This window comes from Chiloscyllium punctatum, chromosome 36, assembly GCF_047496795.1.
Source record: "Chiloscyllium punctatum isolate Juve2018m chromosome 36, sChiPun1.3, whole genome shotgun sequence".
In the NCBI taxonomy this organism is placed as follows: Eukaryota; Metazoa; Chordata; class Chondrichthyes; order Orectolobiformes; family Hemiscylliidae; genus Chiloscyllium; species Chiloscyllium punctatum.
In genome coordinates this window covers 40,696,834-40,815,002 of record NC_092774.1, presented here as the reverse complement: position 1 = coordinate 40,815,002, position 118,169 = coordinate 40,696,834, and the positions used below count along the sequence as shown (strand labels likewise).

General features: G+C 45.6%; 2 protein-coding genes, 1 long non-coding RNA gene and 3 other non-coding genes across 9 annotated transcripts; 3 read left to right on the top strand and 3 right to left on the bottom strand.

The window, feature by feature from the left end:
- The first annotated feature begins 22,476 nt into the window (after positions 1-22,476).
- LOC140460450 (uncharacterized) lies at positions 22,477-56,574 on the top strand. 3 transcript variants are annotated; one of them, XM_072554993.1, is made up of 4 exons: positions 22,477-22,705; positions 25,442-25,636; positions 30,420-30,478; positions 51,387-53,284. In XM_072554993.1, the coding sequence occupies exons 1-4, from the start codon at positions 22,507-22,509 to the stop codon at positions 51,699-51,701; spliced, it is 768 nt and encodes a 255-aa protein (XP_072411094.1). In that variant the 5' UTR covers positions 22,477-22,506; the 3' UTR covers positions 51,702-53,284. The 3 variants fall into 3 exon arrangements, 2 of the variants coding, with proteins under 2 accessions (XP_072411094.1, XP_072411095.1); XR_011954103.1 differs by lacking the exons at positions 30,420-30,478; positions 51,387-53,284 and adding an exon at positions 56,053-56,574; XM_072554994.1 differs by lacking the exons at positions 30,420-30,478; positions 51,387-53,284 and adding an exon at positions 45,252-45,488.
- LOC140460449 (uncharacterized) lies at positions 37,388-54,115 on the bottom strand. Its single transcript, XM_072554992.1, has 3 exons — positions 53,921-54,115; positions 49,129-49,310; positions 37,388-41,633 (listed from the first exon to the last, which is right to left on the bottom strand). The coding sequence occupies exon 3, from the start codon at positions 41,232-41,234 to the stop codon at positions 40,311-40,313; it is 924 nt and encodes a 307-aa protein (XP_072411093.1). The 5' UTR covers positions 41,235-41,633; positions 49,129-49,310; positions 53,921-54,115; the 3' UTR covers positions 37,388-40,310.
- A 2,236-nt stretch (positions 56,575-58,810) lies between the features above and the next one.
- Positions 58,811-61,128, bottom strand: LOC140460448 (uncharacterized). Of its 2 annotated transcripts, none has more exons than XR_011954101.1 (2): positions 61,000-61,128; positions 58,811-60,328 (listed from the first exon to the last, which is right to left on the bottom strand). It is a non-coding gene; the product is annotated as an uncharacterized lncRNA (long non-coding RNA). The 2 variants fall into 2 exon arrangements; XR_011954102.1 differs by having other exon boundaries at positions 60,898-61,110.
- A 15,614-nt stretch (positions 61,129-76,742) lies between these two features.
- Positions 76,743-76,816, bottom strand: trnan-guu (transfer RNA asparagine (anticodon GUU)). Its single transcript has one exon. It is a non-coding gene; the product is annotated as a tRNA-Asn (tRNA).
- Positions 76,817-96,831: 20,015 nt separating this feature from the next.
- On the top strand, positions 96,832-96,903 carry trnae-uuc (transfer RNA glutamic acid (anticodon UUC)). The gene has a single exon. It is a non-coding gene; the product is annotated as a tRNA-Glu (tRNA).
- A 19,411-nt stretch (positions 96,904-116,314) lies between these two features.
- Positions 116,315-116,386, top strand: trnae-cuc (transfer RNA glutamic acid (anticodon CUC)). The gene has a single exon. It is a non-coding gene; the product is annotated as a tRNA-Glu (tRNA).
- The last annotated feature ends 1,783 nt before the right edge of the window (positions 116,387-118,169 follow it).

Genomic DNA, 118,169 nt, shown 5'->3' with positions numbered 1-118,169 from the left:
AACCGTCTCTTCTGCAAATTTAGCAATAGTACATTCACTTTACTTATCCAAGTAATTCATATATATATTGTAAATAACGTTGGCCCCAGCGCTGATCCCTGTGGTACACCACCAGTTACAAGCTGCCATCTTGAATATGCCCCTTATCACAACTGTGTCATTAGTTAGCCAATCCTCGATCCATGCTAACAGCCTCCAACAGCCTGGGCTCTTTGCTTATTATTTCATGAGATGTGAATATCATTGGCTGTGCCAACAACTCTTCCCAAACTGACCTTGAAAAAGTGGTGCTGAGCTGCCTCTAAAAATGCTTCACAAATATGATGTGGTCTGCAACAATGTTCAGAAGTGAGTTCCAGCATTTTGGTCAATAACAAAGAAACAATGCGATATATTTTGCAGTCGGAATGCTGTGCTCACATGTGTCTGTTCTTGGTGGTTGAGGTCAGGGCTTGGAAGGTGCTTTTGAAGAACCACCACTCATGCAATCAAGCCAGACTGATAGATTGTGGATTAGTTGAAATGTTGGGCCACGGGGCGGTTTGGTTGATTGGTGCGGGTGTCTCGGAGATGTTCCCTAAAGCGCTCTGCTAGGAGGCGCCCAGTCTCCCCAATGTAGAGGAGACCACATCGGGAGCAACGGATACAATAAATGAACCGCACCAATCAACCAAACCGCCCCGTGGCCCAACATTTCAACTCCCCCTCCCACTCTGCCGAGGACATGGAGGTCCTGGGCCTCCTTCACCGCCGCTCCCTCACCACCAGACGCCTGGAGGAAGAACGCCTCATCTTCCGCCTCGGAACACTTCAACCCCAGGGCATCAATGTGGACTTCAACAGCTTCCTCATTTCCCCTTCCCCCATCTCATCCTAGTTTCAAACTTCCAGCTCAGTTACTGTCTCCTTGACTTGTCCGACCTGCCTATCTTCTTTTCCACCTATCCACTCCACCCTCTCCTCCTTGACCTATCACCTTCATCTCCTCCCCCACTCACCCATTGTACTCTATGCTACTCTCTCCCCACCCCCACCCTCCTCTAGCTGATCTCTCCATGCTTCAGGCTCATTGCCTTTATTCCTGATGAAGGGCTTTTGCCCGAAACGTTGGTTTCGCTGCTCGTTGGATGCTGCCTGAACTGCTGTGCTCTTCCAGCACCACTAATCCAGTATTTGATTTTCAGCATCTGCAGTCATTGTTTTTACCTTGATAGATTGTGGCCCCAGACTCTGCCATTTTGACTTTCCTCATCAATCTACATTCTTTCCAAAGTTTCAGTCTCAAACTGCCACGCAATGCCTTCTGTTACGGTAAGAATACACATGATTACCAACCAGATTTTGGGTTGTATAAATCTTAGCCTGCCAGAATTAATTTCTTAAAAACTTTAATTAAACTGGATGACTGCATGAAATGGCTTGTTGGTCAGACTGGAATCATCCTCCTCAAAAGGAGGCAATGCCATCAATATCATTGAACTCTTTTTGTTAAAAAGCACAAGTTCTTGATTTATTTTTACAACTTACTGGTAATCACACCTGCACATTCAAGGTCAAACTCAGACATCATAAATGAAATTACACCATTAATTTTGTTTTACAACAATCCAACAGATTAATTAATAATACACAGTGAATACCAAGGCTGATTAATGTGAAATTAAATTTGACCGAAAATGTAAAATCGAGATGTGAGATAACAAATGGGGGAAGGGCAGAAGGCAAGAAATGCAGCATCACAGAAGGTGCTCCTCCAGGGAGTGTATTTTACCAACTACAACTGCTCAATATAAACAAACACTCTGACATGATCCTCCGGTTTTAATGTAAACCATAGCCCCATACAGTAGGTACCATTTAAATAAGTTAATAGATACAAGCCTTGAGCAAATCCAGCCTCCAGCCGGACCCCCCGCTTCTTGGAGCTCGGACCTTCCTCCAGCTCCGGGGGGTTGTTGAGCTCCTGGGCTCCGGCCGCCGCCGAAGAAGCCGCGGGCGCCGGCTCTCTCTCCTCCACCGCCGACATTTTTAATTTGTTTTCTCGTTCACCCGGTAACCGTCACCTCCCCCTTCCCGGGCCCCGGAAATTATACAAAAATAAACAATAAACCCCACTGGGGACTGTCTCCTTTTCTTCACAACTTTTGTTTGAAAAGTTCCGGCTTTAATTTGAAATGTATTTTAAAGGTATTTTCTGAGGTAAACGATGCCTGTCTGCCCCCCTCCCTCCGTCAGAAACCGCCCGCTGAGTCGATGAGAAAACCGCAGCCTCGCGCCGCCATCTTTGTTTTTCTTCTTCTTTCCGTCTCCTCCTTCAGTGACGCGCGTCATCCACGCCCCGCCCAATCAGAGCGCACCTTACTTCACCTGACCAATGGCGGCCGGCTTTGCAGTTAAAAATGAAGCCACAACCCGGAATGTCACTCTCCGATTCGTCCGCACTGACCGCAGCCTTTGGGATTGGTGGAGAGGTTCGCAGGCCCTTCACTGTCCCCGCCCCTTTACTACAATGGGCTCGAGGGGTTCAGGAGGAAGGTGTTCTCACTCATTCATTCAACAGGAGATGGGCTCAATTTACTGTAATGGGCTGTGGGGGTACAGTGGTCATGTCTCATGTTGAGGAGGAAGGTGTTTCCTCTCATTCAACAGAAGAGGACCTATTTACTACAGAGGTTTGTTTTGTGATGCAGCTGTAGTCTCCCATAGAGCCCTGAGGCTCAGGTTTAAATCCCACTGCTCCAGTCTGTGTAATAACATACTCAATTTTTTTCAGTCATAAGTTACACAACTATAGTCCAACACGTCTATTTGAAATCGCACGGGCTTGGAGCGTAGCCTCTTCATCAGGTGAAGTCATTGGAAAGAAATGTGCAGGAAAGAGAATTCAGATAAATGATCAGCCATGGATGGTGATGAAAGACAGAGCATCTCAACAGTCAATTACCTATTCCCATTCCTATTTCTGATCTTCTTCATACATGACAAGTTGTATATTTTCCAAACATAAATTTTATTTCCATGGTTTAAAAATGAATATTTAAGAATGGTCAGTTTATTCTTTCTCACTTGAGCACATTGTGACCCACAACGATTTAGATCCCACTGTTAATATCATAGCCCCTCTAATGAGATATCAGAGGAATAGTTCATAAACAAAATTTGACACTGTGTCACTCGAGTCGACGCTTGAACAGAGAAAGCGCCCGACAGATATTGGGAAGCTAAAGGTTATTGAAGTGAAATGTTAAGAAGAGCAGGTGAACACCCCCAATAAGGGAACTCACCTGACTGACCTAATTATAATCACCACAGTATCCAGTGCTACTCTTCACCGAACACGGATTACTTTCCTTTTCAGTTTAATGATCCAACTATCTTTTGAATGCCATAATTGAATCTGACTCCAACACACTCTCTCACAAACCATTCCAAAGATCGAAGATTTTCAATCATTAATGAAATATGTTCTGGATCTCTCCCAAAACACAATTCATATGGATCTTGCTTCAAATCATTTGCAGTAAGTTCTTCACATGGACAAATTTGCAGCTTAGAGCATTTGTTTAAATTTTATATCATATTGAGGTGGCAGAGTGCTTGGCATTGCGACCTCACAGCACTAGGGACCCAGGTTCAATTCCAGCCTCAGGTGAGTGTCTGTGTGGGGTTTGCATGTTCTCTCTGTCTGCATGGGTTTCCTTCCACAGTCCAAAGATGTGCAGGTTAGGTAGATTGACCATGCGAAATTGCTCTGTGATGTGTAGGTTATGTGGATTAGTCATACTAAATGCAGGAGAACAGGATGATCCTGGGTGGGATGGTCTTTGGTGTGTCAGTGCAGGCTCAATGGGACAAATGGCCTCTTTCTGCACTGTCGGGATTTTATGTATCTCTGTCTGATTTCTTGCACATGCTACTTTCGGAAAGGGACATTTTACTGTCATGTTCAGTACTGCAGTCTCTATATTTTCATACATACCTCTAAATTAGGTTGGAATGAAATCCCCCCATTTCACTGTATTTTCGCTACCATTCCCCCCCACGCCTTCCATTCCTTATTCATTTTCCCATTACCTGTCTTATGATCCGCCCCCCCCCCCTCTTTATATATATTATTGTAGACAGGCTAAATCTAGTTACCATGTCTCTAAAAGATGAGATGAAATATGATTGCATACTTTGAGTCCATTATTACAGCTTGTTAAGGTCTCTTGCCAAAGAGTACTCTCAATCCTGCATCCTTTGGTAGGATTATATTAGGATATCTGGTCAGCATGGATGAGTTGGATTAAATGGTTTGTTTCCGTCCTGTGCATCTCTTTCACTATGACTATCAAATAAGGGCCAGGAGCAGGCAGGTGGGACTAGTTTAGTTGGGGATCACGTACTGAACAGTCTGTTTCCAGGCTGTATGACGACACAGCCTCAAATGAATGGGGACCAATCCCAAAGGGATATTAAAGGTCTCAAGCACCACCTTAGGCACATGTGTGGACCCCTTCCAGATAACTGAGAGCAGTGGGGCACTGTGAAGTTCAGTACATCAGTTAGCCAGCAAGTTCTCTTCGGGAGACTTGTCTCGAGAAAGGAAGCGGTTTCCTGTGCCATCAACTGGACTGTGGATCAGTTTGGAGCAGGTCCTATATCTCTGACAACATCAGTGGACAGAGTCGAGAGTGTGGTGCTGGAAAAGCACAGCAGGTCAGGTAGCATCCAAGGAGCAGGATAATTGACGTTTAGGGCATAAACCCTTCATCAGCAATGAGGCTTGTGGGCCGGGAGCGCTGAGAGATAAATGGAAGGGGGGTGGTGTTGGGGAGAAGGGAGCTGAGAATGCGATAAGCAGATGAAGATGATTGGTTGGAAAGGAGAGTGGGGCGGATAGATGGGAAAGGTGATGGACAGGTCAGGAGGGCGAGTGGAGGCTTGGGGCTGTGATAAGGTTGGGGGGGGGGGAAGAGGAGGAGGAGGAGGATACATGAGGAAACTTTTGAATTCCACATTGATCCCATGTGGTTACAGGGTCCCAAGGTGGAATAAGAGGTGTTCTTCCTCCAGGCGTCAGGTGGTCAGGGTTTGGCGATGGAGACAGCCCAGGACCTCAATGATCTTGATGGAATGGGAGGGGGAGTTGAAGTGTTCAGCCACAGGGCGGTGGGGTTTGTGGGTGTCCCAGAGTGGTTCTCTGAAACAATCCACAAGTTGGCGTCCTGTCTCTCCGACGTAGAGAAGACCACATTGGATGCAATGGATACAGTGGATGACACTGGTGGAGGTAGAGGTAAATTTCTGTCAGATGTGGAAGGATCCTTTGGGGCCTTGGATGGAGGTGAGAGGAGTGGTATGGACACATGTTTTACACTTCCTGTGGTGGCGGGGAAGGGGCCGGGAGTGGGGTGTGGGCTGGTTGTGGGCGCATGGACCTGACGAGGGAGTCGCAGAGGAAATGGCCTCTCTGGAATGCTGGTAGGGGTGGGGAGAGGAAAATATACCTGGTGGTGGGGTCCGTTTGTAGGGAGCAGAGGCTGATGTGATGTATCCGGAGGTTGGTGGGGTGGAAGGTGAGGACGGTTAGGGGTGGGTTCTGTCCTTGTTCCATTGGGAGGTATGGGGATCAAGGGCAGTGTTGCAGGATGTGGAGGAGATGTGCTGGAGGGCATTGTCAACCACGTGGGAAGGGAAATTGCGAACTTGGAAGGAGGAGGAGGCCCTCTGGGATTTTCTACGATGGGATTGGTCATCCTGGGAACAGATGCGGCAGAGGAATTGGGAATAAGGGATTGAGTTTTTACAGGAGGTGGGGTGGGAGGAGGCGTAATCTAGCTAGCTGTGGGAGTCAGTGGGCTTGTAGTAGATGTCCACGGTTAGTCGGTTGCCAGAGATGGAGAGGTCCTGGAAAGGGAGATGGTCCAGGTCAATTTGAGGTCGGAGTGAAAGGTGTTGATAAAGATAACGAACTGTTCAAACTCCTGGGAGAGCATGAAGTGGTACTAATATGGTCATCGATGTACTGGAGGAACAGGTGTAGCTAAGGAAAATGGACTGTTCCACGTACCCGACAAAGAGGCAGGCATAGCTGGGTCCCATGTGGGTGCCCATGGCTACCCCTTTAGTTTGGTACATTGGTTTGGATGCCATCTGAGGTTTGTGCGAATCACTTCAGTGGGAACGTGCAGTCCCGGGCTCAGTGAGCAGCACTGCAAGCAAAGCTCACAGAATCCTACAGGGAAACAGGCCCTTTAACCCAACAAGTCCACACCGACCCTCTGAAGAGTAACCCACCCAGACCCATTCCCCTACCCTATTAGTCTACATTACCCCCTAAACAATACACTGCACCTACACATCCCTGAACACACTGGGACAATTCAGCTTGGCTAATTCACTTGCTCATGTTTGGATTGTGGGAGCACCCAGAGGAAACCCTTGCAGACATGGGGGGAGAATGCGCAAACTTCACAAAGACAGTCACCTGAGGGTGGAATCGAACCCTGGTCCCTGGCGATGTGACACAGTGGCACTAATTACTGAGCTACTGTGCTGCCCGTGAGCCAACCTGGGGTTGGGGGAAGATGGGAGGGATGTGGGGGTGCTGTCTCGCAGAAAACAAAGAGAGCTCGCTGATGGTCCCACTGCACCCACTGTCAGAACAGGCAGGAGGTTCAGTCCTGGGGGTGACCCACATCAGCGTCACCAGCGGAATCTGCTGGTGCCCCCCCGGTGTCTCTGCAAGTTACTGGACGACGTGAACCGCCGCCTGCACTTGGGGCAGGCAAACGGCCTCTCCCCGGTGTGGACCCACTGGTGCCTCAGCAGGTTGGAGGCCTGGGTAAAGCCCTTCCTGCACTCAGGACAGCTGAACGGTCTCTCCCCCGTGTGGACCCGCTGGTGGTCCAGCAAGTGAGAGGAGCGTTTAAAGCTCTTCCCACATTCAGGGCAGATGAAGGGCCTCTCCCCGGTGTAGCCCCGCCGGTGGGTCAGCAGGTGGGAGGATTTGCTGAAGGTCTTCCCGCATTCAGGGCAGGGGAATGATCTCACCCCAGTGTGGACCTGCTGGTGGGCCACGAGGGTAGAGGAATGGGCAAAGCTCTTCTCACACGCGGGGCAAGAGAATGGACTCTCCGCAGTATGGATCCACTGGTGGGCCAGCAGGTTGGAGGAGCTGGTAAAGCCCTTCCTGCACTCTGGGCAGGGGAATGGTTTCGGAATGGCAGCCGGTGACGAGCAGTGTCCCGCAGGGTTCAGTGTTGGGGTCACAGCTGTTTGCATTATATCTTAATGATCTGGATGAAGGGACTGGGGGAACTCTAGCGAAGTTTGCAGATGATACGAAGTTAGGTGGACAGGCAGGTAGTACTGAGGAAGTGGGGAGGCAACAGAAGGATCCAGACAGTTTGGGAGAGTGGTCCAGGAAATGGCTGATGGAATTCAACGTGAACAAATGCGAGGTCTTGCATTTTAGCAAAAAGAATAAAAGTATAGACTACTTTCTGAACGGTGAGAAAATCCGTAAAGCCAAAGTACAAAAGGATCTGGGAATGCTAGTCGAGGATTCTCTAAAGGTCAACATGCAGGTTGAGTCCGTGATTAAGAAAGTGAATGCAATGTGGTCACTTATCTCAAGAGGGTTGGAATATAAAACCACCGTTGTGCTACTGAGACTTTATAAAGGCCCTATTTGGAGTACTGTGTCCAGTACTTCTGGTCCCCACACCTCAGGAAGGACATACTGGCACTGGAACGTGTCCAGCGGAGATTTACACGGATGATCCCTGGAATGGTTGGTCTAACATATGAGGAATGGCTGAGGATCCTGGGATTGTATTCATTGGAGTTTAGAAGATTAAGGGGAGACTTAATAGAGACGTACAAAATAATACATGGCTTGGAAAGGGTGGACACTAGGAAATTGTTTCCGTTAGGTGAGGAGACTAGGACCCGTGGACACAGCCTTAAAATTAGAGGGTGTCAATTCAGAACAGAAATGCGGAGACATTTCTTCAGCCAGAGAGTGGTGGGCCTGTGGAATTCATTGCCGCAGAGTGCAGTGGAGGCCGGGACGCTAAATGTCTTCAAGGCCGAGATTGATAGATTCTTGTTGTGTTGAGGAATTAAGGGCTACGGGGAGAATGTGGGTAAGTGGAGTTGAAATGCCCAGCCATGATTGAATGGCGGAGTGGACTCGATGGGCCGAATGGCCTTACTTCCACTCCTATGTCTTATGGTCTTATGGTCTCTCCCCGGTGTGACTGCGCCGATGAGTCTCCAGGGCAGACGGGAAACTGAAGCATTTCCCACAGTCGCCACACTTCCACGGTTTCTCCATGAGGCAGGATTCCTCGGGTTTCTCCATGGCTGAAGCTTAAGCCGCACACAAATGTGTGTACAGCCCCTCCCCGGTGTGAATTCCTCTTTCCAGGCCGTATAACTGTTTCTGGCTCCACACTCAGTGCACTGCAACAGTAGGGTCTCTCATCCAGTCCCACTGATGCTGAAAACGTTATGAAACAGGAACCAAAAAGCATTGCTCCATCTCACAGAATCATAGTTGAAAGTCTTTGCTGTCCCGATGGATTGAGTGACTGTCAGACATTGATGTGAAAATGATGACTGCAGACGCTGGAGTTCAGAGTCGAAAAGTGTAGTGCTGGAAAAACACAGCAGGTCAGGCAGCATCCGAGGAACAGGAAAGTCAAGCATCAGCTGTTAATTTTGAAACTTCCGTCTTCAGATAGTCTGTAAAAAGAGATTACAAAAGTCAGCATTGTCAATCCGGGGGGAGGTGGGGTCGGAATGAGACAACAAGGTATTGACACCGACACCAGAAAGAAATTGAACATAGAGACGTGGCAAACGTTAGTGGCAAGCCAGAGTCAGAGAGAGACACAGCACAGAAACATACCCTTTGGTCCAACTCATCCACTTCGACCAGAAATGGGGACAGCCACAGAAGACTCCTGCACTACCTGCCTACCCCTCCTACCTTTCCTGGGGTTAACCCATCTCCCTGACTGTAGCTGCGGCTTTTTTCCCTTCCTATCATTGCCAAACCATCATACCCCCAGGTCTTGTAAATTCCGCATTACCTCGAACTGTCGCTGCAATTTATCCACGAGATCCAATAGGATTTGCAAGCAAACACACTAACTGCAGACATAATCATCAGTAACATGGATACTCTTCCCTAATCTCCCACGTCTGACAGGAAGAACATATCACTCTCATAAAGGCCTTCACAATCTACAGACCCAGAAAATTTTGAGTGCGAGCAGCAGCTAAGGTAAGACTGTTTGTTTTAAAAGTACTTACCGGTAGCGGGCAGCGGTGGTTTTTTTCACTCTCTCTTCACAGAAAGAGCGGGAGCAGTAGGGGGAAGTGACGACGACCAGAGAGGCAGCCGAGACCCGGAAGCAGGTAGAGCGTAAGCTTACCTGGGTAGGTTTGTTTCCCCTTTAAAAGCGTGCATGTATGAGGTGAGGGATGCCATGGACATCCCTGCTGATTACACTTGCAGGAAGTGCACCCATCTCCAGCTCCTCCAAGACCGTGTTAGGGAACTGGAGCTGGAGTTGGATGAACTTCGGATCATTCGGGAGGCAGAGGGGGTCATAGATCGGAGCTATAGGGAAGTAGTAACTCCAAAGATGGCAGATAGATGGGTGACAGTGAGGGGGACTGGGAGGAAGCAGCCAGTGCAGGGACCCCCTGTGGTCGTTCCCCTCAAGAACAAGTATACCGTTTTGGATACTTGTGGGGGGGACGACTTACCAGGGGTAAGTAACGGGGCTCAGGCCTCTGGCACGGAGCCTGTCCCCGCTACTCAGAAGGGAAGGGTGGAGAAGAGCAGAGCAATAATAATTGGGGACTCGATAGTTCGGGGCACAGATAGGCGGTTTTGTGGGAACGAGAGAGACTCACGTTTGGTATGTTGCCTCCCAGGTGCAAGGGTACGTGATGTCTCTGATCGTGTTTTCCGGGTCCTTAAGGGGGAGGGGGAGCAGCCTGAAGTCGTGGTCCATATTGGCACCAATGACATAGGTAGGAGTGCTGAGGATGTTAGACAGGCTTTTAGGGAGCTAGGTTGGAAGCTCAGAGTTAGAACGAACAGAGTTGTTGTCTCTGGTTTGTTACCCGTGCCACGTGATAGAGAGTCGAGGAATAGGGAGAGAGAAGAGTTAAATGCGTGGCTACAGGGATGGTGCAGGAGGGAGGGATTTCGGTATTTGGATAACTGGGGTTCTTTCTGGGGAAGGTGGGACCTCTATAGACAGGATGGTCTGCACCTGAACCTGAGGGGCACCAGTATCCTTGGGGGGAGGTTTGCTAGTGCTCTTGGGGGGGGTTTAAACTAACTCTGCAGGGGCATGGGAACCCAGACTGTAACTTTAGGGTGCAGGACCTGGAGTGTAGGGAGGGTAGGAATATGGTATCAATCTTAAAGGATCGTGCCTGTAAACAGAAGAGTGGCTTGAAGTGTGTATACTTTAATGCCAGAAGTATACGAAATAAGGTAGGTGAACTCGCAGCGTGGGTTGGTACCTGGGACTTCGATGTTGTGGCTATTACGGAGACATGGCTAGATCAGGGACAGGATTGGCTGTTGCAGGTTCCAGGGTTTAAATGTTTTAGTAGGGTCAGAGGTGGGGGTAAAAGAGGGGGGGGTGTGGCTTTGCTTGTCAAAGATAGTATTACAGCGGTGGAAAGGAAGATGGATGAAGATTTGCCATCTGAGGTAGTTTGGGTTGAGGTTAGGAATAGGAGAGGTGAGGTCACCCTGTTAGGAGTCTTTTACAGGCCTCCTAATAGTCCTAGAATCGTTGAAGAAAGGATTGCGAAGATGATTCAGGAGAAGAGTGACAGTAATAGGGTGATTGTTATGGGAGACTTTAACTTTCCTGATATTGATTGGGAAAGCTATAGCTCAAGTTCGTTAGATGGGTCAGTGTTTGTGCAATGTGTGCAGGAGAGTTTCCTGACACAATATGTAGATAAGCCAACAAGAGGTGAGGCCATACTGGATTTGGTTCTGGGTAACGAACCAGGCCAGGTATTAGAACTAGAGGTAGGTGAGCACTTTGGGGACAGTGACCACAATTCGGTGATTTTTAGTCTCGTGATGGGGAGGGATAAGTGTGTACTACAGGGCAAGAGTTATAGCTGGGGGCAGGGAAATTATGATGCGTTGAGGCATGACTTAGGATGTGTGGATTGGAAAAGTAGATTCCAAGGCAAGAGCGTAATTGATATGTGGAACTTGTTCAAGGAGCAACTATTGAGTGTCCTTGATAAGTACGTACCTATCAGGCAGGGAGGAAAGGGTCGTGTGAAGGAGCCGTGGTTTAATAAGGAGTTGGAATCCCTTGTTAAATGGAAGAGGGCGGCCTTTGTAAAGATGAGGCGTGAAGGTTCAATAGGGGCGATTGAGAGTTATAAGGTAGCCCGGAAGGACCTGAAGAGAGAGCTAAGAGCAGCAAGGAGGGGACATGAAAGGTCCTTAGTTGGTAGGATTAGGGAAAACCCTAAGGCTTTCTATAGGTATGTTAGGAATAAAAGAATGACTAGGGAAGGAATAGGTCCAATCAAGGATAGTAATGGGAAGTTGCGTGTGGAGGCTGAAGAGATTGGGGAGGCGCTGAATGAATACTTTTCGTCAGTATTCACTCAGGAACAGGACATTGTTGTCGATATGAATACTGAGGCACGAATAAGTAGAATGGATGGCTTTGAGATATGTAGAGAAGAGGTGTTGGAAATTCTGGCAAGGGTGAAAATAGATAAGTCCCCTGGGCCTGATTGCAGTTATCCTAGGATTCTCTGGGAAGCAAGGGAGGAGATTGCAGAGCCATTGGCCTTGATTTTTGTGTCCTCTTTGTCTACAGGAGTAGTGCCAGAGGACTGGAGGCTAGCAAACGTGGTTCCCTTGTTCAAGAAGGGGAGTAGGGATAATCCTAGTAACTATAGGCCAGTGAGTCTCACTTCTGTTGTGGGCAAAGTCTTAGAGAGAATTATAAGGGATAGGATTTATGCACATCTGGATAAGAATGATGTGATCAAGGATAGTCAGCATGGTTTTGTGAAGGGCAGGTCGTGCCTCACAAACCTTATTGAATTCTTTGAGAAGGTGACGAAGGAGGTAGATGAGGGGAAAGCGGTAGATGTAGTATATATGGATTTTAGTAAGGCGTTTGATAAGGTCCCCCATGGTAGGCTACTGCAGAAAATACAGAGATATGGCATTGAGGGTGAGTTGGAGGTTTGGATTAGGAATTGGCTCTCTGGAAGAAGACAGAGGGTAGTAGTTGATGGCAAAGATTCATCTTGGAGTGCCGTCACTAGTGGTGTTCCGCAAGGATCTGTTTTGGGACCATTGCTGTTTGTCATTTTTATAAATGACCTGGAGGAAGGGTTAGAAGGTTGGGTGAGCAAGTTTGCGGATGATACGAAAGTCGGAGGAGTTGTAGACAGTGAGGAAGGATATGGCAGGTTACAGCGGGATATAGAGAAGCTGCAGAGCTGGGCAGAAAGGTGGCAAATGGAGTTCAATGTAGCTAAGTGTGAAGTGATTCACTTTGGTAAGAGTAATAAAAAGATGGATTACTGGGCTAATGGTAGACTACTTGGTAGTGTGGAAGAGCAGAGGGATCTTGGTGTCCATGTACACAGATCTCTGAAAGTTGCCACCCAGGTAAATAGTGCAGTGAAGAAGGCATATGGCGTACTGGCTTTTATTGGTAGAGGAATTGAGTTCCGGAGTCCTGAGGTCATGCTGCAGTTGTATAAGACTCTGGTGCGGCCGCTTCTGGAATATTGTGTGCAGTTTTGGTCGCCATACTATAGGAAGGATGTGGAGGCACTGGAACGGGTGCAGAGGAAGTTTACCAGGATGTTGCCTGGTATGGTAGGAAGATCCTATGAGGAAAGGCTGAGGCACTTGGGGTTGTTTTCTTTGGAGAAAAGAAGGTTTAGGGGTGATTTGATAGAGGTGTACAAGATGATTAGGGGGTTAGATAGGGTTGACAGTGAGAACCTTTTTCCGCGTATGGAGTCAGCTATTACAAGGGGGCATAGCTTTAAATTAAGGGGGGGTAGATATAGGACTGATGTTAGGGGTAGGTTCTTCACTCAGCGAGTCGTAAGATCATGGAATGCCCTGCCAGTAGCAGTAGTGGACTCTCCCTCTTTATGGGTATTTAAGCGGGCATTGGATAGGTATATGGAGGATAGTGGGTTAGTGTAGGTTAGGTGGGCTTTGATCGGCGCAACATCGAGGGCCGAAGGGCCTGTACTGCGCTGTATTGTTCTATGTTCTATGTTCTATAAAATAGCACCGTCTTTTTGCTCTAAAAAAGTGCTCTGGGCTAACACAGTACTTGTGGTTTATATTTTTAAAATTTAATCAAGAGACAGATGTCAGTAAAACATATAATCATGAAAGAATCCACTCCATTCACGACTGCAGACTTACAGCTGGGTTACACGTTAAAGACTATACACTTCTCTGTTCCTGTTCTGTGAGCTCCCCCACACAGGTTCCTCCATGGTCAGCTGTGAATTTTGCTGTTCATTAACCTTTCCCAGATGCACTGCAATGTCCAGTAACTGTGCAGATTCACTGCAATGTAAATTTCTTTTTCTCTCTCCTTCATTTTGGCCTCCTATCCATGCCCCTAGAAACCTGTAAAAGGTAATCTCTCAGCCTCCTACGCTCCAGGGAAAACAGCCGCAGTCTTTTCAGCCTCTCCCTATAACTCAAACCCTCCAACTCTGGCAACAGCCTTGTAAATAATTTCCAAACTCTTTTAAAGTTTCACAACATCTTTCTAACATAAGAGACCAGAACTGAATGCAGTATTCCAAAAGTGGCCTAACTAATGTGATGTACAGCCATAACATGACTCCCAACTCCTGTACTCAATGCTCTGCTCAATAAACACAAGCGCCACCAAACGCTTTCTTCACTACCATGTCTACCTGTGACTCCACTTTCACAGAACTACAAATCTGCACGCCATGGTCTCTTGATGCAGGAACACTCTCTACGGCCTTACCATTAAGTGTGTAAATCCTGCCCTGATGTGCCTTTCCAAAATGCAACACCTCACATTTATCTAAATGAAACTTTATCTGTCACTCCTCGGCCCATCAGCCCATCTGTTCAATTCTAATTTAGATTGAACTTTCTTTCCTCTCTTATTTCCTAAACGCTGAAAATCTCCATCCCACACATTCTCCCTCCATTCTCACTTTGCTGAATCTAATCCATGCTGTACCTCATCCTGAAGGGTCCAGTTTACGCTGATTTACAGCCCACGCTGGGGGGATCTAATTGAAACATACAGAATACTGATTGGCCTGGACAGGGTGGATGTTGGGGAGATGTCTCCATTGGTAGGAGAGACTAGGTCCCAAGGGCACAGCCTTAGAGTAAAGGGAAGACCTTTTAGAACGCAGATAAATGGGAAACCTTTGTAGCCAGAGATTGTGAAACCTATGGAATTCATTGCCACAGAGACTGTGTTGGGCAAGTATGAATATATTCAAGACAGAGATAAATAGGTTCTTGTGTATCAAGGATATTGAGTGTTGCGGGGAGAAAGCAAGAGAATGGGGTTGAGAAACTTGTCAGCCATGATTGAATGGTGGAGCAGACCTGATTGACTGAATGGCCTAATTTCTGCTCCTAGGTCTTATGGTCTCTTGCTGTCCTGGACATAGTTAGAGAGAACTGGGAGCAGGAGTAGGCCATTTGGTCTTTCAAGCCTGCACCAACATTGAACTGGATATGAATATACCTACATCTTGGTGGATAGGCTGGAACCTTTTTCACTGGAGCATAGGAGGTTGAGAGGTGATCTTATCAAGCTTTATAAAGTCATGAGGGGTATAGATGAGGTGAATGATGGGTTCCCTTTCCTTAGAGTGGGGGTTTCAAGGTTAGGGAGCAAATTTTGAAGGTGAGTGGAGAAAGATTTTAAAAAGACAGGAGGGACACCTTAGTTTTCCCATAGAGAATGGTTCGTATGTGGAATGAATGTCCAGAGGAAGCGGGGATGCAGGTACAGTTACAACGTTTAAAAGACATTTGGATAAGGACATGAATGGGAAAGGTTTGGACGTGTTATGGACTAGGCCAGACCACTCAAAACATTCTGAAGCAGGCAGCACAGACCGTAACTTTGCTGTTTATTTCAGTAAGTGCACAGTGAAAATTACCCAAGGTTAGCTAGGTTGACTACCAGGATTTAAAACAGATAAATGTATTCACAAGAATACAGAATGAAACACAAAGAACAGAATATAGAATACTCACAGAACTCAGTCTGTCTAAACTAGACTTAATTATGCTGTTCCAAATGTACACAACTGTCCCAATAAACAAACCCCTTAAACATACAGTAAAACTGAAACAGAGGCTGACAGGTCAAAGTTAGTAGGGCAGAAGGAGAGAGAGTTTAACAACCTTTCTCCACACAGTCCACTGCTGAACTCACTGAAACAAGGCCTCAGCTTTCACAACAGATCACTTGTCTTTCATTATGCAGGTCACTTCGAAAACATAAAAGCTTGGGCCTAAAGTCTCAACTGTTGACGTGTAAACAAAAAAGCCGACCAATACCCTTTTCATTTCTGTACTAAACCATCCATTTTGGAGCCCAGGGCCATTTTACCACCACTCTGAAAAAAACCAAGGACACAGTATCCTTGAGAAGAAGGACCAGCTTTGTGACAGGGGGATATGGGCCAAACACTGCCAGATGGGATTAGTTTAGCATGCGAACATAGCATGGACTAGTTGAACTGAAGTGTCTATTTCTGTGCTGTATGATTCTGTAATGGTCTCAAAACCATTTTCTTGCCTTCCCCTATAACCATCCACTTCTTTGTTGTTCAAAAGTCAGATGACCTCAGCCTTGAATATATTCAATGACCACCCTAATTACAGGAAGTCATCCCCATTTTCAACTCAATTCCTATTGCCTTGCTGACTGCTTGCTGCACCTGACAACTGGTGTAGAAGGACGGTGAGGTCCCTTTGTTCATCCACACATCATTCCTGATGAAGGGCTCGTGCCCAAAACATCGACTCTCCTGCTCCTCGGATGCTGCCTGATCTGCTGTGTTTTTCAAGCACCACACTTGACTCTGATCTCCAGCATCTGCAGTCCTCACTTTCTCCACATACCAATATATTATTCATTTAAACCATGCACCTACTTTCTGCCTTTTTTAAAATAGGCTTTAACTTTACATTGTGGTACTGCATTTGCTGTGCGTTTGCCAATTGAGACACAGACGTGGACCAACTTTTCCAAGGTCTGTCCCCTCCCTGGATTCACTCCCTTTCCCTTCAGTTCGTGCAAGTCAGCTACTGAATCCCAGAACGAAAAAGAAATGAAAAAGTGGGTGAGAAAAGAGAGTGCCGTACCCACAGATGTTGGACAGAGTTGCAGTCTGGGGTGAAGCTCAACCTTCATTCAAAGAGAGAGAGAAACAACCGCATCTTGAGAAACTCTGAACAACTTCCGCGTTCAGACAAAAATGCTGTTCTGAATGGCCGGAGGACCAGGCTCCTTCCGGTCCTCCGGGTCTCACCATTGGTCCTTCAGGAGGAAGTCAAGCACCGTTTCCGCGGACAGCAAAGAGCATGCTCAGTATTTTTGCTGACACCGCAGTACATGCGCAGTTGTTGCTGACACCGCAGTACATGCGCAGTTGTCGCTGACACCGAGAAGCATGCGCAGTATGCTCTGTGGTGGTGCTGGCTTTACTGACAGATTTTAAGCGTCCAAATGTCAATAGCAGAAAAAAAGCTGCAGCCACAATTTTATTTTTCCCTGTGGCTCGACATTTTATTCCTTTTGAATTTCGTCCGGCTTTGTATGTCTTTTCCCCATGTTAGAGGAAGTCCAAAACTAGACGGCATAAGTTAAGGGTGAGAGGGGAAAGATTTAAAACGGTCCTAAGGGGTAACTTTCATGTAGAGTGTGGTGTGTGTATGGAATGAGCTGCCCAGAGGAAGTGGTGGAGGCTGGTACAATTACAACATTTGAAAGGCATCGGGGTCAGGATGGGTATCTGAATAGGAAGGTGTGAGAGAGATATGGGCGAAATGCTGTCAAATGGGTCACTAGATCAATTTAGGAGATCTGGAGGGGATGGGCGAGTTGGACTGAAGGATCTGTTTCTGTGCTGTATGACTGTATGCGTCTATTTTAATGCAAGTTTCAGAAACATGACTGCAGCTTTTTTAAAAAAATAAATTAATATGCTTTTAGATGTTAACAATGTTTCTGATTATATCATTTTAGCTGTTCTTAATTTTAAAGATCAGCCATTTCTTGCGCACCCCTGTCTTCCAGGTAGAGTCATCGCTATTGTTAGCACAGCCGATCTACCCTGACCTGCACCCAGAGTTATCTCATGCAGGCAGAAGGGTGAGAACGTGTTAAAGTCCACACAGACAGCTGCTCAAGAGTGGGGCCGAACCCAGGTCCCTGGCATTGTGAGTCAGTGGTATGAACCACTGAGCCACTGTGCTGCTCAGAGCTTTGATGTTCTGCTTTGTCCTAGTAGTTTCTAACTTTTCATGTGCCCTTAGCAGAGGCTCTCTCCTCCTGACATTGTTGGACCACACCCACTGCAACCTTCTCCAGCCCTGAGCACATCGGTTCCTAAATCCTGGCATCAAACAGACACCAATGCCATCTGTGCTCCTGCTGACAACTGCAGAGAATGGAGACCATCCCTGTCACTGTTCTGTCCCTTACCACCACCTCCCCCTCCCCAATGTTGTTTTTACTCCCACTGCCCAACCAGTCAGCTCCTACCACCAGCAGCCCTCTATCAGATCCCCTTTACCTGCCAGACCTGCACTTACATCCTCCTGATCCTGTCCACTGATGCAAACAAAAGGGTCTCTCCAGAAGGGAATGACCATCTCCCAGAATAAAGTGCCTGGTTAACTTTCCCACTTTACCCTCAACATGTCTGCAGCCTGGCTTCCCGCTCAATCCCTCTGAACGAATGTCCTCCAGGATGTGTTTGCCCTGGATCACAGCATCCAGAGCTTCCCACCTTCTGCAAATTGAAAGACAAGCCCCACCCTGCCCTCTCCAATGTGTGTTGTATAACTGATAGCCACGTACAGAACCCATGAGGATGGCCTCAACACGGACCTTGGTTTCATGTCACACTACAAGTGACCGCACTCACACAGACTTGTACCCCATTATTCACACACGTTACCAAGCATGGTCGAATGCAAACACATGCTCTTATGCACAAACACACACGCTCGCATGCATGCACACACATGAGTTTATGGGCTGAAATTGCAATTGCAGAATTTTATTTGCAGATATATTATATTTTGCTCAAAAAGCACACAATCGTCAGGTAGTCAATCCATGTGTCATGTGATAAATCCCTACTTTGGAAACAGAACCAATCTGACTCAAGATTGGGTTGCAGACAGACTCTAACATGAGTGAATCAGAGGGTTTTCTTTCCCCAGAAATGATTTCATCATTAGATTCTGAACTCCAGATTTCTGACTGAATTCCAATTCCGCCATCTGCTGTGGTCGGATTCAAACCCAGGAGTTCCGAGGACTCCCCAGAACTGGGTTGATAGTCCAGTCGATAATGGCACTCGGCCCTTGTTCCTTCAATCACCCTGTGATGGCACATGAACTCACTGGTGCCTCCGCAGGTGGGAGGAGGGAGTGATGCCCTTCCCGCACTGAGAGCAGGTGAGCATGCTGTGCCTGGTGTGGACCCCCTAGTGTGTCTGCAGGCTGGAAGCATTGATGAATCCCTTCCTGTGCCTGGAGCAGGTGATCAGCCATTCCCTGTTGTGGACTCGCTGGTGAACGTCTAAAATCTCAAAACATATCATCAAGAAAGAACCCACTCTATTCACTACTGCAGACTTACGGCAAGGTTACATGTTAAAAACTCTGCACTAATCTGTTCCTGTGCTGTGAGCTCTCCTACACATGTTCCTCCACGATCAGCTGTGAATTTTGCTGTTTGTTAATTTTTCCAAGATGTTCAGAGATATATGATTTCAAACAGCAAAGGCAGTAACTATGCAGATTCACTGCTGTATCCGTTAGTAGTATAAGTTTCTCTCTCTCTCTCTCTCTCTCCCTTACAGACCATGTGCTTGCAGCCTTTGGCTGTCTTTCTCCATTTTGAAATTGCTGTTGTCTTGATTTTTTTACTCTAAAGTTCCAAAACAATGCATCAGCATATAAAACATTAATTGCTGCTCCTGGAATTCAAGGAAATTGCCTCCAACACTGAAAATACCTCAAAAAAGGAGCAGCTCTTACAGCCACAAATTTTCCAGTCCTCCATCTTGGATTAGTTCTTGGTGAACCTTCCCATATCCTCGGTTACAGTTATTCAAATAATTTGCTTTTCTATTTTTGCTAGAAAAGTGGATAACCTCACGTTTATCCACGCTAACTACATCTGACATACATTTGCCCACTCACTCAGACTGTCAAATAACATTGTATCCTCCTCACAGCTCACCCTTCCACCCAGCTTCGTGTCATCTGCAATTTGTGATATATTCCATTTAGTTTCCTCATCTAAATCATTGAGACATACTGTGAATGCCTGGGGTCCTAGTCCCAATCCCTGCAGTTATAAAACATCGATCTGACTGACCATACAAAATAGCAGATGCCAGCTTGACGTTCACAACTGACGAAGACCTGATAAGCAATTATGAACCACTGAATTACTAAATCACAGAAGCAGGCCATTCAGCCCATCGTGTCCATGCAGCTCTCTAAATGAGCTTTCTGATGTTGTGCCATTTTCCTGACGCTTCCTTGGAAACTGGTACATTGCTTGTCATCAAATAATTTTCCAATGCTCTTAACTGAATCTGCTTCAACCACTGTTCCATGCAATGTCTTCCAGATCTATTTACTCACTGTGTGAAATTTCTTTCTCACATCACATTTTCTTCCTTGTAATGGATTTGAAATCTGCATTCTTATTCTCAATGCTTTTACCATGGTGAACAGTTTTTCAATGTCTTTTCTGGGTATGATTTATATCATAATTTTCAAACCTTCTTTTGAATCTGACTTCAGAGATCAGTCCATGAGGCCAAGCCTCATCAACAACACAGAAACAACTGAGCATCTAAAGGGACGGCCCCTCAGTCATCACTGTGAGCCCCATAGCAACCATTGTTACCTGGGCGGCCATGCATTCCAAACCTGGTCTCTCAACATCACTAGTATTGCCCCACAGTTTGGAAAACTGTGATTCTCACTACGACTATAAAAATGGATTTTTTAAAAAACGGTTGTTGCTGAGAAGTTTAATCCTTTCTGTCCAGTAGGAAGTCAATGATGTGTTTGAGTTTTAATGACTCAGTGAATCCCTTCCCACATGTGGAGCAAGTGGATCACCAGTCCCTCTGTGCCTGTGGGGAATACATTCCAGGTCAAACTGGGAATTGGATCTCTTCCTACAGCCTGAACATACCTCTGGTAACACTCCAGGGGGACTGTGATTGTGTGGCAGAGGTCAGGCCAGTGGCTGGCTTAGTCGTGCTCCTCGGATGCTGCTGGCCTGCTGTGCCTTTCCAACACCACTCTAATCTAGATTCTGGTTTCCAGCATCTGCAGTCCTTGTTTTTACACAGTACATAAGGATGCCATTCACACTTTAATGTGTATAATAGTTCCTGAAACACCCACCTATTCTCCAACCCTATCCCCATCATCTTGCTACTGTCCAGCATCCTCGGTAGTGTAGTGGTTAGTATCCCCATCTGTGACTCAGGAGACTGGGGGTGCAATTCCCCGATGGGGAGGATTTGATATTTTTCTGGATGTCTTGTTACACAGAGGTAGTGACCCTAACCCTGGATCGGGTTCAAGTCCTGCCTGCTCCAGAGTTCAAAAATTCACAAATATAGGAGCGGAATTAGGCCATTCAGCCCATCAAGTCTGCTGCTTCATTCGATCAAGACTGCTCATCACCCCCATTTTCCTACCTGATCCCTTGAAAGGGTTCAGAAAAGACTTACACTGATGTTTCCAGAGTTGGAGCATTTGGGAGAGGCTTAATAGGCAGGAGCTGTTTTCCCTGGAGGTTCAGAGGGTGAGGGGTGACCTTATGGAGGTGAAGAAAAACAATGACGGGCATGGATAGGATAAACAGACAAGGTCTTTTCGATGGGGTGGGGGAGTCCAGAACTAGTCGGCATAGATTTAGGGTGAGAGGGGAAAGACGTAAAAGGGACCTAAGGGCCAACTTTTTCATGTAGAGGGTGTGCTTGTATGAAATGAGCTGCCAGAGGAATTGGTGGAGGCTGGTACAATTACAGCATTTAACGGGCATCTGGATGGGTAGATGAATAGGAAGGGTTTAGAGGGATATGAGTCAAGTGCTGGCAAATGGGACTAGATTAGGTTAGGATATCTTTTGACTTGGTCAAGTTGGACTGAAGATCTGTTTCCATGCTGCACATCTCTATGACTCTATAACAAACGTTCAACGAACTGGTCTGCAATTTACCACATATGGCCTCCCTCCCATTCTGAATACAGGTGTTACATTAGCATTTTTCCAATCCCATGGAACCGTAAGGTCATACGACACAGGAGCAGAAATTAGGCCATTCAGTCCATCGAGTCTGCTCCACCATTCAATCATGGCTGAGATGTTTTTCAACTCCATTCTCCAGCTTTCTTCCCATAACCTTTGATCCCCTTGACAATCAGGAACATATATATATATATCAGTCTTAAATAAACGCACTGAATCTTTCCCATGTTAAGAGATTTTTGGAATATTGTAATTCATGAGTTCACTATCTCCGCTGCCACTTCCTTCAGGACCCAGGGTGTAGGCCATCAGCATCAGTGGACTTGTCTGTCCTCAATCCAAATAGTTTCCTGTGTACCTTTACCCTCACAATGTTGATTGTTTAAGTTCTACCCTTTCTCTAGCCCCTGACTTGCCAATTCTAATAGGAATAGTTCTGTTGTCTGCCAACATAAAAACTGAGATCATCTCTGCCACTTCAATGTTCCCCCATGAACTCACAGTTTTCATCTTCCAAGGTACCACACTTAGCTCAGCGACTCTGTTCCCCTTAGCATACCAACAGGTCTCTTTTGTAAGTTAACTTACCTATATTTATTTATATTTTTAAATATCCCTTTGTTTATGTTTAAACCTTTCCTAATGTTTGACCCTTCCAGAGGTCCAGAGTAACATTTCACAACAGGCTGAAAAGTTAAAAAAAGACTAAGTTTAAACTTTATGAAATCGCCCCTTTCTGGAGGCTGGGGGCCGGCAAAACGATCGCCCCGCCCCCATTGTCACCGATTGTTTGGTGGCCTCCCCAACCACGCCCCCTCAACCCAGGAGACGTCACAATCCTGGGCCCCACCCCTTGTGAGCTGGCGCATGTGCAGTGCAGGTCCTGCAGCAGGACTGAGGCGGTGTTACTGAGTGTGGGAGCAGAATGGTGCCGGTGGCTGAAGTAATAAGAACCGCTGGAAAAGCTGAGCAGGTCCGGCAGCTCGTGCCGAGAGAAATCATTTGGGGTCCCGGTGATCCTCCTTCAGAACAGGACCAGGTTTCAGAAACATCCCGGGGAGGTCGCCAGGCCCGAGCGCCAAGACCTGGCTCCTGCCCCCGGGGAGAGGAGACAGTGAGACAGGGTAGGATTGGAAACCGCGGGAGGAGGGAGATTGGGGAGTTTATAAACTCCTAGGGGGAGGACTGAGGCCTCCAATAGAAGCCCCACAGGCCCAGTGTTTACTTCACCGGCGAAGGCGCTCTCGGGTTGCCCGGGCAACCGGCCGCCATCTTTGTGAGGGTCAGGCGCATGTTGTCTTGGGACGGGGAGCGCGGGCGGCCATCTTGGTGAGGGCACCATCAACTGTCATTTCTGGGAGAGAATTCCAACCTCGTGGTAACCTCGGCCTTGGCCGAGCTTAATTCCCCAGACTGTCCAGCGATGTGCAGGTTAGGGGGGGTTCAGCCATGCTAAATTACTGATAATGCCCGAGGATGTTCTTGTTAGTGTATGTTGACCATGCTAATTTACCCCCAGTGTCCAGAGATGTTCAGGTTAGAGTGGATTGGCCGAGGTAAGTGTATCCATAGTGTTCGGGGTTCTGCAGGTTAGGGTGAAGGTCTGGACCCCCTCAATCGGCTCTCTCGATCCGAGATCGGTCAAAAGAATCACCAGGAGTACGGTCTATTTAAAGCAAGGTTATCAGCTTAATGACATAAGGCAGCCTGCACAGATTTGTCCAGCAACACAGGTTAAAAGCTTCTGTGTTCCGTGGCAAAATTACACAATTACATTTGAAAATTACGCATTATTTATTTTTGCGACAGCGCAGCCTGAATTACAATAAAAGACCCATAAAATGTAACAAGGTGACATGATTGACAGCAGGTTAGTCCAATGATATTTCCTGGGAAACAGATTGTTTTACGCGCAAAATCATCCCATGCTTGTTAGTTCAAGATTAGTTCGAATACCAAATTACTTATGATTCATATTATGCAAACTCCATTGTTCTCTTTTATTTCTAAATCCAACCAACTCAGCAAAGCAGCAATTCAAGTTCAATGTCAAATCATAACCTGAAGCCATTTTGTTATATTTATTTAAAAATATTATTTAAAATTGAATTTTGTGGTTAATGAAAACCTCCATACACCTGTTGCTCCTAACAGCCTAAATTCAAATTTTAAATCCTCATCTCAATAAAGCAGCAGTTGTCTCATTATCCAAAAGGTGGAGACCACAAACGATATAAGTACGGTTTTGATGACTAATAACTCCTGAAAATGCTCCTACAGAAAAAAGTCACTGAGAGCTGCATATCCCAAAGTGATATTACTGTTTTGTATTTGGATTCTTCCATTCTATGCAAAACTCAGGGGAGACTATATTCGTACAGTTACAGCACGAGGAGTACTTACCTTATTCAAAATAATAACCAGGTTTAGTGTAGGTAAGGGAGGGACCTTGCCAATAAGAGGCATGCCTGTCTTTGTGACTTCCTTGAGGCTGTTCAATAGATAGGTCTTTCGGTAAGAGATGCGGTTATTGTCCCAGAACAGTTCCACCCATCCCATAACTGGGAAGACATTGGTGTCAGTCGGGTTCAGAGTCTTTTGCTGAAGTCAGCACATAACAGACCACTTCATCCCTGCCAAATATTCTATTGTGACTTTGAAGAAACAAATTGTAATCGAAAGATAACATTTCCCTATCTTCTCTTTTGCGGTGTGACCTATTTGGATGGGGCAAGGCTTACCAGGGTAGCTCATAGCACAACTGGTATAAAACTGGCACACAACACCTTGACAGGGTAAAGACCATTTAGACTTGTTCTGTAAATGAACTGTTCAATCTCTGACCACTGCAGTAGTCATTCTTGGTAATGCTCAGTCCCTCAGCAGACGAGGACATCTTCCTGGCATAGTTGGCACACAGTCTCTGGTTGCTCAGGATCGCACAGGTAAACTGTCCCTTGTGCACCAATGCTGGCAATGGCAAGTCCACACAGCAGGGCAAGTTCGATCTTTATCATCTTCCCCCTTGCAAGGGGCTTGTCTGATGAGCTTGCAATGATGGAGATGAACACAGGGGAAGATGAGAATTTAAAATTTGAATTTAGGCAGTTGTTAGGAGCAACAGGTGTATGTAGATTTTTATTAACCACAAAATGGTTTTTCAATTTAAAATGGCTTCAGGTTATGATTTGATCCTGTGAACTTGAATTGCTGCTTTGCTGAGTTGGTTAGCTTTGGGGAAAAGAAAACAATGGAGTTTAATAATATGAATCATATGAATTTGGTATTCAAACTAACCTTGAACTCGCAAGCACGGGATGATTTTGAGAGTAAAACAATCTGTTTCCTAGAAAATATTGGACTACCCTGCTGTCAATCATGTCACCTTATTACATTTGATTGGTCTTTTAAGGCTGTGCTTTCTCTTAAATTACACATCATTTACATGTTTTTTTCGAAAGTAATTCTGCAATTTCGCCACGGAGCTCAGAAGCTTTAACTTCTGTGTTGCTGTACAGAATTGCGTCAGACTGCCTTGCTTTATTAAACTAATAACTTTGCTTTTTACAGTCCGCACCCCGTTTGTTCTTTGACCGATCTCGAGACGGAGGGGTCCTGCCTGGGATCCAGATCTTCAAGGGTGGATTGGCCATGCTAAATTCCGTCCATAGTGTCCAGGGATGTGTAAGTTCGGTGTATGACTCTGGGATAAATGTCGGGCAATAAGGGGAGGGATATGGGTGAATTACCATTCAGAACGTTGGTTTGGACTTGTTGGGCCGAGTGGCCTGCTTCCACACTGTGAGGATTCTTTGAAGGGAAGGGATTTTTGCAAACTGCTCTCCTTCCATCTGCTGCAGAGTTCTCCTGTCGGCCTGTCCCCGCTCCCTGCCACATTTTTGACATCACAACGCAGAAGTGGCCGTATCAGTTTCAATGTGAAACACCCTCCTCTGGGCAACTCCTCATCCTGGGACGGAGAGAGGGAGGTGGTAATCTGTTCACTTGTAGCAACTGGAGTGAATCCAAGGAGGGAATCTACTCTGCCAATTCAGGTATGTGTCTTAATTACCCGGGTGAGGAGGGACGGATGATAGCAATTGGGGAGGGGGAGATACTTTATTTTTATTTTTAAAATGCATCTGATTCCCCCAAATAAATGCATCAGGTTCAAGTACAGCACGTGCAATGATCCACATTGCAGCTTCAAGCTGGCTGCAACAGTTTTACATCCTCTGTTCTTGCTCCGTGTTGGCTGCGGCACATTTGGTTTCGTTCCCTCATCTTTCTGCACCCCCCCCCCCCCCCCCCCCCCCCCCGAAGTGTTGATGCTTCCAAACTGACCCTCAAAAGTTCAGGTTATACTTCCATTCTTTCCCAGTTTTCAAAACCCACAAAATACAACTTTCCCAATCCTCTGAGTATCGGAGTTGGGAGGTTATGTTGTGGCTGTACAGGACATTGGTTAGGCCACTTTTGCTCTCGCTCCTATCAAAAGGACATTGTGAAACTTGAAAGGGTTCAGAAAAGATTTACAAGGATGCTGCCAGTGTTGGAGGGTTTGAGCTGAATTGTTTTGGGTTGTTTTCCCGAGTGTGGCAAAGGCCTTTGTATACATTTATAAAATCATGAAAGGCATGGATTGGGTAAATAGACAAGATATTGTCCCCTGGGTTTGGGGGTGTCCAGAACTAAAGTGTAATAGCTTTAGGGTGAGGTGGATGAGCAAAGATTTAAAAGAAACCTAAGGGCAACTTTTTAACTCAGAGGGTAGTGAGCGTAAAGAATGAGCTGCCAGAGGAAATGGTGGAGGCTGGTACAATTACAGTATGTGAATGGCATCTGGATGGTTTCTGAATAGGAAGGGTTTAGAGGGGTATGGGCCATGTGCTGGCATATGGGACTAGATTAATTTAGAATATCTAGTCAACATCAATGAATTAAGACCATAAGACACAGAAGTGGAAGTAAGGCCATTCAGCCCATTGGGTCCATTCTGTCATTTAATCATGGCTGATGGACATTTCAGCTCCATTTACCCACACTCTCCCCGTAGCCCTTAATTCCTTAATCAAGAATTTATCAATCTCTGCCTTGAAGACATTTAACGTCCTGGCTCCACTGCGCTCCCTGACAATGAATTCCACAGGCCCACATTCTGTGGCTGAAGAAATATCTCCTCATTTCTGTTTTAAATTGACCCCCTCTAATTATCAGGCTGTGCCCCTGGATCCTAGTCTCCTCCGCCTAATGGAAACAACTTCCCAGTATCCACCCTTTCTAAGCCAAGCATAATCTTGTAAGTTTCTATTAGATCTCTCCTCAACCTTCCGAACGCTAATGAATACAATCCCAGGATCATCAGCCATTCATCGTGTGTTAGGCGTACCATTCCAGGGATCAATCGTGTGAATCTCTGCTGGACATACTTTAGTGCCAGTATATTCTGCTGTTACTGCCGCTGAGTCGCACCTTGAACCCTGTTTATTGGGTGAAGTGGGAGGGGCAAGAGGATCCTTTCTGTCGGATTTGCTGCTCTCGCACCCACTTTAGAAGCTCAGAGTTAGAACGAACAGAGTTGTTGTCTCTGGTTTGTTACCCGTGCCACGTGATAGAGAGTCGAGGAATAGGGAGAGAGAAGAGTTAAATGCGTGGCTACAGGGATGGTGCAGGAGGGAGGGATTTCGGTATTTGGATAACTGGGGTTCTTTCTGGGGAAGGTGGGACCTCTATAGACAGGATGGTCTGCACCTGAACCTGAGGGGCACCAGTATCCTTGGGGGGAGGTTTGCTAGTGCTCTTGGGGGGGGTTTAAACTAACTCGGCAGGGGCATGGGAACCCAGACTGTAACTTTAGGGTGCAGGACCTGGAGTGTAGGGAGGGTAGGAATATGGTATCAATCTTAAAGGATCGTGCCTGTAAACAGAAGAGTGGCTTGAAGTGTGTATACTTTAATGCCAGAAGTATACGAAATAAGGTAGGTGAACTCGCAGCGTGGGTTGGTACCTGGGACTTCGATGTTGTGGCTATTACGGAGACATGGCTAGATCAGGGACAGGATTGGCTGTTGCAGGTTCCAGGGTTTAAATGTTTTAGTAGGGTCAGAGGTGGGGGTAAAAGAGGGGGGGGTGTGGCTTTGCTTGTCAAAGATAGTATTACAGCGGTGGAAAGGAAGATGGATGAAGATTTGCCATCTGAGGTAGTTTGGGTTGAGGTTAGGAATAGGAGAGGTGAGGTCACCCTGTTAGGAGTCTTTTACAGGCCTCCTAATAGTCCTAGAATCGTTGAAGAAAGGATTGCGAAGATGATTCAGGAGAAGAGTGACAGTAATAGGGTGATTGTTATGGGAGACTTTAACTTTCCTGATATTGATTGGGAAAGCTATAGCTCAAGTTCGTTAGATGGGTCAGTGTTTGTGCAATGTGTGCAGGAGAGTTTCCTGACACAATATGTAGATAAGCCAACAAGAGGTGAGGCCATACTGGATTTTGTTCTGGGTAACGAACCAGGCCAGGTATTAGAACTAGAGGTAGGTGAGCACTTTGGGGACAGTGACCACAATTCGGTGATTTTTAGTCTCGTGATGGGGAGGGATAAGTGTGTACTACAGGGCAAGAGTTATAGCTGGGGGCAGGGAAATTATGATGCGTTGAGGCATGACTTAGGATGTGTGGATTGGAAAAGTAGATTCCAAGGCAAGAGCGTAATTGATATGTGGAACTTGTTCAAGGAGCAACTATTGAGTGTCCTTGATAAGTACGTACCTATCAGGCAGGGAGGAAAGGGTCGTGTGAAGGAGCCGTGGTTTAATAAGGAGTTGGAATCCCTTGTTAAATGGAAGAGGGCGGCCTTTGTAAAGATGAGGCGTGAAGGTTCAATAGGGGCGATTGAGAGTTATAAGGTAGCCCGGAAGGACCTGAAGAGAGAGCTAAGAGCAGCAAGGAGGGGACATGAAAGGTCCTTAGTTGGTAGGATTAGGGAAAACCCTAAGGCTTTCTATAGGTATGTTAGGAATAAAAGAATGACTAGGGAAGGAATAGGTCCAATCAAGGATAGTAATGGGAAGTTGCGTGTGGAGGCTGAAGAGATTGGGGAGGCGCTGAATGAATACTTTTCGTCAGTATTCACTCAGGAACAGGACATTGTTGTCGATATGAATACTGAGGCACGAATAAGTAGAATGGATGGCTTTGAGATATGTAGAGAAGAGGTGTTGGAAATTCTGGCAAGGGTGAAAATAGATAAGTCCCCTGGGCCTGATTGCATTTATCCTAGGATTCTCTGGGAAGCAAGGGAGGAGATTGCAGAGCCATTGGCCTTGATTTTTGTGTCCTCTTTGTCTACAGGAGTAGTGCCAGAGGACTGGAGGCTAGCAAACGTGGTTCCCTTGTTCAAGAAGGGGAGTAGGGATAATCCTAGTAACTATAGGCCAGTGAGTCTCACTTCTGTTGTGGGCAAAGTCTTAGAGAGAATTATAAGGGATAGGATTTATGCACATCTGGATAAGAATGATGTGATCAAGGATAGTCAGCATGGTTTTGTGAAGGGCAGGTCGTGCCTCACAAACCTTATTGAATTCTTTGAGAAGGTGACGAAGGAGGTAGATGAGGGGAAAGCGGTAGATGTAGTATATATGGATTTTAGTAAGGCGTTTGATAAGGTCCCCCATGGTAGGCTACTGCAGAAAATACAGAGATATGGCATTGAGGGTGAGTTGGAGGTTTGGATTAGGAATTGGCTCTCTGGAAGAAGACAGAGGGTAGTAGTTGATGGCAAAGATTCATCTTGGAGTGCCGTCACTAGTGGTGTTCCGCAAGGATCTGTTTTGGGACCATTGCTGTTTGTCATTTTTATAAATGACCTGGAGGAAGGGTTAGAAGGTTGGGTGAGCAAGTTTGCGGATGATACGAAAGTCGGAGGAGTTGTAGACAGTGAGGAAGGATATGGCAGGTTACAGCGGGATATAGAGAAGCTGCAGAGCTGGGCAGAAAGGTGGCAAATGGAGTTCAATGTAGCTAAGTGTGAAGTGATTCACTTTGGTAAGAGTAATAAAAAGATGGATTACTGGGCTAATGGTAGACTACTTGGTAGTGTGGAAGAGCAGAGGGATCTTGGTGTCCATGTACACAGATCTCTGAAAGTTGCCACCCAGGTAAATAGTGCAGTGAAGAAGGCATATGGCGTACTGGCTTTTATTGGTAGAGGAATTGAGTTCCGGAGTCCTGAGGTCATGCTGCAGTTGTATAAGACTCTGGTGCGGCCGCTTCTGGAATATTGTGTGCAGTTTTGGTCGCCATACTATAGGAAGGATGTGGAGGCACTGGAACGGGTGCAGAGGAAGTTTACCAGGATGTTGCCTGGTATGGTAGGAAGATCCTATGAGGAAAGGCTGAGGCACTTGGGGTTGTTTTCTTTGGAGAAAAGAAGGTTTAGGGGTGATTTGATAGAGGTGTACAAGATGATTAGGGGGTTAGATAGGGTTGACAGTGAGAACCTTTTTCCGCGTATGGAGTCAGCTATTACAAGGGGGCATAGCTTTAAATTAAGGGGGGGTAGATATAGGACTGATGTTAGGGGTAGGTTCTTCACTCAGCGAGTCGTAAGATCATGGAATGCCCTGCCAGTAGCAGTAGTGGACTCTCCCTCTTTATGGGTATTTAAGCGGGCATTGGATAGGTATATGGAGGATAGTGGGTTAGTGTAGGTTAGGTGGGCTTTGATCGGCGCAACATCGAGGGCCGAAGGGCCTGTACTGCGCTGTATTGTTCTATGTTCTATGTTCTATGTTTACTTCCAGTGCTGTCTGACAGCACCTTCCCTATGGAATTGATCTGCAGGAGCAGATGGAGGACATTTTATCCCTGGATGGAGCGTAATGTTTGTCCTACCCCTGCAGGTAGGTCTGAAATAGATACATTTGTCTCTGTCCCATTGAGTCTCCAGCACAGGGCTAGGCTGGTCGGCTTAATTGGCCTCTGTCAGTGTTTTCGCTCTGCCTGAGCCTCCACCCACCCCTCTTCTTTGCCCCTTCCCATCCCTCATCAGCAAACTGGTATCTCCCACTTATCGCACGTTTGCTTTATGCCACTTTGCTTTTACAAAAGACCCACATTAGTACCTGTTTTCGCTAATCAAAAGAAATCCAAAGAGGATTTTTGCTTTCATGAGAGGCAACGTCCCAGTGAACCTTCCCTGCACCCCCTCCCAGAGCATCCACGTCCTTCCGGTAGCATGCTGGCCAGAACTGCACGCAATGTTATAAATGTGGCCGGAATAAATAGCTGTAACATAACTCGCTAACTCTTACACTCTAGGCAAGCGTGCTGTATGCCTTCTTGACCATGTGCCTGCCTGCTTTGCCACTTTCAGGGATCTATATGCCCAGATCCCTCTGTATGCCAGATCTCCTATGCTTTGTAATTTAATGTACACTACTTGTATTTCCTTCTCTTCCTTTCTCCCTCATCTGTATCCAGCTTCCCCTTAATTGTATTCCTCTCTTCATCTCTTTCCCCCCGTTCCTCACCCCTCCACACATCAGTGTATCATAAGACCATAGGAGCTGAAATTAGGCCATTCAGCCCATTGTGACTGCTCTGCGATTCAGTTGTGGCTGATAAGTTTCTTAACCCCATTCTCCCAGTAACCCTTGATCCCTTTCATACTCAAGAAACTATCTTTCACAGCTTAAATGTACTCAATGACCTGGCCTCCACAGTCTTCGGTGGCAGTGAATTCCATATATTCACCACTCTGTTGAAGAAGTTTCTCTTTACCTCCATTCTAAAGGGTCTTCCCTTTGGTCTAAGGCTGTGCCCTTGGCTCCTAGCCTTTCCTACCAAAGGAAACATCTTCCCAACATCCAGTCTGTTCAGAATTCTGTCGGTTTCAATTAGATCCCCCGTCATCGTTCTCAATTCCATTAAATATAGACCCAGAGTCCTCAAACATTCCTTATTTGTTCTGATGTTCATTCCTGGGACCATTCTTGTGAACCTCCTCTGAACACACGCCTAGGCCAGTACATCCTTCCTGAAATTTGGGCCCAAAACTGCGCACAATAATCCAAATATGGCCTGACCAGAGTGTTACAAAGCCTCAACTACATCCCTACTTTTACATTCAAGTCCTGTCAAATTAAATGTCATAATTGCATTTGCCTTCCGAACTACTGTCTCAACCTGTAAGTTTACCTTGAGAGAATCCTGGACTAGAACACCCAAGTCTCTTTGCACCTTAGATTTCTGTATTTTCTTTAGTTCCAAGGGTGACTGTTGGTGTCGGGGCAGCACCAGAGATTTCCTGACATGCAGATTGTATTCGGGGGTACCAAGTAATCTGAGGAACTGGCAGTATCTCAGGAGAAATAGTTATTCCTGGAGGAGGTAGAGAAGAATGTGATTCTGTAAACTCGAGGTCTCCAGAAGTGTGCAGAGGTGGTGTTAGAATTTAACACCATAAATTTGAAAGCGAGGAAACTCCACCAGAATTCAATTATCAGACATGACAGGCCAATGGTGTCTGTCTGTGATGTTAGAATTCTATGATGCTTGGAACTGAAACATAACTTTCAACCCCATGTATTTCATCTCCTTTGTAATAGAGGCCTCTATTTGTCTTTTTCAATTGGTTTTTGTACCTGTCTGCTACTTTTGATGATTTGTGTACTTGGTCTCCAAAGTCTTTTTTCCCCTTTTATAGTGCTTAGTTTCTAATAATTTAGCAGTTCTCCAATCAGTCTTTCTTGGGTGAAAAGGAAATGGTTCTGATGTTGTCGTATTGGGTGACATTAAACATTTTTTCCACTCATTCGTTTAACCCATGAATGCTGTTTTGCTTCTTCCTGCTCCTTTCTGCACAAGTTGATGCCCCTCTGCCCCTTGATAGTTGACCAAGAACTGGATAGGTGTCCCCTTGATCCAACCTCTCGAGCAATAAGCTATCAGTAACCAAGGACAAAGGTCTTGGACTCCAATTGTTAGGAGTAAACCTCCACTAGGGACAGATTCTTTGGACATGATCTTTGCTTTTGGCACAGAGGCAGGAAACATCTCACCTGTTTCAGATAAATCAAATTACTGACTGTCAACTCCTTTGATACTGACACTGTCATGACACTGTCAACTCCTTTGATGCTGAGCAGCGTGAATTGAGTATTTACTGGCCCAACAAGAATGGATTTCCCAAACTGCCACAGTGTTGGTGACAGTCATACACCCAAACCAGCTGCTAGTAGGGATCAGCCTTCTCTCTGAATCAGGAGGTCACAGGTTTAAATCACAGGATGTTGCTGGTAAGAGGTTCAGTGATGGAAATGTCATTCAGTGGAAAATACTAATAGCTCCCAGAAATTATGGAGAATGTTGGGGCTAGTATAAATGAAGAACTGACGGATATTAATATGTATGAAACAAAAATGCATCAGAGAATTGAATAGGATTTAAAGTAGCTAAATTCCCTGGGCTTGGTGGTTAACGCTAGTTCACTGGAAAGTGGTAATTGGAAAGTGGCACATGTCATCCCACTGTTTTAGAAAGCAGGGAGAGCACAGGGAATCTATAATGAAAGGTACAACAACAGGACAGTTAAAAATTAATGATAGGACTGAGCAGAATCAGCATGGGCTTATTGGAAATATATGCTGGTCAAACTCAGGTCATTATAGCTAGCAGAATATATGAATGTCCAAATTAGGAGCTGAAGTAAGCCATTCGGCTTATGATGGCTGATTACTTTGTGTTATACATTGCACATTTGCATCCGTACCCATAACATTAGACTCTTCTTAGGCAAAGGAATTAATCGACTTCTGCCTTAGAAATATTCAATGGTCCTGGCTTCACTATCTTCTGTTACAAAGTATTCCAAAGCTGCACAACCTTCCAAAAAATTTCCCTCCTTCTTTGTCACAAATGATTGCATTTTTTGAAGAAGTAACAAAGAGGATTGATGAGGGCAGAGCAGTAGATGTGATCTATATGAACTTCAGTAAGGTGTTCGACAAGGTTCCCCATGGGAGATTGATTAGCAAGGTTCGATCTCGCGGAATTCAGGGAGAATTAGCCACTTGGATACAGAACTGGCTCAAAGGTAGAAGACAGAGGGTGGTGGTGGAGGATTGTGTTTCAGACTGGAGCCTGGGACCAGTGGAGTGCCACAAGGATCGGTGCTGGGCCCTCTACTTTTTGTCATCTACCAAAATGATTTTGATGCGAACATAAGAGGTGCAGTTAGTACATTTGCAGATGACACCAAAATTGGAGGTGTAGTGGACAGCGAAGAGAGTTCCCTCAGATTACAACAGGATCTTGACCAGATGGGCCAATGGGCTGAGAAGTGGCAGATGGAGTTTAATTCCGATAAATGCGAGGTGCTGCATCTTGGGAAAGCCAATCTTAGCAGGACTTATGCACTTATTGGTAAGGTCCTCGGGAGTGTTGCTGAACAAAGAGACCTTGGAGTGCAGGTTCATAGCTCCTTGAAAGTGGAGTTGCAGGTAGATGGGATAGTGAAGAAGGCATTTGGTATGCTTTCCTTTATTGGTCAGAGTATTGAGTACATGAGTTGAGAGGACATGTTGCGGCTGTATTGGACATTAGTTAGCCCACTGTTGGAATATTGCGTGCAATTCTGGTCTCCTTCCTGTTGGAAAGATGTTGTGAAACTTGAAAGGGTTCAGAAACTATTTACAAGAATGTTGCCAGGGTTGGAGGATTTGAGCTGCTGGAGCATCGGAGGCTGAGGGGTGACCTTATAGAGGTTTACAAAATTATGAGGGCACGGATCGGATAAATAGGCAAAGTCTTTTCCCTGGGGTCGGAGAGTCCAGAACTAGAGGGCATAGGTTTAGGGTGAGAGGGGAAAGATACAAAAGAGACCTAAAGGGCAACTTTTTCACGCAGAGGTTGGTATGTGTATGGAATGAGCTGCCAGAGGAAGTGGTGGAGGCTGGTACAATTGCAACATTGAAGAGGCATTTGGATGGGTAGATGAATAGGAAGGTACTGGCAGGTGGGAATAGATTGCGTTGGCATATCTGGTCAGCATGGACAGGTTGGACCGAAGGGTCTGTTTCTATGTTGTACATCTCTATGACTCTATAAATGGGTGATCTAATTGTTCGTTCACAACAATAAGTAAACATCCTTCAACATCCATCTTTTGAAGACCATTCAGGCTCATAGAAACTTCAATCAAATCACCCCTTGCTATTCCAAACTCTGGTTGAAAGTCAGACCTGCCTGTCTAATGATTTTCCATGAGACAGTCTGTTCATTGTGGGTGTCAATCCAATTTACCTTCTGTGAATTGGCTTTAATGCATTTTCATTCTTCCTTGGATAAGGATATAAAAGTTGAGCACGGTGTTCAAGATGTAGTCCCACCATTGCTCTGTAACTGAGGCATAATCGCCTTACATTTATGTGATTGGCCTTTCTAATCACTTGCTGTGCTTGCATTCTAACTTGTGACTTATTTGCAAGGCCCCCGGATCCCTCTGCATCTCAGAATCATGCAGTTGTTCTCCAAATAGGTAACAAATTGCATTTTACCATATTGTACACCACTTGCAAGAGTTTTGCTTATTTATTTAACCAATCTATCAATCTGCATAATTGATATGTCATCCCCACAATGTACATCTCCATCTATCTTTGTGTTGCCTGCAAATGTAACCACATACCTTTGATCCCCTCCTGTAAGTCATCTATATAATTGTAGAAAGTTGAGGAGCCAGCAGAGATGCCTGTTGGAACCCCACCATACATTGTCATATACAACCAATTTGACAAAAGAACTATTTTTGCATATTCTGTTTTCTGCCAGTCAGTTGATGTTCTATAACTATACTTTACACCATGAGCTCCTCTGTGCAATATGCTTTTTGTGAAAACATGTCAAACACCTTTAGAATATTCAAGTTCAGTATATCCACAGGCTTCAATTTACATACTCTTTTAAATAATTCCTTTAGGACAGCATGGTGGCACGGTGGCTCCCTCTCACGGCCAGAGACACCTACTTGATTTCAGCCTTGAGTCGATTATCTGGAGTTTGCATGTTCTGTCTATGTCTTTGTGAATTTCCACTAGGGGCCCCACAGTCCAAAGATGTGTAGGTTGGGTGGATTAGCCATGCTGGATTGCGTAATGTCCTTGGATGTACAAGCTAGGTGAGTTAGCCATGCTAAATGCAGGGTTACGGGAGTAGAGTGGCGGTCTGGATCTGGGTGGGATGCACTTGAGGGTTGGTGCAGGACTTGATCGGCCAAATAGTCTCTTTCCACACTCTTGGAATTCTATGAATAAATTGGTGAAACAACATTTCGTTTTCATATTAGCATGCTGATTCTTTTCAATTACCGTGAGCTTTTTGACATGGTGGTTATAATCTCCTTAATTGGTTCAAAAACAAATGTTTAATTGCCATAGACTCAAGGGACCACATCTTTCCCTTTGAGAACAGAAATATTAAATATGTTACTCTCCAGTCTGAGGAAAACTTGCCTGAATCTAATAAATCTTGGAAAATTAACATTAATGCAAATATGAACTCATTAGCCACCTTTTAAAATTCTATGATGAAATCCACCTGTACCCAGAGATTTGCCAGCCCATAGCACCATCAGTTCGCTCAATAGCATTTATCTAATGATTCTCATTTCACCAAACTCCTCTGTTTGTTCAACCTATGGGGTTAAAGGCAGGATTCTTGACCCTGTGGTGGAACAGAGGGATCTTGGAGTCCAAGTCCATAGATCGCTCAAAGTTGCCACCCAGGTTGATAAGGTTGTTACAAAGGTGTACGGTGTGTTGGCTTTCATTAGCAGGGAGTTTGAGCTAAAGAGCTGCAAGGTTATGCTGCAGCTGTATGGAGTACTGGTTAGATCACACTTGGAATATTGTGTTCACTTTTAGTCACCTAATCTTAGGGAAAATGTGGGAAAGTGCCAGAGGAAACATCACAGAAGCGCTTCACAGGAGGCTGCCAATCACTGAGGATGTCACCGAGACAGGGGACGAAATGTCTGCAACACAAATTCCCAGCTCGGCGAACAGACCCACAACAGGAAGCTGTGTAAGCTGAGAGAGGGCACAGAGGAGATTTACCTCGATGCTGCCTGGAATGGAGGGGATGGCTTAGGTTGGGGGAGCTAGGGCCTTTCTCATTGGAGCGAAGAAGGATGAGAGGTGACTTTATAGAGGTGTACTATATGTTGAGAGGCATAGATAGAACAAATAGCGAGAGACTTTTTCCCCAGGTCAGAAATGACAGGGCATAATTTTAAGGTAATTGGAAGAAGGTTAAGGGGAGATGTCAGAGGTAGGTTTTTTACTCCGATGGTGAGTGCATGGAATGCACTTCCAGGGTTGGAATGAGGGTCAGATACATTTAAGCGACTGCTGAACAAGCACATGGACGGCAGTAAATTGAGGGGTGTGCAGGCTAGTCTCATCTTCAAGTTGGATAAAAGGCTGGTACAATATCGAGGGCTGAAGGGTCTGAACTGTGCTCTATTGTTCTACGTTCTCGCTCCAGAACGATGCAGCAGCAGTATTGGAAGAACAATATTGCGTCAAACCCCTTGACCCTTCCAGAGACGGGCACTGTCGATGGAAACTCGGTTAAATTCTGCCAGCAATCAGGTGATAGCCGGGTGGGGGGAGGGTGGCAGCCGTGAGACTGAACTTGCTTACTTGAGAGTTTTTAGTTTTAGTTGCTACGTGCAATGAAGTGTGAATCATTGTTTCAGCAGTTGGTTCTGTGTGTTGTTTCTGAGTCAGTGACCAAATTAAGGTGATTCACCCACAACCAGAGCAAGAGGCTGGGATTAATATTGACTCCACTGCATTCAGCATGACATCACGTCAATACTGTTAGAAAGGGAAAGCTGACACCAACTCCCACCCCACCAGAGATCTCAAACCGAAACACCCAAAGAGAAGCGCATCGCCCTATAATCTGTAAAATTAATGTGAACAGTAGTGTAACCTGCTCTAATGTTTAAAAATAAATCCCTGACACTTTAAAATAAACAAAAATCCATTTATTTATCCAACAGTAACGGTGAACAGATGAAATAAACTATTAACAAACCAAATAAATCCCTTCTAACTACTGACTGTTCCGGAATAAAACAAGATTCTCGTGATATGCTGATCCAATAAATATGATTCCCTCTCATAACAAAAAATGGAATTTAGTCTCTCAGATTACAGCCAGGTTACGTGTCTCTTGGAATACTCTGTGCCACCTTCTGTTGAATCTTCTGTCAGGAATGCCCTTCTCAGTTTTATTTAAATGATACATTCTCTAATACAGAGATGACTGACATCCAATTTCCCCCCCTCAATAGAACTGAGGACTCTTGGCTCTCGCGAGGGGGAGTTCGAGATCTGGGTGTTCAGGCGATTGGACCCTGAAGGTGGCAACACAGGTCAATGGAGTGGTCACAAAGGTTTCATTCGGCGGTGTGGAAATAAATTGTTTTCCTGGAAGCCAAGTGATTTGACCAGCTACATCACTCCTGAGATACCTCTGCCTAAAACAACTAAAAAAAGTTAGGGTCTGAGCTACCTTCCTAGAATGTTTTGAGGGGATCTGGCCTGGTCCATAACACTGAACACCTGCAAATTGTGTCTCCAGGAAGGATGTAGTGAAACTTGAAAGGGTTCAGAAAAGATTTAAATGGATGGTTCTGAGGTTGGAGGGTTTGAGTTACAGGGAGAGATTGAATAAGTTGCAGGTATTTTTCCCTGGAACATCGGAGGCTGAGGAGTGACCTGGTAGATATGAATAAAATTGAGGGCCACAGATAGGGTAAATAGTCAATCTTTTCCCCAGGATGGGGAATCCAAAACTAGAGGTTTAGGATGGAGGGGGAAGAGATTTAAAAGGGACCTGAGGGGAGACCTTTTCACGGAGAGAGTGGTGTATGTATGGAATGAGCTGCCAGAGGAAGTGGTGGCGGCTGGTACAATTTCAACATTTAAAAGGCATCTGGATTGGAACATGAATATGAAGAGTTTAGAGGGATACGGACTAGTGCTGGCAAATGGGATGAGATTAATTTGGGATATGCAGTCAGCGTGGACGAGTTGGACTGAAGGGTCTGTTTCCCTGCTGTGCATCTCTTTTGACTCGAAGTCTCTATAAAAGATACCACATTGCTTCAACTGAACTCTGAAACCCAACGTTACTGACAGATTCTGTGTGTGTGAACCCGAGAGGCCTGGTCGTAGAGATGGACAGCACTGAAACAGACCCTTCGGTACAACTCCTCCATCCTGACCAGACATCCAACATTTAATCTACTCCCATTTGTCAGCATTTAGCTCATATACCCATCCAGATGCTTTTTAAATGTTATAATTGTACCAGCCTCCACCACTTCCCCTGGCAGCTCAATCTGTACATGCACCACCCTCTGTGTGAAAACTTGTCGCTTGAGGTCCATGCTAAGTTGCCAGTTGTGTTAGGGTGGGTTACTCTTCGGAGGGTCGGTGAGGACTTGTTGGGCCGAAGGGCCTGTTTCCACGCTGTAGGGAATCTAATCAAAAGGCACCTGGATGGGTGTATGAACAGGAAGAGTTTCGAGGGGTGCTGGCAAATGGGACTAGATTAATTTAGGATATCTGGTCAGCATGAATGGGTTGGACCAAAGGGTCGGTTTCCAGCACTTGGCCTATATCCCTCTCAACCATTCCTATTCATGTCCCCATCCAGATGCTATTTAAAGGCTGTCATTGTACCAGTCTCCACCACTTCTTCTGGCAGCTCATTCCATCCATGTGTCACCCTCTGTATGAAAAGGTTGCCCTTTAGGTCCCACTTAAATCTTTCCCCTCTCACCATAAACCCTCTGGTTCTGGACTGCCCAACCTCCAGGGAAATGACCTTGTTATTTGCTCTATCCATACGCCTCATGATTTTATAAACCCATATAAGGTCACCCCTCAACCTCTGACACTCCAGGGAAAACAGCCCCAATCTATTCAACCTCTCCCTGTAGCCCAAACTCTCGGCAACATCCTGGTAAATCATTTCTGGTGGAGAAGTCAATGAATTGGGTTAATACCTGAAACACTGACTTTACTGCTGGTGCTGCCTGGCTTGCTGTGTTCTCCCAGCCTCCTGCTTGCCTACTTTGGATTCCAGCATCTGCAGTTTGTTTTTGTCTCGAACGAATGGCAGAGCAGACTCGATGGGCTGAATGGCCTAACAGGCTTAGGTTTGTGCAGATTGTTTCAGTGGGAATGTGCAGTCCTGGGCTCAACGAGCAGTAGCACCCAATGGAGCAAAGTTCATAGAATCACAGAATCCCTACAGTGTGGACACAGGTCCTTCAGCCCAACAAGTTCAAACTGACCCTCTGAAGAGTAACCCACGCAGACCCATTTCCCTACCCTATGACTCGACATTTCCCCCGACTAATGCACCACACCTACACATCCCTGTACACTGGGACAATTTAACGTCACCAATCCACCCTACCTGCACACCTTTGGACTGTGGGAGGAAACTGGAACACCGAGAAAACCCACGCAGGCACAGAAGGAGAATGTGCAAACTCCACACAGATAGTTGCCCCAATAGTGGAATCAAAGCCGGGTCCCTGGCACTGTGAGGCAATGCTACTGACCACTGAGCCACCGTGGGAGTGGGTGCAGTCCAGCAGAAAACAAAACCAGCCCACCAACTCTCCCACTGTCAGACTGGGCAGGAGGTTCAGTCCTGGGGGTGACCCACAGCAGCCTCACCGGCAGAATCCGATTGTTGGGAGCACTGGTGCCCCCGCTGGTGTCTCTGCAAGTTGCAGGCCTGGGTGAAGGCCTTCCCGCACTCAGGACAGCTGAAGGGCCTCTCCCCAGTGTGAACCCGCTGGTGCTTCAGTAAGTCAGAGGAATTGCTGAAGGCCTTTCTGCACTCAGGACAAGCGAATGGCCTCTCCCCGGTGTGGACCCGCCGGTGGATCAGCACGTGGGAGAAATTGCTGAAGGCCTTCCCACACTCGGGGCAACTGAATGGCCTGTCCCTGGTATGGACCCACCGGTGGGTCAGCAGGTTGGAGGCATGGGTGAAGGCCTTCCCACACTCAGGGCAGCTGAAAGGCTTCTCCCCTGTGTGGACCCGTCGGTGGGTCAGCAAGGCGGAGGAATCACTGAACCCCTTCCCGCACTCTGGGCAAGTGAATGGCCTCTCCCCTGTGTGGACACTCTGGTGCCTCAGCAGGGAAAAGGCCTGGGTGAAGGCCTTCCCACACTCAGGGCAGCTGAAAGGCTTCTCCCCTGTGTGAACCCGCCGGTGGGTTAACAAGGCGGAGGAACTGCTGAACCCCTTACCACACTCTGAGCAGGCGAATGGCCTCTCCCCGGTGTGGACCCGCTGGTGCTTCAGTAGGTCAGAGGAATTGCTGAAAGCCTTCCTGCACTCAGGGCAGCTGAAGGGCCTCTCCCCCGTGTGGACCCGTCTGTGCCTCAGCAGGGTGGAGGAACTGCTGAACCCCTTCCCGCACTCAGGGCAGGAGAATGGCCTGACTCCAGTGTGACTGCGCTGATGTGCCTCCAAGACAGACAGGACATGGAAGCCTTTCCCACAGTCGCCATACTTCCAAGGTTTCTCCACGGGGCGGGATTCCTCTGGTTTCTCCATGGCTGAAGCTTCAGCGGCACACAAACACGTGTACAGTCCCTCCCTGCCGTGAATTCCTCTTTCCAGGCTGGATAACTGTTTTAGGTTCCACACTTAGTACGCTGTAACTGTAGGGTCTCTCATTCAGTCCCACTGATGCTGAAAACGTACTGCAACAGGGACCAAAAAACTTTGCTCCTTCTCACAGAATCTTAGTCAAAACTCGTTCCAGTCCCAATGGACTGAATGACTGTCAAACATTGACTTGAAATTGAGGACAGCAGACGCTGGAGAGTCAGAGTCAAAAAGTGCGGAAAAGCACACCAGGTCAGGCAGCATCTGAGGAGCAGGAGAGTCGGCGTTTTGGACATAAGCCCGTCATCTGTTGATTTTTAAACTTCAGTTTTCAGATCAAATACTCTGTAAAAAGAGATTACAAAAGTCATCATTGTCACTGAGAAGGTCTTTAAACATTTAGACTAAATGTAATGCTGAATTATAGAACACATTTATTACACTAGAAAATAGACAGCAAGACTCAGAAAAGGGGGGCATCTTAAAGAATGTAAAAGATAGGGACACCTCGGCTGACCAAGTGATAACAGGATGCTGTAAGACAATTAAGAACGTTTGCCTTAGCATCAGTGAATCTGTATGAACAGGACACCAAGTGATAACATTCACAGCCGTTCCATTGTGAAATTAATGACCGTATTTGATTCTGACCCTGAAAAGAAACTCGGTACTATCAAAAACGTTGTAATTCATACTCAGTTGCTGCCAATTATAATGGATTCGTATACCCCTTGCAAGCAGGGCCGTCACAGAGAAAATAAATCTTTGCTGTTACAAAACCCTGACTTGAGAGTTCAAAAGGACACTAGAGAGAGACACCATTTTAGTGCTGAGGCTGTTGAATCCAGCAGAAAATTAACTCTTAGTGCTTAGCTGGTATGGATTGAATTTAATTGCATTTTGAGAAGCCAATTCTGGTTATGAAATGCAAATTCTGTAAAAGGAAATACTGATAAAGCTTTAACTTACTTGCTGTTTTTACAGACTGCCCCACTGTCAATTCTAACTAATTAGATCTTATGTCTTATTTAAATTTGAATCACAAACTTGAAAAGTAGGCATGTTTCATTCGAAGACGAATGAATCAGATTGAATGCAACCTTACGGTAACATCTCTGCCTCAGGTACAGAATGGTTTAGTGCTTAAAAAGCAGGAGTCTGCTCCTAGCTTAGACATTATTCAAGGTCGAATATTGAAGAGATTCTTGCACAATGTGTCGGGAAGCCATTTTATGATGAACGTTTGCCCTCCTTACTAAGAAGCCGTTTTATAAAAGAACTGTATCTGACATGTGAGCTGTGCAAGGTTATCTTGTGAACTCTCCAATTAGCTGAGACTGGTACCTCTTTATGAGAGGAGTTTATCTCACTAGCAGGCCCCTAACTCAGCTGTTTTTCCCACCTGACGAATGGCTTAGGGCCTGTAGGAGTGATTAGTCAAGCTTCACAGACCTGTCAGTTAGCTTTTCTTCCTTATGAATCATTGTCTTTCACTATTATCTGTCTCATTAAGAACATGCAACTTCTTTTTCAAACTTTTGTACAAAGGAAGCCACTTTGTATCAATACATTGGAGTAGCCTGCTGGGCATTTGAACAGCTGGTAACCTACTCTCCTAGATTATTAGAACCAAGTTAGTTTAGCTTATAGGTATCAATGTTCTGTTGTCACAGTGATGCTATTAGTGAATAAAGGGGATAACTAAAATTATACTAAACTGTCCATAACAGGTTTTTATTCCAGACTTCCAAACAGTACGATTTCCGGGACGAACCAAGAGGGAGGCTTTACAGGTCTGAGTCCACAAGAGATTCCTTGGGAGGTCTCAAATCTCCACTTTAACATCAGTCCAGGGTAGAAATTCAGAACAAGCAATTCTTTTTCTGCAGAACAATCTTTTCTTTTGTTATTCCACAAAATTGAAAGCACCATCCCAATCTCTCTCCCCCTATCCATTCTCACTCCACTCTAATTTTCCCGAAGGATGCTAATTCAGGATGTTACAGGGCCAAAAAAGTAAAAACATCTCTTTTGAATAACTCTACCTGAAAGTTAACATCTTTCACGACATTGAGATACTGCTCAGTGTGAGCAGATCTGATTTTGGGAAGCAAAGAAAAACTGTATAAATTCAGGATAAAGCTGCAATACAGCGTCTTTAGAAACAACCAGACACAGGGTCAAGGCATTGACACCAACACCAGTGAGAAACTAAACATACAGACGTGGCAAACCATCAGTCTTTAATCTTTTAGAATGGGTTGTAGGTATCATTAATATGTAAATATCAGAACTTCTTACAAATCACCTTCGAGATAACATAAGTTTTGTAACAAAAGGTGACACCTCAGCTCAGACAATGCATTAAAGGTATAAGGTCACAGTCAGTCTGTATCCCAATTTTGAATCTGACAAGTTCTGTTTCCAAAGTGAAGTTTACAAAATATTATATGCATGCACTGACTGTATTGACTGCCAGCAGATTGCGCATTTTTTGAATAAAATCAAATGTTTGGATCAGAAATTGGCTAGCTGAAAGACGACAGAGGGTGGTGGTTGATGGGAAATATTCATCCTGGAGTTCAGTTACTAGTGAGGTACCACAAGGATCTGTTTTGGGTCCACTGCTCTTCGTCATTTTATTAATGACCTGGATGAGGGCATAGAAGGTGGGTTTGTAAATTCACGGATGACACTAAAGTCGGTAGAGTTGTGGATACTGACTAAGGATGTTGTCAGTTACAGAGGGGCAAAGATAAGCTGCAGGGCTGGGCTGAGAGGTGGAAAATGGAGTTTAATGCGGAAAAGTGTGAGGTGATTCACTTTGGAAAGAGCAACAGGAATGCAGAGTGTTGGGCTAATGGTAAGATTCTTGGGAGTGTAGATGAGCAGAGAGATCTTGGTGTCCAAGTACGTAGATCCTTGAAAGTTACCCAGGTTGATAGGGCTTTCAAGAAGGCATACGGTGTGTTAGCTTTTGTTGGTAGAGGGATTGAGTTTCAGAACCATGAGATCACGCTGCAGCTGTACAAAACTCTGGTGCGGCCAGATTTGGAGTAATGCGTACAGTTCTGGTCACCGCATTATAGAAAGGATGTGGAAGCTTTGGGAAAGGTTCAGAGGAGATTTACTAGGATGTTACCTGGTATGGAGGGAAGGTCTTAGGAGGAAAGGCTGAGGGGCTTGTGGCTGTTTTCGTTAGGGAGAAGAAGGTTGAAAGATGCCTTAACTGAGACATAAGATAATAAGAGAGTTAGAGAGGTTGGACAATGAATGCCTTTTTCCTTGGATGGCAACAGCTAGCACGGGGGGATATAACTTTAAATTGAGGGGTGATAGACATAGGACAGATGGTCAGAGGTAGTTTCTTTAGTCAGAGTAGTAGAGGTGTGGAACGTACTGCCTGCAATAGTAGTAGACTCGCCAACTTTAAGGGCATTTAAATGATCATTGGATAGGCATATGGACGAGCATGGAATAGTGTCGGTTAGATGAGCTTCAGATTGGTTCCACAGGTCGGTGCAACATTGAGGACCGAAGGGTCTGCACTGCACTGTAATGTTCTATGTTTCTATAAATATAATTCTGCAAATACAAATTCACCCTATACACTTATATGCATGAGTGCGTGCATGAGAGAAAGCAAATGTCTATGTCTATGCTGTTTGATCACAAATGCTTTATTTCTGTAAGTGTTGTTATAAATCAGAGTTGGGTACTAATAGTTAGATGTAAGGGAGAGAGAATTCCTCAAATTGGGTACCATAAGAATCCTGGGAGACCTTTATTTCTGGCTTACTTCCCAATGAACAAACATTAAACACACTCACCTATTTATTTCTAATTTTGTTTCATTTTTCTTGTTTATTCCCCACTGCGATGAGTCTCTCTGTCTGGATGGTTGACAGGCTGGGGCAATGTGGGTTGGGCCTTGAGTGACTGAATGTTTTATTGTTCTGGAAGGTGGAAAAGGGGGTCAAAGCTTCAGCAAAAACCCAGCAGAGCTGAGGACATACGACACCTTACTCTGTGGGAACAGGGAGATCAACAGAGGACAGAGAAATCAGGACCTGAAATCCGAGCTGACACCAGACTCCCCTGTGATCAGTGCTTTGATTAACAGTGCCAACCATCTACCTTTACCGAGCTTCCCATTAAACTTCTCTGTAAGGAGTCTCAGATCATAATTATTCTCTTCAATGTGTGCAGCCAATTCATTCACTTTTGTTACAATGCAGCACACATTCAGCTTTTACTTTTATTTTTTGTGATCTTTTGAATCCAGCTTTGATTGCTGGTACGTTTATCCTCCTTGCCCCTTTTTATCATTCGCTAACATTCATTTTCCACATCACCACACTGCTCACCGGCCTTGATTTGGATTGGCCATGCTAAATTGCCCATTGTGTCCAGGGATGTGCAGGTTAGATGGTTAGCCAAGGGAAATGCACAGTTATAGTTTCACAGTAATAGAAGCAGGAGTCGGCCATTTGGCCCATCCAGCCTGCTCTGCCATTCATTAAGGTCATCATCTCAGCTCCTCCGATCTGCATTGTCCCAACTACCCTTTAATTCCCTATAATGCAATAACCCAGCCAACTGTATCCTGAATATACTTAATTAAGCTGCTGCTACTGCTTCCTTGGGCAGAGAATTCCATAGATTCACCACATTCCAGGGAAAGCAGTTCTTCCTCATCTCTGTCCTAAATCTACTCTCCCTAATCCTGAGGCCATGTCCCCTAGTCCTAGTCTAATTCACCAGCAGAAACGACAGGATAGGATAGGTGGGGTAGGTGTGGGTCTCGGTGGCATGGTCTTCAGAGGGGTCAGTGTTGCCTTTATGGGCTGAATGGTCTGATTCCACACTGTAAGGCTTCAATGATTTACCAAGGTTGTGTGCGCTCCGGATTACAGCTCCCAGAACCTCCCCCTTTCTGCAAATGGAAAGACAAGTCCCACCCTGCCCTCTCGTATGTGTGTTCTGTAACTGCTTAATCATTTCTAGTGAATACAGCCCACACCTCCCACTGCTGCCTGTAACCTTTACAATGCTGATGAAACAATGCAATACCTGCAGTACTGAAAATCGTAAGGCTTCTAACGATACCAGTTACTGATTCACTGCTCCTTCTGATGGACAGCGTTGGAAATACAATGTTGAAGGCTGAATGAAATGAGCAGTTTAAAACAAAAACCCACCTAACCCTTCACTAGGTTCTCCACTCAGCACACTGTCCTTACTGCCAGTAAACCTGAAAGCACTTCATCCCCACAGTGCAATGAATTCCCGCTTTCCACCAGAATTCCAGATGTGCTCCCTCACTCAGTTGCTGTCTCACAAACGAAAGATTTCATTGTAACTTCTGCTCCCACTCAGGGCAAAACATCTTTGAAAACTACTCTGGAAGTCTAGTCTTCACAACCACACTTCTACTTTCACTGAAGACGATTAGAGTCATACAGCACGGAAATAGACCCTTCGGCCCAATCAATGGTGCCGACCAGATATCCTAAATTAATCCAGTCCCATTTGCCAGCATTTGGCCCATATCCCTCAAAACCCTTCCTATTCATGTACCCATCCAGATGCCTTTTAATATATTGTAATTTTACCAGCCTCCATCACTTCCTTTGGCAGCTCATTCCACAGAGACATCACCATCTTTGTGAGGAAGTTTCTCCTCAGGTTATTTTTAAATCTTCCCCCTCTCATCTCAAACCTATGCCCTATACTTTTGGACTCACATATCCTTGGGAAAAGATCTTGGCTATGCAGCCTATCCATGCCCCTTATGAACATCTATAAGGTCACCCTTCAGCCTCCAACACTCCAGGGAAAATAGACCCAGTCTATTCAGCCTTTCCCTGGAGCTCAAACCTTCCAACTCTGGCAACAGCCTTGTAAATTCTTTCTGAACTCTTTCAAGTATCACATCATCTTTCCTGCAGCAGGGAGATCAGAACTATATGTGGTATTCCAAAACATGGTCTAACTCAATGTACTGACCAATGGAGGAAAGCATACCAAACAGCTCCTTCATTATCTGATCTACTTGCGACTCCATTTTCAAGGAACTATGAACCTGCTCTCCAAGGTCTTTTTGTTCTGCTTCACTCCCCAGGACCTTAGAATTGGGTGTATAAGTCCTGCCCCGATTTGCCTTACCAAAACGCAAAATCTCATACTCATCTAAATTAAACTCCATCTGCCACTCCTTGGCCCATCAGCCTATCTAATCAATTCTAATTTATATCAAACTTGCTTTCATCTTTCATTCCCAGAAAGCTGAAAATCTCCATCCCTCAGACTCTTCCCCCATTCTCACTTTGCTGAACCTAATACCTCTGTAACTCATCCTGAAGGGTCTGGTCCATGCTGATTAACAGGCCCACACTCGGAGGGGATCTAATTAAAACCGACAGAATACTGAACAGCCAGGACAGAGTGGACATTGACAAGATGTCTCCATTGGTAGGAGAGACTAGAACGTGAGGGCACAGCCTTCGAGAAAGGGGAAGACTTTTCAGAATGGAGATAAGAAGAAATGTCTTCAGCCAGAGAGTGCTGAATCTATAAAATTAATTGCCACAGGAGGCCAGGTCACCGAGTATATTTAAGACTGAGGTCGATAGCTTCTTGAGTATCAAGGGAATCGAAGGTAATGGGGAGAAAGCAGGGGAATGAGGTTGAGAAATTTATCAGCCGTGATTGAATGGCGGAGCAGACTCAATGCGTTGAATGGCCTAATTTCTGTTCTCATGTCTTATGGTCTCACACAGTGTGACAGAATTGGGAGCAGGGGTAGACCATTTGGTTTTTCCAGCCTGCACCAGCACTGAACAGATCATAACTGGATAGGAATATACTTACATCTGGGTGGATAGGTTGAGAGGTGACTTTATAGAGGATTATAAGATCATGAGGGGTATAGATGAGGTGACCAGCAGGTGTCCTTTCCCTAGGGTGGGGGTTTCAAGATGAGGGAGCAAATTTTGAAGGGGAGAGGAGAAAGATTTTAAAAAGATATGAGGAGAATCTTTTTTTTAAGAAAGTGGTTTGTGTGTGGAATCAATGTCCAGAGGAAGTGGTGGATGCAAGTACAGTGATATCATTTAAAAGACATTTGGAGAAGTACATGAATAGGAAAGGTTCGGAGGGATATGGGCCAATCACTGGCAAATGGACCAGTTTAATTTGAGAACATAGCATGGACTAGTTGGACTGAAGGGTCTGTTTCTGTGCTGTACGATCCTGTAGCTGTTCTCTCCTGGTCTGAAAACCATTTTCTTGGAGATCCAAGATGGCGGTGGTCTGAGTGGTCTGCTGTGTTGGGCTCTGTGCCATATCCTACGGCAATGTGGTCCTTTACCCCCCTCGTTAACCATCCGAAGGAGAAAAAAAAACTAATATAAACTTAGTGAACATCTGGAGCTGCTAAAATTGTGGTTTGACAGCTTTAAGACCAGGATGAAAGCAAATGAAGGAAAGGGGCCAAAAGGAGTGCAGCAGGCAGGGCACTCCCCTACTGCATTGGGGGGGCCTGGAGCCATTGCTCAAACTCCCAGGGCGGCCCCTTTGGATTTAATGGGGCAGCAGCAATTACTCTCGGAGTTTGACAAACTCTGAGAAAAGATTGAAGCAGCGGTGGAACCACTATCTGCCACGCTGGAAAAGCATGAGCAGTAAATTCAAATGTTGGCCCGAAGAGAATAGGCAGCAGAGGAGAGGACCGTGGCGGAGGTCTCAGGAGGAAGGATCCAAACGCTGGAAGACCAGGTTCGGGTCCTTCAGGAGCAAGTGGACGACCTGGAAAACAAAAGTAGGAGAAAAAGCTTACAGCGCGTGGGTCTTCTGGAATGTGAGGAAGGCGAAGACCTCATTGGAATCCTGGAGAAGTGGTTCCTGATGTTCTTGGGGCTGGAGTTGGAGTCGGGCCTGTTGAGTTTGGAGCGGGCTCACTGGATTTCAATGTGCAGGTCCGGACCGGACCCACGCCCCCGCACGGTCCTTGTGTGACTCCTGCATTATAAAGAAAAACAGTTAGTGATTGAAACAGCAAGAAGACTGGGAAGAGATCCACAGGCTTTGTGCATGAAAGGCACAAGAACAATATCTTTTCAGGACTTCTCAGGAGCCAGAATTAAGAAGAGAAAGAGCTTTTGATGAAGTTCAGAGAAAATTAAGGGATCTGAACATTCAATGTTCCTTGAGGTCCCTGGCCGTGTTGCATTTCGCTCATGGGGGGACGGTATATCATTTTGATTCAGCAGAAAAGGCGAAGAACTTTGTGAATTCTCTGAATTCAAGGACTCAGGTCGGGATGGGGCCATCGATACAGACAATGGTACAGTTCTTTCTGTCCCTTCTTTTCTTTTCTCTCTCTACATTTTTTTTGTGGTTATCGGCTTCTCCATACTGCCTTGATGTAAAACCAGAATTATTTAGGATATCGGTCAGTTGTGCATTATGTGAGGACTTTTGTTTTAACTGCTGTCCTTTTGGTTGTGGTTTGGGGGTGGCTATACCTGTGGTTAAGATGTATGGAGAAGGGGTGTGAGTGTGTGTGTGTGGGGGGAGGGGGGGGAAGGGGGGAGTGGGCATCCATTTTTAACTCTCAGAATGTAAATAATGTGTTTTTTTTCATCTGTGAATTGCTTGCGGTTAGGGCACGGCCTCAGTTGGAAGGATCCAGGATGTTAGCTGTGGGCAAGGTGGGGTGGGGTGGTGGGGGAGTTATGATAGGGTATTCTTCTCCTTTAGCTCTAAGAGTAGAGGAGTGGCTATACTTATAAGAAGGAACCTCCCTTTCCAGGTAGTTGAGAAAATTAAGGACGAACTTGGACAGTTCATCATTCTTAAAGCTCAACTACATGGAGAAGAGTATGGCGTCCTGAATGTATATTCCCCACCCCCCTCAACGTGTACCCTCTTACATTTCTAACTGATGGAGTTGCTAAATTAATGAGTCTTGGGGTGCACAGTACGATCATAGGAGGGGATTTTAATCTCCTCATAGACCCTGAGGTAGACAGGGTGACAAGGGGCCTGGCATGTATGACTGCACGATCTAAGCAGTAGGTGGACATGATTCGTTTGATTAGTTTCCCTACAGTGTGGAAACTGGCCCTTCGGCCCAACAAGTCCACACTGACCCTCTGAAGAGTAATCCACCCAGACCCATTTCCCTCTGACTAATGCACCTAACACCATGGGCAATTTAGCATGGCCAATTCACCTTACCTGTACATCATTGGACTGTGTGAGGAAACCAGAGCACCCGGAGGAAACCCACGCAGACACGGGGAGAATGTGCAACCTCCACACACAGTCATCCAAGGCCGGAATCGGACCTTGGTCCCTGGTGCTGGGAGGCAGCAGAACTAACCACTGAGCCACCGTGCTGCCCCAGTGTGAGGAGTCGGGGTTAGTGGATGTGTGGAGGCATCGCCACCTGAATGGAAGAGATTTTACTTTGTATTCCAACCAACACAAGTGCCACACGCGAGTTGACATGTTTTTATGCCATCAGATATTTTGGATAGAACACTGGCTTGTAAAATTGGGCAGATAGCTGTCTCAGACCACGTGCCAGTGTATTTAGATGGTAAAATCAAGGGTGGTGGAATGGATGCACGGCACTGGCGCACGGACCCATTCCTGTTAAGGAATGGTAAATTCGTTGAGTACATCAGAAGAAAGTTCAGGGTCTTCTGGGATATCAACTCAAGTATGGCCAGTAATCCGGCAATACTGTGGGAGGCCACTAAGGCATATTTATGAGGCCTAGTTATTTCATATTAAACAACTAGAAGGAAGCAGAGGGTGGAGCAACAATAGATCGCTGATGAAGTATTTTATATTAGGACTTCACTCGTCACGCTGCAGCTCTCAGGGTTGCTCTCGACTCATTGCACACACAGGTGGCAAAAAAGGGTCTCCTTTGCCAAACAAAGATTGTTTGAATTTGGAGAACCAGCCCCTCCCCAGTATAAAGGCGGAACAGGTTTCCCTGTTGAATGCACCTATGATGATACAGGAGTCATTTTCTCGATTGATTCAAACAATTAATTTATTTGGCTGTTTTTCGGGCTACAGGATCAACTTTACAAAATCGGAAGCCATGCCGCCGGGGGGGGATTCGTGGAGGTGCCTGATCTGAAGGATGGAATGCAGTTCCTGTTTAGACGGTTGTCAAAAGGATTTTTGTATTTGAGAATTTTTATTACTCCTGCCTTCTACCAGCTGTATAAAGCTAACTATGTACAATTACTGCAGAGGATAAAGCAGGATTTGCAGCAGTGGAAGGGATTACCGTTATCACGGTTAGGCCGAATAGCCTTGAATAAAATGTATGTTCTTCCTCGCCTGTTGTACCCCTTGAGAATGCTCCCGTTGTTGCTACCCACATGAGTATTACGGAGTCTCAATGGTTGGCTCGGTTCTTTTATTTGGTGTCGCCGGCGCACCCGAATTAAGTTTACCAAATTGCAGCTCTCGCAGGGTGAGGGAGTGGGGTGAACCTTCTGGACTTGAAGAGACATCAAATGTGCACTTTGTTCCCATAGCTGGGTGGCAGGGCATGGGGGTGATTTAGGGTCAATTTGGCTTGATGTTGAAGCCTCGCAGTTACGTTGTTCCCTAATTATTTATGGATAAGATGAAATCCATGTCCGAGGAGTGTAAGAGTCCAATCATTTTAAATACGGTGAAAACCTGGAGGATAATGAGGCAAGATGAGGGCAATTGGCTTAAGACCTCACAGTTTACCCCATTGGTGGGAGCCCAAGGATTTCAACCTGGGGCAATGGACTCCGGCTTAAGGTCATGGGAGAATAAGGGAATCTCCTGTCTGGGAGATTTATTCAAGGGGGAGGTCTTGATGTCATTTAGCCAGCTAAGTCAGAAATATGGATTGTACCCATTCCGGTACTTTCAGATAAGGGATTATATACAGAAAAAGACGATGGTCCCAGCTCAGCTTTACAGGTCAGACATGGAGAAAAAGTACTCCAGTGTGCTGGTGTTCTTTCAGTCAGTACTTTGTATTATTTACAAAAGGGACGTGCCTTCGGAGACGTGGAGGGAACCTGTAGGACGTGGAATCAGGAACTCAGAGATGATACTTCATTGGAAGTATGGAAAAGAAATATGGGAAAATGTAAGGAAAATTTCAATACGTAACAAAACACAGGCCACGAAATTGAAGATTTTACACAGGGCTCATATGGCGCCAGAGAAGCTAGCTAAGTTCAAGAGAGGCGTATCACCAGGTTGTCCCAAATGTAAAATTATTATAGGCACTCTCACACACTGCTATTGGTCATGTTTTAAGATCCAGACTTACTGGAGTGCTATAGTAAGGGAGCCGAAGGATATCCTCGGGATTGAAGTTAAAGTGGATCTGGCATTTCTTCTTCTGGGGTTAGCAAATTTGCCCTCTCCTGGGGAAACATGTGAAGAGACTGTGTAACATTCTTACCCACTATGCAAGGAAGAACATTTTAATGAAATAGACATTGGAAAAAACCCCAGGTCTTACGGGGTGGCGTCAGCTAGTGATGGAGCATCTCCCCCAAGACTACCACATGAATATGATGCACCACAGAACAGGGCGGTTTTACAAGATGTGGCAATCCTTTCTAAATGATATGGGTGCAGACTTATCAGCAATATTGATTAGGGCCTTGGTATGCCATGAGAATCAGTTTGGGCACCAGTGGTGCCCTGGGAAGGGAGGCTGGGGGAAAAGAATATGGGTACAATAACTGGAGCTTCCAGGGACGAGACCCTCAGTGGAGGTGTAGTAAGTGAAATAGAATAAAATAATGTGATGTAATTTAATTTGAATTCAGTTTAATTTAATATTTTTAAAATTTGATTGTAGTTTAGTTTAAGCTAAGTAGGTACAGTTGTTCTGGTAGAATAGTAGTTAGTTCATTATTAGTAGTATCATGATATGACATTGTTGTACTGCCTCTCTCTTTCTGTACTTTGGTATTGTTCTTTTTTGTCTATAGATGTTTTATAAAAGATTTGAAAAAGTTTCTAATAAAATATTTAAAAAAGCATTTCCTTGCCTTCCCCCATAACTACTTTTAACATTCAAAAGTCAGATAAACTCAGCTTTGAATATATTCAATGACCCCCTAACTGCAGGAAGACATCCCCACTTCTGAACTTAATTCCTCTTGCTAATACACCACTTGCCTTGCTCATTGCTTGCTGCACCTGTCTGACAACTGGCATTGACTGGGATAGAAAGCCTGAGTAGAAGGGAGCTGAAGCTACCTCCTGATGAATGGTTTTTGCCCAAAACATTGACGGCCCTGCACCACGGATGCTGCCTGATCTGTTGTGCTTTTCCAGCGCCACATATTTCGACTCTGATCTCTAGCGTCTGCAGCTCTCACTTGTTCCACATCCCAATATATCACAATTTCAACAATGCATCTCCTTGCTGTTTTTATTTCACAGGAAAGACAATAACTTCACACAGTGTAACTGCATTTGCCATGTATTTGCTAATTAAGACACAGACCTGAACCAACTTTGCTGCAAGTCAAGAACTGAACTCCAGAATGAAAAAATAAAATGGAAAAGGGGGTGAGAAAAGAGTGTGTTGTACTCACAGATGTTGGACAGAGGAAAGTTGCAGTCTGAGGTGAAGCTCAATCTTCATTCAGAGAGAGAAGAACAGCAACTACAGCTTCACAAATTCATGGTCTAACGTCCGCATTCAGTGAATAGGGACGCTCTCAATGGCAGGAAGACCACACTCCTTCCGGTCTTTTGGCGCTTTCTATTGGTCTATCAAAAGAATGTCGAGAACTGTTTCCGCTGTCAGGTAGGAGCATGCGCACTATTTTGCTGACACCGGCGTACATGCGCAGTGCTTGCTGACACCGAGAAGCATGCGTGGTCTGACCTGTGGAGGTGTTGGTGTAAATGACAAATTTTCAGTCTAAATGCTAATAGGAGAGAAAGAAAGACTGGTGCCACAAATTTGTTTTCCCGAGACTCAACATTTTATTGTTTTTGAATTTTGTCTGGCTGCTCAAGAGGATGTACACGGGGGCACAGTGGTTAGCACTGCTGCCTCACAGCGCCGGAGACCCGGGTTCATATCCCGCCTCAGGCGACTGTCTGTGTGGAGTTTGCACGTTCTCCCCGTGTCTGCGTGGGTTTCCTCCGGGTGCTCCGGTTTCCTCCCACAGTCCAAAGATGTGCAGGCCAGGTGAAGTGGCCATGCTAAATTGCCCGTAGTGTTAGGTAAGGGGTAAATGTAGATGTAGGGGGATGTAGGGGTAGATCTAGATGTAGATGTAGGTTACGCTTCGGCTGGGCGGTGTGGACTTGTTGGGCCGAAGGGCCTGTTTCCACATTCTAAGTAATCTAATCTAATCTAAAAAAAACCTAAGATTTAAAAGGGACAAAAGGGATAAATATTCACGCAGAGCGTGATACGTGTATGGAATGAGCTGACAGAGGCCCTGTGTTAAGGCTGGTACATTTACAACATGTGAAAGCCTTCTGGATGGGTTCTGGAAAGGCCTCTATATGAATAGGAAGCGTTGAGAGAGATATGAGCCAAATACTGGCAAACAGATCGCCTGATTAATTTAGGATATGTGGTCAGCGTGGACCAAAAGGTTTGTTTCTGTGCTCTGCAATTCTATGACTCTATTTCTACATAATCTGAACCAATTTCACAAGACTAGGAATAGGTCATTCCTCCCTCACAGCCTGTTCTCAACTGTGGCTTAACTGCAAGTTTCATACATCATTTTAGCTATTCTCAAATGGTTTTACAGATCAGCCATTTCGCTGGCTCAGTGGTTAGCGCTCCTGCCTCATACTGCAAGGGCCCGGATTCGATCCCATCGTCTGGCGACTGTTGGTGTGGGATTTGCACATTCCTTTGCCCTCCTTTCAGTGCTCCAGTTTCCGCCGATGGTCGCAAAGATGGGCAGATTAGGGTGGATAGTCCATGCTAAATTGCCCCACTGTGTGCAGAGATGTGTTATGGGGTGGGTCTGGGTGGGATGCTTTTCAGAGAGTCAGTGTGGACTCGATGGGCCAAATGGCCTGCTCCCACACTGTAGGGATTCTATGATTACAAGAGTTGTCAAACCAGCAATCTAAATTGGTGAAGTATAAGACCAGGAGCCAATCTTCAAGCAGTTTTCCATTCATTCACAGAGTGAAATTTTAGAATTGTATCACTGAGCTCTACTCCCATCTCACTGTCAATAAATGTCTTTTTATCTGTCCTCAAACAATCATACAATCAATCTGTCCCTCCTTTACCTTGATTTTTTTAAAGTTAGCATATTTCTTCCTTTAGATAAACCTTATCAATCAAAACACAAAACAATGTTTCAAACCTAATTAAAGATTTTGAAAGTTCTATACGAATCTTCTGGGATCCCCAGTAATCACCCAATATGAGCTGTTATCTTCATCAAATAATCTGACAATTATTGACTGTTATCAACTTCTTCCATCCCAGGAAATTTCCTTTCTCTGCAAAGTTTGGTTCATGTTGGCAAGTTCAATTCTCCCCCATTTCCCAGGAACACACTTTATAATGTTTTACATTCTCAGTATCTGTTTAACGTTCAGTGGGAAAACTGTTTTCAGTCTCAGTTATACAGTATTCCTCCAAAATGTTTTTCAGGAATGCACTCCTCCCACAAGAGCTGGTGGTTCCATGGTTAAAATGCTATTAACAGCAGTTTTTCTTATTTACCCACCTTCCCAGGATACAGGATTTCTCTCACCAGAAACTGTGCCCCCTGAAAAAAATCCAGCAGGAAGATCATTATGCAGCGATCAGTGAAAATGTCTCATTTGGGTCACCCAATGATAGAAATGGAAGAACCTGCCTCTTCAAGGGAGATATCCGGCTGGCCTTGTGTTGGTGTTTGCTTGGTTGTCTTTGCTGTTTCCCCTCTAACTGTTCAAAATGTCTGGTTTTATACCCCAAAACATCAGATCATTTCATTGGTTTGGTGTCATTCCAAACTGTAAAATTCAAATTCGATAGGATTTTGGTATCAGGAGCATACTTTAAACTGATTGGCCAAATTGGAATTTGTTTTTGTTCCATGGCAACACAACTCCAGCTATTTGTTTCAACCAAACGTTACATTTTTAAATTGTTCAGCACGCTTTGTGCTTTCAGTCAGTCCTTGCTCGTTTCCTCTCTGTCAAAAGGTACACTACACACCTACACTTTCATTACACCATCCAAATGTCTTTTAAATGTTGTAACTATACCTGCATCTATCACTTCTGGAAGTGCATTCACTCACAAACTAATGTCTCTGTAAAAACGTTATCCCTCAGGTTCCTTTTAAAATCTCTCTCCTCTCACCTTAAAAAAAAATGTCCCCTAGTTTTTAAATTCTCCTTCACTAAAGGAACAGTCATTTGCTAATCACCTTACCTACAACCTTCATGATTTTCTAAATTTCTACAAGGTCACCCTCAACCTCCTACGCTCCAGTGAAAAAGGTCCAAGCCTCTCCTTATAACTTAAACCCTCCAGTCCTGGCAACATCCTGGGAAAGCTTTTCAAACCCTCTCCAATAGTATTCTTCCTATAACAGGACGACCAGGACTGTACTCAGTACACTAAAAGTGGCCTCATCAACATCCTGTACAACCTCAACATGACGTCCCAACTCCAACACTCAATGGTGCGAAAAATGAAAGCAAGTGTGCTAAACACCACCTTAACTACCCTGTCTACCGGTGATGCAACTTTCAACGAACTATGTACCTGAAACTTCCCCTCCAAAACAGGTCTCTCTGTTCTACAACAAGACCCAGGGCCCTACCATTTACTGTACAAGTCTTGTCCTTGTTTGTTTTACCAAAATGCAACCCCTAGCTTTTATCCACACGCTCTCTCTCAGGTACACATACAAATACACCCTTTCACAGGCTTACACGCCATCACACTTACACTTTACCAACTTAAAAATCACACAACACCAGGTTATAGTCCAACAGGTTTAATTGGAAGCAATAGAGTTCGGAGCACCGCTCCTTCATCAGGTGGTTGTGGAGGACACAGTTATAAGACACAGAATTTATAGCAAACGTTTACAGTGTGATGTAGCTGAAATTCTACATTGAAAAATACCTTGATTGTTTGTTGAGTCTTTCATCTGTTCGAATACCATGATAGTTTCACTTTCTTCATATGTAAATCACAAAACTTTTAAAAATTTACATAAGTTACATTTTCAGGTTAACTGTAACATTTGATGTTAGCTAACACCAATTGTTAAAGTTAACCTGAGAACATTTAAGAGGCATTTGGATGGGTATATGAATAGGAAGGGTTTGGAAGGATATGGGCAGGGTGCTGGCAGGTGGGACGAGATTGGGTTGGGATATCTGGTCGGCATGGACAGGTTGGACCGAAGGGTCTGTTTCCATGCTGCACATCTCTATTACTCTATTTACATAAGAAAGAAGTGAAACTATCATGGTTTAATGAACAGATGAAAGACTCAACAAACAATCAAGGTATTTTTCTATGTACAATTTCAGTTACATCACACTGTAAATTTTTGCTATAAGTTCTGTGCCTTACAATTGTGTCCTCCACAACCACCTGATGATGGAACAGCGCTCCAAAAGCTAGTGCTTCCAATTAAACCTATTGGACTATAACCTGGTGTTGTGTGATTTTTAACCTTGTACACCCCAGTCCAACACCGGCATCTCCAAATTATGACACTTTACTAAGCATACAAACACGCACTCTCTTATGCACACACAAGTCTTTGGGGTGAATTTGGATTTTCAGAATTATATTTGCAGATACATTCAGTTTTCCTCAAAAAGTGCACAAACTGCAGGCAGTGAAGACATGTCATTTTATAAATCCCTACTTTGAAAATACAACCAGTCTAACTCAAGACTGGGATACAGACAGACTCAAACCGCACACCTTTAATGCATTGACTGAGCTGAGATGTCACCTCTTTTTATAAAACCTGAAGTTATCTGGAGAATGTGACTTAAAAGTAGTTCTGGGATTTACATATTAGTGAACAGAAACCTGCAACCCATTCTAAAAGAAGAAAGACTTAACAGCAATTTAAGTTGGGTCAATATATCATTTCAATTGCATGACGCTAATCTTTTGCTATAAATTCTGTGCCTTATGATCCTGCTCCACAGCTACCTGATGAAGGAGCAGTGTTCCGAAAGCTAGTCCTTCCAAATAACCCTATTGGACTATAACCTGGTGTTGGATGATTTTTAGTTTCTCGTGAACACAGCCCACACGTTCCCGCTGCAGGCAGTAAACTTTACAATGCACATGAAACAACACAGTACGTGCAGAGATGAACTTAACAGTTTCTAACAATACTAGCTACTATTTCACTGCTCCTTCTGATACATAACATTGGAAAATTAGTGTTAGAGGCTGAAAGAAATTAGCAGCTTCAAAACAAAAACCTGTTGGATCTCATAGATATCAGGACCTGAGTCTGATGGTAAGTTCAGGTAACCTTTATTGTGACCCAACTTCGGTACTGCTTCAGATCTCCCCAGCAAAAAGGCATATGAAAACCAATTTATTTCATTTTAAAACAGCTCAAGGTCAAAGTGCACACACTCCCCATCCCCACTTTCTTTAGTATTGGTCAGCACAGACTTGTCCCTTTGTAATTGGATCCTTGGTATAGCCTTAACCCAGAGGAAGTATTGCCTCACTCAGCAATTTCAACTTATGCTCTGTACCAAGTAAATTTCTCCCCATCTATTTTCCAGGCATGATGGAGCATAGTCAAGAGTCCACCACATTGTTGTGGGTCTGGAGTCACGTGTCGGTCAGATCAGGTAAAGGATGCAGCTGGGATGACTGAGTGAATCCTTTCCCACAACAGCAGTTTCCTTCCCTCAAAAGGACATGAGTGAATCAGATGGGGATTTCTTTGTTGCCTGAAAACGGTTTCATCTTTAGATTCTGAACTCCAGATTTCTGACCAAATTCCAATTCCGTCATCTGCCACACCAGGATTCAAACCTGTGAGTTCCCAGAACTGGGTTGATAGTCCAGTGGCTAATGGTTCTCGGCCGTTTTTCTTTCAATCCCCCTGCAATGGCACATGAATTCACTGGTGCCTCCGCAGGCGGGAGGAGCTGGAGAAGCCTTCCTGCACTGAGAGTGGGGGAGTGGGCTGTCTCCAGCGTGGACCAGCTGATGGGTCAGCAGGCCGGAAGAATCAATGAATTCCTTCTCACACTCAGAGCAGGTGAACAGTGTCTTCTCTGTTTGGACCCGCTTATGTTGCTGTTTGTTGCCCACAAGCCCTTCCTGCACATGGGGCATGTGAATGTCCTCTCTCCTGTGTGAACCTGCTGGTGCGTCTGCAGATTGCCCATCGGACTGCATCCCTTCCCAAACACTCAGGTGAATGGCCTTTCCCCCGTGTGGACCTGCTGGTGGATCAGGAGTACAGATGACTGCATGAACCCCCTCCCGCACATGGGATACGTGAATGGCTTCTCTCCTGTGTGGACCCGCTGGTGCATCTGCAGGTTGTCCATCCAACTGAATCCCTGTCCGCACATGGATCAGGTGAATGGCCTCTCCCTGGTGTGAACGCGTCTGAGAGTTTCTAGCACCGAGGGGGAAGGGAACCCTTTCTCATAATACTCACATTTCCATGGTTTCCCCATAGCTAGAGCTTTCCTTGTGTCGCTCTGGATTTGAAATTTCAGACAAAAATGTGTTCACAGTCTCTCCCTACTGTGAATGGTGAGATTTTTTGTCTCCCAAGCTGAGTCAATAGGTTGAAGCAGTTTTCACAGTCAGCGCACTGAATCTCCCTCACTTGTGTGTCTCAGTATTCTTCCTGCCACACCAGAATCCAAAGTCTCTCAAACAAATAAAAGCAAACGTTTCTTCTCAATTTGAATAGTTGCTGATATTCAAGTCCCAATGAATCAAGTGTCTCTGTCAGAAGTTGTTGTGTCATTTGCTTTCAGATTTCTTTCCGCTTGTCTTCCTGCAAAAGAATTTCGCAAAATGTGATTAATGTCAGTACAGTTAAATAAACATAACATAGATGGCAATTCCTGTAGATTGCCAGATGCCTACTGATGACATTTATCCAGGATACAGAAACCTGAATACCCTCACGCAGCCAGATAGCCTTATGTGTGTATGGAGGAAAACTTCATTTAGGTAACAATTAGCTTGATCAAGCTGCTTCCAAAGGCGCTGGAAATGAAGCTGAATCAGGGACATGACAATGAAATGTCAAGGTTGCTTGAGAAAAGAAAACCAGTAAATTTGCTGAATGACTTCCTGCTGTCCAAACTTGTCACAAGATTGGAATTCTCCCCCGGAAATGACGGTGAATGGTGCCTTCACCAAGATGGCCGCCCGCGCTCCTCGGCCCAAGACAGCACCTAACCCTGAGAAAGATGGCGGCCAGTTGCACGGGCAACCCGAGAGGTCCCTTCCCAATGAAGTAAGCACTGGGACTGTGCGGTTTTATTCCGAGGCTTTAGGCCTCCCCCTAGGAGTTTATAAACTCCCCAGTCTCCCTCCTCCCGCGGTGTCCAATCAGACCCTGTCTCACTGTCTCCTCTCCCCGGGGGCAGGAGCAAGGTCTGGCGACCTCCCCAGGATGTTTCTGAAACATGTTCCTGTTCTGAAGAAGGATCACCGGACCCGAAACGCGCTGCCGGTCCTGCTCAGCCTTTCCAGCTGTTTCTGTTCTTGTTCCTTCAGCCGCCGGCGCTATTCCTCTCCCACACTGCCTTTGTCCTGCGACATGACCTACACTGCGCATGCGCCGGTTCACAAGGGGCGGGGTCCGGGCACGTGACATCATTACGCGCGTAGCGGGCGAGGCTACATGGGTCATCCAACCAATCGGAGACAATGGGCGGGGGGGACCGTGTTCCTTGCCCCAAGACAACTGAAATGTGTGTTTTTTTTTAAGTTTTAACGAAGACTATTTTTGAATTTTTCAGTCTTTTTCGAGATGTTATTCCAGACCTCTGGAAGGCTCAAACATTGGAAAACTTTCAAACATAAACAAAGGGATGCTCACAAATGAATACAGGTAAATTACGAAAGAAACCACAAAATATCAAACAGTGGAGAAAAAGCTTCTGTTGGTACGCGAAAGGGAACAGAGTCACTAAGGTAAATGTTGGTCCCTTGGAAGATGAAAGCGGTGAATTAAGGGGGGAACACTGAAATGACAGAGATGCTAAGTCAATACTTTTCCTCAGTTTTCAAGTTGGAGGACAATAGTACCATTCCTATTGGTACGGACAAGTCAGAGGCTACAGAAACAGTAAAACTTAAACAATCAACGTCGATAGGGAAAAGGTACGCAGCACACTATTAGGATTGAGGGCAGACAAGTCCCCTGGGCCTGATGGCCTACATCCCAGGGTACCAGATGGACGTCAGTAAGGAGTTTGACAAGGTTCCCCAAGGAAGCTTGGTTAGCAAGGTTGGATATCATGGAATAGAGGAAGAACTAGCCATTTGGATACAGAACCGGCTCAAAGGTAGAAAACAGAGGATGGTGGTGAAGGGTTGCTTTTCAGACTGGCAGCCTGTGATCAAGGATGGGTGCTGGGTCCACTACTTTTTGTCATTTATATAATTGATGTGGATGTCAATATAGGAGATATCATAAATAAGTCTGCAGATGACACCAAAATTGGAGGTATAATAAACAGCGAAGATGGTTAGCTCAGAGCACAACACGATTTTAATCAGGTGGGCCAATGGGCTGAGGAGTAGCAGATGGAGTTTAATTTAGGTAAATATGAGGTGCTGCACTTTGGAAAAGCAAACCAGAGGTGGACTTCTCTATTTCATGGTAAAGTCTGAGAGAATGTTCCCGAACAAAGAGACCTTGGAGTGCAAGTTCATAGTTCCTTGAAAGTAGTCACAGGTAGACAGAATAGTCAAGATGGCATTTGGTGTGCTTTCCTTTATTGGTCAGAGTATCGAGTATAGAAGTTGGGAGGTGATGTTGCTGCTGTACAGGACATTGGTTAGGCCACTTTTGGATTATTATGTGCAGTTCTGCTCTCTTTCCTATTGGAAGTTGGTTGTGAAACATGAAAGGCTTCAGAAAAGATTTATAAGGACGTTGCTAGGGTTGGAAGATTTGTGCGATCGACAGAATCTGAATAAGTTGGGGCTGTTATCCCGAGAACATCAGAGGCTATGGGGTGACCTTGTTAACGTTTATAAAATCATGAGGAGTATTGATTGGATAAATAGACAAGGTCTTTTCCCTGAATTGAGGGAGTCTAGAACTAGATGGCATACATTTACGGTGAGAGGGGAAAGAAATAAAAGGGACTTAAGGGACAACTTTTTAATGCAGAGCATGGTGCGGGTATGGAATTAGCTGCTTGAGGAAGTCGTGGAGGCTAGTATAATTACGACACTTAAAAGGCATCTGGATGGGTACATGGAAAGGAAGGGTTTAGGGGGATATGGGCCAAGTGCTAGCAAATGGGACTAGACTGTTTAGGATAACTGGTCAACATGGATGAGTTGGACTGAAGGGTCTCTTTCCCTGCTGTAATTCGCGTGACTCTGTGGAATTCTCTGCCCAAGGGAGCAGATGAGGCAGCTTCATTAATTATATTCAAGATACAGTTGGATGGGATATTACATGGAGAGGAATTAAAGGTAGATGGAATAATGCAGGTAGGAGGAGCTGAGATGATGGATAGATTAGCCATCATCTGAATGAATGGTGGAGCGGGCTCGACAGGCCAAATAGCCTACTCCTGCTTCTATTACTATGAAATGATAACTCTGCATTTCCCATGGCTAACCTATCTAACCTGCACATCCCTGGACATGATGGGCAATTCCAAACCAAGGCAGGTGAGCAATGTAGTAATGTGGAAAGTGAATGTCAGAGAACAATAGAAAGGGACAAGGGGAATAAATGTACCACCAATCAAAGCTGGATTGAAAAGATTACAAAAATTGAAACTAAAGACTGTGTCTGATTGTGTGCTGCACTGTAAGAAAAGTGAACGAATTGACTGAAGAAAATAAGTGTGATCTAAGACTCCTTACAGAGATGTGGTTTTAGGATGACAAGGATTGATCCTGAATATTGAGGGTACGTGACATTCAAATCAAATTGGTAGTTTGGTAAAGGTAGACGGTTGGCAATGAAAATCAAAGCACTGATAACATGGTGGTCTGGTGTCAGCTAGGATTTCAGGTCCTGAATTCTCTGTCCTCTGTTGGTCTCCCCGTTCCCACAGAGCTAGGTGTTGTCTGTTCTCAGTTCTGCTGGATTTCTATTGAAGCTTTGACACCCCCCGCCCACCACCCCACCCGCCCAACAGCACCCCCCCACCCCACACTCCCCGCCCTCGCCTTTTACACCTTCCTGAACAATAAAACATTCAGTCGGTCAAGGCCCAACCCACAATCTCCCAGCCTGTCAACCATTAGACAGAGAGAGTCAACTTGGCGGGAAATAAAACAAGTAAAGTGAAAATGTGAAAATCATTGTCCTCAAGTTTCTCTCTGAGGTTCGCACTGCCTTCAGCTGCCCAACACCCAATTCTAGATACTTGGAACTCTTGCACAATTAAATAATGAGAAGTTCAAATCCATTATGTCCAAATCACACTGCAAACACCACTCTCCAGCACCACTTCCATCTATCCTCATGCCAAATGTGTGAGGCTGAAGTAGCCCCTTGAAAGCTTGGTAAATGCTTTACCTCTCAGATGAGCTACCAGCTGCATGTCCACACTTTCATTGGGATCACCTCTTCAAATCTCAGGAATAATTTCTGACCCTGCCTCACCTCAGTTCATCTGCTTCTGAAAATTACACTATGCCTTTGTCACCTCTTGAGTTTGATTCTTCTGTCACACACCTGAAGGCCTGAAACATTCTACTCCCCATAAATCTGAGGTCACCCAAATCGCTCAACAAGAAACAAATAACTGTGGATGCTGGAAATCTGAAACAGAAACAAAAACAAAACTTGCTGGAGAACCTCAGTAGGTCTGGTTGCATCAATGGACAGACAGTACAGTCAACATTTCAGGTCCAGTGACCTCCTTTCGTTCCAGATCACGGCTGCTTCTCTCCTTCCTCACACCAAGTTCATTTAATCTATGATTGCTATGCCTGCTGACGCACACAGGTTACTGGTGATGCAGCAGATCCATTATAAAATGTCAATCTTTGCTCCTAGTCTTGTCCCTCGCTATCTCTATCATCTTCTCCAGCTCTAAACCTCTGAACTCAAGGAGCTCAGGAAATGCCCAACATTCTCATTCAAACTGACATCGAACCCAGGGTTTGCTGATGAAGGGCTTTTGCCCGAAACATCGATTCTCCTGCTCCTCGGATGCTGCCTGACCTGCTGTGCTTTTCCAGCACCATACTCTAGAATCCAACTCCAATGGTCTGAAGTCTGGAACTCAGAATAGCACAGTTAGGTATAGCAAATAGATGCTAAAGACGTTCAGGTCCCATGTATGAGTAAGATTGAGGAGTGCAGCTTAACAGTCGCAGTAAACTACAAACACCAAAATTATCATGTGAATGAGACAGAGGTCAGAAAGACTCACCACATGACTCCAGTCAAACAATCAAACATTACTCGAGGAAAAGCCTGGAAATGCCCCCCGCCCATTAGGGCGGTACTGTGGTTCGGGCGGTGGTTCCCGCCTCGGGAAACTGTCTGTGTGGAGTTTGCACATTCTCCCTGTGTCTGCGTGGGTTTTCTCCGGGTGCTCCGGTTTCCTCGCACAATTCGAAACTGTGCAGGTTAGGTGAACTGGCCATGCTAAATTACCCATGGCATTAGGTGGATTAGCCAGGGGTAAATGTAGGGGAATGGGTCGAGGCGGGTTGCTCTTCGGAGGGTTGATGTTGGGCCGAATAGCCTGTTTCCACACTGTAGGTAATCTAATCTAATCTGTGAGACGAGTTTCTCGGAACCATCACTGTCAGTGTTGGTCCGAAATTGACATAATTCTCCCTTCCGGCTTCCAGACCATCAGTGCGCATGTTCCCAACTCCAGTCCGTGTGCCTGTAAGCGCGCACTGCGCGTGCTCGTGGGACTCCTGCATAAAGAATGGGGTGCGATCACATTCGCATGCCATATTGGGTAAAATATATGCCATGGAAGACCGTGATTTTACATTAGACTGAGCGATTATAGATTGGTCGCTGAAAAAAGTTCAAAATTAATAAACATGGAAACCTTCTGAAAGGTAGCTAGATTCAAGGAGGGTTTAATAGACTGGAATCTAATCAAGAGATGGGGCTTGTTAACTGACAGAATAACACAATCAGAAGTGATCTACAGGCGAAAATTTGATCGTGGGAATCAGGATGATTACATCCAGTATAACAGAAAACTGAGTGTGTAATACAGGCTATAATCTAATTGAGGGGTTCGGGATTGTTTGTATATAGAATAACATACTCGGGAATGAATTACAGACTGGAACCTAATCAAGAGCATCGTTGTGATTTATATAGAGAATAACGTGCACAGTAGTAAATTACATCCTGGAATCTTATCAAAGCACCTTGATGCCACACTGGGTCGAATGCAGCCTTGAGGTTAAGGCCTATCAATCTCATCTCACCTCTAGGATTAAGCTTTTTTGTCCATGTTTTAACCAAAGGCTAGAATGAGGTCAGTACCTGAGGGAGCCTGGTGGTACCCAAACTGGTCACACAGCAGCTCATAGCTGAGAGGATGTCATTCGATATGTTACATAGCTTTATCGATAATCGAGAGTATACTGATAGGACGATTAATCCTGAGTTGGATGTGTACTCCTACTTGTGCACAGGCAATCTGGCAAATTTCCATATTGTTGGGTAGATGCCAATGTTGTAACCACACTGACGAGCTGAGAAAACTGAATGCAGTTTGTATTACACTCGGAGCAAGTGAATGATCGCTCCCCAGTGTGAACTCATTGATGTGTCGGCAGAGGTGAATTCTTTTACACACTCTCACCAGAATGAATGTGTTGATGTATCAGCAGGTTGTGGGACTATCCGAATCCCTTTGCAAACTCTGAGCAAGTAAATAATTTATCTCCAGTGTTAACTCGCTGATGTCGCAACAAGTTTGATGTCCGGCAAATTCCTTCCCACATACAGGGCACAGAAACAGCCTGTCCCCAGTGTGAACTCGTTGGTGCACAGTGTGGTTGGCTGATTGTGTGAAATACTTTCGACAGTAGGTTCAGCTAAACGGTATCTCCTCAGTGTGATAAGCAAATTTTTCTGGAAGCTGGAATACACTGTGAATCCCTTTCCACATGTAGAGCAGGCAAAAGCTTATTTCCAGTGTGACTGTATCAATCAATTTCCAGCTCGACAGGGTAACTCCAATCTCTTCCCATAGTCTCCACATTTACATGGTTGCATCATGGTGTTGGAGTCTTTGTGTTCGTCCAGGACAAATGATCAATGCAATGTGATGAAGTCGAAAGCATGTATTGTCAGTTTAAGATAGAGAGTGCTTTTCTCAACTTAAAGTACAGCCACAGCTGTGAGCAAAAGGTCGGGCTGTTTCAAATGTAGCAATTGGCTCTTAAATGGATACCTGTGTTCGGTTTGCTGTTTTGACAACAATTCAAATTTAATTAATTTAAGCTATGCCCAGGATACCAGAAGACAATGAGATTTGAATTTTATTGTTTTGGTCCCTGGAAATCAATCAAATAAGAATTTAATGTGTCCTATGGGTGAATATAAACCCATCATTTTGAAAGTTAGTGGGAGAGCAACTGCCGATCTAATACCTTGCTCTCAGAGAAATTGAAACACTCTCCATCAAAGGTACCTGTTCACGTGAAACATACAGTAAAAAGAAGAGCACCCAGGAAGATCAGCAGCTAGAAAGGTGAAAACATCAATGAAGAGGAGACTGTGTGGCCTTGAGATTAAGTTAATGTAACGTTTAATAAATATGTTATTAGAAAAGCATATTAAGTTGTGTCGAGTTGGGGTCAGATAGTAAGTAGTTAAAGAAAGGGGTGTTGGATTTGTGAATAGGTTTTGATTAGCGTTCACTATTAGAGTTAGAAAAATATTTTCTTTAAATAGTGGAATTTAGGAATTCTGTCACTCACATTTTAACAGATTATGAGGCAAGATGAGTTTTTTTCTGGGCGGTTAGTTTAATTAACAGGGTTTGATATCCATGACGTAACAAAAAGTATTATTCTTACTCACACACGGATTTGTGGATTATGATTCTTCTTTTCATATGTAAATCTTCTCCCTAAAATCCTGTGAGGAAGTTTTACAGAAGTTATTCCTGTTTGTTCATGATGGAAATTCTGAATAGATACTTCTGGTTTCCCTGAAACATTGTGTCCTCTTGTTGACCAAAGCTGGAAATTCCGATCTCAGGAGACAGTGGTTTTGTCCCAATGTAACTGGTCTAGTCCTGCTTACCCTGTTTAATGTTCTGTGAGAGGGGTTCAAATCTCAACAGGCCAGATAGGGGTGTTCCGTTAAGTCATTAAAAATCTGGATTGTCAATTATTGTAAGATACCATTGGGCTCACCTTTCTCCGGTTAGACTTACATGTGACTCCATTGTGGTTGTCTCCTCACCGCCCTCCAGTCAACGAGGGATGGACAATAAACACACGCCGGCTCAGAGATGAACACATATCTCTTTTGTGCTTCATCTCTTGTGTGACTGACCGCATGTCCTGCCCAATAGAAAGTGGGGCAGCTCGTGACGACATTCTGGAATTGGCGGGACACCGAGCCAATCAGAGTGAACAAAAGGCAGCGATGAGTTGTTTATGGAGCATGCGCAGTGCGGGTGTCTGAGCTGGTGGAGTTGAAAAGTGAGAGACAGAGCTGGAGGGAGGCACTGGATGGGTTTAGGAACAACCTGCTGGGAAGTGTTTGTATTCGAGTTAGTACTGAACTCTGGGAAATTCTTTTACACCGGGTTAGAGTGGAAGAATTTCCCCACAGCAATCTCAAACCAAGAGGAACGTTTGTCTCTCCTGCACTAAGAACGAGAGGCTTCGGAGCGGCTGGTTCTTGAAGGTCAGTGAGCTGCAATTCTCTCTCTCTCTGTCTCTCCCTCTCTCGAAAGAAACAAATATATGTATCTAAAGGAGGACAGTATGTGTCTGAGAGCGGAGTTTATTGGTGATGATTCTTCATACACTCTGATCTTGATCTTCTTGAAGTGAGGATCTGTCAGTTATTCCTGTGATGGAGATGGAGGAAACTATCTGTCAGTATCCCACTACTCTCACTATCTCTACTCTCATTGAGGGCTGAGTCTTGTGTAGGGCCAGAACACGCCCTTCCCCTGAAGGGCATTTGTCAGCTAGTTGAGTTTTTCATGACAGTCCAGTAATGTTTCACGGTCAGTATTTGAGTGACTTTCACACAAATTGCTGGATTCAAAGAACTCCGTGGTGACCCAATGGTTAGCACTGCTGCCTCTCAGCTCTGGGGACCTGAGTTTGATTCCAGACTCGGGTGACTGCGTGGAGTTTGCACTTTCTTCATATGTCTGTGTGGTTTCCTCTCGGTGCTCCTGTGTCCTCCCACAATTCAACGATATATAGGTTAGGTGGGCTGGCCATGCTAAATTGCCCTTAATGTGCAGGGATGTGCAGGCTGGGTGGGCAAGCCATGGGGAATGCAGGAATATGGGGTGGGTCTGTGTGGGATGTTCTTCAGAGGATGGGTGTGTATTGAAACGGCCTGCTTCTGCACTATAAGGTTTTTATGATTCTTAACTCCTTTTCGTATCTTAAACAGCACGATTTTTCAATCTCTATTTTTCCTGATTTAAGTTTGTTTTACAGAGAATCACAGAGTCACATTTATCAGCGAGAATTCCAAGCAAATATCTTATCTGGATCTTAGAGTGAGTCATCTCATCAGGATTTGAAAACCATTAGATTGTCAATGTTTGTCTGTGGGAAAAGTTTGCAAACATCAATGTGCCCAGTGACAAATGGACAAGTCCTGCACCAGTTCCACAGAATGAATAGCATCCCACCATTCACAGCAGGGAGAGATTGTATCGCCACAGTCGCTCAATCCCAGCCTCAGCCGACTGTATCTGTGGAGTTTGCACATTCTCCCTGGGTCTGCGTCAGCTCCATCTGGGTACTCCGGTTTCTTCTCCCAATTCAAAGATGGGCAGGTTAGGTGAATGGACCATGTCAAATTGCACATTGTTTTCAGGGATGTGTAGGTTAGGTGTACTAGTCAAGGGTAAGTGTTCAGTAATGGGGTAGGAGAATAGGTCTGGATGTCTTTATCCCCAGAGGGTTGGTGTGGACTTGTGGACTGTAGGGATTCTTTCAGTCTATGAACCCTGTCCTGTGTCTGAGTGAGGAATCAGCTGATCATCCAATATGGAGAGACATGATCTACACCACAGAAACCATGGAAATGTACAAACTGTTGGAAGGGATACAAATGTCTATACATGCTGCAAATTCATTGATGCAGTCACACTGGAGATAAGTCATTCATCTACTGTTTGTGGGAAGGGATTCAATCAATCACCCGTCCTTGAGAAACAAGAATGCACTCAGTGGGGAGAGGCCATTCATCTGCCCTGAGTGTAACAAGGCATTCTCTGTTATCAGCCTGTAGACACACCAACTGGTTAACACTCAGAGACCTTTGAAATGCTCACATTGAGATAAAAGCTTTAAACACAGACATGAAATGCTGATCCATGAGTCCGTTCACACTGGGGAGAGGCTATTCCCCTCTCTGTATGTGGGGAGCGATTTGTCCATTCAAAAAAACCTTCTGAAACCCCAACGAATACACATTGGTAAGAAGCTGTTACCTGCTGCTTTTCTGGGAAAGGATTTACTCAGTCATCCCACCTTCTGAGTTCACACCTGACTCAGGCAGCTGTGTGCTGCTGCTGCTGCTGTTCTCAGTAAAATTCTGATGGATCTCCACTCCCTCTCCCCCGCCGCAGGAGGACCAGGAAACAGATGCAGTGGAACAGGGAGATGTGGCGCTTGTGAGGTCACATGGTTAGGCCAGCAGAAGGCGGCATTGTGTTCCTGTACTTCTCAGAAAGTGAGAGAAACTCTGACTTTGAAAGAATGAATTATAAATGTGATGAATCAAAGTTTGTCCCATTGCAGGCAGAACTGGGCACACACCAACACTCACAGGCACAAAATCAGATTCACAGACAGCTATAAAGAAACTTTCAGACACACGCTTCCGGGACAATGTGTGCCACTGCAGACAGTTTGTCATTCATACACAGACAGACACATCAAACTTCCCTCCGACATAATCTGTGTCCCATTGCTTGCAGAGATAGTCATATCAACACAGAAAAACAGACATTAACACAGAGATGGAAGTGCAATACGGTCAGACTGAGACACAGAATCACTGACTTGTACAACCATGTCCAGAGATATACTCAGACATTGTTGTGTTCAGCTGTGTGAAAATCCTTGTTTCCTTGTGAAATAAATTTGTGTCCTTTGGGTGCAGAATTCTGTGTTTTGTTGTCTAAATGAAAATGTGTTGTGGCTGCTGCTGGTTTGAAACTGCAGCTTTGTCTCTGTGTGGATTTTAAGTCTGTAATCTGTGTGTGAGGTGAGGAGGTGGGAGAAGGAGGAGAGGGGCAGACAGACAGATAGTTTGGACTAAACTATTGAGCTGCTGCTTTCTCTCACACCATCCCCGCTTCCTCTCAACTCACAACTTCTAATGCTCCATCCCTGGGGGAGGTATACTCTCGATAGAAGAGCTGGGTTTGGGCACAGAAGGGTCTTTAAGTCATAGACCTGAAGGTATTTAAAGCAAGTCCAGTCAGCCATAGTTCCCTTTGCCATGTGGATGGAGCAGGAGGTGAGTATCAAAGTTTTTGAGTGTGTGTGTGTGTGAATGAGTGTGGGTACTGTTAGAGTCTCAGTGTCAGTTTTGATCGATTAACCACCGTCCATCACCCCCACACCGTTCCTGAACCAGCCAGACTGACGTAGATTCTAGGAGCAGGGCATGTGTCTCATGGATGAGAGGGAGTGTATGAAACCACAGAGAAAGCTGGGACCCACTGGAATTGTATCCCTTCCTCAGTCTCTCTATGTTCTTCCTTAACTTCTGTTTTTCTGACACTTCACCCTTTTCTCGCTCACTCTGTGTCTCTCTTCCTTCTTGTCTTCCACTCCCATCCGTCTGTCCTATGGGTTCAGGACCATAATTGTTTGAAGTTTGCGTCACCTACTGACCCTGATCACTCCCTGTACGAAAACGTTCTTCCTAATGTCACTTTTACTTCTTTTCCTCGTGACTTTAAAACTCTGCTGAATCGTTGTCGATCCTTTCAGGCGTGGGAGCATTTGCACTACATTATTCCTGTGTCTAGATCCTCATAACTTGAAAAACGTCAATCAGGCCAACTTTCAACCTACTGTTCTCCAAGGAGAACTGTCCCATCTTTCCAATCTACCTGCATTGCTGACAATCCTCATACATGGCACCATTAACGTCAACCTGTTCAGCGCTGTCTGCAATCACTTCACTTCCCCGCTTCCTGAAATTTTACGCTCACAATTGAGCAATAATGCAGCTGGAGGATTCATTCAGAGTCGGACTGCGCGGGCGAACGAGGTGCAATGCTTGTTTTCACTTTGAGCAAGTGTTTCTTTTTACCATGTTCGCTGTTATGGGAGCTCGGTCCCTCAGGCAGTCCGATCTCGTTGAATAAATGTGCTTTTTGAGAAAATTGCGCCGGCGTTTCTGCACAAGGCAACTTAAGAAATGAGAGCTCGTCCGGGATATGAACCCGGGATCTCTCGCAAGTCTACCCAACTGAAAGCCCGAAGCGAGAATCATACCGCTAGACCAACGAGCCACAGGCCCCACCTGGGGTGCGCTGCCCTGACACCGGACGCTCCAAGCGCCCTCCCCTGAAGCAGCTGAGACTTGCTCAATGTGAAATACGTTTGAGTTGCTCCAAGAATCGCAAGCAGCAAAGAGATTCCACAACATTTGCTTCTCATTCCGTCTCCCTGCGCCCAGGACGCTGCTATTTGTCCCGTTCCCAGTAACTGGACTCTCTCCACTGGCGGATAATTAACCCATTTTGTTTCTACTTGCAAACTGTTCTGGGGGAGGGCAGAGCCCCTTCGCTCTTCTGCTCTCTCGCAATCACTTGGGATGGGAGACGTCAGTTACACTAATGCGTAGGAAATTGGCAAGTTTTAACTACATTACAAAGGTCTGTAATCAAAGAAACAGAAAGATGCTGTGATGGTGGGAGAGAGAGAAATGGACACCGGAAACTGTTCCCTCAGGTAAATTCATGAGTGTATTTGTGTGCAGCTTGCTTGGTGTTCAGAATTCGTCTTCACACAGCAATCCTGCAGAAAGACCTTTCTAACACGGGAGTCTGTTTCTTTGCTGCGAACGGGCAGCAGTGAATATCTGAGCCCCAACTGTCCCAGATGAAGTTGAAAATGAGCCATTGTTTCTCCCTCAGCCGCTCTGTCCCAGAGACAGGGAGAGGGACGGCATCAACGCGTGACGTCATTCCGCCGCAGCCTGAAGCCGTTCAGTCCATCATTTCCATGTGACTCTCTGTCACTTGTATCTCTCCGAGATGATTCCCAATCGGTGATATGTGTCCTCATCATGGGAACTGTGTCTGTGTGGTGATGCTGCTTTCGAAATGCTGATCGTCCTGTCATTCCCGTCTGAACCGGAGTGGGGAATTATTGCAGGGAATGAATACGACCGCAAATAATGTGGCTTTGTGGCTCAGTGGTTAACACTGCTGTCTCATAACGGGACCTGAATTCGATCCTACCCGTGTGCGGCTTGTTTGTGTAGAGTTTGTTCAATCTCCCCGTGTCTGCATGGGTTTCCTGCGGTGCTCTGGTTTCCTTCCACAGTCGAAAGATGTGCAGGTTAGGTGGACTGACCATGCTAAACTGCCCCATAGTGCCCAGAGGTCGGTAGGTTAGGCGCATCTGTCAGAAGTAAATGTCGGGTCTGGGTGGGTTACTCTTCGGAGGGTTGATAAGGACTTGTTGAGCAGGAGGGCCTGTTTCCACACTGTAGGGATTCGAATTCGAATTGTTTCAACTTCACCGGCTCATTCCCATTTCAGAGAAGAGGTGTTAGGATTCAGTTCAGAGCAGACCAGCGGGAAACAACTCCAATCTCCACAAGCACTTGCCCACAATTGTGTAAATAGGGTCAGTGTTTAGTGACATATTCAGCTCAGATACTCGAAGATTTGGGAAGCAGAGGTAAAGGCAAGATATAGAACAGAGTCCCGTTACAAAGGGAAGCAATAGCAGACGATAGTTTCGATCGAGGGACATGAACCCAGCACCCTCCCGCTGCGCTACTCTACTTTCCCACACGGAGTGTTTTCCACAGGTCCCTTCAGCCTTTCGTCTGGCGTGTGGCATGCACCTTCGAGCCTGATGTCAAAGACCTCCACTGCTGTCGTGTAATATGCTGTTGCGCAGACGTATGGAGGCTGTGTAAATATAAACTGTTTTCTTAATTCCCACATTCTGTTGGTCGAACTGTGATTTAACTCTGAATCATAACGTGTGGCACAGCGTAGACGGAGGCCATGCGGCCCACCTTCGCTCTGCTGGTTCTACACTGTAAGTAAACGCGTGTCTCAATTCGTATCATTCTCTTCCCTTTTCCGTGTAAATCTGCGCATCTGAACATGACCACAAGCTTTGCCCTCCTCAACAGAGAACAGGAGAAGACCACGCAGACCTCCACGAGTATGTCACCTCAACTGTGCACATGGGGCCAGTATATCAATGAGAAATATTTATGTTGAGTTTTTTGGGAAGCAGATGAGAAGGCGAGATGCAGAACAGAGCGCCCTTAAACGGGTAAGCTGCTAAAGACGACGTTACGTGAATAGGAGAGAATAGGACATGGCGGATTTCTGGCCCTAAAGTCATGGAACTCGATATTGAAGACAGGGGGGCTGTAGGTCTTCAAGTGGAAAATGAGGCGTTGTTCTTCCATTTGGAGCTGAGCTTTGCATGTCTGAGACAGAGATGTTGGCCAGGGCACAGGGTGGCGTGTAAAAGTGGCGGGCAACCAGAAGCTCAAGGCCATTTTTTTTGCGGGCAGAATTGAAATGTTCTGCGAAACAGTCACCCAGTTTATGCTTCATGCTACTTTGGGGAAACCACACTGTGAGCAGCGAATGCAGTAGACTAGGTTGTGGCAAATGTGCAGGTAAAGTGCTGCTTCACCTGGCGGGTATGATCGAGCCCTGTGATATTCAGGAGGGAGCAGGTAAATGGGCAGGTGTTACACATTCGGCGGTTACAGGGGAAATTGCCTTGGGACAATGGGAGGTGGGTGTGGGGTGTTGAGAGTGAAGGAAGAGCGGATCCGAGGTGTAAGCCCTGCCCACTTACCTCCTCTCATATATAAATCCGTGAAGTTGAAAGAACATTCCATCCAATGATTCAGTACCACGTGACTCACGAACTAATTTGTATTCATGTTCCGGGGCCAGCATCATTATTGTGTCACAGCAGCAGCAGGCCATCACCGGGGGCTCGCCCTATGACGTCACGGTGCGGCTGGAAGCTCCTGGGACAGTTTATCAAAGAAACCTCCCTGTGGGTCGGGGCAGCCCTGCATCGGGAAGCACTGAGATGGCCAACCACTACCAGTTAACATGGGGAACACATCGCCACATTCCGCAGCCTCGAGGCAAACTTCCCTTCCTTCTACTTAAAGTTCAAGAGCCCTCAGACCGAAATTCCCCAGGTACGTTTGGAAAAACTTTTTCCAGGTGTTCGCAAAGTACATCTATGAGCAATTTGTTAAAGTTTGAATTTTGCGAGTGTTGAAATTATGTGCTTTTGAGCGAAATCACAGTTCGAAAAAACAGAATGTGGGAATTTAGACAGAGTTTATATTTGCGCGTCGGCGATATGTCTGCGGGTGCGTGATGGGAGCATCACCCAGAAGGGAATCCATCTCTCCTATTCTCTCAATGTCCTCTTTAGCAGCTTTCCTGTATAACGGCGCACTGTTCTGCACCTCGCCTACTCATCTGCTTCCCAAAACACTTCAACATAAATATTTCACATTGATATACTGGCCATATGTGCGCATTTGAGACAACACACATGTGGAGGTCTGTGTGGTCTTCTCCTGTTCTCTGTTGAGGAGGGCAATACTCGTCACTGGTCACTCAGGTCTCAGAGAAAAGTTTCGAAACAGAAGGGCCCAATTTTCTGCCAGTAGAGAGGGCCCGGTTCCTGGAGACGGGACAAACGGAAGCAGGGAGACAGAATGAGAAGCAGCTGTTCTGGAAATTGTTTCTCTGACCCCATTAAAAGCACACAACCCAAGGCAAGGGGGAGCAGCGAACACAGCGCCCCTGCGTGGGCTTCGAACCACCAACTTCCCCGTTAACAGGATAATGTGCCGATCAGTTGCACCACAGAGACAAGCAACGACAAAAGACCATCCCTTCGGGGAGGCTATTAGTGATTTCAAAATTCAGCCTGCCCCGCCGAGAATTACAATTGTGGTCTATCAGTCTTAATTTTCACAAATAAAGCCTGGGACATTTACTGTGGAGACACTGGGGACAGTCTGATCCCACTCTCTGCAGACACATCCATGTCACGAGGAACTAGCTTTCTTCCTCCGGGGCCGGCGCCCTTCCAGCCTTTCAGTGTTTTGCCCGTTCCCGAGTTCTCTCATTGGCTCGGAGGGGAGAAGGGGTTTGAATTCCTGATGTGCAGGAACGACAATTCTTTCAATGTCTCAGATCAGTTCATGTGCCGAGAACATCAGAGTCAACCTCCCGGCCTCTTCAACAAGGGGACGGTGTCTGGACTGTCTCTGCTCAATCGGACCGGTCATCTTTCATTCTCCTCTAAATCCGCTTCCCAAAGTGTTTCTAAAGGTTCACAAAGCTGGAGACTGGGATTTCTGTTTTGCTTCATGAACATTTTTACATTTCCTATATGATAATATTTTACCAAAATCTCTCCCCAAATATACGCCATGCTTCGTTTCCTGGGATGAGGAATTTCCATTTTGGCGAGACATGTTTGCAGATATTTAGGTGTTTCACCCCAAAAGATGAAATGAACTTTCTGTTAGAAATTGCAGGAGGAACTCAGCAGGTCAGGCAACATCTGTGGAAAGAGAATCAGAGGCAACATTTCAAAATTGTGTTTTCACCGACAGGTACTGTCAAACCTGCCGAGTTTCTCTTTTGGTCTCGTCTTCTCAGCAGACGCAGTCCCTAACGTGAGACATTAATTCAATTCCGAAACCCCTTTATGGAGAAGAATTCCGCTTGGGGAACATTTTCCTGACCCCATTAAAGGCGCACAGCTTCGAAGCCAAAGAAAGGCAGCGAACACACCGCCCCTGGGTGGGCTCGAACCACCAACCTTTCGGTTAACAGCCGAACGCGCTGACCAATTGCGCCACAGAGACAGGCGCGGTGGTGGGCTGCACCATCGCTTAGTGATTTTATAATTCAGCCTCGCCGCCTAGAATTACAATTGTCGTCTATCAGTTTTACTTTTCCATAATCAAGCCTGGGAGATGTGTTGTGGAGATACCGGGGACAGTCTGTAGACACATCCATGTCACGAGGAACTAGCTTTCTTACTCCGGGGCCGGCGCCCTTCCAGCCTTTCAGTGTTTTGCCTGTTCCCGAGTTCTCTCATTGGCTCGCAGGGGAGAAAGGGTTTGAATTCCTGATGTGCAGGAACGACAATTCTTTCAATGTCTCAGATCAGTTCATGTGCCGAGAACATCAGAGTCAACCTCCCGGCCTCTTCAACAAGGGGACGGTGTCTGGACTGTCTCTGCTCAATCGGACCGGTCATCTTTCATTCTCCTCTAAATCCGCTTCCCAAAGTGTTTTGAAAGGTTCACAAAGCTGGAGACTGGGATTTCTGTTTTGCTTCATGAACATTTGAACATTTTTCCATTTCCTAACTGACAATATTTTGCCAAAATCTATTCCAATTGTACGCCTTGCCTCATGTCCAGGGATGAGGAATTTCCATTTTGGGGAGACATTACCAAGGTGGAGAATGTTCGCTTTGGAGCAAAGAAGGAAAACTGAGATTTCCTGGGGCTGTTGGTCACGATGGGAGAAGAAGCGGTGGGAATGGGCAGATTAATGATCAGAAGAACCAATTGCCACTGACCAGAGTCAGTTACCAGAGGACAGGGATTGAAGTTCTTGAATGAAAAGCAGCACTTGTGCCTAATAAACACAGAGAATACTGCAGAAAGCCAACGGGTCGAGCAGCATCTGTGGAAAGGGAAACAGAGCTGACGTTGTGAGTCTGGTACGTTGTTTGTTCAGAACCCGAGTTTCCCGCATGGCAATCAATTCCCAGACATGAGAAAACGGGTCTTTATTGAGACGGGTTTTGTGAAGTTTGAGCGATAATGCAACCAACAGGAAGTCATTTAAAATCGCCAGCGAAGAAAGCATAGCCAGCAGGTTACCACCCTGGGCGGGGGAGCCCCAAAGGATCTCTACGCCAACACCTTAAGTGTTCGGCCACAACTACACGCCCAAAGTTGTGGTCTAAACTTTCTCATGGAATAGTTCGAACAGGAAAGGTGAGTATTGGGATTGTCCTGTCCGCGCCATAGCCCCAACGTTTCCTGTTCCCCTGGATTTGATCAGGACAGAGGAGGCTGATGGGAGATCGAATTGAACTAAACACATTGATGAGAGATAGAGCGGCTGGGAAGGATCCATTCCCATGCGTAGAGAGATTAATAATCAGGGCCGAAAATAAGGAGCCACTTCAAGAAATTTGGGGTTCATTCAGCAAAGCTAATGTAGAACTGTTCACAGAAAATTGTGATGAAAGTCTCTCGAGTTATTTTGATGAGAAGTGTTGATGATGCTAATACAATCGATAGGATGAACGTAGATTGGTAAATGTATTTGGTAACAGTCCTCGTTATAGCATCGCACTCTTGTTTCATTGATTCGACCCTCCTCATCTCTGTGTGCAGGAATTGCTCCCCAGCCTATGTCGCAACTCTGTAACAAAATGCATCAAAATCACTTAGTAAAGCCTGAGTACCAGATCAGGTCACAATCCAGTGGTTCCATGAGCTTTGAAAGTAACATAAAACGGACCATAGCAACGATTGCTCTGAGATAATCTGGGTGACGAAGTTTCTTAATTTCTTTCCTCGAAATGAATCACATCTTACTCATTTCAGTGTTCTTTAATATGGACTGGTATTAATTCCCATAGCACTTGACCGTTCTAATTCTGTGATTGAGCCGTTTATTGGCCTCGAGACATGAGTAGAATCTGTCAATTTTCAAGTGCCACCGTTAACGCACAACTACAAACTTGTCTCCCGTTCACTCTCAGCTTTCCCTCATAACCGAGCAACGGGGACAGGAAGAAAAGGAACGGGAGTAAAAGTCAGTTTGAATATGATTAGATTGCCAGTTGAAGAAAGAGCGAATGTTCCGCACAAAAGCAAAGTTTCACGGGAACATTGCACAATATGGATATCAAACTCATGACCTCACAATAAAAATCTTTTGTTCTATTACTGAGGTATTCGAACATATAATCAGGGTGTGACCAGTTATTTTATCAAGGCAAAATAACTTCTTAAAATTTACGAAAATAAATACATTTATCAGCAGAAGTCCACAGCTTCAATGCTTTCTGCTCAAACCTCAGGTAAATCATTAAGATTCCACTTCCTTTTTGCTTCTTTCTCAACGTTAACATCCAGTTTCTTCAGTTTCTCTTATTGAAAGTAAAGTTGTTTGTCGTTTTTTTGCCTTTTTTTGAAAGCAAATTCGCTTCAATATCAACAAAACTGTCAGGCAAACCTGACACACAAACTCGCTACCACATATCCCCAATTCTCACTTTCAGATTTGCAAAGGTCTATAAAATAAAGTAAGCAGTTGAGCACGTTTAGAAAGTAGATGACTGACATTTATGGGTGAGTCGCTTGGGTCTTTGCCAACGCTGCTCGCAGGTTTCGTGATCAGGACATAATCTCCCTCAGTTTTGCTGAGCCTGTGCTTGGTTCATTGGGAGATTAGGCCCGGGTTGCAGTCGACCCCGACTTACGTTACATTGTTGTTTTTCACTGGCAGCAGAAGATTAGAGATTATAGGACCAGAACATTGCTGCTTTCTATTTTTTCCTGTGTCGTTCCATCTGGGACTGAGGAAAGCGAATCATTATCGGGAAAACAAGAACATTACGTTTCTAAAGATTCAAGTGCAGGAATTCAATCAGTTATCTGTTCTGTGACTGTGTTTGTCCGAATATTGGTATAAGATGTCTGGGTGTGTCTGTATTCGATATTTCAAGAACAAATAACTGGAGAATATTTTCTTGCAGATCGTGTCCCCAATAACAGGCCGGAAATGCGCAACAAGGAAACGGTTAAGATTATAGGAATATGAGTAGGCCATTTAGCCCCTCAAGTGTGTTCCAACATTCAAAGAAATCATGACTGATCAGAGGCCTAACTCCATTTATCTGTCTTTGGCCCATGTCCCGTAATACCTTTCCTGAACAAAAAAAAATCTGTTTCGGATTTAAAGCTGACAAATTATCCTGTACCCACTGCCGTTTATGTAGGATATTTCCAAACATCTGACAAACTCATTGTGTAGAAGTGCTGCTGAACATGTACCCTGAAAAGTCTGGCCCTAATTCTATAATTTTGCTCCATTTCGACTTACAACTATTTTGGTGAACAGCTGGACTTGCTGACTAAATGCACCAAAGAGTCTGAGATGTAAAAAAACAGTAAGATCACGAAACCCGAGTGTTAGCGAATTCCAGCTTCAGACTACAATTACTGAAATAGCAATTGTCCTTTATCAGTGTGACTTTACCAAAATAAAGGCTGGGACATTCATTGTAAACAGTCTGACCACAGACACTGCAGACACACTCATGTCACAGAAACCACCCCTGTGTGGGGATACAAACAGAGTGGTATGGCAGCCTGTCTGCAATTTCGTTCGTTTCACTTGCATTGTCACTTTTGTCTCTCTTTAGAAACACGAACTGACTGAGCGGAATACAGTCTTTCTCAGCCGTAATCATACAGTTCTTTTATAGCACTATCACTGCTTTAAGTATTGGTCGAGTAATTCGGGAACGTGGTTTCGAAGCCGATGGCTCTCACCGTGTTCAAATTTTACCAAATGTCTGCAGAAATCATTAGCCAACATCGGGAAAAAGTGCTTCCAGACATTCCTGAGGAATTTCGGGGTTTGATAGGCCTTGAACTTCAGTGGAAGGAAGGGAAGCCCCGATGCAGGGGCTGCCTGACCCTCTTTAAAAAACTGTCACCAGAAATTCCAGCCGCAACACGACGTCATAGGACATGCCCAGTGATGGCCTGCAGCTATTGTGACGCAATAATGATACTGGCCCCAGGAACAAGAATGTGTATTCGGCATGGGTCACGTGATACAGAATCCAAAAACTAGTTTTCAGAACATCTGCTTCTCATTCTGTCTCCCAGGACCCGGGCGGGTCTCCACTGGCGGATAATTACACCATTCTGTTTTTAAATTTGGCTCGAACACCGGAGTGGCCAGGGAGAAGCATTACCCTCCTCAACAAAGGGGACAGAGATCAGAAGAACACCACCCTGAACTCCACAAGTGTGTAACCTCAACTTTCTACATTGGGCCAGTATATCACTGTGATGATATTTAGTTCACATCTTCAAATATTTGTTGGGGTAGCAGGTGAGGAGGGAAAGCTGCAAAATATGCCACGCGGCAGCCTTTCCAGACAAGTTTTCAGCTTTTCATCTGGTGTGTGACATACACGTTCGAGATTGAAATCAAAAGATCTTCACTACTCTCGTGAAATATGCTGTTGCGAAGATGCATCGCTGTTGTGCAAATATTAACGTTGTCTAAATTCCAACATTCTGCTTTTCGAACTGTGATTTCGCTCAGAATTACATAATTTCAAGAATCACCATGTTCAAACGTAAACACAGTGCCCACAGAAAGAATCAGCTATCCCAATGCTTCCCGATGCTGGGCCGCCTGATCCGAAGGGAGGTTTCTTTGATAAACTGTGTCCAAGCATTCCGGCCGCACGTCATGGGACATGCACGATGATGGCATGCAGGTATTGTGACACAATAATGATGCAGGCCCCTGGAACATGAATATGAATTAGCCTTGGGTCACGTGGTAGTGAATCATTCAAACGAATGTTATTCCATGTCCAGGGATTTATTGGAGGGATGAGGTAAATGGGCAAGAGTTACACCTGGGGTTCACTCTTCCTTCACTCCCATCACCCGCCCATAGCCCCATGACACTTTGTCCTGCAACAGCCGAAATTGGAACACCTGTCCGTTTCCCCCACCCTCCTCAGTATTCAAGGGCCCGAACATACCTTCGACGTGAAGCAACAGTTTACCTGCACATTCTACAGCCAAGACTACTGCATTCGCTGCTCACAATGTGGTCTCGTCAACATTGGAGGAACAAAGCGGGTGACTGCTTTGCAGAACATCTAGGTTCTGCCCGCAAAAAGGCCCTGAGCTTCCAGTTGCCTGCCACTTCAGCAGACCACCCTGTTCCCTGTCCAGCATCTCTGTCTCAGGCTTGCTGCAGTGTTCCAGCAGAACAATTTTACACTTGGGGACACTACAGCCGTCCTCAATATTGAATTCAATAATTTTAGAGCCTGAACTTCCCCACATCTTAGCCCCCTACCACGCACACAAGGCCTTGTTGTCACGTAGTCTGCCAGTACACACCACCTATTATTAGCCCTTAACAGTTTCCTTTAACAGCTATTCACCCTCCCAGACAGATCGCTCTCAACTCCTTTGTCTGTCCAACCATTCTTGTCTCACTTTGGGCTCTATCCCTATCTACCATTTACTCCGCCGCCTTCCTCCCACCCTCCCATCTGCATAGTAACCGACATTTTCCTAATCATCACCAGCTCTGTGGAAGGGTCACCGGATTCTTCTTCACAGAAGCTGCCAGACCTGCTGAGCTTTTCCAGCAACTACTGTTTTTGTTTCTGATATACAGCATCCGCAGTTTTTATTCAGAAAGAGTTGCAAATTGGTTCGAGAGACAGAGTGAGAGAGTGAGTGAGACAGAACAGCCATGAACCGTTGTCCTCCGTTCTCAATCATAACGTAAAATCATTGCAGTACGATCACTTCCCTCAACCCCGCGTCGGGTGGGCTTGTGACGCAACGGGAGCGCGTTCAAATCAAATCAGGCTCAGTGGGGCGCAATTTCTGCTGCTTCAAATCAAGAAGTTAGATTTCACGCTGCTGGTGTCGAGGCTGTGTAAACATAACCTTTGACTAAATTGCCACCTTATGTTGGTCCAACTGTCAGTTCACTCAGAATCACAGAATGTGTCACAGCCCACCTTTGCTCTGCTGCTTCTCCAAAATGAGCAATGTACCTTTATTCGTATCGTAATCTTGCCTTCTCCCTGTAAATCTCTGCATTGTTACTTTGAACATGACCACCCCGAAATCCCTTCTGTGTCCATTGAATCTGCCTCTCTGTCACTGTCAGGCAGCCTTTCCTGATCCCAGCCACTCCCTCTGCGAAAACGTTCTACTTAATATCCGTTCTCCCCGTGTCTGCGTGGGTTTCCTCCGGGCGCTCCGGTTTCCTCCCACAGTCCAAAGATGTGCAGGTCAGGTGAATTGGCCATGCTAAATTGCCTGTAGTGTTAGGTAAGGGGTAAATGTAGGGGTATGGGTGGGTTGCGCTTTGGCGGGTCAGTCTGGACTTGTTGGGCTGAAGGGCCTGTTTCCACACTGTAATGTAATGTAATCTAATCTTAATATCACTTTTCCTACTCTTCCCAATGACTTTTAGTCTCTTCCTATTCGCTTTCGATCCTTTCAGGCGTGGGAGCATTTTCACCAAAGCGGGAATCATACGCCTAGACCACCATACCATACACAATGGGCCCTCTCACCTCCCGAAGCAGCTGGGACTTGCTCACTTCGGAATACATTCTACATTCCTCGAGGAATTATATGCAGCGAGAGTTTCCAGAACATCTGCTTCTCATTCCGTCTCCCAGGACCCGGGCTATCTCCATTGGTGGATGATTACATCATTCTGTTTCTGAATTATTCTCTCACACCCGAGCGGACAGGTACAAGCATTATCCTCCACAACAAAGGGAACAGAGAACAGGAGAGCACCACATGTGCGTCACCTCAACTTCCTATGTTGGGCCAGTATATCAGTGTGAGACATTTAGTTCGCATCTTGAAAGGCAAGATACAGAACATTGCACCAGTGTAGTGGAAAGCTGATAAAGGAAACATCGAGAGGAGAGTCGAGGATGGCTTCGACCCATCGACTTCAAGATTAGTTGTGAATTTCACTGTTTGTTAATCTTCCCAGATGCACTCCGATGTCCAGCGATACAGGAATTCAAACAGCAAAGGCGGTAACTGTGCAGATTCTCTCTCCCTCTCTCTGTCTCCTGCACTGTCCTCGCCATGTGCTTCCTTTGTCTGCTCTTCTCCCCTTTAAAACAGCTGTTGTTTTGTCTTTTTTTTTCCAAAGTTCCAAAACAATGCAACAGCATATAAAATAGGAATTGCTGCTTCTGGAATTCGAGGAAATCACCTCCAACACCTAAAATACCTCAAAAAAAAAAGCTGCTCTTACAGCCAGATATTTTTCCCATTCTCCATCTTGGATTACCCAGAATCCGGTTCCCCATGGGAGACTGATTAGCAAGGTTAGATCTCATTGAATACAGGGAGAACTAGCCATTTGGATACAGAACTGTTTCAAAGGTAGAAGACAGAGGGTGGTGGTGGAAGCTTATTTTTCAGACTGGAGGCCTGTGACCAGTGGAGTGCCACAAGGATTAGTGCTGGGCCCTCTACTTTTTGTCATTTAAATAAATGATTTGGATGCGAGCATAAGAGGTAGAGTTCGTAAGTTTGCAGATGACACCAAAATTAGAGGTGTAGTGGACAGCGAAGGGGGTAACCTCAGATTACAACAGGATCTGGACCAGATGCGTCAATGGGCTGAGGAGTGGCAGGTGGAGTTTAATTCAGATAAATGTGAGGTGCTGCATTTTGGGAAAGCAAATCTTAGCAGGACTTATACACTGAATGGTAAGGTCCTAGGGAGTGTTGCTGAACAAAGAGACCTTGGAGTGCAGGTTCATAGCTCCTTGAAAGTGGAGTCACAGGTAGAAAGGATAGTGAAGAAGGAGTTTGGTATGCTTTCCTTTATTGGTCAGAGAACTGAGTACAGTAGTTGGGAGGTCATGTTGCGGCTGTACAGGGCATTGGTTAAGCCACTGTTGGAATATTTTATGCAATTCTAGTCTCCTTCCTATCGGAAAGATGTTGTGAAACTTGAAAGGGTTCAGAAAAGATTTACAAGGATGTTGCCAGGGTTGGAGAATCTAAGCTATAGGGAGAAGATGAACAGGCTGGGGCTGTTTTCCCTGGAGCGTCGGAGGCTGAGGGGTGACCTTATAGAGGTTTACAAAATTATGAGGGGCATAGATAGGATAAATAGACAGTCTTTTCCCTGGGGTCGGGGAGTCCAGAACTAGAGGGCAAAGGTTGAGGGTGAGAGGGGAAGGACATAAAAGAGACCTAAGGGGCAACTTTTTCACACAGGGGGTGGTACTTGTATGGAATGAGCTGCCACAGGATGTGGTGGAGGCTGGTACAATTGCAACATTTAAGAGGCATTTGGATTGGTATGTGAATAGGAAGGGTTTGGAGGGATTTGGACCGGGTGCTGGCAGGTGGGACTAGATTGAGTTGGGATATCTGGTCGGCATGGACGGTTTGGACCAAAAGGTCTGTTTCCATGCTGTACATCACTATGACTCTATGACTTCTGCGTTATGGGCCCAGCACGCTCCCGCTATGCCACTCTGTTATGCTACATGGCAGTTTTTCCAGAGAAGTATTCAGCTTTTCATCTGGACTGTAGCATGCACGTTCGAGATTGATGTCAAAAGATCTTCGCTGTTGTCGTGTAATATGTTGTTGCGCAGACATATCGACGTTGTGAAAATTTAACTTTGTCTAAATTCCCACATTCTGCTTTTCGAACTGTGATTTCGCTCAGAATCACACAATTCCAAAAATCACCATGTTCAATCGTAAACACAGTGCCCACAGAAAGAATTAGCCAACATCCAGAAGAAATTCTTCCAAACGTACCTGGGGAATTTCGGTTTGATGAGTTTCGAAAGTTAAGTAGAAGGACGGGAAGTTTGCCTCGAGGTTGTTTAATGTGGAGATGTGTCCCACAGGTAAACTGATAGGGGTTGGCCATCCCATGTTTCCCGATGCAGGGCTGCCTGACCCACAGGGAGGTTTCTTTGATAAACTGTCCCTCAGACTTCCAGCCGCTTCATGACTTCATGGCACACGAGATTGGGAAGGCAGAATTGCGGGAGAAGGATCGGACCCGGTTGAAACAAAGTGCAGACTGGGTGACTGCTTCACGGAGCATCCATATTGTGTTCGCCAGAAAGATGGATTGTTATTCCCAATCGGTGATAACAAGTAGACAACAATTATATCAGGCAGCACTTGCTTTGCAATATCGTGCTCATAGACCTCACTTCCAGTTGAGCAAAGATCACTCAACTCCGGATCTCTTTATGTTCCTGGTACAAACATGGGGCAAACAGCTGAATTCCCAAGCTCTGAGCGATTATCCTCTGCATTTACGTCCTATTTGACAGACTACTTTCTCAAGGAATCATAAATCTCGAGTCAATGGGCATCATAAAATATTTTTATCTCTGCCATGGTGGGTATTTACAAATATCAAGCCTTCTGACCTGAGTAGATCATAACAAGGTGACTTTATTTAAGCTTGTACCACATATGTGTGGAAGAATTCCGTCAGTCTAGCTTGGAGACGCTCTGCCATTTTCAGTGCAGACTGCATATTAGTGCACATTCTGTCTCAATAGTTACATGCAATATTGGTGTAAAATAAAGTTTTTGTTCAATGTTTGTGAGAAGATTTGTAGCTCGGGTACTCGTTGTTGTGGTTCTGTTCGCCGACCTGGGAACTTGTGTTGCAGACGTTTCGTCCCCTGTCTAGGTGACATCCTCAGCGCTTGGGAGCCTCCTGTGAAGCGCTTCTGTGATGTTTCCTCCGGCATTTATAGTGGTTTGTCTCTGCCACTTCCGGTTGTCAGTTCCAGCTGTCCGCTACAGTGGCCAATATATAGGGTCCAGGTCGATGTGTTTGTTGACTGAATCTGTGGATGAATGCCATGCCTCGAGGCATTCCCTGACTGTTCTCTGTTTGGCTTGTCCTATAATAGTAGTGTTGTCCCAGTCGAACAATGTTGCTTTTCATCTGCGTGTGTGGCGACTAAGGATAGCTGGTCGTGTCGTTTCGTGACTAGTTGGCGTTCATGGATACGGATCGTTAGTTGTCTTCCTGTTTGTTCTATGTAGTGATTTGTGCAGTCCTTCCATGGGAATTTGTACACGACGTTGGTTTTGCTCATGCAGGATATCGGGTCCTTTGTCCTGGTGAGATGTTGTCTGAGAATGGCTGTTGGTTTGTGTGCTGTTATGAGTCCGAGTGGTCGCAGTAGTCTGGCTGTCAGTTCAGAAATGTTCTTGATGTATGGTAGTGTGGCTAGTCCTTTGGGTTGTGGCATGTCCCTCATTCCATTATCTTTCCCTTAGGCATCTGTTGATGAACTTGTGGGGGTATACCGTTTTTGGCGAATACATTGTAGAGGTGTTCTTCTTCCTCTTTTTGCAGTTCTGGGGTCCTGCAGTGTGTTGTGGCCCTTTTGAACAGGGTCTTGATGCAACTTCTTTGTGTTCGTTGGGGTGGTTGCTTTCGTAGTTCAGGACTTGGTCTGTGTGTATGGTTTTCCTGTATGCCTTTGTGGTGAATTCTCCGTTCGGTGTTCTCTGTACCATCACGTCTAGGAATGGGAAATGGTTGGATGACACCTTTGTAATAATTAAAAACACAGAAATAGAAAACACACACCGGATCATCAACGCCACACTCACAGGAATCAGATTCACTGGAGAGGAAGAAAAGGACAACATACTTTTATGCATTTCAAGACCTCCTCCTCTGTAATGTGGACCTTTTCCAACATGTCACCATCTATTTCCCCACATTCTATCTCTTCCATGCCCTTCTCCACGGTAAAAACTGATGCATCTCCTCCATTTACTGCAGCTCCACACAAAAGCCGCCTTGCTGATCTTTGAGGGGTCCTATTCTCTCCCTTTTTACCTTTTGTCCTTAATGTATTTATAAAAAACCTTTGGATTCTCCTTAACTCTATTTGCCAAAGCTATCTCACGTCAGCTTTTTTCCCTCATGATTTCTCTCTTAAGTATGCTCGTACTGCCTTCATACTCTAAGGATTCATTTGATCTCTCTGTCTATACCTGACATATGCTTCATTGTTTTTCTTAACCAAAATCTCATTTTCTCAAGTCATCCAGCATTCCCTGCACCTACTAGCCTTTCTTTTCACCCTAACTGGAATATACTGTGTCTGGACTCTTGTTATCTCATATTTGAAGGCTTCCCATTTTCCAGCAACCTGTGAACATCTGCCGCCAATCAGCTTTTGAAAGATCTTGCCGAATACCTGATTCTTCCACCAATTTAGAACAACTTTTAGATCTGATATATTATTTTCAATCACTATTTTAATGTTAATAGAATTGGGGTTGTTGGCCCTTAGGTTTTGCACCCTCTCCAGTAGGTACATCCACATTGTGAATTAGAAAATTTCCTTAACACACTTAACAAATTCCTCTATTTGGCAGATAGGTAAATGGGCAGGAGTTATGCCTTGGGTCCACTCTTCCTTCATTCTCATCAACCCTAACCCCATTCCTACCCCAATAGTCCAACGGCACTTTCCCCTGCAACTACCGAATGTGTGACACCAGCCCATTTACTTAATCCCTCCTCACTATCTAAGGGACCAAACATACCTTCCAGGTGAAGCAGTACTTTACCTGCACGACCAACAACCCAGTCTACTGCATTTGCTGCTCACAATGTGGGCTCATCTACAATGGGGAAAACGAAGCATAAACTGGGTGACTGCTGCACAGAACATCTACGTTCTGCCCGCAAGAAAGACCCTGAGCTTCCGGTTGCCTGCCAATTCCACACCCTACCCTGTTCCCTGGCCAACATCTCTGTCTCAGGTTTGCTGTAGTGTTCCAGCGAAGCTCAGCACCAGCAGAACGAAGAGCACCGAATGTTTCACTTGGGGACCGTACACCCCTCCGCTCCCCATATCGAATTCAATAATTCTAGGGCCTGAACCCCATGGTATCCTCGTCCCTGTCACACACACCAAGCCTTGTAATCACATAGTCTGTCATTCCACGAACCACTACTTAGCCACGAACGGTCTCCATTAACAGTTATTCACCCTCCCACGCAGGTCGTTATCAACTCCCTTTTCTATCCAACAGTATTTCCCTCGCTTTGGGCTCTGTCCTGATCTATCATTTACTGCATGCACCTTCCTCCCACAATATCTTTCCCATATAAACCGACAATTTCCCAATCACCATCTGTTCTGTAGAAGGGTCACCGGCAACTCCTGTCTTTTTCTTTCTGATATACAGCATCCGCAGTTCTTTCAGATTTTTATTGAGGTAGAGTTGGAAATTACTTCGAGAGACCGAATGAGACAGAACAGACATGAACTGTTGATCTCCGTTGTTACTCATAATGTAAAATAATTGTAGTGCGATCACTTCCTTTAATCATGAATGGAGAAACTTAACTCACTCCGAGCTTGTGGCGAAATGGTAGCGCGTCTAACGCCAGATCTAACGGTTCGGCGTTCACATCACGTCAGGCTCACGGCAGTTTTCTTCTTATGTTTCAAATCAAGAAATCTGTTGAGCCAAATCTTCGTTCTGGAAACTTTTGATCACACGTGAAGCTTTGCTGTCAGTTTGATTTGTGAACACTGTGTCAGGGAGGTGGTGTGCCCATTGTCTGGGTAAATGCTAAGCTCCCCGCAATGTGAGAAGTAAAACACAAGTTGTTCATCACGGGATTTAAACACACAGCCGCTTCGTTCAGTTGGTGACAGCGCGGTGTGAATAACATTATACCGATATTTTTACAACATAATCTAGAGATTACCAGCTTTGTGTTTCAATCTATCAGGAGGTCCCAGCTCCTTCTGTCATAGCAGAGTGACAGCGAGTTCAGATAGAAATGTTTCCCACCAACAGCAAATCCTTTCCTCTCACTCGACACAGTTAAAATTATCTTTATTCAACAGAAATTAAAGTCTGACGGCCCATCTCCACATTAACTGTAAGCCTGAATTTTATAAACGGTGTCAGTAAAATCCAATGGTGGACACTGATTTGGTTCAATCGTTTTTTTTTGCCAAGCGTAATTCACCGAGAGGATGCTGCTGTGTGAAACAGCGTGGGGAATTACTGCAGGGCCTCCTGCACATGGGACACACCGTAACTGATGTTTTTCACCTTCACCAGTTTATTCCTATCTCGGAGAAGAGAGGTTTGATGATTCGGATCATAGCAGCCAGACAGAGAACAGGAGAACAGCACTCAGACCTTCACAAGCTTGTCACCACAGCTGGGTCATCGTGGGCCGTGTATCAGTATGGGATAGTAATCTGCATCTACTGACTGGAAGCACAGCAAATTGGAGTGCTGGTGGGACTATCACACAGGAGAAAACGGCTTCGACCTATCAACTGGAGTGGTTCCCAATGCGCAACTCCGCTCACCTCAACTGAAAAACTGTAAACAAATTACTCAGTGATTCAAAGGAATACTCCGTTTTAGAACATAGAACATAGAACATAGAAGAATACAGCGCAGTACAGGCCCTTCAGCCCTCGATGTTGCGCCGATCAAAGCCCACCTAACCTACACGAACCCACTATCCTCCATATACCTATCCAATGCCCGTTTAAATACCCATAAAGAGGGAGAGTCCACTACTGCTACTGGCAGGGCATTCCATGAACTTACGACTCGCTGAGTGAAGAACCTACCCCTAACATCAGTCCAAAATCTACCCCCCCCCTTAATTTAAAGCTATGCCCCCTTGTAATAGCTGACTCCATACGTGGAAAAAGGTTCTCACTGTCAACCCTATCTAACCCCCTAATCATCTTGTACACCTCTATCAAATCACCCCTAAACCTTCTTTTCTCCAATGAAAACAACCCCAAGTGCCTCAGCCTTTCCTCATAGGATTTTCCTACCATACCAGGCAACATCCTGGTAAACTTCCTGTGCACCCGTTCCAGTGCCTCCACATCCTTCCTATAGTATGGCGACCAAAACTGCACACAATATTCCAGATGCGGCCGCACCAGAGTCTTATACAACTGCAGCATGACCTCAGGACTCCGGAACTCAATTCCTCTACCAATAAAAGCCAGTACGCCATATGCCTTCTTCACTGCACTATTTACCTGGGTGGCAACTTTCAGAGATCTGTGTACATGGACACCAAGATCCCTCTGCTCTTCCACACTACCAAGTAGTCTACCATTAGCCCAGTAATCCATCTTTTTATTACTCTTACCAAAGTGAATCACTTCACACTTAGCTACATTGAACTCCATTTGCCACCTTTCTGCCCAGCTCTGCAGCTTCTCTATATCCCGCTGTAACCTACCATATCCTTCCTCACTGTCTACAACTCCTCCGACTTTCGTATCATCCGCAAACTTGCTCACCCAAACTTCTAACCCTTCCTCCAGGTCATTTATAAAAATGACAAACAGCAGTGGCCCCAAAACAGATCCTTGCGGAACACCGCTAGTGACGGCACTCCAATATGAACCTTTGCCATCAACTACTACCCTCTGTCTTCTTCCAGAGAGCCAATTCCTAATCCAAACCTCCAACTCACCCTCTATGCCATATCTCTGTATTTTCTGCAGTAGCCTACCATGGAGGACCTTATCAAACGCCTTACTAAAATCCATATATACCACATCTACCGCTTTCCCCTCATCTACCTCCTTAGTCACCTTCTCAAAGAATTCAATAAGGTTTGTGAGGCACGACCTGCCCTTCACAAAACCATGCTGACTATCCTTGATCACATCATTCTTATCCAGATGTGCATAAATCCTATCCCTTACAATTCTCTCTAAGACTTTGCCCACAACAGAAGTGAGACTCACTGGCCTATAGTTACTAGGATTATCCCTACTCCCCTTCTTGAACAAGGGAACCACGTTTGCTAGCCTCCAGTCCTCTGGCACTACTCCTGTCGACAAAGAGGACACAAAAATCAAGGCCAATGGCTCTGCAATCTCCTCCCTTGCTTCCAATTTTGAATCTGCATTGTGTCATGTACCTTCGAGAATGATGTCAAAACACCTACATTGCTGTGATGGAGTATCCTGTTGGGCAGAATAAAGCCGTTGTCAAATTTCCCACGTTCTGTTGGTCCAACTCCGATTTCACTCAGAATCACGAAATGTGTGACAGCGCAGACTGAGGCCATGCAGCCGACCTTAGCTCTGCTGGCTCAACACAATATGTAAATAAGTGTCTCATTCTGTCGCCTTCTCCCTGTAAAGCTGCACATTGTTACATTGAACATGCCAACCGAATTCCCTTTTGTGTCCATTGAATCTGCCTCTTTGTCACTGTCAGACAGCGACTTACTGACCCCACTCCCTGTGCGAAAACGGTCTTCCTAATGTCACTTTTACTTATTTTCCTGATGACTTTCAATCTCTGCCAAATCGTTCTCGATCCTTTCAGGCCTGGGAGCATTTTCACTGTCCTCTGTCTAAAACTCTCATGACGTGGAAACCTTCAGTCAGACCAGCTTTAAGCCCTCTTTTCACCAAAGAGAGCTGCCTCAAACTTTCCAATCTCCCTTCATTGCTGACATTCCTCAGGACGGTACCATTCACGTTAACCTGTTCAGCGCCGTCTGCAATCACTTCACTTCCCCGCTTCCTGAAGTATCACCCTCAGAATTGAGCGTAATGCAGGTGGAGGATTCATTCAGACTCGGATTGCGCGGGCGAAAAATCTGCAATACTTGTTCTCACTTTGAACAAGTGTTTCCCTTCGCCGTGTTCACTGCAATGGCAGCTCTGCACCGTCCCTAATTCAGGCAGTCCGATCTTATTTAACAAAGCGGCTTTTTGAGAAAGTTGATCGGGCATTTTTGCTCAGTTCAATTTAAGGAATGATGGTTCGCCTGGGATTGGAACTCGTGAACTCTCACATGGCTGCATATGCTCGAAGACACAAAGCTAGAATCATATCCCAGACTAACGAGCCACCAGCCATGGGAGCAGCCACCTCCTGAAGTAGCTGAGACTTGCTCAGTACAAAATTCATTGTGCATTGCTCCCAGAAACACAAGCAGCGAAGAGTTTCCAGAACAGCTGCTTCTCATTCTGTCTCCCTGCTGCTGTTTGTCCAGGCCCCAGGAACCGAGCCCTCTCGACTGGCAGAAAGTTGAACTGTTTTGTTTCTAAACTTGTCTCTGACACCGGAGTGACCAGTGACAAGCATTACCCTCCTCAACATAGGGTACAGAGAACAACAGAAGACCACTTAGACCTCCACGAGAGTGTCATCTCAACTGTGCACATTGGGCCAGTATATCAATGTGAAATATTTATGTCGAAGTTTTTTTGGGAAAGAGATGAGAAGGTGAGGTGCAGAACAGTGCGGCGTCGTGCGGGAAAGCTGCAAAAACGACATTGACTGAATAGGAGAGATGGTTTCCCCTCTGGATGATGCTCCCATCACGCACTCGCAGACATATCGCCGTCGTGCAAATATAAACTCTGTCTAAATTCCCACATTCTGTTTTTTCGAACTGTGATTTCTCCAAAAGCACAAAATTTCAACACTCGCAAAATTCAAACTTTAACAAAGTGCTCATAGATATATTTAGCGAACACCTGGAAGAAATTTGAGAGCTCTTGAACTTTAAGTGGAACGAAGGGAAGCTTGCCTCGATGCTGAGTAATGTGGAGATGTGTTCCCCATGTTAAATGGTATTGGTTGACCATCTCAGTGCTTCCCGATGCAGGGTTGCCCTGACCCACAGGACAGTTTGATAAACTGTCCCGGGGGATTCCAGCCGTACCGTGACGTCATAGGGCGAGCCCCCGGTGATGGCCTGCAGCTGCTGTGACACAATAATGATGCTGGCCCCGGAACATGATTACAAATTACTTCGTGAGTCACGTGGTACTGAATCATTGCATGGAAAGTTCGTTGAACTTTACGGATTTATATATGAGAGGAGGTAAATGGGCAGGGCTTACACATCGGGTCCACTCTTCCTTCACTCGCAACACCCCACACCCACCTCCCATTGTCCCAAGGCACTTTCCCCTGCAATCACCGAATGTGTAACACCTGCCCATTTACCTGCTCCCTCCTGAATATCCAAGGGCTCGAACATACCTTCCAGGTAAAGCAGCACTTTACCTGCACATTTGCAACAATCGAGTCTACTGCAGTCGTTGCTCACAGTGTGGTTTCCCCAACGTAGCATGAAGCATAAACTGGGTGACTGCTTCGCAGAACATCTCGGTTCTGCCCGCAAAAAAAGGCCTTGCGCTTCTGGTTGCCTGTCACTTTAACACTCCACTCTGTTCCCTGGCCAACATCTCTGTCTCAGGCATGCAGCAGTGTTCCAGCAAAGCTCAGCTCCAGATGGAAGACCAACGCCTCATTTTACACTTGGAGATCCTATAGCTCTCCGTCTTCAACATCGAGTTCAATATTGTTTGGACCCGAACTGCACCATGCACTTGAACCTTACCTCACCCACACGAGGCCTTGTTATCACATAGTCTGCTGTTGCACACGACTTATTGTTAGCCAGGAATAGTCTCCATTAACAGTTAGTCACCCTCCTACACAGATCGTTATTCACTCCTTTGTCCCTCCAATGTTCTCCCTTTGAACTTGCAGCAAAGAGAGCAATGTGGACTGATATCCCTGAGCCAGCTGTTTGTCCCATCTCCAGGAACAGGGCTCTCTCCACTGGTGGATAATTAAACTATTTTGCTGTTGCGCTGACGTGAGGAGACTGTGTAAATATAAACTTTTTCTAAACACCCACCCTCCGTTGGTCGAACTGTGAGTTCACTCTGAATCACAACACGTGTCACAGCGCATTTGGAGGCCCACCTTAGCTCTGCTGGTTCTACACAGCAAGTTAATGAGAGTCTCTATTCGCATCATTCCCTTGCCTTCTCCCTGTAAATCTCCACATTGTTACTTTGAACATGTCCACCGAATTCCCTTTTGTGTTCTTGAATCTGCCTCCTTGTCACGGTCAGACAGGGATTTACGGATCCGAAGCACTCCCTGTGCGAAAATGTTCTTCCTAATGTTACTTCTTTTCCAAATTCCGTGAAATCTCTGCCAATGTTTTGGGAAATTGAAAGGATTCTCATTCCTGCACATGAGGCTGAATGATTTAATTTCTAACGTAAAGGACTGCGGATGCTGAGAATCTGAGACAGAAAGAGGAACTGCTGGAGAAATTCAGCAGATGTGGCAGTACCTGTGGGAGAAAACAGAGTTCTGAAATATTGTCTCTGATTCTCTTTCCACCGATGGCGCCTGACCTGCTGAGTTGCTCCTGCAATTTCTGTTTTTGCTTTTAACTGAAAGTTCATTCCATCTTTCGGGATGAAACACCCAGACTCTCCATGTGCAGATATTTAACCCTTTCGAAACCTGTGAAGTGATTGGATTCAAACAAATCCAGCAATAATTCACTCTTTCTCAGCTCCACAGGCAGAGGGACCTGGGAAATGAAGCTGTCAGTGTGGTTCTTTATTCGTGGGCCGAGTGGTTTATGTGATGGATTTGACATCGATTGTGGTTACCCCACGCAGGTGTGAACCTTGCCGACTCGAGTTGAGAAATGTCGTCAAAACGAAAGGGAGACTGTTCCCCGGTTTCATATTTAAGATTCAAATCAGTGGAGGGGTCAGAAATCTGCAACCCACTGCCTGTTCGGGTGGAACAAGCAGATACCCGCAGAGCTTCTTTTGAGGCTATGAGCAAAGTGTTTGGAAATGAGACTAGAACAGTGAGGGGCTTGAAGTCGTGATCGAAATGAAGCAGGCACCTGAGGGTTAATGTGTTTTATTTGCCAGTGAAAGACACTGCTTCACAAAGTTGGGCCTGTGGAAGGGAATCAGTGACGGTGATTATCTTTGGTTGTTCACATTGTGAATGTTCCTATTGCTGCACATGTCCGTGTTAACGTCAAAACTCTGACCCATGGCGGCGTCAGGTCCGCACAGGGCCGGGGGCGCAATGGATGACGCATCTGACTCCAGCGACCTGTTTGAACTACACCTCACAGCTTCTTCACACACCCCAATTAATCTTTCTCATTGTCCTGAAGCCGGCATACGGTTTGAATTCCTGATCTGCAGGAACGAGAATCTTTTCACTGTCTCGCGTCAGTAAGTGTCGCTGAGAACATCAGAGTCACGTCACAGCGCTGTCAGAGGAGGGGAAGCTGAAATAGCCCCACACACTGCTCACGGGCACATTTCACTTTCCCCAACACACCGCCCCAACCACTGCGGCTACTGGGAGTGGAAAGGGAACAAACTCCAAAACCCAGTCTCAGCTTTGTAAATCTTTAGGAAATAAGAAATCAGTTCATCCCTTCGGGTCTTCCATCTTGGACAGACAGCGTTGATTTTAAATGGCTGTGCAGTCAGTGCCGATTCGTTTTGGCTGAAAAAATCTTCCTTATCTCATCCCAGCATTTCTTGCCACAGAGAACTGTGCGGCAGAGTTCATGCATATATTTCCTTGTATGGTATTTTGTAAATAACATTCGTTTGCTGGTTGGTTGTATCGGGTATTTTAGGTTCATTAGCCGCTGTTAAAGTGAGTTGGTCGGTTTGTGGGCGACCATGATGCTGAGAGGGTTGAGTTGCCCGGACATCATTTCCCAGATGTCTTAAATGTAAAGTAATGTGGCTAGGGTTTCTGCAGACGTTGTGTCTGCTTGTGTCAGTTTGGTGATGTGAAATTGGCACATTGGGTTTATTGGTTAGGCAAAAGTGGGGACTGCAGATGCTGGAAACCAGAGGTTAGATCAGAGTGGTGCTGGAAAAGGACCTGCATGTCCTCGGCAGAGTGGCGCGGGGTTGGGGTGGGGGGGAGGGGTTTGAAATTTTGGGCCATAGGTTGATTGGTGCGGGTGTCCTGGAGATGTTCCCTCAAGCGCTGTGACTTGACTTTGCGAGGAGTCTCCAGTCTCCCCAATGTAGAGGAGACCGCATCGGGAGCAATGGATGCATGAAATGACAATGTTGGATGCAGAGGTGAAAGTCTGCTCACGACCGCGGCCCAGGTTAAATTTCCGGCCAGGAACGTAATTTTCAGTAGAGCTGACAGGTTTTGGCCGCGTCTCCCTGGTGGTCTAGTGGTTAGGATTCGGCGCTTTCACCGCCGCGGCCCGGGTTCGATTCCCGGTCAGGGAAGCCATTTTCTCAGAGTTCATAGGCGACCTGTTCTTCTTAAATGCGCTTTTCAGTTTTTTATTGATCTTCGTCGTTCCTGGGTGCTGCAGTGTGTAGTGGCCCGTTGAAATAGTGTCCTGATTCAGATTTGTTTGTATGTGAAGTGGTGATTGCTTCTGCAGTTAAGTTCTTGGTTCGGGTGCGTTGTTTTCCTGTAGACGCTGTTTTGAATTTACCATTGACTGTTCGCTCTACTGTGACATCTAGAAATGGCACTTTGTTGTTGTTCTCCTCTTTTGTGACTTTTATGCCAGAAAGGATATTGTTGATGGTGTTGTTTCCTCTAATTTGTTTCATTTTCTGATGACAAAAGTGTCATCGTTGTAGCGGACCCAAAGTTTGGGTTGGATCGTTGGAAGTGCTGTTGATTCGAGTCGCTGCATTATTGCTTCTGCGAAGAATCCTGATACTGGTGGTTTCATGGGTGTTCCTATGATTTGTTTGTAGGGCTTGTTACTGAATATGAAGTGGGTGGTAAGGCGCAGTTCCACGAGCTTGACAGCGCTATCTTTGCTGATGAAGTTGATGCTGTGTTTGTGTCTTTGTTTCTTCCAGTAGTGTCTTCAGTTTTCTTTGGCCATGTTGATGCTAATGGATGTGAACCGGGCTGTTATGTCAAAGGACAACATTATTCCATTCTCTTCTATCTTAGTGTCTTTGACGTTCAGGAATTCTTGGATGGAGTAAATGGAGTGGCGTGAATCTTCGACTTGGTGTTTTAGTCCTCAGTGGAGGCCTTTGACTAGTCTGTATATTGGTGTTCCAAGTAGTGAGACGATGGCCTGGGGGCGGGGGGGGGGGCACCTGGTTTGAAGAGGAGGAGAACAACAACAAAACGCCATTCCTCGATGTCACAGTAGAGCGAACAGTCAATGGGGAATTTCAAACTAGCGTCGACAGAGAAACAACACCCACAAACCAAATACTTAACCACAGAAGCAATCATCCCAACACCCACAAACGAAGCTGCATCAGGACATTATTTCAACGAGCCACGACACACTGCAGCACAGAGAAACTACGAAGAGCACAAGAGAAATATGTATATAGTGGATTTAAGGAGAACAGGTCCCCAATAAACGCAGTTGGCCGATTTCACATTGATGCTTCCAAGCTGACTGTCAAAAATTCGGTTTGTCTCTCCATTCTTTCCTGTTTGTTTTTTGTGGGTTTTGAAAGCTTTCGCAATCCTCTGACTGAGTATTGGAGTTGGGAAGTTATGTTGTGGCTGTGCAGGACATTGGTTTTTGGAATACACTTTTGGAATATTGTGTGCAATTCTGGTCTCCATCCTATCAGAAGGATATTGTGAAATGTGAAAGGGTTCTGAAGCACCAATGGGTCCACAGAGGGTAAGAGACCCTTCTGCTGTCCTGAGTGCAGCAATGGCTTTGCCTTTCCTCCGAACTGATGGCCCACTTTTGTGTCCACATGGGGGAGAGGTCGTTCAGTTGCCCGAAGTGTAGGAAGGCCTTCAGCAGTTACTCAGCCCTGCTGAGGCACCAGTCCATTCACACCAGGGAGAAGCCATTCTCCTGCCACGAGTGCGGGAAGGCCTTCAGCAATTCCTCCGCCCTGCTGAAGCACCAGTGTGTCCACACTGGGGAGAGGCCCTTCAGCTGGCCCGAGGGTGGGAAGAGGTTTATGTTTTCTTGCAACTTGCGGAAGCACTAGCGCGGCACTGCTACTCATTCAGCCAGGGACTGCACATTGTCAATGAAATTATCCAAAAAAACCTAAGACTGCAAGACCATCGGAGCTGAAGTTCGGCCATTCGGCCCGTCGAGTCTACTCTGCCATTCGTTAGTGACAAAAGTAGTGCAGATGAGATTAGCTACAGTGTGGAAACAGGCCATTTGTCCCAACAAGTCTACACCAACCCTCCGAAGAGTAACCTACCCAGTCCCGTTTCCCTCTGACTAATGTACCTAACTCTATGGGCAGTTATGCACGGCCAATCCACATGACCTGAACATCTTTGGACTATGGAAGAAAACAGGACCACCCAGAGAAAACCCACGCAGACACTGGGAGAATGTGCAAACTCCTCACAGACAGCCACCCAAGGCTGGAATCAAACCTGGGTCCCTGGCGCTGTGCGGCTGCAGTGGTAACCACTGAGCCACGACATATTGCAACCCGAAGCTGCAAGCAGGAGTTTGGGAGAATACAGCAAGACAGGCAGCACCAGGATGTGGAGTCGTCAGCGTTTTGGGTATTAACCTTTCTTCAGGACTGAAACGTTGACTTCTCCTTGATAAAAGATTTACAGGAATGTTGCTGGGGGTTGGAGGGCTTGAGCTCCAGGGAGAGGCTGAATAGGCTGGAGCTGTTTTCACTGGAGCATCGGAGGCAGAGGAGTGACCTAATAGAGGTTACAAAATCATGAGGGGCATGGACAGGGTAATAGACAAGGTATTTTCCCTGGGCTGGGGGAGTCCAGAACTTGAGGGCATAGGTTTAGGGTGAGAAATATATTAAAAGGACAACCTCTTCATGCAGAGGGTGGCATATATATGAAATGAGCTGCCAGAGTATATTGGTCAGGTGCTGTCAAATGGGGCTAGATTAATTTAGGATATCAGGTCAGCATGGACAAGTTGGACTGAAGGGTCTGTTTCCATGTTGTACGTGTCTCTTACTTACTGGTCCTGATGTAACTTTAAAATAGTGTCCAAGTAACTTTGAATAGTTCAATCTTGTGGCGCTCACCTCCTGAAAAGTTTCAGATGAATCCCTCCAAGCGATACTTTTTAAACATGCTGAGTTGGACAAAGTATCCCATCAAGTTCAACACAAAACCAGAGTTGAAGAAGTCAGAAGTCAGAATACCAAAGGGACCAAAACTGATCACAATATTCCAGGTGCAACCTCATCAACGTCCTGTATAACTACAACATCACTTGCCAACATCTATACTCAATTCCCTAATTGATGAAGGCCTGAGTGCTGAAACCTTGCTTCACTGCCTTGTGTACCGATGTTGTCATAGATATAACACCTTCTCTAAACGGATCCACAATCCAGCTGCTGGGAGCCCAAAAGCAGAGTTGTGCTGCCTGAGTGTGCTGGGTAGATAACCCAGAGGTCGATGGGTCAAAACCATGCGATGTTATTGCTCAATGTCTCCTCATTTCCTCTCCCCAACCTTGACCCAAATCAAACCTTCCAATTCGACACCAACCTCTTGACCTGTCATACCTGTCCACCTTGCTTCTCACCTATTTGCTCCACCCTCATCTCTGACCTATCATCATCAATCCCTACCTCCATCTACCTATTGACTCCCAGCTGCCTTCCCTCCAGCCCCACTTCCTTCCCATTTATCTCTCAGCCCCCTTGGGTCACCCTTTATTCCTGATGAAGAGCTTATGCTCGAAACCAAGACTGTGATGAAGCAACATCACCAACAAATAGGAAATAGCTCCCAAGTCAGATTTCATTCCTTCTTCTGTTTCCCAGTTCCTTCAGAAATAAGAAATGTCTTTTTCTTCCACTACAAAGTGGTCTTCACTTTGCGCTTTCCGAAGTGTTATGCCACACCACTACTTCAGCCACTTTTAAGAATTCTTTCAACCTGTTTTTCTAACAATTGTGGAGGTGACCAAAACATTTCACTCCTCCTCAATGCCCCATTTCTCTTCCTATGAGCTATTTTATCATGTCTTTGTTACAAGCAACCGAGTGCACTTGGTTTCTCAATTGAAATTTGGCCATTGAATTGTTCAGGATTAATAATTATCGATGTCTAGCTGTGATTGCACTAACTGTAATTATCCACCAATACAACGTCTTTTATTCCACCAAGTCTGGAAACAGTGTTCTGTGTTTATATTGCAGTCGGATGTAGAATATCATCCCAGCGATCTTCACGTTATTCTCGTTTATTGAGGCCATAACAGCATTGCGTGGCAGTTTGATGTGACTAAAACTTGGATGGAAATAATATAGATTGATGAGAAGTCAAAATGGCAGCATGTCTGGCCACAATCGATCTGTCCGGCTTGATTATATGAGTGGCGGCTCTTCAAGAGCAACTTCCACTCCATCAGTTCAACCAGCAAGAGGAGATAAGTGTGAACACAACATTCCAACTGTGACATATACGCATTGCTTCGATGTAATTGATCAACATCCTGGAACTCCTGAGTCTTTATTATAGACCACATCATATTTGTGAAGCAATTTAAGAGGCAGCTCACCACCACTTTTTTAAGGACAGTTTGGGAGGACTTGCTGGCAGTGCCAATGATATTCACATGATATTGGAGACGCTCTGGTCATATGGATAGATGATTGGCTAACCAATGATATAGGAGGAGTAAGGGTTATGTTCAGGATTGCAAATTGTAACTAGAAATGTACCACAGGGATCAGTGCTGGGGCCAAAATTATTTACAATATGGATATGAATTACTTGGATAAGTGACGTGAATGTACTATTGCCAAGACTGCAGTAGAGACAGTTGATTGGAATGCAGGTGGTGAGAATGACATGGAGATGGGTATCGACAGGTTAAGGAAATGAGCAAAGCCTTGGCTGATGGAATAGAATGTGGGAAAATGAGGTTGTGCACTTTGCCAGGAGGAAAAGTGCTGAATGTTAAATGGAGAAAGCTGCTGAATCGGAGGATTTGCAAGCTCACATCCATGAACACTTCATCCAAGTTCAGTAAGTAATAGGGAAGACAAATGGGAGGTTGGATTTTAAATGGAGTATCAAAGTGGGGAGTTTATAGTGAACCGAAATCAGACACCAATTAGGCCACAACTGAACACTGGGAACAATTTTGGGCCTTTTAGCTAAGGAAAGATATACTGGCATTGGAGGCAGTCCGGAGAAGGTTGACCAGGATGATATCAGGGATGGAAATAATGTCTTATGTGGAGAAATGAGTAGGTTGGGCCTGTGGTTAATAGAAGTTAGAAGATTTCGAGGTAACATTATTGTCACAAACAAGATTCTGAGGAGACGTGACAGGCTAGATGTGGGAAAGTTTATCATTGTGGGTGAGTTTAGAACCAGAGGGAATAACCTGCAAATAAGGGATTGGATGTTTAGGACAGCTGTTGAGCCTGGATTGTTAAGTGCATTCAAAACTAAGATATATATTTTTTAAAATCAGAAAGGGAATTGAGGATTATGGGGAAACAGCGGGAAAGTGAAGTTGATGTTTACCAGAACAACAGTGTGAGGCAAAGTGCGATATCCCATGAATGAATAAAGGAAAATAGTCAGGAGAAAATTGTCATTGAATGGAAGATTGGGATCCAGTGATCATGGTTGAGCAACGCACAGATCTTCTGAGAACACAAATTCAAATCTCATCATGGCTGCTGGTGGACTTTATGTTCAACTCATAAAAAGACCTGGAAGTGAAAGTTTCTCTCGGTCCTGGAAACCAGGAAACAGTTATTCACTAAAATAATGAATTGCAGATGTTGGAGATCAGCATCAAAAGGCAAAATTGCTGGGGAAACGCAGCAGGTCTGGCAGCATCTGTGGAGAGAAACCAGTTAATCTTTTGAATCCAACCAAGTTTTGAAGGACCACTGGACTCAAACCAGTAACACTGTTGTCTCTTTATAGATGCTCCCAGAATTGTAGTGTTTCTGAAGAAACTGTCCTTTTAAGGGCAGTAAATCTCCCATTCATGAACCCTGCATGATTGTATGCACGTGCGTGCGCGCCCACACACACACACACACACACACACACACACACGCACACACACACACACACACACACACACACCCCTTGTGACTTCAGACCTACTATAATGTCGTTGACTCTCAACTGCCTTCTAGCATGCAGTCACAATTACTCTGTCCACGGGCCATGAGGGACAATGAGCAAATGTTGGATGTGCTCGCAATCATCACATCCCACAAAATATTTTCTCATAACTGAAAAAAAAAGATTAATGAAGGACAGCCAAAACAAACTGCTATGGGAAAGTCATGCCCAAGTAACCTGATTTGCTTGTAGTTATATTTTTTAAAGTCCTCTTCAGAGAGGACATTGATTACACCACTGTTGGAATACTGCAGGCAATTCTGGGCTCGCTGCTGCAGGAAGGAGGTTATGAAACTTAAAGGTGTTCAGAAAACATTTACAAGGATGCTGCCAGGGTTGGAGGGTTTGAGCTACAGGAAGACGCTGAATCGACTAGATTGTTAAGTGCATTTCAAAACTAATTTTTTTTATAATCAGAAAGGGAATTTAGGATTATGGGAAAACAGCGGGAAAGTAAAGTTGATGTTTACCAGAACAATAGTGAGAGACAAAATGCGACATCCCGTGAATGAATAAAGGAAAATAGTTAGGAGAAAGTTGTCATTGAAGGGAAGATTGGTTGAGCAACCTAGAGAACTAGGTCTTCTGAGAACGCAAATTCAAATCCCATAATGGCTGCTGGTGGAATTTATGTTCAACTAATGAAGAGATCTGGAGGTGAAAGTTTCTCTCTGTCCTGGCAACCAGGAAACAGTTATTTACTAAAATAATGAATTGCAGATGTTGGAGATCAGCACCAAAAGGCAAAATTGCTGGGGAAACGCAGCAGGTCTGGCAGCATCTGTGGGGAGAAACCAGTTAACGTTTTGAATCCAGCCAAGTTTTGAAGGTTCACTGGACTCAAAGCAGTAACACTTGTCTCTTCATAGATGCTACCAGACCTGTTGTGTTTCTCCAGAAACTGTCCTTTTTAGGTCAGGAAATCTACCATTCATGAACCCTGCATGCATGTATGCACGTGCGTGCGCATCCAGACACACACACACACACACACACACACACACATCTTGTGAAGGGCTCGGGAACCATAAGAAATAGGAATTGGAAAATGCTATTCAACACCTTGAGCCTGCTTTTCCATTGAATAGAATTGTATCCGGTCTGACATTCGCCACATTCACTTTCCTGCCTTTTGCCTGTGAATTCCCCACATTCATCCCCCGACTCTTCACGAATCTATTGATCCTCGTTTTAAATGTGACATGAAGGCTGTCAACAGAGTTACTGGGATGGGGGAGGGGGTGCTCAGGTCGAACTTGGGGACGAAAACAATGGCTTCACACTTCACAATATTTAATTAAGGGAATGTTTCTAGCTTATAGATAAAAATTCCTGAAGAAGGGCTCATGCCCGAAACGTCGATTCTCCTGCTCCTTGGATGCTGCCTGACCTGCTGCGCTTTTCCAGCAACACATTTTCAGCTCTGATCTCCAGCATCTTCAGTCCTCACTTTCTCCTAGAGAGGCCCATGGAGTCTCACAGAGTGACACAGATGTACAGCACGGAAGCAGACCCTTCGGTCCAACTCGTCCATGCAGCCCAGATATCCTAACCGAATCTCGTCCCATTTGCCAGCACTTGACCCAAATCCCCATAAAACCTTCCTATTCATATACACATCCAGATGCATTTTAAATGCTGTAATTACACAGCCTCCATCACTTACTCCAGCAGCTCATGCCGTACATGCATCACCCTTTGCGTGAAAAGTTTGCCCCTTAAGTTCCTTCTACATCTTTCCCCTCCCTTCCCTAAAACTATGCCCTGTAGTTCTGGACTCCCCCATCCCAGGGAAACTAACTTGTCTATTTGCTCTATCCATATCCCTCATGATTTTATAAACCTCTATAAGGTCACCCCTTAGCCTCCGACACTCCAGAGAAAACAGTCTATTCAGCCTCGCCCTATAGTTCAACCCTCCAACACTGGCAAAATCCTTGTAAATCTTTTCTGCACCTTTTCTAGTTTCACAACATTTTTCCGATAGGAAGCAGATCAAAATTACATGCAATATTCCAAACGTGGCCTGACCAATGTTCTGTACAGTGGCAACATGAGCTCCCAACATCTATCCTCGATGCTCTGACCAACAAAGGAAAGCATACCAAACGCCTTCTTTACTATCCAATCTGCCTGCGTCTCTACTTATAAGGAACTATCAACCTGAACTCCAAGGTCTCTTTGCTCAGCAACAATTCCAAGGAACTTACCATTAATTGTAAAAGTCCTGCTCTGATTTGTTTTTTCCAAAATGCAGCACCTCATATTTATCTACATTAACCTCCATCTGCCACTCCTCAACCCTTTGGCCCATCTGATTAAGGTCCCTTTGTAATCTGAGGTAACTTTCTTTACTGTCCACTACACCTCCAATTTTGGTGTCATCTACAAACGTACTAACTATACCTCCTCCGTTTACATGCAAATCATTTATATAAATGACAAAAAGTAGAGGTCCCAGCATCGATCCTTGTGGTACACCATTGGTCAAAGGCCTTCAGTCTGAAAAGCAACCCTCCATCACCACCGTCTGTCTTCTGCCTTCTAGCCAGTTCTGTATCCAAATGGCTAGTTGTCCCTGCATGCCATGAGATTAAACCTTGCTCACCAGTCTCCCATGAGGAACCTTGATGAACGCCTTCCTGAATTCCATGTCGATCACGTCCATCGCTCTGCCGTCATCAATCCACTTTGTACTTCGTCAAAAAACTCAATCAAATTCGTGAGACCTGATTTCCCAAGCATAAAGCCATGCTGACAATCCCTAATCAATTCTTGCCTTTCCAAATACATGCAAATCCTATCTCTCAGGATTCTCTCCAAAAACTTGCCCATCACGGATGTCAGGCTCACAGGTCTCGAGTTCCCTGGCTTTTCCTTACCACCTTTCTTAAATAGTGGCAGCACATTAGCCACCCTCGAGTTTTCTGGCACCTCACCTGTGACTATTGATGATAGAAATATCTCAGTGAAAGGCCCACCAATCACTTGCCCAGTTTCCCTCAGAGTTCTAGTGTACTCCTGATCAGGTCCCCTGGATTTATCCACTTTTATGCATTTCAAAATACCCAGAAATTTCTCACCTGTAATATGGACATTTTTTAAACATGTCACCATCTACTTTCTCATATTCTATGTTTTGCATGCCCTTCTCCACAGTAAACACTGATGCACAATATCCGTTCAGAATCACACACCCCACCCCCGCCCCCCATCTACTGCAGCTCCACTCAAAGGCTGCCTTGCTGATCTTTGAGGGGCCCTATTCTCTCCCTTGTTATCCTTTTGTCCTTAATGTATTTATAAAAACCCTTTGGGTTATCCTTAACTCTGTTTGCCAAAGCTATCTCATGTCCCCTTTCTGACCTCATGATTTCCCTCTTAAGTATGCTCGTACTGCCTTTATACTCTAAGGATTCATTCGATCTCTCTGTCGACACCTGATTTATGCATCCTTCTTTATCTTAACCAAAATCTCAAATTCTCTAGCCATCCAGCATTCCCTACACCTACCAGCCTTTCCTTTCACCCTAACAGGAATATACTGTGTCTGGACTCTTGTTATCTCATATTTGAAGGCTTCCCATTTCCCAGCAGTCCTTGAACCTGTGAACAACTGCCCCCAATCAGCTTTTGAAAGATCTTGCCTAATACCTGAGTCTTCCTCAATTTTAGAACTTCAACTTTTAGATCTGATATATTATTTCCAATCTCTATTCTAATGTTAATTGAATTATGGTTCCTGGCCCTTAGGTTTTGCACCCTCGCCAGTATGTACATCCTCATTGTGAATTAGAAAATTTCCTTGTACACTCTTTACAAAATCCTCTATTTGGCGGATAGGTAAATGGGCAGGAGTATACCTTGGGTCCACTCTTCCTTCATTTCCATCAACCCTACCCCCATTCCCACCCCAACAGTCCAACGACACTTTCTCCTGCAACTGCCGAATGTGTGACACCAGCCCATTTACCTGCTCCGTCCTCACTACCCAAGGACCCAAACTTACCTTCCAGGTGAAGCAGCACTTTACCTGCACTTCCCACAACCCAGTCTACTGCATTTGCTGCTCACAATGTGGTCTCATCCACATGGGGAAAACGAAGTGTAAACTGGGTGACTGCTGCACAGAACATCAACGTTCTGCCCGCAAAAAAGACCCTGAGTTTCCAGTTGCCTGCCAATTCCACACCCCACCCTGTTCCCTGGCCAATATCTCTGTCTCAGGTTTGCTATGGTGTTCCAGCGAAGCTCAGCACCAGCAGAACGAAGAGCACCGAATATTACACTTGGGGACCATACATCCTCCGGTCCCAATATCGATTTCAATAATTCTAGGGTCTGTAATTCGAGGGTCTGCCCAGTTCATCACGGGATTCAAACACAGCCGCTTCGTTCAGTTGGTGACAGGGCGGTGTGAATAACATAATACCGATGTGTTTACAACATAATCCAAAGACTCCCAGCTTTATGTTTCAATCTATGAGGAGAGTGAATGCGAGTTCAGATAGAAATATTTCCCACAACAGCATATCCTTTCCTCTCACTGGACTCAGTTAAAATTATCTTTATTCAACAGAAGGAGCGGAAACTACAGTCTGACGGCCCCTCTCAACCTTACCGGTGAGTCTGAATTTTATAAACGGTGTCAGTAAAATCCAGTGGCGGACACTGATTTGGTTCAATCGATTTTTTTGCCAAGCGTAATTCACCGAGAGGATACTGCTGTCTGAAACAGCGTGGGGAATTACTGCAGGGCCTCCTGCGCATGGAACACACCGCAACTGATGTGTTTCACCTTCACCAGTTTATTCCTATCTCAGAGAAGAGAGGTTTGATGATTCCGATCATAACAGCCAGACACAGAACAGGAGAAGAGCACTCAGCCCTTCACAAGCTTGTCACCACAGCTGGATCATCGTGGCCCGTGTATGAGTATGGGATAGTAATCTGCATCTACTGACTGGAAGCACAGCAAATTGGAGTGCTGGTGGGACTATCACACAGGAGAAAACGGCTTCGACCTATCAACTGGAGTGGTTCCCAATGCGCAATTACTCCGTGATTCGAAGGAATACTCCATTTTGAATCTGCATTGTGTCATGTACCTTCGAGAATGATGTCGAAACACCTTCATTGCTGTGATGGAGTATCCTGTTGAGCAGAATATATCCGTTGTCAAATTTCCTACGTTTTTTTGGTCCAACTCCGATTTCACTCAGAATCACGAAATGTGTGACAGCGCAGACTGAGGCCATGCAGCCCACCTTAGCTCTGCTGGCTCAACACAATATGTAAATAAGTGTCTCATTCTGTCGCCTTCTCCCTGTAAATCTGCACTTTGATACATTGAACATGCCCACCGAATTCCCTTTTGTGTCCATAGAATCTGCCTCTTTGTCACTGTCAGACAGTGACTTACTGACCCCACTCCCTGTGTGAAAACGGTCTTCCTAATGTCACTTTTACTTATTTTCCTGATGATTTTCAATCTCTGCCAAACCGTTCTCGATCCTTTCAGGCCTGGGAGCATTTTCACTGCATTATTTCCTCTGTCTAAAACCCTCAAGACGTGGAAAACTTCAATCAGACCAGCTTTCAGCCCTCTGTTCTCCAAAGAGAGCTGCCCCAAACTTTCCAATCTCCCTTCAGGACTGACATTCCTCATACACGGTAACATTCACTTCAACCTGTTCAGCCCCGTCTGCAATCACTTCACTTCCTGAAGTATCACCCTCAGAATTGAGCGTAATACAGGTGGAGGATTCATTCAGACTCGGATTGCGCGGGCGAAACCCGGCACCTCCCACCCGTCTGTATAAGCTAGAAAACCCAAAACTAGCATCATACCCCGAGACCAACGAGCCAAAAACCATGTGCGCACCCACCTTCTGAAGCAACTGGGAGTTGCTCTGTACGAAATACATCGTACATTGCTCCCAGAGTTACAAGCAGCAAAGAGTTTCAAAAACATCTGCTTCTCAATCTGTCTCCCTGCTCCCAGGGCGCTGCTGTTTGTCCCGTCCCAAGGGAGTGGGCTCTCTCCACTGGTGGATAATTGAACCATTTCGTTTCTACTTACAAGCTGTGCTGGTGGAAGGCAGAGCCCATTCACTCTTCTGCTCTCTCACACTATTACGTGAGGCAGGTTAAGTCAGTTACGATCATGCGGAGGAAATGGGCAACTTTGAACTTGATCCAAAGGTCCTGTTAACGGAGAGACAGAAAGATGCTGTGCTGTCGGGACAGAGAGAAATGGGCACCGGAGACTCTTCCCTCAGGTAAATTGATATGAGTGCATTTTTGTGCAGCCTGTTTGGTGTTCAGAATTTGTCTTGACACAGCAATCATGCAGAAAGTCTTTTGTTACACGGGCGTTGGTTTCTTTACTGCAGGAAATGGACAAAAACAGCAAGTCATGTGTTTCAACTTCACCGGTTCATTGCCATCTGAAAGGAGAGGTTTAACACTTGAAATCAGGACACAGACAGAGAACAGGACAAGACAACTCAGAGCTCCACAAGTGTGTCACCGCAACTGTATACATTTGACTTGTGTATCGATGTGACATATTTAACTCAGATACCCGAAGTTTTGGGAAGCAGATGACAAGGCAAGAAACAGAACAGAGCGCAGTTTTACGGGAAACCTGCTAAAGACGACATTGAGTGAATCGGAGCTTCTGGGTTATGATCCCAGCATGCACCCGCTGTGCCATTCTCCTGCATTGCACGGCAGCTTTTCGAGGGAAGTATTCAGCTTTTCGTTTGGCGTGTGACTTGCATGTTCGAGAATGATGTCAAAAGATCTTCACTGCTGTCGTGTCATGTGCTGTTGTGCAGACATGTCGCCGATGTGCAAATATAAACTCAGAGAGTAATGTACATTGGAGACTCTGAGCCAGTTGAAACTTGCTCAGTGTGAAATACATTCCACATTGCTCCAAGAATTGCAAGCAGCAAAGAGTTTCCAGAACATCAGTTGTCATTCTGTCCCCGGGGCGCTGATATTTGTCTCAACCCCAGGAACTGGACTCTCTCCATTGGCGGATAATTAACCAATTTGTTCCTACTTGCAAGCTATCGTGGGGGGGGGGGGGGGGGGGGGTGGCGGGGCGGGGAGGGGTGAGTCCATTCGCTCTTCTGATCCCTCAATCCCTTGGGGTGAGAGGTGTCAGTTACACTAATGCGTGGGAAGTGAGCTTTGATTGTGAACTTGCTCCAAAGGTCTGTTATCGGAGAGATAGAAAAATGCTGTGCTGGCGGATCAGAGAGAAATGGACATCGACTACTCTTCCCTCAGGTAAATTCGTAAGAATACATTGTTGTGCAGCCTGCTTGGTGTTCAGAATTCCTCACACGCAGCAATCTTACGGAAAGTCTATTGCAAAGTGGGCATCACTTTCTTTGCTGCGACCGCGCAGCAGTTAACATCTGAGCCCCAAGTGTCCCAGATGAAGAGAATCCGAGTGAAACCTTCACTCACTGAGAGTCATCCCCACCTGAGCTGAGGAACTGCAGGCGGTCCAACACGAAATGGACGGTTAAAAATGAACGTTGTTGCTCCCTCAGTCTGTCTGTCCCAGAGACAGGCATTGGGACGGCATAAACGGTTAGGATCATTCTCCCGCTGACACAGGCGGTTCAGCCCATCGAGTCACGGCGACTGTCTGTCACTTGTATCTCTCTCTGAGGTTATTCACAATCGGTGGTATCCGTCCTAATAGTGGGGGACGATGTCTGAGTCGTGATGCAGTTTCTGACATGCTTGTCATTCACGTCTGAACCAGGGTGGCGAATTACTGCAGGGAATGGCCGAAGCCACAAGGCATGGGTTTCAACTTTACCAGCTCAGTGGCATCTCAGAGAAGTGGTTTTGCGAATTAGTTCATAGGAAACCGACGAAGAACAAGAGAAGACCACTCGGACCTCCAAAAACCATGTTATTGAACCGTGTGAGGTTCGCGAGTGTATCTGTATGACACAGGACATTCAGACACTCAGGAAGTAGGTGCAAAGGCAAGATACAGAACAGAGTACAGCACCATTACAAAAGGAAGCTGCTCAAGGAGACATCGAGCAACAGCAGAGGATGGTTTCAATCCATCGACGGCTGCATTATGGGCCCATCACGCTCCCATTTTCCACAGGTCCCTTAAGCCTTTCGTCTGGCGTGTGGCAGGCACGTTCGAGCCTGATGTCAAAGATCTCCACTGCTGTCGTGTAATATGCTGTTCCACAGACGTATGGAGGCTGTGTAAATATAAACTTTTTTCTCCCTTCCCACATTCTGTTCGTTGAACTGTGATTTCACACTGAATCACAGCGTGTGTCACAGCGCAGACGGACGCCATGCGGCCCACCTTCACTCTGCTGGTTCGACACAGTAAGTAAACGTGGGTCTCTGTTTGTATCATTCAATTGCTTTTTCTGTGTATTTCTGCATATTGTTACTTGAAACATTACCACCGAAGTCCCTTATGCGTCTATTGAATCTGCCTTATGTCAATGTCAGGGGAATTGCTGACCCTAACCAGACCCTTCCTCATGTCACCTTTCGTTCTTTTCCTCATTAATTTAAAACTCTGCCGAATCATTGCCGATCCTTTCAGGCGTGAGAGCATTTTAACTGCATTACTTTCTCTGTCTGGACCCCGCATGACTTGGAAAGCTTCAATCAGGCCAGATTTCAAACTTCTGTTCTCCGAGGAGAGCTGTCCCAATTTTCCAATCTACTTTCATCGCTGACATTCCTTAAACACGGCACCACTGACGTCAACGTTATATTCCATCATTTCAATTCCTTGCTTTCTGCTCAATTTGTACTCGAAGCAGCCCAACCTAATTAAGCGAATGTGCTTTTTGAGAAAATTAAGCGGGCGCTCTTGCACAAACCAGGAAACGCAGGCTCGTCCGTGATTTGAACCGTGGATTTCTTGCAAATCTGCGCAGTAGAAGACCAAAAGTGAGAATCATACCCAGAAACCAACCAGCAACACAAGCCGCACGCAAGCACCCCCGCTCTACTTCTTCAACCAGCTGAGTCTTGCTCAGTGTGAAATACATTTGACATTGCTCTGAGAATTGCAAACGGCAAAGAGTTTGCAGAACAGCTGCTTCTCATTCTGTCTCCCTGCTGCTGTTTGTCCCGGGCCCTCTCTACTGGCAGAAAGTTAAACCATTTTGTTTCTAAACGTTTCTCTAACACCGGAGTGACCAGTGACAAGCATTGCCCTCCTCAACATAGGATACAGAGAACAACAGAAGACCACTCAGACTTCCACGTGGGTGTCATCTCAACTGTGCACATTGGGCCAGTATATCAATGTGAAATATTTATGTCGAAGTTTTTTGGGAAAGAAATGAGAAGGCGAGGTGCAGAACAGAGCGCCGTTATGCGGGAAAGCTGCTAAAGACGACATTGAGTGAATAGGAGAGATGGTTCCCCTTCTGGGTGATGCTCCCATCACGCACCCGCAGACATATCGCCGACGTGCAAATATGAACTCTGTCTAAATTCCCACATTCTGTTTTTTCGAACTGTGATTTCTCCAAAAGCACAAACTTTCAACACTCGCATTGTTCAAACTTTAACAAAGTGCTCATAGATATATTTAACGAACACCTGGAAGAGATTCTATCAAACTTACTTGGGGAATTTCGGTTTGAGTGCTCTTGAACTTTAAGTAAAAGGAATGGAAATTTGCCTCGAGGCTACGTAATGTGGAGATGTGTTCCCCATGTTAACTGGTAGTGGTTGACCATCCCAATGCTTCCCGATGCAGGGTTGCCCTGACCCACATGGACGTTTCTTTGATAAACTCTCCCGGAGGCTTCCAGTCTCACCATGACGTCATAGGGCGAGCCCCCAGTGATGGCCTGCAGCTGCTGTGACACAATAATGATGCTGGCCCCGGAACATGAATACGAATTAGTTCATGAGTCAAGTGGTACTGAATCATTCGATGGAATGTTCTTTCAACTTCACGGATTTATATATGAGAGGAGGAAATTGGCAGGGCCTACACCTCGGGTCCACTCTTCCTTCACTCGCAACACCCCGCACTCACCTCCCATTGTCCCAAGGCACTTTAACCTGCAACCACCGAATGTGTAACACCTGCCCATTTACCTGCTCCATCCGAAATATCCAAGGACTCGAACATACCTTCCAGGTAAAGCAGCACTTCACCTGCACATTTGCCACAAACTAGTCTACTGCATTCGTTGATCACAGTGTGGTTTCCCCAACGTAGCAAGAAGCATAAACTGGGTGACTGCTTCGCAGAACATCTCGGTTCTGCCCGCAAAAAAAGGCCTGAGCTTCTGGTTGCCTGTCACTTTAACACGCCACCCTGACCCCTGGCCAACCTCTCTGTCTCAGGCATGCAGCAGTGTTCCATCAAAGCTCAGCTCCAGATGGAAGACCAACGCCTCATTTTCCACTTGGAGATCCTACAGTCCTCCAGTCTTCAACATCGAGTTCAATATTGTTTGGACCCGAACTCCCCCATGCCCTTGACCCCTACCTCACCCACACGAGGCCTTGTTATCACATCGTCTGCTGTTACACACGACTTATTGTTCGCCAGGTACAGTCTCCATTAACAGGTAATCACCCTCCAACACAGATCGTTATTCACTCCTTTGTCTCTCCAATGTTTTCCCTCTGAACTCGCGGCAAAGAGAGCAATGTGGCCTGATATCCCTGAGCCAGCTGTTTGTCCCACCTCCAGGAACAGGGCTCGCTCCACTGGTGGATAATTAAACGATTTTGCTGTTGCGTTGACGTGAGGAGACTGTGTAAATATAAACTTTTCCTAAATTCCCACCTTCCGTTGGTCGAACTGTGAGTTCACTCAGAATCACAACACGTGTCACAGCGCATTTAGAGGCCCACCTTAGCTCTGCTGGTTCTTCACAGCAAGTAAATGAGAGTCTCTATTCGCATAATTCCCTTACCTTCTCCCTGTAAATCTCCACATTGTTACTTTGAACATGACCACCGAATTCCCTTTTGTGTTCTTGAATCTGCCTCTTTGTCACGGTCAGACAGAGATTTACAGATCTGAACCACTCCCTGTATGAAAATGTTCTTCCTAATGTCACTTTTACTTTTTTTCCAAATGCCTTGAAATCTCTGCCGATATTTTGGGAAATTGAAAGGGTTCTCATTCCTGCACATGAGGCTGAATTGATTGAATTTCTAACATAAAGGACTGCGGATGCTGAGAATCCGAGACAGAAAGAGGAACTGCTGGAGAAACTCAACAGGTTTGGCAGTGTCTGTGGGAGAAAACAATGTTCTGAAATGTTGTCTCTGATTCTCTTTCCACCGATGGTGCCTGATCTGCTGAGTTGGTCCTGTAATTTCTGTTTTTGCTTTCACTGAAAGTTCATTTCATCTTTCAGGATGAAACAACCAGACTCTCCATTTGCAGATATTTAACCCGTTCGAAACCTGTGAAGTGATTGGATTCAAACAAACTCTGCAATGATTCACTCTTTCTCTGCTCCACAGGCAGAGAGACCTGGGAAATGAAGCTGTCAGTGTGGTTCTGTATTGGTGGGCCGAGTGGTTCATGCGACGGACCTGAGATCTATTGCGATTTCCCCACGCAGGTGTGAACCTTGCCGACTACAAAATGAGAAATGTCGTCAAAAAGAAAGGGAGACTGTTCCCCGGTTTCTTCTTTAAGATTAAAATCAGTGGATGGTGACAGATATTTCACTCACATTGGGACTGGTTGGGAATCTGCAACCTACTGGCTGTCAGGGTGGAACAAGCAGATATCCACAGAGCTCCTTTTGAGGCAATGAGTCAAGTGTTTGGAAATGAGACTAGAACAGTGAGGTGCTTGAAATCGTGATCGAAATGAAGCAGGCACCTGAGGACAAAGGTGTTCTATTTGCCGGTGAAAGATACTGCTTCACAAAGTTGGGACTGTGGAAGGGAAGCAGTGACGGTGATTATCTTTGGCTGTTCACCTTGTGAATGTTCCCATTGCTGCGCATGTCCGTGTTAACGTCAGAACTCTGCCGCATGGCGATGTCAGGTCCTCACAGTGCCGGGGGCGCAATGGATGACGCATCTGACTCCACCTACCTATTTGAAATGCAGCTCTCAGCTTCTTCACACACCCCAATTAATCTTTCTCATTGTCCTGAAGTGGGCATCAGGTTTCAATTCCCGATCTGCAGGAACGAGACTCTTTTCACTGTCTCGCGTCAGGAAGTGTCCCTGAGAACATCAGAGTTCCATCACAGCGCTGTCAGAGGAGGGAAGCTGAAATAGCCCCACACGCTGCTCACGGGCACATTTCACTTTTCTCAACTCATCGCTCCAACCACTGCGGCTCCTGGGAATGTAAAGCGAACAAACACCAAAACCCAGTCTCATATTTGTGAATCTTTTGAAAATAGGAAAACTGTTCATCCCTTCCGATCTTCCATCCTGGGCTGACAGGGGTGATTTTAAATGGCTGTCCAGTCAGTGTCGATTCTTTTTGGCTGAAAATATCTTCCTTATCTCATCCCAGCATTTCTTGCCACAGAGAACTGTGGGGCAGATTTCATGTATATATTTCCTTGTATGGTATTTTGTAAATAACATTCGTTTGCTGCTTGTTTGTATCGTGTATTTCAGGTTCGCTCGCCGGTGTTCAAGTGTGTTGGTAGGTTTGTGGGACACCATGCTGCTGTAGGGTTTGAGTTGTCTGGACATCATTTCACAGATGTATTTAATGTAAGGTAATACGGCTTGGGTTTCTGCACACGTTGTGTCTGCTTGTGTCAATTTGTTGAGAAGTTGTCACACTGGGTTTATTGGGTCGGCAAAAGTGAGGACTGGATATGCTGGAAGCCAGAGTTTAGATCAGAGTGGTGCTGGAAAAGCACAACAGATCAAGCAGCTTCCGAGGAGCAGGGAAATCAAAGTTTCGGGCAAAGGCCTTTCATCAGGAATAGAGGCAGGAAACCTCCAGGGTGGAGAGATAAATTGAGGGTGGGGGGTGTGCTGGGGCGAAGGTAGCAAAGAGTAAAATAGGTGAATGGTGGTGGGGATGGAGGTGACAGGTCAGAGAGGAGTGTGGAGCGGAAAGGTGAGAAGGGATCTTGGCAAGTAGGACAGGTCATGAGATCAGTGCTGAGCTGGAAGTCTGGAACTGAAGTAAAGCGGGGGGAGGGGAAATGAGGAAACTGGTGAAGTCCACATTGATGCCATGGGGTTGAAGTGTTCCGAGGCGGAAGATAAGGTGCTCTTCCTTCAGGCGTCGGCCGGGGAGGGAGTGGCTTTTAAGCAGGCCCAGGACGTGCATTTCCTTGGCAGAGTGGGGGGGGGGGGGTGGGGGTTGAAATGTTGGGCCACAGGCCGATGGGGTTGATTGGTGCGGGTGTCCCGGAGATATGACTTGACTCTCCAGTCTCCCCAGTGTTGTAGAGATCGCATCAGGAGCAATGGATACAAAAAATTACATTGGTGGATATCCAGGTGAAAGTCTTCTTACGACCACGGCCCGGGTTCGATTCCCGGGCAGCGAAGCAATTTTCAGTAGAGCTACCAATGAGCTTGCTTATCTCCCTGGTGGTCTAGTGGTTAGGATTCCGCGTTCTCACCGCTGCGGCCCAGGTTCGATTCCCGGTCAGGGAAGCAACCTTTAGCGGGTCTGTTGGCTGCTGATTGTTCTTTCATGCGCTGTACAGTTATTTATTGATCTTCATAGTTCCTGGGTGCTGCAGTGTGTAGTGGCTCGTTGAAATAGCATCCTGATGCAGATTTGTTTTTATGTGTAGGGATGATTGCTTCTGCAGTTAAGTTCTTGGTTCGCGTGTGTTGTTTTCCTGAAGATGCTGTTTTGAATTTACCATTGACTGTTCGCTCTACTGTGACATCTAGAAATATCACTTTGTTGTTGTTCTCCTCTTTTGTGAATTTTATGCCAGTAAGGAGATTGTTGATGGTGTTGTAGGTTTCCTCTAATTTGTTTCATTTTTTGATGACAAAAGTGTCATCACTGTTGCGGACCCAAAGTTTGGGTTGGATCGTTGGAAGGGCTGTTTGTTCGAGTCTCTGCATTATTGCTTCTGCTAGGAATCCTGATGCTGCTGGTGGCATCATGGGTATTTCGTTGATTTGTTTGCAGGGCTTGTTACTGAATATGAAGTGGGTGGTAAGGCACATTTCCACGAGCTTGACAGTGTTATCTTTGCTGATGAAGTTGGTGCTGTGTTTGTGTCTTTGGTTCTGCGAGTAGTGTCTTCACATTTCTTTGTCCACGTTGATGTTAATGGATGTGAACATGGCTGTATGTCAAAGGACAACATTATTCCATCCTCTTCTACCTTGGTGTCTTTGGTGTTCAAGAGTTCTTGGATGGAGTAACTGGAGAGGTGTGAATCTTCGACTTGGTGTTTTCGTCTTCAGTGGAGGCCTTTGACTAGTCTGTATATTGGTGTTCCAAGTGGTGAGACAATGGCGTGACGGTGGGGGGGGGGGGGGGGGCTCCTGGTTTGAAGAGGAGGAGAACAGCAACAAAGTGCCATTCCGAGATGTCACAGTAAAGCGAACAGTCAATTGGGAACTTCAAACTAGCGTCTACAGAAAAACAACACACACAAACCAAGTACTTAACCACAGAAGCAATCATCCCAACACCCACAAACGAAACTGCATCAGGACATTATTCCAACGAGCCACGACACACTGCAGCACAGAGAAACTACGAAGAGCAGAAGAGAAAGACGTATATAGTGTATTTAAGGAGAACGGGTACCCAATAAACCCAGTCCGCCGATTTCTCATTGATGCTTCCAAGCTGACTTTCAAAAATTCGGTTTGTCCTTCCATACTTACCAATTTTATTTTGTGGGTTTTGAAAACTTTCTCACTCCTCTGACTGAATGTTGGAGTTGGGAAGTTATGTTGTGGCTGTACAGGACATTGGAATATTGTGCAATAATTTTGGAATATTGTGTGCAATTTCTGTCTCCCTCCTATCGGAAGGATATTGTGAAATATGAAAGGTTTCTGAAGCACCAGTGGGTCCACAGAGGGGGAGAGGCCTTTCTGTTGCCCTGAGTGTGGGAAGGCCTTCAGTGATTCCTCTGCCCTGCTGATGCACCAGTTGGTCCACGCCAGGGACCGCTGTTCTCCTGCCCTGAGTGCGAGATGGCCTTCAGCAGTTCTTCCCACCTGCTGAGAAACCAGTGCGTCCACACTGAGGAGAGGCTGTACTTCTGCCCCGAGTGGAGGAAGGGCTTTGCTCTTTCCTCTGACCTATTGGCCCACTGGTGGGTCCACATGAGGGAGAGGTCGTTCAGTTGTCCGAAGTGAAGGAAGGCCTTCAGCAATTCCTAAGCCGGGCTTAACCACCAATTCGTCCACACTGGGGGAAGCCATTTTCCTGCCCCGAGTGCAGGAAGGGCATTACTCA

Bases quoted from the DNA above. Each gene is read 5' to 3' on its own strand.
- LOC140460449 (XM_072554992.1), bottom strand. From the start codon at position 41,234: ATGGAGAAACCAGAGGAATCCCGCCCCGTGGAGAAACCTTGGAAGTAT.
- LOC140460450 (XM_072554993.1), top strand. From the start codon at position 22,507: ATGGTGCCGGTGGCTGAAGTAATAAGAACCGCTGGAAAAGCTGAGCAG. The intron at 22,706-25,441 runs GTAGGATTGGAA...CATCTGCTGCAG, and splicing joins AGAGGAGACAGTGAGACAGG to AGTTCTCCTGTCGGCCTGTC. The intron at 30,479-51,386 runs GTAGGTCTGAAA...TTCGGGCTACAG, and splicing joins TGTTTGTCCTACCCCTGCAG to GATCAACTTTACAAAATCGG.